General features: G+C 52.1%; 7 protein-coding genes across 8 annotated transcripts; 3 read left to right on the top strand and 4 right to left on the bottom strand.

Annotated features, from left to right (window-relative positions):
- The first annotated feature begins 41,259 nt into the window (after positions 1-41,259).
- Positions 41,260-43,127, top strand: ATP5MF (ATP synthase membrane subunit f). The gene is made up of 4 exons (XM_068146607.1): positions 41,260-41,342; positions 41,432-41,539; positions 42,530-42,646; positions 42,962-43,127. Exons 1-4 carry the CDS (start codon positions 41,327-41,329, stop codon positions 42,988-42,990), a joined length of 270 nt encoding a protein of 89 aa, XP_068002708.1. The 5' UTR covers positions 41,260-41,326; the 3' UTR covers positions 42,991-43,127.
- Positions 43,128-44,322: 1,195 nt separating this feature from the next.
- Positions 44,323-52,977, bottom strand: CPSF4 (cleavage and polyadenylation specific factor 4). The gene is made up of 8 exons (XM_068146604.1): positions 52,674-52,977; positions 51,072-51,122; positions 49,409-49,561; positions 48,498-48,593; positions 48,183-48,276; positions 47,641-47,713; positions 46,689-46,781; positions 44,323-45,628 (listed from the first exon to the last, which is right to left on the bottom strand). Exons 1-8 carry the CDS (start codon positions 52,774-52,776, stop codon positions 45,560-45,562), a joined length of 732 nt encoding a protein of 243 aa, XP_068002705.1. The 5' UTR covers positions 52,777-52,977; the 3' UTR covers positions 44,323-45,559.
- Positions 52,978-53,071: 94 nt separating this feature from the next.
- Positions 53,072-58,156, top strand: PTCD1 (pentatricopeptide repeat domain 1). The gene is made up of 8 exons (XM_068146602.1): positions 53,072-53,591; positions 53,963-54,103; positions 54,311-54,529; positions 55,130-55,231; positions 55,589-56,347; positions 56,471-56,587; positions 57,437-57,619; positions 57,837-58,156. The coding sequence occupies exons 1-8, from the start codon at positions 53,160-53,162 to the stop codon at positions 57,999-58,001; spliced, it is 2,118 nt and encodes a 705-aa protein (XP_068002703.1). The 5' UTR covers positions 53,072-53,159; the 3' UTR covers positions 58,002-58,156.
- Positions 58,157-58,621: 465 nt separating this feature from the next.
- BUD31 (BUD31 homolog) lies at positions 58,622-61,064 on the bottom strand. The gene is made up of 5 exons (XM_068146606.1): positions 60,883-61,064; positions 60,234-60,420; positions 59,549-59,671; positions 59,194-59,360; positions 58,622-58,889 (listed from the first exon to the last, which is right to left on the bottom strand). Exons 2-5 carry the CDS (start codon positions 60,325-60,327, stop codon positions 58,839-58,841), a joined length of 435 nt encoding a protein of 144 aa, XP_068002707.1. The 5' UTR covers positions 60,328-60,420; positions 60,883-61,064; the 3' UTR covers positions 58,622-58,838.
- A 94-nt stretch (positions 61,065-61,158) lies between these two features.
- On the top strand, positions 61,159-75,202 carry PDAP1 (PDGFA associated protein 1). Its single transcript, XM_068146605.1, has 6 exons — positions 61,159-61,266; positions 66,524-66,615; positions 69,544-69,651; positions 71,019-71,140; positions 73,834-73,985; positions 74,804-75,202. Exons 1-6 carry the CDS (start codon positions 61,254-61,256, stop codon positions 74,860-74,862), a joined length of 546 nt encoding a protein of 181 aa, XP_068002706.1. The 5' UTR covers positions 61,159-61,253; the 3' UTR covers positions 74,863-75,202.
- A 2,000-nt stretch (positions 75,203-77,202) lies between these two features.
- ARPC1B (actin related protein 2/3 complex subunit 1B) lies at positions 77,203-85,209 on the bottom strand. The gene is made up of 10 exons (XM_068146603.1): positions 85,080-85,209; positions 82,473-82,546; positions 81,637-81,741; positions 80,432-80,654; positions 79,662-79,769; positions 79,367-79,573; positions 79,042-79,117; positions 78,762-78,958; positions 78,158-78,248; positions 77,203-77,506 (listed from the first exon to the last, which is right to left on the bottom strand). The coding sequence occupies exons 2-10, from the start codon at positions 82,534-82,536 to the stop codon at positions 77,468-77,470; spliced, it is 1,110 nt and encodes a 369-aa protein (XP_068002704.1). The 5' UTR covers positions 82,537-82,546; positions 85,080-85,209; the 3' UTR covers positions 77,203-77,467.
- A 4,851-nt stretch (positions 85,210-90,060) lies between these two features.
- ARPC1A (actin related protein 2/3 complex subunit 1A) lies at positions 90,061-115,257 on the bottom strand. 2 transcript variants are annotated; one of them, XM_068146609.1, is made up of 10 exons: positions 115,165-115,257; positions 110,725-110,806; positions 109,577-109,681; positions 106,092-106,314; positions 102,097-102,204; positions 97,029-97,241; positions 95,866-95,941; positions 94,038-94,231; positions 92,416-92,506; positions 90,061-90,434 (listed from the first exon to the last, which is right to left on the bottom strand). In XM_068146609.1, the coding sequence occupies exons 2-10, from the start codon at positions 110,786-110,788 to the stop codon at positions 90,396-90,398; spliced, it is 1,113 nt and encodes a 370-aa protein (XP_068002710.1). In that variant the 5' UTR covers positions 110,789-110,806; positions 115,165-115,257; the 3' UTR covers positions 90,061-90,395. The 2 variants fall into 2 exon arrangements, with proteins under 2 accessions (XP_068002710.1, XP_068002709.1); XM_068146608.1 differs by having other exon boundaries at positions 110,725-110,829.
- Between the last annotated feature and the right edge of the window lie 22,328 nt (positions 115,258-137,585).

The raw sequence follows: 137,585 nt of genomic DNA on the forward strand, positions 1-137,585 counted from the left end.
GGGTTGGAAGGGATCTCCAAAGACCATCGAGTCCAACCCCTCCTGCCGGAGCTCCCTGCAGCCAGCCTGAAACCGTAGCCTCCGGTGGCTCACAGCCTCCTGCCTGCATCCCCAGCAACTCCCATTTTAAACCCAGTCAGCACTGGGATTTCTTTGCAACCACAGGAGTTGCAAATAGGTTGCCAGGAGAAACAGATGCCAAGGGAGAAAGGTTAAGCAGATATTGCATTCTGGGGGGGTGGGGGGGGAGCAGGATCCAATTCAGCTTTGCAGTTTCTAAATCAGTCTCATTAGATCCCCGAGAGAAGTGTGCGCAAGCAGCTTTGGCAAGGAGAGACAAAAGACCTGAGAGGAGGGAGGGGAGGAAGGATGAATGAACAAAAGGCAGGAAGAGCTGCACCTGCTTCCAGTCCCTGAAGTTCTCTTGTAATGCCCCAGCACTTTGCTCCAGCAGGCACCCTCGGGGAGGGCAGGGGAAACGGGAGGGCTGGGAGAGGTGCTGCTGCCGGGTGTCTCCCCAGGTCCTGCTCGACAAAGAGAAAGGGAGCGAGGAGGAATTCCCGAGGCGAGAAAATCTCCATCATTAATTGTCAGGCCCCTGGAGGGGGGGCCTGAAGCAGAGATGTTGAGCCAGATTCAATTACAGAGCTGGTCAGGATCAGGCAGGAAGATGTGGCTTCTTTCACTGTGTCAATTAGAGAAGGGACTGGGAACGAGAGACTTCTCTGCACAGCCTCTGACCCACGAGGCAGAAAACCACGCTGCCATCCGGCACTGCCTGATGGCCCTGGGGCTCCCACTGGGAACAGATGGGCTCGTGGACAGCACAGGGACACCAGAAGGCATCTTTACAGGCTGGGCACTCGACAAACCCCAGCCTTGTGCCCTCTGCAGAAACGGCTGTGCTCTGCAGGGAGGCAGCATTGTTAGCAGTAATTAATTTGCAGCCACTGCCCCTTTGCTTTGTGTCACCTGCACATGTGACCCCATGTGCACTGCCTAAGCTGCCTCGCTGGCCTCAGTGCAGCACCTGCAACTTACTCACGGGATCTGGCTGGGTAGTTTCTGGGCTCCCTGGTTTGGCATTTCCCTTAGGAAACCAGGAACTAGCTGGCCACAGTCCCTGGTGGCTCTGTGAAAGCAAAGTGGAGGAGCTTTCAAAAGGCAGCTGGGCACTAGAAGTGTAGCACCAAACCCCCCACAAGCCTTTGTGGCTGATGGAAGCAGGCTATATAACTTCATCTGTGCCAGCTAGGTGCTGCCCTGCTTGTACTGGGAACTGAAAGCTGGAGGGTGCAGAGCAAAAAGCAGGTGCCAGGAAATATCACATCCTTCCCTCTTCACCTCAGGCTAGGTTGAGGTACCTCTGATTTTCAGTCTTCCTTTGCAAGGCCATCACACAGACATGCAGAGCTGCCCTGGCTATCCACTGACCTCTCTTCCTCCTGTGCCTTCTTCATCTTGTCCCTGTGGCTCACCCTTGGCATTAGAATGGGCATTGAGAGAGGGCAACAAACCCTCACCTCAAACCATGCAAAAGCAAAGGGCATGGATGCACCAAAGTATAGCTGGGAGGAGGATTTAAGGTGATGCCTTAAATGCAGAGTGGTGGGAACTAAACAGGAGAAACCAGGGAGAAAAAGAGAAAAGCAACAAAGGAATGGCAGGCTCAGCCAGGCCAGGCTATGAGAGCGTGGCCCAAAGAAGACAGAGGGTCAGAGACATCTGTGCTGAGTGCTGACAAAGCAGGGCAGAGCTGTGAGCATGGCCATGGCCCCTGGTTTTGATTCCTGCTGGGTACATGCAAGCAGGAGTGTGTCCTCTCTTTGCACAACCAGAGGAAACTCCACTCCATTGTCACTTCCCCTCCTACCTGGGATAAACCTCCAGGTCCTCCCATTTTCTGCTAGCTGCTGTCATCAAAGGAGTGACAGCACTGTTCCTACTGACACCATTTCACACTTTGAAAAGGATCTCTCCTTCCCCAGATTCCCCTTCAAGGGCTGAAAACATCCTCTCTTCTGCTAGCTCCTGCTGCTTTCCTTCTCCTTTGAGCTGAGTTCTTCTGTTGAACGCTCTCCAATCCCACCCTCCTGGACCCATCACACCTGATCAGGTCACAGGATACCATGGGCTGTTTTGAAGCCTTTCTGCCACCCTTACACAATGCCTCCAATGAAAAGCAGGAAGATGATGCCAGAAAGGTCTGATTGCCCACTGCCAGCAGAGCCCAGGAGGCAGGACTCCTAGGAGTAAGATGGATATGAGCTGATCCTGAGCTCTCTGTGGACTAGCCTGAAATCAGGAGCACCAGAAGTTGGGAAGAATAAAGAGGTCCTATAAAAGCACACACACACAGAGATATCCCCCAAATTTCTGAGTGCTCCTTTCTTGCTGGTTCTGAAGTGGCATTGCTAGCACCTGGGAAAGGAGAGCCTCAAGAGATGAACTGATGGGCTGCCCAGGGAGGTGGTGGAGTCACCATCCCTGGAGGTGTTTAGGAGGAGACTGGATGGGTGCTTGGTGCCATGGGTTAGTTGATTAGATAGTGTTGGGTGATAGGTTGGACTTGATGAGCTCAAAGGTCTTTTCCAACCTGGTCTATTCTATTCTATTCTATTCTATTCTATTCTATTCTATTCTATTCTATTCTATTCTATTCTATTCTATTCTATTCTATTCTATTCTATTCTATTCTATTCTATTCCACTCTATTCTATTCTATTCTATTCTATTCTATTCTATTCTATTCTATTCTATTCTATTCTATTCCACTCTATTCTATTCTATTCTATTCTATTCCATTCCATTCCATTCCATTCTCTTGCAGTGATTGATGGAATTACTCATGGCCAGTTAATGGCTAACTGCTAATTGGTGGGAGAGGCTGGGCAGGGTGGTGTGTTGTCGGAAGAACTTCTCTGAGGCCTTGGCAAGGAGAAAGAAGCCAAGAACAAAGGCTCTGTGCAGTGTCAGGCAGGGCCTGGAACAGGAGGAATTTCTCTTTCTCATGTTCTTGGCTTCTTTACAAGGATTCCCAAAACCTCGGCGACGAGCGGAGGAGCAGGAGGAGCGATGCTTCATTCCCAGCCCCAGAGCACAGCCCCAGCAGCCAAAGGAGAGGGTTGTTACAGCCAACAAAACCAGCAGTGGGGAGCAAAAGGAGCTTTGCTGCTGCAGCTCCAAACGTTGCCTCCAGCTCTACCTTTGCAGGGACCCAAGCTGGACCCTCAGCCTGGGGAGGCGAGGGGTGAGGAGGCCACAACTTAAGGTCTGCGAATTCCTCTGCCCCCCAACCATGGTGAAGTGGAAAGGACAGGCTGTGGCTGTAAGACAGGGCTCTGGAAAGGAGCAGGGAAGGAAAATGCCATTCTCCTTCTACCTGGAAGCTTTTGAGCTAATGCCTGAATCACTTCCCAGAGGGTTGGGATAAGTGTGGCAGTGTGGGCCATCACCTCCTGCTTCTCTCTTCTTGAGAGGCCAAGGGAGTCATTGCAGGTCCTTTGGTCTGACAGGAATACCTTGATCTGGAGGTTTTTTTTCTCCTCCAAGTTTCTCCTTCTAGGAGCAATTCAATAAGGCCTTTAAAAAGGTGGCCAAAACCTCTCTGTGCCAAGAGGCTGTGGAGAGTGCTGAACCTTTGAAGGACTCAGCTCAGTGCTGAGCAGGGACTGAGGACCAACAGAGAGAGAAAGGCAGGCTGATTCCTTCGTCTCTCCCTTCCCTCCCCACTGAGGACCAAAGAGCTGCCCAAGACAAGGAACACTTTGGAGTGTCAAGGCAGGGAGAACAAACACTCCCAAACCCATTCCCCCAGCCTGGGAACTACCACAGAGCAGCTGAGGCAGCAATTTACCCTGTCAGGAGGAAGCCAAGGAGCGAGGAGCACTTAGGAGGGAGGTGTAAAGGGAAATCCTATTCCACAAGGGCTCAGTCAGTCCTCCTTGTACCAAGTGACAGACCTGACAGCAGCATTTAGTGGCAAACACAAACAGTGTCTGGTGGGTACAAAACAACAGTGGGGACTGGGAGCTCTCTGCCCCAGCAGGTATTGGGATGCTGAGAGACAGTTCCCAGGTAACACGTGGGGCTGCTTATTTGGAAACTGCTCCTTTCCTTATTATCTTTCCTCCCACTGCAAGAGGCAAAGAGAAAAGAAACAGGCAAGAAGGAGAGTGGTTTGACAAGCTGAAAACTTTCCTGGGAGAGGAGGGGGGAAAAAAAAATGAATAAGTGAGGGGGAAAAAAATATGAGGGGAAAAAAATGAGGGGAAAAAATGAGGGGGGAGAAAACAAGGGGGGAAAAATGAGGGGGAAAAAATGAGGGGGGAAAAAATGAGGGGGAAAAAATGAGGGGGGAAAACGAGGGAGAGAAAAATGAGGGGGAAAAAATGAGGGGGGAGAAAACAAGGGGGAAAAATGAGGGAAAAAATGAGGGGGGAAAAATGAGGGAGAAAAAATGAGGGGAAAAATGAGGGGGGAAAATGAGGGAGAAAAAAATGAGGGGAAAAATGAGGGGGGAAAATGAGGGAGAAAAAAATGAGGGGGAAAAAATGAGGGGAAAAAATGAGGGGGAAAAATGAGGGAGAAAAAAATGAGGGGGAAAAAATGAGGGGGAAAAATGAGGGGGGAAAAATGAGGGGAAAAAAATAAGGGGGAAAAAATGAGGGGGGAAAAATGAGGGAGAAAAAATGAGGGGGAAAATGAGGGAGAAAAAATGAGGGGAAAAAAATGAATAAGGCTGGGGTGGGGGGGAAAAGAATTAAAAATCACATTGTGAAGAAGGGAAAACAAAGCCAAGAGGCTCAGGGCTGAGTCAGTGTGTTGCAGGGATCGTGAGGGAGACTGTCTTTGGGATATCAGCAATCCAAAGGGCACTGCATGTGTGCCTGAAGTTACTGACTGACTGCATTACATCCACTTAGCCCCCATTAAGCAGCAGGCTTCAGCCCGACCCCAAACAGCAAGGAATTAAAGTAACTCTACCCTGCGTTGCTAGAAAGGTTTCCATCTCTAAGGAATCTAAAGTGCTCCAGCAGCCCTCCAGGGAATGCAGGACTGACATCCAGACTCTTCTGGGGTGGAGGCTGGCAGTGGGACAGGAGGCTGTGAGGGGAGGGAAGCCCTGGTGCTTCTGTGCACCGCTATAGGAGCTCGATTATGCAAGCAGAGTAGAAAAGGGTTGGCTTCCAAGGACACAGAATATAATTAGCCTATCTCAGAGCAAGTAGCAATTCCTCCCCTGCTTAAGCTCCTCTCAGTTCAGCTTCACACAAATCATGTCTCCTCCCTGCTCTGCTGGCTGTGTCTCCTCGCACAAGAAGCAGACAGCTTTCAAAGTCTGAAGGGGCCAAGTGGCTCCAGGTCTCCATATAGTCACAGAAAATGTTCAGTGCTGGAGCTGACTTACAAAGTTTTTTTGTTCATTTCTGCCCCCACTTCAGTTTCCCACCCCCTCAGCTGCACTGATGCAACTGCCTGTGGATCTGTGGGGAAATCAGACCACAGAAATGATCTATTGCTCAGAAAAAAAAGAGGGAAAAAAGCCTTCTTTGTTTGTGGGTTTTTTTTAAGCCACATTCACTTGCATCACTTGAGCAGAATGGGTTCCTTGCAGCCCCCAGTCTCAGAGCATCACAAAGTTTGATGAAGAGGTGGGAAGAAGCTCCCAGGAGTCAGGAGGAAAGAGAAGGGGGCCTGAGGATCCCTCCAGCAGGTCCTGCCATCCCCAGGTGCTGTGCTGTGAAGTCACCCTGCTGCACCACCCTGGTGACCCCTGCAGCTCTGCCAAGCCAGCCACAGCCAGATGTCCCTGCAGCTGGCATGGGGAGACACTGAGGCTTTCTTGTCCCAAAGATGCTTTGCTTTGTGTCTCTGCCTTCCCTGTCATGCCCCAGCTGACTTCCAGCATGGCAAAGCTGCTTTGTAATAGATGCTGCTGGAACTGCTGCCTCCCGTGGAGCTAAGGAACTGGGCAGCTCTGAAGGAAGAGGAAACTGCAGCTCCCTCCAGGGGAAACTGAGTCAACTGGAAGTGCAGGGATCCAGGAGTGCCACAGACCTCTAGGGCAGAACTGGGGAAAGGTCTTGAAGGAACAGATGAAATCAGAAGTGTTTAACCCCTGCTGTGATGGCAGTCATGGAAGTCCCAGGACCTGCACACTTACGTTGGGCTTGTTGATCTCAACGGTCCTCTCCACCCTAGATGACTCTGTGGGTCTAAGCCTTGGCTGTCTCCTCTCACAATACTGCTGGGAGGCTGCACTTCTGCTACAACATACAGCAGTGGTCCTCAGCTACATGGCTTCTGTCTTGCACCACTCCCCAGACCCTCCAGATGGGAGCTGGGGATGATGATGTTTGTTGTCTTGAGCACAGCTCTGGCGTCCCAGTGCCAAGCAGTCAAAGAGGGAGCTGCCAAACTTCCCTGCACCCTCCAGACAGTGCATCTGAGAGGCACCTTGTTTATGGGCTTGACACTGGCTATGACTTAACCAGCTTTGACAGGGGTGATCCTATTTATAGGAGGCACTCCTGATGCCTCTCATTCAATGTCATGTTTGGGGGAAAAAAAAGTGAAAAACGAACCAAAGATGACCCCTGGAAGTCTACCTCCAGTAATGGAAATTTCAGCTGCTGACCTGGCCAAGATGGGCAGCACTGAGCCAAGTTTCCTCAAGGTCACCCAGAAGTTCACACCACACAGTCCAACTTCCCCTCTCTGGGTGTCCTTCCTATCCTGGCTTGGCACTCCTGATGCATTTTGGAGCCTTCCATAAATTCAGCCTTGGCTCAGCTCATTCCATGAGGATGGGCATGTGAGGAGCTGAAGGAGAGATGGTGCTGTCATAGGCTATCACTCAGGAGCTGCACAAATGCTTTGCTAAACACCTCTGAACACGGGTCAAGCAGAGGAACAGCCAACCAGCCACCTTTAGTCACTCCAACACAGCAGGGAGTGCAGCAGAGATCTGCATTGAGTCTTTTTGTGCTTTTTATTTTTCCCCTGTGTGTATTTCCAGCATCTCAGAGGATGGTTGGCCACCAGTGCCAGCCTATGGCCAACTCCTGAACATGGGTCAAGCAGAGGAACATCCAGCCAGCTGCCTTCCTCCCTTCCTACACACCAGGGACTTCAGCAGAGATCTGCAAATGAGTCTTTTTAACTCTTTTGCCCTCCTGTGGGTATTTCCAGCATCTCAGAGGATGGTTGGCCACCAGTGCCAGCCTATGGCCAACTCCTGCCTCACAGGGCAGTACCCAGAAGCCACTGAAGGTTGCTGTGTGATGAGCTGTGCCAGGAGACAGCACGTGTGCAAGGTATCTTGAGCTCCAGGCGGCTAGGATGAGTCAGAGCCGGTCGCCTTTTTCCCTGCGGTGCAATTGTACCAGGCCCTGACAGCATCAGCTGGCTGTTATCACTGCTCCACATCAGAGCTGTCAGTCCTGAAGACAATGGAAGGTGTGTGTGGGGAGGGGGAGGAATTGAGCATCTCTGTGCTCAGTTGGCTTCCCAGAATGATGCCAAAGTGGCGAGCAAGGAGTTTTTGATTAGCAGCCTGCTGCCGCAAGAGGATTAGCGAGGACGTCAGCGACTGTGGCAGTGCTGGAATTAAAAAGCAATACTTCTGGAGCTTCCTCCACTGCTGCTTTTATGGGGGAAAGCTTGGCTGCCAGTGAGGAGAGCTCTGGAGGGTGTGTAGCCACTGGGAGGTTCATCCAAGCATGTGGCCCCATGGATGGAGAGCACCGGTCCTCAGATCTGCAGCAGCCCTTAGATCCACAGCAGCCTTCAGATCCACAGCAGCCTTTAGATCCACAGCAGCCTTTAGATCCACAGCAGCCTTCAGATCCACAGCAGCCTTTAGATCCACAGCAGCCTTCAGATCCACAGCAGCCTTCAGATCCACAGCAGCCTTCAGATCCGCAGCAGCCTTCAGATCTATGGGCTCCAGTGGGGTCTACAAAGGATTCAAATCACCTTCTCAGTGCAAAAATCACCTTCCCCTGCACACAAATCCTCCAGCTCAGGTGGTGCTGTGTCAGTGACAACAAAAGAGAAGGGAAAGAGCCTTGAAGAGGAAGGGCTGGGGGCACTTAGTGAACAAGCTGAAAACCTCCGGCGAACGAAAAGACCGAATCTTGCCAGCTGGGTTCTCTGCCAAGGAGGGGAAAGGGGGTGGGGTGGGTGTGGGGTGTTCTTGTGCCTCCCCCAGGCATATCACGGAGTCTCCTGTCCCCCAGGCTCGCTAGGGAGAGCACCCACGTGGATTCTCAGCCCGCCTCTCGTGTGCGCTGTCCCGTGCCTCTCCCTCGCGCTCGGGGGTAGCTTCCTGTGAGCGCCCACGGACTGATTCGTTCTCTCCCTGCACATCCCTGGCAAGATGCCCACGGAGAGGCTGGCAGCAGCTGGTGGGCAGTGCCCGAGGCCTATCTGCCTGGCAGCTCTGCCTTGTTTCGTTGCTTCTCAGCACGCTCGCAGCTGCTGCTCGTCCCTGTCTTGCGCTTCCTCGCTGAAGTTTCTCTGGCGCAAAAAGTCTGCTTCTGATTCTGTTTGTAGAGCACAGAGCGTGAGGACCTCGGGTCCAGAGGGTCTCAAGGAGGGCTGGAGCACCTCTCCTACGAGGGCAGGCTGAGGGAGTTGGACCTGTTCAGCCTGGAGAAGAGAAGGCTCTGGGAAGACCTTTTAGCAGCCTTGAAATACCTTAGGGGGCTACAGGAATGCTGGAGAGGGGCTTTTAACAAGGGCCTGTGGTGGTAGGATGAAGGGCAATGGTTTGAAACTAGAGCAGGGTAGATTTAGACTGGACATCAAGAAGTTCTTCACTATGAGGGTGGTGAGACACTGGAACAGGTTGCCCAGGGAAGCTGTGGACATCTCATCCTTGGAAGTGTTTAAGGCCAGGCTGGATGAGGCTTTCAGCAGGCTGGTCTAGTGGGAGGTGTCCCTGCCCAGGGCAAGGGGTTTGGAGCTAGGCGGTCTTTAAAGTCCCTTCCAAGTCAAGGCATTCCCTGATTCTGATTTGATGCCATCTATATCCCATGCTTACCCTCCTAAAACCAGAGAAGGGGCAAAGTGTTGTCACATTGAGTATTTTCCAGACACAGGAGTTATGTCTGAGTCAGGACAAGGCAGAAGATCTGTGAATGCTGTGAGAACAGGCTCTGTTTCCCCTGGATCTCCAACCAATCCCTGCAGCAGGGAGTCCATCCTTCTTCCCTCCAGAAAGGACTTGGAACAATTCTGTTTCCCCTAAAGTGCTGAGGCATTATGTAAAATAAATTGGCTTGGTCTGAGCAGGGCCAGGTACAATGGGTTTCTAAATTAAACCTGTCTAAATGGAAATGGTAAGACAGGTGTGAGAGAAGATATCTACAGGCTGGAAAGCTGAATCAGAAATGAAAAGGTACAGAATGGGCCAGAAGCAGTGGGTTTAGCAAGACTGGTGTGGGCTTTGTTGCTGCAGGGCTTGTTGTTCAGACAGCCCCCTGCGCCCTGCTCTGCTCGTGCTACAGATGTACTTGAGTGAGGTGTCACTAGGAGCTGCTGCAGTGACACGAGTGGACAGCTGTCCTGAGGCCCTCTGTGGTCCCAGCCTAGGACTTTCCATCCAGTCTCCACAGCTAAAATGCCTTGTCATGACATTTCATCTCCTCTGGAAGTGACACATGGGGGGGGAAGGACACACTCAGCGTCAGGACAAAAGCTACAGAACCAGCAGAAAAGGGAGGAAGCTGAAAAATTAATCAGAGCTCAAAGTGCTGTCAGGTTTCTCCTCCTCCTTCCCTAGGTGGACACTCAGCCATCACCAAAGATTAGAACTGACTGACTGACCAAGGGCAGGGCAGAGAAGTTGAGAGAGAAGTGCAGTTTCCCAGTGATTTGCACAGAGTAAGATCATAGAATTGCCAGGGTTGGAAGGGACCTCAAGGCTCAGCCAGTTCCAACCCCCCTGCCATGGGCAGGGACACCTCACACTACAGCAGGTTGCTCACAGCCACATCCAGCCTGGCTGCAAACACCTCCATGGATGAGGCTTCCACCCTGGGCAGCCTGTGCCAGTGTCTCACCACCCTCATGGGGAACAACTTCTTCTTAATCTCCAATCTGTATCTACCCATTTCTAGTTTTGCTCCATCCCCCCCAGTCCTGTCCCTCCCTGACACCCTCAAAAGTCCCTTCCCAGCTTTCCTGTAGCCCTCTTCAGATCCTGGAAGGCCACAATGAGGTCTCCTCAGAGCCTTCTCTTCTCCAGGCTGAACAGCCCCAACTCCCTCAGTCTGTCCTCACAGCAGAGCAGCTCCAGCCCTCTGCTCATCCTTGTGGCCCTTCTCTGGACACCTTCCAGCACCTCCAGATCCTTCCTGTCCTAGGGGCTCCAGAACTGGATGCAGTACTCCAGGTTCAGTCTCAGCAGAGGGGGAGAATCACCTTCCTTGCCCTGCTGGCTCTGCTTGCCTTGTTGCAGCGCAGGATGTGGTTGGCTTTCTGGGCTGCAAGTGCTCACTGCTGGCTCATGTTGAGCTTCTCATCCATCAGCAACCCCCAGGTCCTTTTCTTCAGGGCTGCTCTCAAGCCAGTCACTGTCCAGCCTATATTGGTGCCTGGGATTGCCCTGACCCAGATGCAGGACCTTGCACTTGGTCTTGCTGTCCAGCACCTTGCACAATGGGATGTATGGGCCCCACACCAGCATGTACTGTGCTAGCTGCAGGTAATCACAGCACAGTTAGAGCACAGGTTTGACTTCCTTTGACAGGACCATGCAAAGCCAAAGCTGACCCTGGGGTCAGAGTCTCCTAGAAGACAACTTGCAGATTTCTGCTCCACTCCTCCTCCTCTGTAGCTCATTCTTGTTCCCTTGCTATGGAAAGTTTGGTTGTCTTCTCCTTTTTCTGGCTGAATCTTTCCACAGCAGTTAGCTGCCATGGTGATGGAAGTTACAGGAATTAGTAAGAAGAAGAGTCATAATTAACAATTGACTGACAGTCCCATCTGACCTGAGACAGTAGCTGAAAGCTGCCTCCCACTTCAATCTGCTTGCCACAAACAGCCAGGAACATGCAGATTTGCTAGCCAGGGTGGTTTGGCTATTTGGCTACATTCCTACAGTGGCTGTCCTCAGCTGATTTGGTGCTTAGAACATCAGTGAGGATGTGTCACCATTGCCCTCTTCTGGATCAGCAACCAAGTCTGCTCCAAAGCTTGGGAGGTGTCACTGCCTAGTGATGGCAACATGTGGTGACTCCAAGGGGACTGTTTCAGAGTTGATCACTGGTGCCTCATGCAGGTGCTTGGAGCTATTTCATTCAAAGAGCTTCAGGTTCTTCTGCATTTCTCCTTCCAGCATGGTGCCTACTGCAGTGCAGATTTAGAGCAGAGAGTGGATTCAAATGGATGGAGAGAGCAGACAAACTTTACTGCTAAACACATGCCTGATGCAAGACCTTTATGGATGTATACCACTGTTGGTGGCTCAAAATCTCTTACGAGCAGGGGGATTTCAGGTTCAGATGAAAGGAGATGTGTAGTTGAGCTGATGACCTCCTTGACCTGTGATACTGAAGCAGATGAAAATGGCTGAGAACTTCAGGGGAGTCTGGAGAAATATGTGGAAGAGAAATCCACTCCAAAAATGGCTATGAACTTAAGGGGAGTCTGGAAAACTTTGTGGAAGAGAAATCCAGGGAGGGTTACTAATTGCACAGCACTCCTGTAAGTTATATTTCCAAATGAAATACATATTTATAGCAGAAAAGTCTTCCTGGTCCTTCCCAGGCACCCTCTTTGGGGCTATATATAAGGCAGGATACTGAATCAGGCCTCTGCTGACCCAGTATAAGCACACCTCTGCTGTTATGAATATGGAAAAGCACGCAGAGCTAGTCAGGGGTCAGCTTCTCCCTCAAGGTTTTGTTCAGCTTGAGGCAGGCAGGGACTTGGTAATTGCTTAGTGACACACTTGGGGCCTGGCCCACCATCAGGCTCTGGAGATCTGGTGGTTTTGTAAGGCACAGAATTATGCAGGAGCTGCACAGGGAAGCAAATGAGCTGGGCTCGACACAGCACATTACTTATGGGCTGAGCAAGGCCATTTTTCACCCTCAGCTGGAGAGAATCTCTCCACTTGTCTGTCTGCTGGAGTACAGGCAATATGGTAACATGGAGCACCCAACCTGACACTGCAAATGACGGGGCTGTTGTCAGCATCCAAGGACTGAAAATAGGCAGCAAATAGGAAAGTGATGTGGAGTCTCAGCAGCCTGACCCAGCTCCATAATGGACTTCAGGGTCAAGAGCAAGTTGATGACAGCTGTTAATCCCTTCCAGAACAGCCCAGCCTTCCTCTCAGATCTGCCTGCATTCCCTGCTGCTTGAATAATGTATCACCCAAACAGGGGAAATATGGGAGTGGGCATCTCCCCTTTCACCCAGCGTTAGAGGAAGGTGGGGGGAAAGATGGGCCCTTGACAGCAGGGGAGAAGTAGGGAGAAGGATGGAGGAGAGAGGGAGGAGAGGCATGGAGTGTCTGGCACATGGAAGGAGAATGGTAGATCCTGGGTGAATGATGGTTAATGGGGACACAAAGATATACAGGAAAGGATGGCAAACAGACCTCATGATTCAAGGGCTGGGTCAGAGGGATGTAGGGTGTCTGATATCGATCTGGCAGGCTGAGGCTATCCACAGCAGTTAGAATGGAAAGAAAAAGCATCCCTAGTCCAATGCAGTCAGTCCCACCATGAAGTCCTAAGTCTGAGCAGTGGGACAGGAGGGATAAAACCACAGCTGAGGGTAGCTCAACATGATCTCCCGTGGGTCGTTGTCAAAGACCCAGACACTGTACTGCAGAGGTTTAGAGAAGAGCCTGCGAGGCTGAGCTCTCTCTGTCATTTGACAGGGGTGATAAATGGGCTACAGTACAAGTAGCACATAACACACATCAAAGCTCCTCTTCAGGGTCTGGATGATAGAGTGCCTGGCAGATAGATCAGGGACTAAAAGTCAGGGTTCCTGACCCCTGCTCAATCTTTGGCACAGGCACATTTACCCTGGTACTAAAAACACACTGCTCCAGTTCCCTGCTTTGCAGCGAGCAGAAGAATCGGCAGCTGCCCTGGCAGAGCAGCGCTCTCCATTCATGTTCGGGGAGCTGCTGGAGAGCAGAAACCACGCGAGTGCAGAGCGTTCTCTTTTCAGCACCCTGCGAGAGCGCAGCAGCAACATTTAACTTCCCCTCAAATCCGGTGGCAGGTCGCAGGGACCGGCGGGGCTGGCGTGTGTGTGTGACTGTGAGTCACCCAGCATTACTGATCTTCAGATTAATCTATTGTTGTAAGTGACTTGGAGCTGCCTACAGACGATCCTTCAGAATACAGAACAATGGAGAACCTGCACATCTGAAGAAAGCCTCCTCTGCGTGGCAGCTTATTGCCATCGTAACCAGCATAAACAAGAGCAATTAAGACAATTGCAGAGCATCACCTCCTCCCTGTGGGGTCTTAATGAGAGCACGCTCAGAAGGAGGCTGGGGCAGAAGCATGCAAGGGCTGGGAGTTAACTTGTGTGGGAAAAGAAGGGTAGGAGAGTTCGGGATCCAGAGGATTGCGTCCTCACCGCCCCATAGAGTAACGCAAAAGGCAAACAGGGGGAGAGAGATGCAATCAGCTCTGTGGTAGATAGAAAAGGCTCAGAGAAGCAGAGCTTTTCTGCTGCCTAACCCTCACATCAAATGTCAGCACCCTGCAGAAGTATTTTGCTGACATATCCAGGTAACTAGAAAGAGCTAGAGTGGGCGAGTGCCACCGGCATCATTCAGACCTCTAACAGGGCTCAGAGCCTAGCTCTTGGTAGAGAACAGGATGTGATTGGGCTAATGGCCTTCTGGAAGCAAAGAGTTGAGGAAAAAGCTCTAAAGATGATGGTTGTCCATCCTAGAAAATAAAGACAAGCCCCAGCACCGTGTGGCTGGGTGAGGGCACAGGCTGTTTGCTCCCCGAAGGGGTAGGGTTAGGGTACAGGTTGTTTGCGCACGCTCCCCGAAGCTTTGCTATATGCCAGTGATCTATCAGCATTCAGATGACTGAAAGGCTGTTTGTGGGTGGCTAAGCAGTGAGAAGAGAAGGAAAATTCGGAAGCTTTCCTATGAGGCAACTGCCAGGAGATGAGAGCTTACATATTAGAAGGGCTGACCTGTATAAACACTGCAGGGAAGGAAGGGAGACAGCTCCTATCAGCTTGGCGATGACACCTCTTCTTTTGGCACTCCCTGCAAGGGAGATGAAATGGATGAGGCTATAGAAGAGAGCTTTTGTTAAGGTCTTTCACATGATCTGATTCTGCAGGAGCTATATCATTTCCCATTGACTCTTCTCAGATTTAAGGCACAAGTCAGAAACTAGGTTCCTGCATTATCGTGGTGTATAAATAGCTCTGGTGGAAGAATAACAGCAGCTTAGTTAGGCCTTACCCAGCACAGCAAATCATACAGCATGAACTCAGATAGATGTATGATGATATGTATGGCCCACAGGAAAGCTGGAGAGGGACTTTTTAGAGGGGCATGTGGTGACAGGACAAGGGGCAGTGCTTTGAAACTAGAGCAGGGTAGATTTAGATTGGACATTAGGAAGAAGCTCTTTACTATGAGGGTGGTGAGACACTGGAATGAGCTGCCCAGGGAAGTTGTGGACATCCCATCCCTGGAAGTGTTTAAGAGCAGGCTGGATGAGGCTTTCAGCAGGCTGGTCTAGTGGGAGGTGTCCCTGCCCATGGAATGGGGGCTGGAACGAGATGATCTTTAAGGTCCCTTCCAACTTAAGCTGTTCTACAGTTCCATGATATGTGGTACCATCAACTCAAACCAGACCACCCAGCTGCTCTGATACCCTGTGTGGAAGAAGCCATAGGAATTTATCCAGCTACTCTTGCAACAAGCTCACCAGCTTCTATGTAATGTGGGGAATGACAGGTCCCCGTGCCTCAGGTGGCTCACAAAACTCACTCTAGAGCCAAAATGGTTCTTTCCATTCTCTGCAGGGACAATCATTTCCTTTTAACTTGAAATTTGCTATCACAGATTTGATTGTCTGCTTTAAAAAGAAGATGAAAAGTGGCACATTAACTTGCAGAGAGAAGAGAGGAGCTAAATCTGAGACCTCTTATCTGAATCTTCTCGATGCCTAAGTGCTGGATAATTAGAACTGCTGTCTGAGCCAAGAACACTGTTTTGCTCAGATGCTGCTAACCTTTCTGCTCAAATGTCTTCTCCTTTCTGCTTTTCTAGCACAGCAGAAGCCTGGTTCTAGGATCTCACATGAAACCTGGCCCTCAGTGAGAGAGATCCTGCAGAAGCTTCCTATCAACCAGCAGGAGATGAGGGCTCTGCAAGCTGAGAAACTGACTGTGTGAAGTCAAGAGCTGTTCAGAATCAAAGTGTCACTCAGCCAAGCCATGTGGACCAACTGTGCCTTAGCTAAGACTTCTGACAGCCATAGAACCACAGAGTGCTTTGGATTGGAAAGGACCTTTAAAGGGCATCTAGTCCAGTCCAGTCCCCCTGCAGTCAGCAGGGACATCTTCAACTAGAGCAGGTTGCTCAGTCCCACCCAACCTGATCTGGAATGGTTCCAAGGATGGGCATCTATCACCTCTCTGGCCACCCTGGGCCAGAGTTTCACTGCCCTCATAGTTAAAAACTTCCCAGCCAAAGGACTTCCTACAATCAGCTGGATCTTTAGGGAGGGCTGTGTGAAATAGTCATGGTGTTGGTAATGGAATCATGGAACTATTAACAGCAGCTCAGGAAACCTGGGCTGCCTGCTGTGGTCCTCCTTGTCTGATAGAATCACAGAATCAATGAGGTTGGAAAAGACCTCAAAGATCATCAAGTCCTTGTGCTGCTTCTGCATGGATCAGATGGGGAGAGGTGGGCAGAGCTGGGAGCCACCTGCAGAAACAGGGATGAGTGTATAAAGAAGACTACCCATTAGTGGTTGCTGAGATACAAGGCAAGGTATCCCCATGGACCCCTTGTTTAGGTACTGCCTGGAGGGGAGCTAGTGACAGCTCAGCAATTCTGAGCAGCAGCTCACAAATTTAGGAACTTTCTGTCAAATACCTTTAAAAAAAATAGCCCAAAAGGCCATTTGACAGGGGGGGAAAGGTGGGGATGTGAGCAGCTGAATCTGCTCTCTGCCACTGTCTCACCAAGGGAGATGGAGCAAGTCAATTTATTTCTCCACAACTCAAAACCTCCCTTGTAAATTGAGGGCAGGAGAAAAGCAGTTGCAGCATTTTGTGTGGCTGCCTGGTTTGCAGCTGCTGATGCCTCTGAGCGAGCTGGGCTGGACAGGAGAGGTCAGTGCAGAAGAAAGGCCTGCAGCGAGCCACCAGTGTTGGTTAAGCCACCCTTTATGGTGCTCTGACATCTGGAAGGACAGAGCAGAACCATTATTGTGAGGCTGATGACCACTGCTTCCCTTATTGAGAGGGAATCAAAAATAGGAAGTGGTTATAAATATCATTGTGGACACCACTCCAGTGGCGTTGCTCTCAATGACGGGAGGTATAATGGAGCAGCCAAGGGAATGTCATCCTGCAATTCCCTTTCTTTACTGCAGCACAAGTAAGAGGAAGCCAGTAAGATCCCTGCTATCTCCTTCCCTGACATCCAGCTGTGCTTCAGTCCTGTGTCCAGTTCTGGGCCCCTCAGTTTGGGAAAGATGTTGAGTTGCTGGAACGTGCCCAAGAAGGGCAACTAAGCTGGGGAGAGGTTTGGAGCACAGCCCTGTGAGGAGAGGCTGAGGGAGCTGGGGTTGCTTAGCCTGCAGAAGAGGAGGCTCAGAGGAGACCTTCTTGCTCTCTACAACTCCCTGAAGGGAGGTTGTAGCCAGGTGGGGGTTGGTCTCTTCTCCCAGGCAACCAGATGGGGTGCTTGGTGCCATGGTTTAGTTGATGAGATGGTGTTGGATGACAGGTTGGACTCAACGATCTCCTGGTCTATTCTATTCTATTCTATTCTATTCTATTCTATTCTATTCTATTCTATTCTATTCTATTCTATTCTATTCTATTCTTTCTATTCCCAATGTGGCTGGCTCCCCCTTCCCAAGGTCCATTGTAATGTTGACAAAGGCAGCCAAGTGGGATCGTTAACACCCAAATAATGGAAGGGGAGGTGGAAATTGTCCCCAGAGCCCCACCCCAGCATCTCCAACAATGAAAACAGAGGATCACTACCTCTGGAGATCATCCAGTCCAACCCTCCTGCCAGAGCAGGACCATAGAATCCAGTACAGGTCACACAGGAACACATCCAGATGGGTCTGGAAAGTCTCTAGAGCAGGAGACTCCACAACCCTTTGGGCAGCCTGCTCCAGTGCTCTGTGAGCCTCACAGTGAAAAAGTTCCTCCTCATGTTGAGGTGGAACCTCCTGTGCTGGGGTTTATATCCATTGGCCCTTGTCCTACCCCAGGGTGCAGATGAGCAGAGCCTGTCCCTTCCGTCTTGACCCCCAGCCCTCAGATATTTATAACCATTTACTTAATCCCCTCTCAGTCTTCTCTTCTCCAGACTGAACAGCCCCAGGGCTCTGAGCCTCTCCTCACAGGGCAGTCCCTTGATCATCCTCATAGCCCTCTGTTGGACTCTCTCATAGATCCCTGTCCTTCTTGAGCTTGCACCATTCCAGAGGGGAAGAGAAGAATTTCCCAGCTCAAGATTTATCACCATCCCCAGCTCCTGCTCCACAGTGCAGTGCTGTTGCCTGGTTCAAGCTGACTGGTTTTGCTCACTGCTCCGCACAAGGAAGAGAGAATCCACCTTTGGAAGCTGCTAACCTCCTCCTGCAGGGAAAAGCAAAGGAATGCACTTTGGGAAAGGCCTGTGCTGGGATCTGTAACAAGGCACCACCAACGTGACAGACCTCGTTACTGACTCGGAGCCAAATCTTGAGGCCCTTGCCTGAAGGATCGGAAGGATTTGACCCCCCAGGACTGTTATTAGCCTTGACATCAGCAGCTCCTGACATGGGATATTTTTCCAATGAACTTGCTTGAGAATGTTTGGAAATGTCAAGTGGCTGAGCCACCAGGGCAGGAGGCCGAGAAGGTGTCGGATTCGCCCAATTGCACAGCAGGGTTTGGGTCCTCCCCCTCGCTCCCGCTGGCCATGACAGCGCTGCTGACAACCTGCCTCAGGGTTATCAGACCCCCTCTCAGCCCAGGCATCCTTTGTCAGCACAGCCCACGTGAGAACCCTGCTAAGCAAGGGCAGTGAGATCCCTACCCAGGCTCAGAGAGCCGCAGCAGCACTGTTTCGGTGCCGATTTGGAGCTCGCACCAAAGCCGGTCGAACAGAGGATGGAGGTTGTGTAAGCTGGGCAGGAGCCTACAAGCTCTTCGTGGTGGACACAAGATAGCTGGTGTCACGTCCCACTAACAGACAGCTTTGAGGAGGGGGAAGGAGAAGGGCAGAGGAGAACAAAAAAAGCTAGAGAGCTGTAGGCACCAATCTACCACTCTTGAGGGACAGTGATCCCCATGCACCTACTCTTACTTCACAGAGGCAAGACTTCTGTGTTGGAACTCTAGCAGAGGAAAGGCTGTGGGTCAGTTAAAACCTTCAGCCAAACTCTTTCTCCATGCTGGGAGCAGCTACTGCACTCTCTCTAATACTTGCAGAACAACCCAGCTCACCACATTTGAAACCACACTTCTCAATCACCTTCTCCATTCTCCATTGCCTTCACCATATTCAGTGCTGCCAGCTCTCCTTGGGCACACCCCCAGGCTGTAAATCTCCTCTGCTCACAGACTCCAGGCACCACTCTGCTTGCTGACACTCAGCAAAGTCTGACAGGATCTCCCATTCATGTCTCCAAGAGACTTATCTCATCAAGACGCCGTTATTGAGCGATGCTCATCTTTCATGCAGCTAAAACAGTTCCACTTAACCAAAAAGATAAGGGCTCAGGATCCATATCAGTCATATATCCAGCTCAGGATCCATATCAGTCATATATCCAGCTCAGGATCCATATCAGTCATATATCCAGCTCAGGGCCCATATCAGTCATCCATCCAGCCAGCTCAGGATCCATATCAGTCATCCATCCATCCATCTCTTCTTGCCACCCCTCCCCAATTTCCATAATCCTTGAGAGCACCACTCGTCAGTGTGCTGCAGGAACTCATCCAAAATGCTTTAAGATCCCTAAATTCATCATGAAGGATTCACTTTCCCTTCCATCAGGGCAAACAAAAGCTTGAAATTCAAGGGGAGGGCTGCAGGCTCCTGGGCTGATTGGCTGGAGGAGACCTTCTCGCCCACATGTCCTGCTCAGCAACATTCCCAAATGTTTTTGAGCGAGCTGAGAACAATTGTGTTGGAGGGGCAGAGAGGGTCTGCTAATACCCTATCAATTTCACATTCTTAGGAGAGTTCCCAGCCCACCAAACTGCTGTCCTATATCAGGCAATGAGCCTTCAGCTGGAAACTTTACCCTGGCTCTACCTATTGTCCAATGTTTTCCTTCCTGCCAGATGATTGGAATCACACCAGTTGTTAATTTTACACCTGCTGTTTGTGACTATCCCTGGGTGACCTTTCCACCAGCAGCCAGCCCGGGGGGATCTCTTGGTGGAGAGATGCACATGCATGCATGTGGGAGCAGATAGAGAGGGAACAGGAAGGGGCCTCCCGTTGAATGATGAGGGATTAAAATAGCTCTCCCTGGGGCCGGAGTGGGAGACTGGGCAGCAGGAATGATGAAGCGGATGTTTAAAGCAGGGTGAAGCACAGGAGGCAAAATAGTGTTAGCAGATCCCTTCCTCTTTCCAGCTCTCTCCTTCTGCCCAGCTGGCCGAGCAAGCAAGGGCAGCCCCGGAGCTTCCTGCGCACCAAGAACGTCTCCCTGAGGTGCTGAAGCCAAGGTCTGGGCAGGCTGCAAACGTTTTCACCTGGGAATCTGAAAGGCATATCTGTGATACAGCCCCACTCATCTCTTCCTTACCTTGGTGGGACTGACCTTAATGCCATCTCTGGAGGGCATCAATCACCCCAGGAGGGATGTGTCAGCGCAGCATGGACAGGAAAAACCATTGGCTTCACAGTCCTGAATTCTAGCTGGTCTGAGGAAGTCACAGGTGCTCAGATATCACTGTGACCAGCTTTAATACTCAGCTTAGGTTAAACAGGTCTGGCCCACGTCAGAACTGCTGCATTAAGACCACTCTGGTTATTGAAAATGATTTATGGGCCCGGAGATGGAGCAGGGGAGAGAGTGGCCAAGGGCTGTAGCCAGATCACCTCGACATTTCCCACAGCAAAGCTGATACTTGGCTGTAGGAAGTGGAGCTGGTGTAGATGTAGGAGTAGGAGATGGCAGATTTCCCCTATATTGGATAAACATCTCAACACAGTGGTGGATGTCTGCTGAGTGGTAGCAGATGTTCAGGGACAGGCAAGCCTGACCCTTGTGGAGGAGAAACCACTAATGTGTGTATCAACATGATTCTGTGTGTACAGTGCTCAATCAAAGGCCTCCACCCTTCCTGGTACAGCAGTGATCAGTGTGCCAAGCAATCTCTCTTCCAGCAATCTCAACCCACTGGAGAATGGCTCTGGCTCAAGCACTGATTCTCTGCAGGAACAGTGGGGCAAATCCTACTGTTTGCACAACTCCTCTGTCCTTAAGCTGGCCAAGCACAACCCACAGAGAAAGAGAAAAAATGAAAGCTTTCTCAGATCTGAAGCTCAGCTCCAAAACAAGCTGGAAGAGCCTGGGACAGTCATCCCCACCTCCTGCAACTTGTCACGTCAAGGTGAGGGCCCCCCTGTGCTATTCCAGATGGCAGCTTGCAGGTGAGGCTCTCACCACGTCTAAGCTAATGATCAGCTCCACTCTGCCTGGTGTTAACTTTGAGAGCTGGCCACTTCACAAACCAAAGAGCAGCATCCCAACGATCTAAACTCTGGCTGTGGTTTGAAACCCAGAAGGCACTGCTCACATTTTCTGCTGCTCAAGTGTGGAAGGCAGGAGGAGCTGTGCAGAAAGCCTGCCCACAAGTGCCAGGTGAATAATCTCCACGGGCAAGCAACATGCCTCTCAGAAGCAAGGATGCCCCTGACTAATTGTTTTGCTATGGTCTTCTTGTAATTCCTTCTTCTGAGGCTTCCAGGCCAGCAAGCCACCATTCTCTGAATACTTTTGGCCAGCAACTCACTCCAAAGCCCAGACAGCTGCACACCGTGGGTAGCACTGGAAGGGGTCTCTGTGTCACATCCTTCCAACCCCCCCTGGAAGCCAGGGGAATAGTAGTTGTTATCCCCCTCCCCCCCAAGAAAACCCCACCCCAATCCCCCAGCAAAGTGAGGCTCATCTTTGAAGATCAAGGATGGCAGATGAACTTCTCTGTGCAGCCTCATCAACATGCTAACAGCCATCTGTATCTCTGGATTCAGTTCTGTCCTTGGCCAACTCAGTCTCGAGAAGGTTTTGTTTTTCTTGGGCTGGTTTTGTTTGCAGCAGCTTGACCGAGGCAGAGAGTTCAGCAGCAGCTGAGTGCAACCCAGGCTCTCCCAAGTGTAAGCTCTCCAGTGAAACATCTGGCTACAAGGCAAGGTCAAACTGGCCTGAAATGGGAGAGGGCCACAGACTCTCTCCACAGAGAGGCAGCCAGCTGGGAAAAGATCAGGCTTTGAACAGGGTATGTTTGAACATTTGGCTGGGAAAAGGAGGGGGGGAAAAAAAGAGAGGAAAAAAAGGGGAAAGAAACAGATACTGCAGAAAAACACCAGGGATCAGGAGGCTGGTCCTTTGAGTGGTTAAAAGTCAAGACCACCCCAGTTGCCACATGAATTGCTGAGTCTTATTCAGGAATTCTAGTTGTTCCCAAACAGACAGAAGGTCTCTTCAGGTCCCTCATTTATCCACACTTCCCAGTGCATGTAGAGGAATTTCTCCATTCCCCACTATCCTCCAGGCAGAAAACCTTCTTCTTACTCTGTTCTTTCTCTTACCTGTCACAACTGCACTACAGCTGGAAGGATAAAGACAGACCTGACCTGCAGCACTCTGGGAAGTTTGATCTTCCCAGTTCCTTATGACAAGGACCACCCAGTGTCTCTGTGTCTGTGCGGCACCCAGCACCACCGGTGCCCAAGTCAAAGCCTGGTTGCAATAACAATGCAAACAACAACATTGTTCATGTGGCTTGAGGGCAGCTGAGAGCCAAACAATCCATTCAGGCAGCCTAAAGAGTGAACCCTTCCCTGCAGCCCCAGGGAATGTTAGCAGCAAAGTAACACTTAGGATTTCCTTGTTTAAAAACAAGAAGAAGGGAAAGTCCCACATGATTCCATTGAGCAACCAAGAAAGAAAGCTTACCATGGAGATGCAGGAGGAACTGCTTGGTGAACTGGGACTGATTCATGGACAACTAAACAACAAAAACATTAGTGGAAAAGGCTAAATTCACATTGTGGTGTTTCTATGGCATAAGCTGACCAGCTGTAATAACACTAATCCTTAGTACCTGATTTTCAGAGAGCAACAAGTGCCTGAGCATGGGACCAAGCACTGTTTCTGGGCTCTGATGTTTCCTCCTCTAGGGACACTCCCTAAATCTCTCAATCTTTTTGTGCTTGAGCATCCTTCTCTAAAAGGCTAAGCACAATGGCAGTCACTCATCTACCTCCCCGGGTAATGAATGATTCAGATAGCTCTCATCGACCTCTTCGAGTCCTATACACAATATCCGATGTGTCATGCAGCAGTCTGCATCAGCCAGAAGGCTGTTGTCTCTTAATGGCACTCAGCTTCGAGGATGATAGACAGGGCAAAGCCTGTGGAAGGGCCTGGCTTCTGAAACTTTTCCCCCTGGCACCCATGCCCAAGCTGGGATTGGCTTGCAGGAGGATCTGCTTTCCTGTGGAGAGAAGCAGGGGCAGGGGAGAGCTCGCACTGACGGCCCCACAGCTGTCATTGCACCAGGTCATGCTGCAAGCTGGATGTCAGGGGCAGAAGCATCTTTTGAGGCACAGCACATCAGCTGCTGCCTTCATGCACCAGAAATAAAGGACTCCAAATCCCAAGCTGGATGCCAACCAAAATACCAGAGGACCATCACGGTTCGCATGTGCTTCAGCTGATGCCTAATTTGCATCCACCGCTTGTCTATCTTAATCCCAGCTTTCCAGAGGATGCTCTCCCATCCCTGATCCCATCAACAGATGGACCACATCTGCCCAAATGAAAGCCACAGTTTCACCCTTACTCAGTTCTTACCCACTAAACCACTGGATGCAGCTGTTGCCCAGCCCCTGCCTTATGCAGCCTTTGCTCTGAAGGCAGAGACTTTCCTTCACCAGCTCGTTAGAATTTCAGTCACCCTTCAGGCTGCCTGGACACGAGCAAGCCCTGATCAGGAGTCACTGTGCTGCAATGAACACAATCAGCACTTTGAGCACATAGCACTGGCTAATGTTTGCCTGCCTTGGAGCTCAGATCCTGTGCAAACCCCACACAGACTGGCCAGTTATTCCTAACAGTCTATTAGGGGCATATCTGGAGTGGGAATTTACTCTGATGTGTTTGAGAGTGCAAATGCAGGCCACTGCTCACTTGATCACAGCCCTCACCTTCAAAACCTTCTTTGCAGTACTATTTAAAGCCAAGCATGTGAATTTTGCAACTCTCTGCACCCCTCATCCTATGGGTAGGATCCAAGGAAAACAGATGTTTCCACTGACCCTCTGCAAATAGTGTTGGAGGGGTAGAATGGAACCTGGTCCCATGCTCTCCCCAGAAGGTCTGAGGGACATCCCAAGACATATTCTATCCCCTAATCAACAAACACAACCACAGAGAATCATATCCTTATTCCTGAATCAGTGTCTGCCCAAACTGAGCCAGTGTATTTGCAAGCCCCCAGACTCAGATTTCCTAGGAGAAACTGAATAGGTTAAGGAGAGGTAAACCCAGTTTAGAGCACTAAGTATGCTCATGTTGGAACCCACTGTAGAAACTGGGCTCAAGAAGCAACATAGGAGATTGTTGCTCCATCCTCATCTCTTTCTCTTTGGTCTTTCCTTTCACAGTGGGGAGAGTCCTAGAAAATCCTGTCTTGTGCCTTTCAGTTGTGACAAAACCCAGCTGCCCACCCCAAACCGGCCTGTGAGTGCACCAAGAGCAGGGGTTTATCATAACCCAAAGGCTCCAAGAGTTTCCCTCTATTTATTTACCTCCTTCAGCTGTATTCAGGTCATTCCCATTATCTTCTGGGCTTCTTTTCTTGTTGAAGTTACACCAAAGCAGACAGCAAAGTTTGGCAAGGTGTCCTCTCTCAGCTGCCAGGAGAGGGTGAACCATGCTGACAGAATGCGTCTGGGATTTGGGCATTTTTCTTCCTCTTCCTTTAAGCAGAAGTGTTTTGATTAAATTAGTAAACCTGTTCATTTTCTCTGGCACACCTTAGCTTTGTTTTTGTTACTCCTAGACTGTTTGAAACACCCTTTCCTTGGTTACATTCATGGTGCCTTTCTTAGAAGCCAAACATGCTGCTTCCCTGCACCCAAGCATTAGAGATGCTCCTGTACAGTCAGGTCTGGCATGGCTTGGGACCATCATTGAACTCATTCCTCCTCACTTCTCTGCAAGGGGAGCATCACTGAACCCATCCCTCCTCACTTCTCTGCAAGGGGAGCATCACTGAACCCATCCCTCCTCACTTCTCTGCAAGGGGACCATCACTGAACCCATCCCTCCTCACTTCTCTGCAAGAGAAGCATCACTGAACCCATCCCTCCTCACTTCTCTGCAAGAGAAGCATCACTGAACCCATCCCTCCTCACTTCTCTGCAAGGGGAGCACCACTGAACCCATCCCTCCTCACCTCTCTGCAAGGAGCTGCCCTCTGCTCCTGGGAGCTGATGTCACAGGATCACACAGGATCACACAGGCTCACAGGATGTTAGGGGTTGGAAGGGGTCTCTGGAGATCATCGAGTCCAACCCCCCTGCCAGAGCAGGACCACAGAATCCAGCACAGGTCACACAGGAACACACCCAGATGGGTCTGGAAAGTCTCCAGAGAAGGAGACTCTACAGCCTCTCTAGGCAGCCTGCTCCAGGGCTCTGTGACCCTCACAGTGAAGAAATTCCTGCTCATGTTGAGGTGGAACCTCCTGTGCTGGAGTTTATATCCACTGCCCCTTGTCCTCCTGGGTTTGCATCCCATCTGGGAAAGGTCCCTGCCCCACTCTCATTTAGGAAGCACCATCCCTGAGCTGAGAACGAGGAGTCCTGTGAGTACCCCTCCATCCCCTCCCCATCCCACCAGTTTAAAGGTGCTGACTGAAAGCCTCAGCCCTGGCTGGGCAGCTGGCCAAGCACGCCGAATGTCCAAGCTCAGCTGCATTTCCAGAGGCCGGGATCACACTCCTGGATCGTCAGCCCTTAGGTTGCACCGAGCAACAATCCTGAACTGGGGAAAACACTCCTTAAAGCTTGTTCCTTCTCTAGTTATTCACAGCAGGGATAAGTGAGGCCTCATCTATAATCACCTAAACCCATCACATGATTTCATGCTCTCGCAGTACAACAGCTGAGCACGCTGCAGGATACGCAGCAACCTCCATTGGTGATGCACCATTACACACTTCCCCATTGCAAGCCCTGCTGAAATGCTGCCATCAAATTATTTCAACTGATCAAAGCAGGAGGGGAAAGAGAGGGGGGAGGGGAGGGGGGAAAGAGAGACAGAGAATATTAAAGCCCCAGATAACAAATTAATAAGAATAAAAGCATGTAGGTGAGAATTAAGAAGGCATTAACATTCTGATGGCATCTGCTGCCTAAATTAAACTACAGGGAGAGGGGAGGGGAGGGGAGGGAGGGGGGAAAGAGAGGGGGGGGAAAAAAAGAGTTCAGCTGATGCTCAGGATCAGGACAAATAGTTCTCAAATGGAAATTACAGTTTTGAAAATTATGCACCAAAAAAGGCTTCAATTTAGGACATTTCTGCTGTATGAAATTCTTTCTCCAGGTGGGGATCTCAGGCTTGGCTGGAGGGCTTGCAACATCCTGGAGCTGCTCGGTTCCCACGTGCCAGGGCAGCACCAAACTGGCCCACAGGGCAGCTGGGCCAGTGTCTTGTCACCTCTCCAGTCCCTCTGATGCCCTGTTCCATTCTGGAAGTGGACCAGATGGCTCTGGTGTACCACAGTATCACAGTACATTAGAGGTTGGAAGGGACCTCCAGCGATCATCCAGTCCAACCCCCCTGCCAGAGCAGGATCACCTCGGGTAGCCTGCACAGAAATGCATCCAGGAGGGTTTTGCAAGTCTCCAGAGAAGGAGACTCCACAACCTCTCTGGACAGCCTGCTCCAGTGCTCCATCAGCCTGACTGTAAAGAAGTTTCTTCTCACGTGGAGGTGAAATCTTCCATGTTCAAGCTCGTACCTGCTGCTCCTTGTCTGATTACTGTGCACCACCCAAAAGAGCTGGGCCCCCTCCACCTGACACCCACCCCTCAGGTGTGTACATGTGTGTAAAAGTGTGGTTCATTCATGCTGCCATCAACAGGGGAAAGGGGGGGAAATTAGGCCTGGATGTTGAAAGGAGCTCAGTGTTAAATGGGGTGGATAACTGCAGCTGTAATTTCCATGGGCAGTTACTGTGACAACTACTAGTGAACGTTGGAAGTAGCCGGTTGAGCATGTAATGACCAGAGCTATATGCACCATCATGTCTCTTTGGCACACCAAATTAGGTGTGCACACACATTTTGCATACCCCAAAGGGCTCCTACCTCAGCAGAGAGGCTCAGTTTCACCACTCTAAGCCCTGATCTCAGCAGCTTTGCCGAGCGCAGGCAGTTTATGCAAGGCAAAGAGCTGGCACAAACTCCACGGCCCAGGTCGGGATGGATCCTCAGACAGCTAATTAATTTTTACTGCTCCTTTGTGAACTGTAAATTACCCTTCATTTCCTAGATTTCTGTCCCATTTCTTGCTCTTCTTTATTTTTCTTGCCTGCCTTTCTCTAGTGAGGCAGTAAAAGAGGGAAAAGTGCCAGTAATGGGCTCTCGTGGTGATAAGAGCAGCAAAGGCTCCCTCGCACTTTGAACAATGCTCTGCTTATGACCAGAATATAAAGGCAATTGGGTGTCAAGAAAGTGTCCAGAGATAATGACTTTTTCTGGAGGTGGGAGGATACAAAGGATATTCTTGAAAAAGCAAGGGGGGAGCAGGGGGGGACTGTCAGGTTTTGCAGGATAAACACAAGCGAGGCTCTCTCGCGCCGAGGGTTACAAACAAGATAAATAATCTCCCCTTAAAGACCAAGTTCATCAGTATTGCCTGCACCAGGCCAGGGGGAAACTGCTTACGATGCTGAACTGCTAACAGCCTCCTCTCCTTGCTCAGGCAGGAAAGAAGAGCCTCTCTTACAGAAAGAGTGACCTTCAGACCACACACACACACACCCCCTCGAGTCTTCGGAGAGCAGCCCCTGAGCAAATGGTGCTGGAGGAAGGAGGGGTGATGGGTGGCTTTTTTCCAGTCCTGCCCTGACCCTCTACAAACACCAAAGCTGCTGATGCTGCTGAATGCAGGCAGCACCACTGTGCCAAGGAGAGACCTCCTGCTGTATACAGACCTGCCAAGACATGGTTCCTGTGGGTGTTCTTTGCTAATGCCACTGTTAGTGGAGTCACTGTCCCTGGAGGTGCTCAAAAAGGGATTGGATGTGGCACTTGGAGCCATGGTTTAGTTAGTCATGAAGTGTTGGGTGACAGGTTGGACTTGATGATCTTTGAGGTCTTTTCCAACCTTATTGAGTCTATGACTCTATGATTCTATCCAAACCTGTTACCTTGAGCCACGTGTGGACCAGAGGCAGAAGCAGCTGTAAGGAAGAGATCATGACACACCTGAGATGAACTTTGCACAGGCTCTGCTGGAATTCAGGACAGCTTCAGCATGGTGAGAATCACTTCACCCTTGTGCCAGGACCCCAAGGGTTGCATTAAATCTGTGAATCACTACAAGGTTGCATCTAACCAAATGCTCTCTTAATTGTGACTTTCCGGTATCTGAAGGGGGCTCCAAGAAAGCTGGGGAGGGACTTTTGAGGGTGTCAGGGAGTGACAGGACTGGAGGAGAATGGAAAAAAACTAGGAATGGGTAGCTTCAAATTGGATGTTAGGAAGAAGTTCTTCCCCCTGAGGGTGGTGAGAGCCTGGCACAGGTTGCCCAGGGAGGTGGTGGAAGCCTCACTCACCCCTGGAGGTTTTTGCAGCCAGGCTGGATGTGGCTCTGAGCAACCTGCTGTAGTGTGTGAGGTGTCCCTGCCCATGGCAGGGGGTTGGAACTGGATGATCCTTGAGGTCCCTTCCAACTCTAAGAGTTCTATGATTCTCTAGCCACAAGAACACACAGAAGATGTCCAGGTCCACGCTGTTGGGATGCTGCAGGCATGAGAACACCGCGCTGCTGGGCTGCGCTGCTGGGGCCTTCGGCGTGTTAGGGACTTCCATTGCAAAACTCCACATTCCTCAGCTCTGACAGAGCCTCTTTTATCTCAGCTGCAGATTCCTGAGTCAAAACCCACTGCCAGATGACTGTGCACAGCAGAGTTAATGGCCACACAACCTGAGCTTCTCTCGCCTCAAGTCATTTACCCTGGGTATCAATGACGTTATCGCGTTCAGCCCGTATTTACTACAGCGACGAACTGATTCAGAGCAAGCTGGAGCGCAGGATTAATCATTACTCCTGGGAATGTTGGAAATGGAGAGCAGAACGGACTTCCAAATTAGGTATCTGAAAGTCCTGCATCTCCCAGGAGAGCCTCATTACATCTCCCTACTCCTTCTAATGGAATCTATAGTATGTGAGCACGGCTTTGCCTCCCACAAAGCCCTCCCTGCATAATTAGCCCCAGCTCAGATTGCTGCTCTCTGGAATGGCTGGAGAACCACTCTTCTTCAGGCTACTGAGATGTAAAGAGGAAATGCTCGTTGCAAAGTGCAAGTCAACCACAGCCAGTAGGTCTGGGCCATGGTGGAGGGATACAGAAATGGCTTCTTCTTCTTCTTTCTTTTTTTTTTCTCCTCTGGCCTCAGAAATAGAACTCACTAAAAATAGCAGTTCCTCAGGAACAAGACTGCCTGAAAATAGCTGTTTCTCAGGAGCAGGGCTGGCTGCTTCTGAAAGAAGTAGCTATTAATGTATAATTGTCCCTGAGGCTGGTTTCTGAGAAAATGCTGTACATACAGAGGGCTGTAAAGAGATTTGCTCACAGGCAGCAGACTCAGGCAGCCCTCTCCTCTCGAGGTCCTGTCAACTCCCAGCAGCTCACACAAGTGCATGTGGTTCGCTCAGCTGAGGCACAGCCAGATCCAGCTCCTCTCCACTGGTTGAAGCAGTGCTCTGGGATGCTCTTATGGTCATAGAATCATAGAATGGTCCAGGCCAGAAGGGACCTCCAAAGCTCGTCCAGTCTGACCTCCCCGCAGTCAGCAGGGACATCCCCAACTAGATCACTGAGTCTTACCTGGAATATCTGCAGGGATGGATCCTCAACCACCTCCCTGGGCAACCTGTTCCAGTGTTCCACCACCCTCATAGAGAAGAACCTCTTCCTGATGTCCAGTGTAAATCTGCCCTTCTCTAGTTTGAAGCCATTGCCCCTGGTTCTGTCACTGCAGGCTTTTGCAAACAGTCTCTCTCCATCCTTCCTTCAGCTACTGGCAGACTGCTATCAGCTCCTCCCAAAGCCTCCTCTCCTCCAGGCTGAACGCCCCCAGCATCCCTAGCCCGTCCTTGTAGCAGAGGTGCTCCAACCCCCTGATCATTTTTGTGGCCCTCCTCTGGACACCCCCCTGATCATTTTCATGGCCCTCCTCTAGACCACTAAATGACAAAGCCTACACTGGTTCTTCTCCTAGGACTGGGGCAATCTTAAAAGCTAGAGCCAGCTTGGGAGCTCCAGTGGCTCCCTTTCCACAGAAGGCCCAAGAACTCTGTTGAATTGCAGGTTGTTCAATCTACTTCCAATTTCCTGCTCTACTCAGCACTTGAGAGTTTTCTCACACAGATGCTGCAGGGCAATAAATCTTCTGAAGAATGGCCCTACATTTCTCCCACTATGGTGTTGTCTTATAATGAGGAGAGACAAATTGCTTGTGAGACTGCTTGATTGGTTCGTTATTCCCTAAAATGTCTCACTCATCCCTCTCTTATCACCATGGGTTCAACAGCTCATTTCTTGTGGCTTCTTTCTCTTTCCTGGCACAGCCAGCTGATATCTGCACAGAGCCATTCTCCTCCTCTTCTTCTCCCCTTAAGGAAAACTCCAGCTGGGCAAAAGAAGCAGAGATTATGAAAGGCCCAGAAAAGGCAAATCTTGCAAAGCAGCAGCTTTAAGGATATGTTGGTGCAGATGAAGTACAGGGGATGCTGACTAATTGTTGCCACCACTTTCAGTCCCCCCAACACCAGCGCCAGAAGCCACAGCACCCTCTGCTGAGAGCATCCTTGGATCCCAAAGGCTGGGTAAGACCAGGCTGTGTCATCACTGGGTGGAAATCTATAGCCTGCTGCTTCCAGGCTCTGCTTTTTAAGTGCTGCTTCAAGTTTTATCTCTCCTCTGTTCACTGGTGATCTGATGCTTCAGTGGTCTGATAACAGGAGGAGCAGCTCACTGAAGGAAGTGCAAAGCTGAGGTCCCAGCCACTGAGTAGCCCAAGGCAGATGTTTTAGCTCAGGAAATAATCTTTTCCCTCTCTCTCTCTCCCTCTCTTTCTTTTTTTTTTCCCCTGATTGAATTCCAGCAAAATAAAAGGGTTGTCTGCTTGCCATGACAGCAGGCTGCAGTTTTCATTACAGAAGCTACCTTTAGATCCATGGGGAGGCCTCCACCGTGGCGTGCAACACAGACAGGCATTTCCCAGACTTCGATTTAACCTCATTTGCTGAGGAGAGAGCATCCAGAGGAAGTGCAGCCAGGCTGCTTCCACATCCCCACAGCTGTGGGAAACTTGTTAAGCATGAAATAGATGGTGCCAGAAAACTAGTGCCTGACTTGGTGTCCATCCCCCTGCCACAGAGCCCTGCCAGTTAGCCATGCTGTTAACTCAGCTTTCCCTTCCCTATTGCCAAGTGGTGTTGTTATATAATCTAAACTGCAGACACAAAGATCTATAAAACACAGAGGAAAGATCTATAAAATACAGATAGAAGGCCTCTACTCCTTGCCTTGTTATTGTGCTAAGGTTTCCAAAAATGCCTTGGGACTCCCAGATCAAATAGCCCATGAAAGACAAAGTGCTTGGCAAAATTGCTGCTGGATGGTGCTGGTGGATGAGAAGCTCAACCTGAGCCAGCAGTGAGCACTTGCAGCCCAGAAAGCCAACCACATCCTGGGCTGCATCGAGCAGAGCCAGCAGGGCAAGGGAGGTGATTCTCCCCCTCTGCTCCACTCTGCTGAGACCCCACCTGGAGCACTGCATCTAGTTCTGGAGCCCCTAGGACAGGAGGGATCTAGAAGTGCTGGAAGGTGTCCAGAGAAGAGCCACGAGGATGAGCAGAGGGCTGGAGCTGCTCTGCTGTGAGGACAGACTGAGGGAGTTGGGGCTGTGCAGTCTGGAGAAGAGAAGGCTCCAAGGAGACCTAATTGTGGCCTTCCTGAATCTGAAGGGGGCTACATGAAAGCTGGGGAGGGACTTTTGAGGGTGTCAGGGAGTGATAGGACTGGGGGGAATGGAACAAAACTAGAAATGAGTAGCTTCAGATTGGATGTTAGGAAGAAGTTGTTCCCCATGAGGGTGGTGAGACACTGGCACAGGTTGCCCAGGGAGGTGGTGGAAGCCTCATCCTTGGAGGTTTTTAAGACCAGGCTGGATGTGGCTCTGGGCAACCTGCTGTAGTGTGAGGTGTCCCTGCCCATGGCAGGGGGGCTGGAACTGGCTGATCCTTGAGGTCCCTTCCAACCCTGACAGTTCTATGATTCTATTACAGCAGCAGGGAGAGGATTTTTCCTCTCTCTTTAGCTCAGCTCAGTTTGATTAAAGCAGCAGTTTGTAGCAGCCATCATACAGTGCTCATTAAAAGAAAAAACCCAACCCCAACCCCTCCACATTTGTCTAGCATTTATTATCCAAGGATCTCCTTGTGTTTTACAAAATGTAATTAATTAAACTTTACAGCTCCCCCCGGAGAAGGATGAGGAAAATGGAGAGTTGCCTTAATCCATCAGTGAACTGCAGCAGGCTGGGTTAGAGGAAAGCAGCTGTTCAGCAGCACACAGCAGCAGCAGCAGCACCAGGACTAGAGGAGAAGGTCTCCAGGCAAAGTCACCCAGGGAATGTGCCATGCACCTCGTGCTTGCCCCAACTGTGCACTTCCACATGCCAGCTCTTGCAGATTAGAGGGCGATTTTTTCACCCCCACCTATCAGCCACAGGCTTATAGCTGAGATACCTGGCGGTGCAACGTGCCACCTCCTTAATCCCCAGCACTGCTAGGGACCAGGGGCAGTCACAGCCCTGCCCAGAGCGGAGGGAAGCAGAAGATAGCAAGCCCGACAGCTACAAACTGCATCTCCCAGCGCTGGAATGCTGTGCAAGCTGGTGCTTAAAGTGCAGGGAGGGTAAAGTCCTCTTAATCCCCTCGCTCACTTCCCTCTCCCCTCCCCATCAGTAAATCCACACCTGTTAAAGGTCACCCTGAAATGAAATACACTTGAATACATCCTGCTACAGCTTGGCTCCCCCCAGCCCAGCCCACAGCAGTCCCTCCCAGTCCAGGCTGCAGAGCAGGAGCGCGCCAGGGGCTGCCCATGTGCCCTGCACGGCTGAAACCCCACCCCACTCTTAGCTGATCTTTAGAGAGGAATCTCTTCCTCACCCTGGCAGTGAGCTCCTTTCTTGCCAAGTGTATAGGATAACATGGCCTCTGGGCAAGCCTGGTCAGACAGGTCTGTTCTGGCGCTTGCAAACAGCTGGAATTTGATCTGGTGCAAGCTGGGAAGGAGGGGTGCCAAGCAATGCTATTCCTGAGTGAAGTATGACAACAAAAACACAGAGGTATGTGGCAGGGGAGAGTGATGCTAAGGAACACGTTTGCATCCCCACTACACCAGAGAGGAGCACTGGGGGAAAGGAGAGCAGATGGAGGAGGAGCAGGGACCTCACCAGCTCACACACCAACTAACCAAGCACAGCCATGAACCCTGCCACGGTGACTGCAGCTGCTGACTGAAGAGAGGCAGGGGCTGGCTCTCTGGGTGTGAGGCTGCCCAGCTGGAGGGCCTGGACTCTGTATGTAGTGAGAGACAATTTGCTGGTGAGGGCTGAGCTGTGGCTCTGCCATCACAGCCCTACAAACCTCCTGGTTCCTTTGTGTCTTCCAAGAAGACCAAGCTCAGCCCCTGGGAAAAACCAAAACAGAAGAACAAGGTATAAATGAAAATGTTGTGCTTCCTGGCTCCTAAGCACTTAGTTCCCTCTGATGTCTTTTCACTATCACCTGCTATCAGGAAGAAAGAGACATCCATGGAGATGAGCCCCTGCAGAAGCACACAGTGGGGAGTTGCAGTGGGTTGTACTGGTGACTGGCTGTGAGCTGAGATCTGCAGGAAGAAACATCAGTGGCCATCTCCACTGGGCAGTGGAAGTGACAATGTGTGTTCACAGCCCAGAGAGCCAACTGACTGCTGGGCTGAGTGACAAAAAGCATGGCCATGGTCGAGGGAGGGGATTCTGCCCCTCTACTCCACTGTAGTGACACCCTACCTGGAGTAAGTACTGTGTCCAGCTCTGGGGCTAAAAGCCTAAGGACACAGATCTGCTCAAGCAGGTCCAGAGCAAGACTCAAAGATGCCTGAGGCTGGAGCACCTCCCCTGTGAGGACAGGCTGAGAGAGCTGAGGTTGCCTGGAGTGGAGAAGGCTCCAGGGAAACTTTATTGTGGCCTTTAAGTGCTTAAAGGGGCTATAAGAAAGATGAAGAGGGACTGTTTATCAGTAGTGATAGGGAGAGGGATAAAGGTTTCAGACTGAAAGAAGGTAGATTTAGACTAGGTATTAGGAAGAAATTCTTTACTATGAGAGTGGTGAGGCACTGGAGCTGGTTGCCCAGAGAGGCTGTGGATGCCCCATCCCTGGATATGTTCAAGGTCAGGTTGTGTGGGGCTTTCAGCAACCTGGTCTCTTGGAAGATGTTCCTGCCTATGGCTGAGGGATGGATCTTTAAGGTCCTTTCCAATCCAAACCATTCTATGGTTCTATGATAACATCCCAAACCCAAGAGTGGTTTTGGTCTGCATCAGACCCATGTCAGCAACTGAGCTTGTTCCAAGACAGGAGGATAGCAGAGGGAGAATAGCCATGGCCTGCTTCAGCTGGGAAGGTCAGATGGACAATTTCCACACCAGGCTGTGAAAGTGATGAACGCTTCCATCCGATGTAAATGTGGGAAGGGAGGAACTGTACCAGGACTGTGCTGGAGGAGCTGGCAGTGGCTTCAAAGATGGTTACAAGGTGATTTTTTTTTAAAGCCTCTGTCACACTATTTAATTAGTCTCCAAATCCTCCCCCTGATAATCTGAGGCCCGTTTGTACAGCCCTCCTGCTGGGCCACTCACACTTCCCCAGGCAGACACTCTGGTGGGATGGCATTCATCACACCAACCTTCCCCACGCTCACGAAGGCAGATCTGCTGGCACAGATGGCAGATGTGCTCAGCCCTGCCCTCCTGGACTGACACCACTGTGTCTTTCCCAGTGGGTGCATTTTAGCATAAAGAAGCTGGGTGGTTTTTTTTGCTGGTCTCTGGGTTGGTTTTCATGGCTGTCTGTGGCAGGCAGGCAGCCTCAGATCCAGCTGTCACTGTAGCACATTTACCTCGCTGAAAATCCCTGCCTTGGTTTTGCAAGTGTTTTAATTAACCTGCATTATTTTTTCCCCAACACTTTACTACTGATAGCATGTAATTATCTCCCCACTGGTGTATATTTAGCTAACCAGCAGGCTGATCAAAGACCTCCAAAAGGAGGTACTTTTGCAACTAACGTTGGAGACAAGCAAAGGCCAAGATAGGACCAGAGGAGGAGGAGGAGGAAGGAATTCCCCCTCCCCAGTTCTAAGCACACAGCTCAAATTTCTCCACTTGAAGAGATAATCATAACATTAACTTACACATTTCACCAGAGGAGCACAAAGATGCAGCAATCCTCAAGTGCTGTGAAGGAGAAAAGAGCTACGTGGATGCTAAACCATTAATCACTGGTAAGCGATCTCCCCTGGGAAGTGTTTTTGAGGTTGACTAAGGAAAATGGCTCTGCAACAACACAGAGCAAGCAGCCCTGCTTGCAGCCATAGGTTAGCTCTCTCCACTGCTTTTTTTCTGGCTCAGTCCCTACATATTAGACCCAGCAGCCTGATCTGGTTGAGGATGTCCCTGCTTGCTGCAGTGGCGCTGAACTAGGTGACCTCAAGAGGTCCCTTCCAACCCGGAGCATTCTCTGCGTGTCTGTGATTATTATCTCTGCAAGGCAACTCACCATTTTCCTGAGGAAGTCTGGCCATGGAAGAGCTTCCAAACTCCACACCCCTTTCTCATCCTCTTCAGCTGGAGAGTCTGGTTTCCACCGCAGACACAATTTTGGACAACCTACGCTGAGCAGCTGCCCTGCTCTGCCCTGCCCTGCCCTGCCCTGCTCTCACCACACCAAACTGTTCACACAATTTAAAGAGACTGGAAGAAGCTCCATGGGGCAATAACTTCTCTCCAAATTACTGGCTGATAAAACATGCAGCTCACTCCATGCACTTCTCTCTGGAAGGGCTGGTAGCCCACAGTTTTTCTTTCTCCTTGTTGGCTGCAGCTGCTTTACTTGTGATCACAGCATCACAGGATGTCAGGGGTTGGAAAGGAGCTCTGGAGATCATTGAGTCCAATCCCCCTGCGAGAGCAGGACCATAGCATCCAGCACAGCTCACACAGGAATGCATCCAGATAGGTCTGGAAAGTCTCCAGAGAAGGAGACTCCACAACCCCTTTGGGCAGCCTGCTTCAGTGCTCTGTGACCTTCACAGTGAAGAAGTTCCTCCTCACGTTGAGGTGGAACCTCCTGTGCTGGAGTTTATATCCACTGCCCCTTGTCCTATCCCAGGGTGCAGCTGACCAGAGCCTGTCCCCTCCCTCTTGACCCTCAGATATTTATAAACATTGATTAAATCCCCTCTCAGTCTTCCCTTCTCCAGACTAACCACCCCCAGGGCTCTCAGCCTCTCCACACAGGGCAGTGCTCCACTCCCTTCATCATCCTCATAGCCCTCTGTTGGACTCTCTCTCGTAGATCCCTGTCCCTCATGAACTGGGGAGCCCAAAACTGGATGCAGTACTCCAGGTTGATGAGGAGACATCTGTCTGAAGATGTAGTTGAGGAGCCATGAAGCATCCTATGCCAAACCGTTTCTGCCACTCATGTAGGTTTGATGCTTTATTAAAAGCACTGAGAGCTTTGTCATCACTTTCAGGGGGTGCAGGACCAGTTAGGTAAATCCTCAGCTCTCTTGAAGGCCACTCTGTGCTCCTTCACACATCTATGGACAACGTGTCTGCCTGTGCCTGTAGTGTCATTGGCCACCAGGCCCTCCGTTTTCAAAGGGCAGCACACAGAACAGAAAACCTGATCCCAGCTTCTAAGATCTTAATAGTCTGAGGGAGGTCATGTTCTGCTTTTGCCTTCTTTCCAGCAACTTCTGATCCCAACTTCTAGGATCTTAATAGTCTGAGGGGGGTCATGCTCTGCTTTTTCCTTCCTTACAGCAACTTCTGATCCCAACTTCTAGGATCTTAATAGTCTGAGGGGGGTCATGCTCTGCTTTTTCCTTCCTTACAGCAACTTCTGATCCCAACTTCTAGGATCTTAATAGTCTGAGGGAGTTCATGTTCTGCTTTTTCCTTCTTTCCAGCAACTTCTGATCCCAGATTCTAAGATCTTAATAGTCTGAGGGGGGTCATGCTCTGCTTTTTCCTTCTTTCCAGCAACTTCTGATCCCAGATTCTAAGATCTTAATAGTCTGAGGGGGGCTGTGTTCTGCTTTTTCCTTCTTTTCAGCAACTTCAGTGAAGAGTGCTGCTTAACTTTCCAGGCCACAAATGCTTCTTTGGATTGAAATCTGCAGTATTTTGTGTTACAGTTGAAACCCCCTCCCCCCAAAAAAAGAAAGAGGAAACCTCCTTGGTACCTGCAGATGTTGTCTGCAAAATACTCTGGGTTTCTGAATTATGTACTGCCTGTTATTTCCATGCCATTACTGATGAGCTTCATTTTCTAGAGGAGTCTTTAGCTGGATGAAAACCTCAGGGCAGTGTTCCATTAGGCTTTTTCTTTTTGTAGGTTGGGTTAAACCTTCTTCAAACTGGCAGGTTTGACTGTGTCCCTTTAGGGTAGCTGAAGGAGACATTAAGTCTCTTTCCACCCACAAAGCAAGATTGCTCAAGTACCTGAAGGCTCTGAGAGGACAGTTTTTGGCTACAGTATTAAAAGGGAAGGTTATGTGTGGCTGGACAGTTCAGCTCAGGTAGAGGAGGAGGAGGCAAAGAAACAGCATGTTGAAACAGGCAGGGAACGGAAACTTCAAAGAGCCTGAACAATCACTGATAGAAAAACCTGGCCAGAATACAAGGAACAGAGGGATTTGGGGTCACTTTGCTGCCTGGAGCAGGTCTGGAGCTATAGGCATGGGAACTGACTCTCAGCTGTGTGATTTCTCCTGCGTGCAGGAAAGAAGGGCGGTGAGCATTCCTGGGAGCAAACAGAAATACCTTTCTTCATCACTCCTCCTCCCAACTGGACCCAACAACAAGACCCTGAGTTTTGGCCAGCACTGCAGGTCAAAAGGAGGAAATGTGTGCTGCAAAACCTCCTGCACATCTGCACCAGAGAACAGTTCCTGCTTGGTTCAGGATTAAGATGACACAAAGTAGATTCCTCTTACTCTACCAGGGCAGGCAGTCCGGGCAGAGGTTTGAGTCACTGTTGTCCTGAATCACATTGGAGATGTCTCTGTCTTATGGATTTCCATTCCTACACAAACCACCCAAATTCCCCCAGACCTTCTTCTGTGCAGTTTGAGCAACTCTCTTGTGCTCTTCTGCTCTTCAGGGAACTCCTTAAAACGAGGCACCCACCACTGTTGTTGTTGTGGGGCTTTTTTTTCCCCTGTAGGTGAATTAATCTGCCTTGCATGACTAATTCTGTTTAAAACAATAGGGCTGCCTTGCAGGAATGAGAGAAATAATTTTGAAGCATGCTTTTATGCAAGAACTGTACCAAAAACAAGGGCCCCATTGCAGTTCATCAGGGGACACTTCAGCAGTAAAATGACAGTTACCGGCAGAGGCCCATAATAAAATGAAGGATAATTTAATAAGGGGGTTTTTAACCCATTTAATGGGGCCTAAATTTGGAACCCTTTCTCCAAGTGATCAGGCACACTAGACCTTCCTAAGCCTACCTTCTGTTAAGAAGTAAAACAGGCAGTAATCTGTTCCTTCTGCTCTGATTGTTAAGTTCTGGCAAGGGAGAGGCTATTCAATGTAAATGGAATCATAGAATTGTCAGGGTTGGAAAGGGGCCTCAAGGATCAGCCAGTTCCAACCCCCTGCCATGGGCAGGGACACCTCACACTATAGCAGGTTGCCCAGAGCCACATCCAGCCTGGCTGCAAAAACCTCCAGGGATGAGGCTTCCACCACCTCCCTGGGCAACCTGTGCCAGGCTCTCACCACCCTCATGGGGAACAACTTCTTCCTCACATCCAATCTGAAGCTACCCATTTCTAGTTTTGCTCCATCCCCTCCAGTTCTGTCACTTCCTGACACCATCAGAAGTCCCTCCCCAGCTTTCTTGTAGCCCTTTTCAGATACTGGAAGGCCACAATTAGGTCTCCTTGGAGCCTTCTCTTGTCCAGACTGAACAGGCACAACTCCCTCAGTCTGTCCTCACAGCAGAGCAGCTCCAGCCCTCTGCTCATCCTCGTGGCCCTTCTCTGGAGATGTTCCAGCACCTCCAGATCTTTCCTGTACTAGGGGCTCCAGAACTGGACACAGTACTCCAGGTGGGGTCTCAGCAGGGTGGAGTAGAGGGGGAGGATCACCTCCTTCGACCTGCTGGCTGCAGGATGTGCACCCAGGATGTGGTTGGCTTTCTGGGCTGCAGGTGCACACTGCTGGCTCATGTTGAGCTTCTCATCCACCAGCACCCTCAGGTCCCTTTCCTCAGCACTGCCTAATTAAATGGTGAAGCTGGACATGTAGACCATGACTAAGACTCATTACAGGCTACCACATCTTTTGAGAGGAGAGGTCCCATGCCTCAACTCAGTACCAGCTAGCACAAACCCTACAGGTTACAAGGCAAGGATTCTGCAGCAGCAGGAGGAAGGCATGTGCAATAAGACTCTGTGAATTAAGAGAAATAAAAGGTGTGGAGATTTTATGCAGGAGCTCCGTGGGGCCCCTTCAGCATCCCCTTAATTTTGTCGTCATCATCATCTCCGATCCATTCTGACAGTCCTCCGCGGGACGGAGATTTAATAGCCGGGAAAGCTGAGGTCGTGGCTGAAGAGCAGCGGTGGCGGACGGCGGCTCCCTGTTTACTGCTGTATCACTTTGCTTTTCAGCTTCAGCACAACAAACAACAAAACCTGACACCGCTCTCCGGAGCCGAGCGATACGAGCGGAGCCTCTAGAGGTCGGGCTCACGGAGCGCAGCGCCGCAGCAGCGTTCCGCTGAGCGCTGCTGACACCTGCTGGAGTCCTCTCCTGGAAGCCATCCTCCTCCCAGCGCCCCCGAGCTCTGCAGGTGTCTCATCTGCCCAGGATGGGCCTTCTGGGGGCCTCTGTATGTGTGCTAAATCCTCCGACAAAATACACTTGGGAACGTGGCATAAAGCAGGGAGGAGAGGCTGAGGGAGCTGGGGTTGTGTAGCCTGGAGAAGAGGAGGCTCAGGAAGACCTTACTGCTGTCTACAACTACCTGAAGGGAAGTTGTAGCCAGGTGGGGGTTGGTCTCTTCTCACAGGCACCCAGCAGCAGAACAAGAGGACACAGTCTCAAGCTGCTCAGGGGGAATTTAGGCTTGATCTTAGAAAGAAGTTCTTCCCAGAAAGACAGATTGGCCATTGGGATGTGCTGCCCAGGGAGGTGGTGGAGTCACCATCCCTGGAGGTGTTTAAGAAGAGACTGCACAAGGCACTTGGTGCCATGGTCTAGCTGATTAGATAGGGTTGGACTTGATGATCTTGGAGGTCTCTGCCATCCTGGCTGATTCTCTGATTCTGTGACTTTCTTACTGCACAAAAGCAAAAGTTCATGGACTCATAGAACTGAACCATGAAGGTTGTAAAAGACCTCTAAGATCATCAAGCCCAATTGTCAGCCCAGTACCACCATGGCCAAACACGTTGTCCTTATCTGCATGTTACCTCTCCCACCACTCTTGTTATGCAGGTTTGCTTCCACCATGTCTGGCCTCTCCTTTTTGCCTATGACATCCTTCCAGAGCAGCTGTAGTGAAACACATCATATTCCCACAGGGAAAGAGTCCTGAGTGGGAACTGAAATGGGACCCCACACTACATTACACAATACACCTGGAGTTGTTAAGAAAACAACCCTGAATGTGTAGATATGGCACTTTGGGACATGGTTTGGTGGGCATGGTGGTGGTGTTGGGTCGGCTGTTGGACTTGATGTTTGTAGAGGTCTTTTCCAACCTTAATGACTCTGTGACTATTCATCTGATAGCTAACCCCTGAGAGAAAGAGTCTAACATTTCTTCCCTCATCTCAAAGCCACCTAAGAGGACTGCAGGAGAGGGCAGATGACCCCTGGAAGAGGTTTGAGAAGCTCTCCCTTCTCACATGACAAGGAAGGAGGACCATGTCAGTTCAGTATCTACTGTGTATGAATGCACATCTACAGCGCTGAAGAGTCGCAACTTCGGAGCACACCAGAGAAGGTTGATTTGTAGGGCAGCAGCAGCCCCTAAAAGACTCCTGATGAAGTCCTGTGACGATGCTGATGAGATTTTTCTCTGCCGCTTGCACAGCTGCAGCTGTTTTGACCTCCTCGTCCCTGGCATCCTACACCCAGCGATGTACGGTGGGGACCGGTGCGTGACCCGCCCAAGATGGCGGCAGCCCCGCGCCACATCCAGGGCCCGGCCTGACCTTCCTCCCATGAGCCTCTTCGGCCCGCTCCTTCCCGCCTTCCCCCGCGGCGGCGCAGAGCAGCAGCGGCAAGATGGCGCAGACGCCCGGTGAGTGCTGCGGGCTCCCAAGGTGACCGCGGCTCCCCCTCTCCCTTATCCTCCCCTCTAACCTGGCTGTGCCTCTCTCCGCGCCGCAGTTCTCCTCAAGGACACCAAGCTGCTGGACGTGAAGCTGGGCCAGCTGCCCACATGGCTGGCCATGAGGGACTTCACACCCGGCGGCATCGTCGGGGCCCTGCGAAGAGGTGAGGGGGGCCGAGGGGAGCCCGCGGCCGCGCTGCCTGCCCCGCGGGAAGAGCCCTGCGACCGCCGCCTGGGCCGGCGGAGGCCCGGAGGGTGTCAATTCCTGCTCCTCACGGAGTCTGGCAGAGCGGTGCTCACGCACTTGGCTGCCGGAGGGGGTGTGGGCTGTGGCCGGGGGGGGGATTCACTTCTACAGGCGCTACTTCAAGGCGATTTTTGCTTTCCCAGGGCCCTGTCTCCTGTAGCGTTCTGTTCTCCCTTCTCTACATCTGTTTCTCACACGGGTTTTATTCGCCAGCAGTTCGTTTTCAGTCTCCATGTATACAGAGGACAAACCTGACCCCTGTATAAAGAGGACAAACCTGACCCCTGGACCTAGTTGCTGAGAATCTTGAGGCTTCCCAACATGACAAATCACTGAACGTGGCAGTTGCTATCTAAAGATGGTAGGAAAGGACACCAGGGCTTTTATGGATCACTGCTGGAAGTTTTGACTCATGTCCTTACTATCAAATGCAAGTGGCTACAGAATGTATATACACTAGCATGAAACCATTTGATCATTCCAGAGCAGCTTGAGCTCAGTGAAAGGCAGAGGTTGCCCAGGGAGGTGGGGGAAGCCTCATCCCTGGAGGTTAAGGCCAGGCTGGATGTGGCTGTGGGCAGTCTGATTTAGTGTGAGGGGTCCCTGCCCATGGCAGGGGGGTTGGAGCTGGGTGATCCCTGAGGTGCCTTCCAGCCCTAACAATCTATGAGTCTATAAAGCCACATTGTTGAGTGAACAATAAATGGCTTCCCCCTCCCTCTTTTTTTCTTTTAAGGTTTAGTAGAACTAACTTGAGTTCATCCTGCTTAAAACACACAGGCTGCCCTCTCTCAGGCTTGCTTGAGACCCTCATTAGAAACAATTCTGTGGAAGCAGGCTGCTGCTTTTAGACACAGAAAAGCACAGCAACTCACCTGGCTGCTCTGCCAACTTTCCCCCTGCCCAGGCTATGACAGGTACTACAACAAATACATCAACGTCAAGAAGGGAGGGCTCGCTGGCGTCTCCATGGTGCTTGCTGGTTATGTGGTGATCAGCTATATCTGGAGCTACAGTCACATCAGTGAGTAAAAGCAGTGTGGCTGAGTGGGGATAGTGCAGCTTGGAAGGTGCCTGGGGCAAAACCAATCTGCTGCTGGTTTCAGAAGCAACATTAAAGACTCTGCTTGGATCCCAGACTGTGGGCAAGCAGATTGCTGTTGGCCCTAAAAACTTCAGTGCTTCCACTGAGTTACTAGCTGGCTACCAGTATTTTCCTGGTGATAAAGAAAGGTTAGATGCATTCTCATCTGACCAAAGTTTTGAGTGGGGGGTTGTTTTTCCCTGGGATTTGTTGTGACTTCAGTAAAATGAACTTGCTTTTCTTGAAATGCCACAGAGCACGACCGCCACAGGAAGTACCACTGAGGCAGGAGTTTGGCAGAGTGAAGCTACAGCTCCTGAATGCTCAGCTACTGGAAACAGCTGTCCTGACAGAAGAGCTAATTCAGACTAAGAATCTGTACTGTTAAGACCAATAATAAAGTTGACACAATGTGCATTTACTGGGCCTGACAGTCTCATAACTGACTCAAGTCGTCCTGTGCAAGGGAGTTTGTCTTCTCAACCCCACCTAGGGCAAGCTCAGAGGTGGCTGGGAAAGCATCTGCTGCTTGGGTTGCTTCTTCATGGTCATTATGTACAGGTTGGGCAACCTGCTGAAGAGATACATTTGGATTTAAAAGGAAAATGCAACCAGATTGCCCAGAGAGGTGGTAGAAGCCCCATCCCAGGAAACATTCCAGGTCTAGTTGGATGGGGCTCTGAGCAACCTGCTCTCCTGGAAGACGTGCTTGCTTACATGACCCTTTCCAACCCAAACCAGTTTGTGACTCTATAAAATACCTGAGCTTTAGGTGGCATGTTTGTGGGACCACCTGTTTGTGATTCTTCCTCAGGGACTGGGGGTATTTGGGCAGTTTTCCACCTGAGATGAGACCAGTTTAGCTTTAAGAAGATCCACAACTCCCATTCTGTCATTCAGGAAGCTAATGCTTCCTACCTGACAGCCCAAGATGTCTATCAGAACTCCACCTGCTTCCATTGCTAGAAGAAGCTGAAAGGTTGTTCTGAAGGGGTATAAAAATTACAAGGCCTTTAATGTAACAAAGCTTCATGAAATCAAACTGAAGGAAAACTTAGCTCCTGAACTCGAAGCGGAGGTTTAACAGGAGATGCTGTGAGAGGTTTAACAGGAGACACTATGAGAGGTTTAACAGGAGACAGTATGGAGAACAGCAGCTAAAAGGCCCTCCTTTGGCACCAGCTGATGCTGGACACCTCACACAGCCCATAGTGCCTGCTGACTCTAACCACAGCCGGGTATTGCAGATACAACCTACAGTGTTTTCTGAGAGTGAAAACTTGTTAAGGGATAAAAAGAATCGCTCAGGAGCTTCAGTGGTAAGGGGAAGGCTTTCAGCTTTAGAACAGCTGCTCAGGCAGCAAAGACCATGACATCCTGAAGGAGACAGGGAAGGCAGCCAGGCTCTGGAGTGGCTTAGCTCCCTTTCCAGGTGTCTAGCTGCACACAGAGAACACACCTCATGGTTTGTGGTGTCTCTGGAGGCACAGCACGTTGCGAGTCTCAGTCTGACGGTCTACCACACCGCACTCGCTTAAGACTTTCAAACCTCTATTTCCAACTGACTCCCAACTCTCCATAGGTGAAATAACCACACCATTCAGACCAACACAGGCTCTGGTCACTGCTCTTAATCCACTCATATTACCTTGTTTAAAAAAAAAAGAAGAAGAAGAAAAAAAAACCAAACCCAAAACAACTTCACAGCCAGCTTTTTCCATGGGTACATTTCAATAAAAACAAAGTCTAAAGGCAGTCAGCAAAGGAGTGATGGGTTAGAATCAGTAAGGCTCATGTTGTAGGTGCCTCTTTTTTTTTTTTCCCCCCCTCTTTTTTTCCCCTTTTAATTCAAATTTTACCATTGGGCCTTTTGAAAGAGTCTCACCAAAAAAAAATTGGCTGGGGTTTGGCTTGCCCAAACTGCTCTCGGTAGAGGGCTCTACCACTTTTAAAAGCAGTGCTCCATAAGAATGCACCTCTCCACTTCTTGGCCTCCTCTAGGCTATGGGAATGCCTGCTCAGTGTGAGCTGGATGACAAGGGGGCCGAGACAAAGCTCTCCTGTTCCTGCTCTTCCAGCCACGTTCCTTTTCCTCTCTGCTCCTTGCAAATGGCAGGAGAGCACAGAGGCAGCTTTCCCACAGCCAGCGCTCCGCAGCGCTTGGCCAACCACAGCAACGCCAAATTGCTCTCCCTTTGATCAGCTCTCACCCAGGTTTGGTTTCTCACCTCCAGTACAGCAAGAAGCACAGAAAACAAAGCAAGTGGGCACGAGCTGTTTTGCAGCCTCACACAGAGGATGCACCAAGTCACCCACCAGCTCCCCAGCTGCAGCAGGCTGGAGCTGGGAACACGACTTTTAAAGAGCTAGAGGAGAGCAGGATCTCTGCTTCCTCACTGAAGGGAAGGCAATTTGAGCATTAGTTTTCCCAGTCAGTCTTCCTGCTTCCACAGGGAGGGGCTGGAACATTGCAGGTTCTCCAAAGAGAAGTGGCAGAAGGGAAACACTTTAAAGAGACACTGGAGTTAAGATGTGTTGCACCGGCAGGGGGGCTGAGTACCTACTGCCCTTTGGCTCTGCCTTTCAGCAGGGCTCCATGAGAACAGGCAGAGGCCAAAATCGACTTTTAAAAGGTTAAAACATAAAAAAAGAAAACCAAACCAAACCAAACAAACAAACCAACAACCCAGTTGTGGACAGTTACAAAAATGTTGCTCAGCAGCAGCCAGCCTCAGAACAGTTCTTTCAGTAATGGCATTAAAAAACAACCTGATTAATAGTTCAAGACATAGTGCTAGGCAGAAACCTTTTCTCAGTGCTAACAGCTCCCCTGCACTCTTCTTCCTGCTCTTTTCACTGTCCACTGAGAAAGGCCAGATGTCCTTTGGTGCATCTGTTGGCATAATGACCTTTTTCACCACACTGAAAGAGAAAGAGAGAGGGGAATTATTACACAGTTGTGGCTTTACCTCTAGCTGCCTTAAAGGCAGACAGAAACCTTTCCAAGTTTAGAAGCTTCTCTGCCTGGGGAAGATGCAGCATTGAGCAGGTGAAATGAAACAGTGAAAAGCTGCTTCTCTGCTGAGAGCAACCTGATGCCACATTACTGCTAACACCACAAAGGAGAAAGCATCCAGCACATCACTGTGAGCCACAAAGGGCTCTAACACCCAAGGAGAACTTCAGCATGTGAGGCTTCCAAGACTGCTCCATCTGGTGTCTCCATCAGAGCCCCCTGGGGACCCTACTGATTGACTGAATTAGGGAAATGGGCATCTGGACAAAAGGTTTGTGACTTTGCACTTTGAGGCTATTCAATCCCAGACAGAAATGACAGGATCTGGTGCAAGAGGATCCTCCAGACACACAACTAACTTACAGGTAAACCAAAAGGCAGCTATTAAAGCTTTTCAGTGCAACGGATCCAGCTACTCCAGACCCCTGCCCAAGCACAGTCATTTTTACCCAGAGAAGCGCCCCAGGCACAGGTGTTGGCATGAGCAACAACGCAGCTGTGAAAGCTGAGTGGAGAGGATGATCCTTTGCCTTTTCCTAGTGGTTGGGGCTTTTGAAGAAAAATAAACAGAGGTGGAAGTCAATTGTGTTCAAAGTTCCTCCATGAGCAACCAAGGGGAAGAGCTCACTCCTGGGTCTGACAGCAACGGGGTGCACTGGCAGCTGAAATACTAACCAGCCTTTGCCTATCTGATTTCTGTCATTCACAAGGACCTCCCAGCTAACAGGGGAGAAGAAAAATCTTTCTTCAGGCAGCAAGTGTAAGCAAATTGACTCCTGAGACAACACTGATGTCAACCCTTCTTTTGACACCTCCAGCTTGGCAGTCTCCTTTAACTGCCACGGCAGGAGGGCTTCCTGTTCATTAGCAGACAACGTGTCCTGGAGTGTCAGAGCCATTCCAAGAGTGGGCAAAGCAATCACCCAGAGCTTTCCTTTGCCTCCTCATCCCTCCCCTCCAAGTTACCTTGTAGCAGGTGACCTGCTCCAACGGCCGGGGTCCTCTGTTCCCAGTGTTGTTATTCTGAGACTGCATGACTCCGATGACTTGGGGTGTCCTCTGGGGGGGAAGAGAAGAGTTCTGACTCAGTTGAGTGCATCAAGGATAAAGACCTTTGTGGTTGTTATTGTGTAAAGGAGGGAAAAGGACCCCATACAGCAAATGATCCATTTTTTCCCTCCAGATCTGTGTGTGGGTGCCCTGCCAGCTGGAGCATCAGAGAGAACTCAAGCACTGAGGCTTGCAAAGCCCAGCAATTCTGCTCTTCTCTGGAAAGCAGATTTAGAGAGTAGGTTTAGGCCACTAAAATATCACTGAGAGGTGTCACATACATTACAAAACCTGGCAGATTGCTGTACAACCACATATGATGTGCTTCTGTATAATGTGGGAGTGTTCTGTGACTAGATGCCCATGTAAAGTTGAAGCAATTGTAAGGTTTTCATTGCTGTAATGGCTCTGGGTTGCTCACTGCTTAATTCTTGCACAGCACCCTCCCTTCCAGGCAGTGACCCCGAGCAGCAGAGCAACCACTGCTGGCCTCTGGGCTGGAGGACTGATGAGATGAACCAAAGAGAGAGGACAAACAGATCAAAGCACACCACCAGAGTCCCAGGAGGGAGGCAGCAGCAGTTTGTTGTGATCAGATGGCAGATGTTAGAGGGCTGGGATGAGAAACGGGAAGGGACAGTTTGTGGTTTACTTGGATTCATCTCCAAGCTCTTAATTACAAGACTATCACAGCCCCTTGTAAAAGCAGAAAGGTTTTTCCTCTATCAGGGTTTCTCCAAGGCTTCCCAGCAAGCCAGATGCAAGAGGCCAGGTCTCCAGCTCTGACCACCAGGCAAGCCCCTGTTTTAAAGGGCTGTGGGAAATGCTCTGAGGGCAGGCGTGCAGGGGAGGCGGGGGCGCGGTGTACCTTTTGCTGTGTTTGTGTCGGTTGAGGCAGTGGTGGTTGCTCTGTGGTTCCCATTGGCAGTTCAAACCGAGGGCTGGTTTGGATGGAAACAAGAAAATTGATTCTCAAATGATATGCCAACCTTTCACCATCAGCTCAGTCAAGTAATTCCAAGCAACACAACAAACACTCAGCCAATTAAATTTGGCTCACGGGAGATAAATCACTGCCTTCTCCTCTCCTCCTCCTCCTCCCTTCTCTTTGCATTCTGACCTCAGCAATTATGTATAGGAACATGCCAGTCCAGTATATACCAGTATGTAGTACAGCCCTCTAGCTGGGAGGTCTTCTGGAGTACAAACCCATGTGATCCCACTGCACTGATGACACCTGATGACCACTTAGGAGCCTCACTGCTGACTCCCGAGGAGGCTCTGCCCCATATCCTAAACTCAGTGCAACAAACTAAACCTTGGCCAAACCCCCCAAAGCCATTGGGAAGCACTGGAGCAGCCCTGTTTATATGGCAAGGGAAAGAGGAGAAGCCTGGAAGCAATACTCACTGCATGAATTTACAGGTGGGCCCCTCTGGACAGAATCCAACCAGGTAATTCACACAAATGACTCTTCGAGTGTGCCGGTGTCTGCAGAGGGGACCTGCAACACAGAGCTCAGCAGTTCACCTTCCAGCACTTTGGTACAGCCTGAATTCTGCTAAGTAAGCTTCTGCTGAACAATATTGAGAGTTCTCTTTGAGGGTGTGGACAATTTAATGCCCCTTCAACAGCACCACACTCAAGCAGAGCAGGCAGAAAGGAACACCACCACCCTGCCCTCGCCTCAGAGGCAGAGAAGCAGCAGCTGTGTGCCATACATACCGTGTTTGCAGAAGCCTCTGTCGTACCAGGGACAGTCTTTGATCTTAGACTCCGGGTCAATGTGCAAGAATGGACATTCTTTGTTACTGCATTCCCCTGTACCAAAGGCAAACACACTGCTTAGTCCATGGTGCAGGCTCCAGATCCAGTGGCCCTCCAAAGCCATTACCTGGGTGATGCAGCTCCCACAAAACTGCTAACCAACGTTTGTAAGCTCAGGCACAACAGTCTTGCTGCCTGCCTTAACCTAGATGAAGAACTGAGGGCTCACCACAGCAAGTAAAGCTCTACCAGACTGGATACTTTTATGGGTGCTTTTTAAAAACAATGAGGAAACCAAATTTGATAGAGCAGTCATGATAACAAAAAACCAAACATTTAGTGCACCACAAGTGTGGAGAAACTACAAATCGCGCACTAACCTCCATCCAAGGAAACCTACAAGACTGTAAGTTTCTGACAGCAAGTTGCCTCATTATGTCCAGATCTCCAGAGCTGGAAAGCAAGTGCATAAAAGTTTTGCACTCCCATGCCCTCTGCTGCTCATCAACTCCCCAAAAAGATAAGAGTCATGCAAAGGCCAAGCTGCTCAGCCTGCTCGCCTCATACCCGAAACGGAACACAAGGCATAAAACCCAGGCAAAAACTTGAACTTCCCCCCTCTGGCCCCAAGGGATGAGCTCCTGAGAGAGGAGGTATCTACAGTAAATCACAAATTTGGTGGTTGGGGGGGGAAGGGAATAATAAGGCAAAGGATTAAGCAGATCTGAAAAACCTACAACCTATATCATCATCATCAGACAGAGAGGAACTGTAAAGCTCTGAAGACAAGACGAGAGGGAGGCACCACGATCCTCTTCAGGCTCTCACACCAGCACGGAATGCCAAGTAGGAGCTACAATGCCCCTTACCAAATTTAGAGTAGAAGTAACACTCAGGCATCTTGGTCATGTCATACTCATGCAGAAACTCGCACTGGTCACCCTTTTTGCACAGTCCTCGTAGCCAATGTTTGCACACAACTGTCTTCTCCCCGCTGATGTGTCGGAACGGGCACATGCCCCCTGGGGAAAGGATGCAGCAAGGAGAAGGGAAAGAAAAGAACAGTCAAAATCAGCCTGGCACAGGCTAATATAGCTGCACTTCATTCCCCTCTGCAAGAGGGGTTTTAGAAGTCAGCATTTTTTGAAGTTAAAACAGGGAGTTCCACACAAGCCTTGTGCTGGCCTCTCCTGAGCTAAGCAAGATGGTCTCCAGCTCTTAGCTGTGGCAACCACCCACCAAGCACAGCAAATAGCACAGGTACAACCACAGCATGCTGTCTGTGGTTGAGTCCAAGCCTTTCTTTACCATCTCCTAACTTCTCCCAGGCAACCAGCACCAGGGGACACAGCCTCACGCTGTGCCAGGGGAGGTTTAGGCTTAAGGTGAGGAGAAAGCTCTTCCCAGCAAGAGTAATTTGCCATTGGAATGTGCTGCCCAGGGAGGTGGTGGAGTCACTGTCCCTGGAGGTGCTCAATAAAGGATTGGACATGGCATTTGAAGCCATGGTTTAGGTGTCAGGAGGTGTTAGGTACTAGGTAATAGGTTGGACTTGATGGTCTCTGAGGTCTTTTCCAACCTGCTTGATTCTGTGATTCTAACTTGTTAAAAACCCTACCACTACTCCACAGCTGCTGCAGGTATTCCAACAGAGTATCACAGTATCAGTCAGGGTTGGAAGGGACCACAAGGATCATCTAGTTCCAACCCCCCTGCCATGGGCAGGGACACCTCACACTAGATCAGCCTGGCCAGAGCCTCAGCCAGCCTGGGCTTAAACACCTCCAGGGATGGGACCTCAACCACCTCCTTGGACAACCCATTCCAGGGCTTCACCACTCTCATGGGGAAGAACTTCCTCCTCACATCCACCCTGAATCTCCCCACCTCCAGCTTTATTCCATTCCCCCTAGCCCTATCACCACCTGAGATCCTGAGCAGTCCCTCCCCTTCAGATACTGGAAGGCCACAATGAGGTCACCTTGGAGCCTTCTCTTCTCCAGACTGAACAGCCCCAACTCCTTCAGTCTGTCCTCATAGGAGAGGTGCTCTAGCCCTCTGCTCATCCTCCTGACTCTTCTCTGGACACCTTCCAGCACCTCCAGATCCCTCTTGCAATAGGGGCTCCAAAACTGGAGGCAGTACTGAGCTGAGCAGAGCGGGAGAATCACCTCCCTTGCCCTGCTGGCCACACTTCTCCTGATGCAGCCCAGGAGCTGATTGGCTTTGCGGGCTGCAGTTGCACACTGAGAGCACCTGGTGAGCTTCTCCTCCCCCAGCACCCCCAAGTCCCTCTCCTCAGGGCTGCTTTCCAGCCAGTCCCTGCCCAGCCTGGATTTGTGCCTGGGATCCAACACCTAGGTGAACCTGCTCTGGCAGGGGAGTCGGACTAGATGATCTCCAGAGGTCCCCATCATTCTGTGCTCCTTCTCTATGTAGGTTATTCCCCTCCACTTCACAAAACCTGCAGAAGGGACTGGAAAGCCTCCTTTGCCCCCTGCACCCCATAGCTGTAGTGGGATCATCACTTGCCTTTACCACAGGCCGCCTTTAAAAAGAATTCACAAACAGCTGCACCCGATTCTGTGGAGAGAACAGAGACACACAACTCAGCTCAACAAAGCTTCATGGCAACTTTAAAAGCATTCCCTTCCCCAGAAAGACAACCTGGCCCTCAGCATCATAAGGAAAGGAGTTTCCTCTCCCTGCAAAACTGCTTGCTCCAGCCTGGCCCTCACAACTATGCTTCTTGAGGAGCACCGCAGGGAACCTGCAGAGCTTTAGAATCATAAAGCACCACATTGGACCTTTAGGATCATCTGGTCCAACCTTTCAAGACAAAAAGCACAGTCTAGACAAGTTGGCTCAGTTAACTGTCCAGCTGAATCTTAACAGTGGTTTGGTGGGGCTTGTTTTGATTTTCAGGTGTTCAGGTTTTGCTGACTGAGTTTTCCTTTGCTGTTAAGTCAGTCGTGTCAGGGAGCCCTTCATTCACAGCCCTGGCAACAACAGACTGACATTTTGTGACCAGAAGAGACTGCAACAACCATTAGGATGCTCTCCCCTTGCTGATCCTTGACCAACAGGAACCACAATATTGGAGGAGTTAAGACAAAAGTTCAGTAGGCCAGAAAATGTCAGCAGGTTGTGAGTCTCCTAAGACTACCTGTGTCAGAGTATTAGGCTGGGGGGAAAAGGTTTAGACACCAGGGCATGGATAAATCTGAAGCCTCCCCATGATCAAAATGATTCATCTATCAAAAGGGAATGAAAACAAATCAGAATGTTTTATGTTGTAAAGAAACTTTAAAGGTCAGCTAGTCCAACCTCCTTGCAGTGAGATCTTCAACCAGAGCAGGTTGCTCAGCATCCATCCATCCTGACCTGGAGTGTTTTCAGGGACAGGGCATCTAACACCTTTCTGGGCATCCCAGGCCAGTGTTTCACTGCTCTCAAGGTAAAAATGTCTTCCTTCCCTCTACTCTGAATCTCCTTCTTTCAGTCTGAAACAATCACCATTGTCCTGTCACAAGGGACCTCACTAAAAAATCTGTCCCCAGCTTTCCTACCTGCTCCTGTAAGGGCTGAAAGGCCACTGATAGGTCTCCCTGGAACCTTCTCCAGGCTGAACAACCCCAACTCCCTCAGCCTGTGCTCACAGCAGAGGGGTACCAGCCCTCAGACCACTCTTGTGGCCTCCTCTGGACCTGCTCCAACCAATCCATGTCTTTCCTGTGCTGAGGAGCTCAGGGCTGGACACAGCAGTGCAGGAGGGGTCTCACCACAGCAGAGCACAACGTCGTAAAGTGATGCTTATGCACGACAGTGTCTCAGCTTTCTCTTCCCACCTGGCTGGATACTAACTACAACTTTTACTAAGTAGGAAAGAAAAACATTCGGATTCAGAGGGAAACCTCACAAGGAAAGCAGAAGCTAGGTGGATCTAAGGCTTAGACCTGAGCAAAGCACTCAGGTGGCCGCAATCCTCCCTCCATCCCAGCCACCCTCCCGCCCCAGCCACTTCAGTCAAGCCCGGGAGGGAGGTCAGGGGTGGCCCCTAGGCCAAAGGCCAAGGGCCGGCCCCGAACACCCCGGGGAGAAGGGGGTCGCGCCGCGCTCGCTGCCTGCACGCACTGTCCATGCCAGGGAAGGGCAAGGGCTGCGCCCCCAGCTGCTGCTCCACAGCTTGTTCCAGGTCGAACTTGATGTGGTCCACGCTGGCGATGAGCTCCTGCATGGTGGCGGCTGGGGGGCGGCGAAGGCGGGACGGAAGGGGGGGAATGGTGGAGGGAGGGGGGGGGGGCAGCGGGCGGCCGGGCCCGGGCTGGCCCGGCCCGGCCCGCTCCGCTCCGTGCCGGCAGTGCCTGAGGTGAGGGGAGGCGGCGGCGGCAGCTCCTCGCCGCCCCGCGCCGCCCGCCCGCGGAATGCCGGGAGTCACCCCTCACCCCGACGCCCAGCGGGCCGCGCGCGCAGCCCCACCAATCAGAGCAGGCGGCACCGCGCTGGTTCCGCCCCTTCCGCCCGCGCCTGCGCCGCGCCTGAGGTGAAGGGAGCGGGGCCGGTGCAGGCCTGGGGGTGGTTTCCTCTCCGCAGCCGTCTCCCGGTGGCCAAGAGCAGGTCATGAGATCCATGCGAGTCCTCGGGCCGATCGCTCTGCGGTGCCGCTGGGCGTGTCTTGAGCGGCCCAGGAAGGCCCCGAGCCTGCTCCGGGCCTCGGGTCAGGGGCCGCTGCCGGGCTGGAGGCCGTTCCGATCCTCGCAGGTGTCCTGCAAGCTGCCTGGTGGAGACCCGAGAGAGAGCGATGCTGGCAGCTGCGCTGGAGCTGTTGGGGCGGAGGAGGAGGAGGAGGATGATGACGAAGGCGTGGAGTTCGGGACGCTGTCTAATAAATTTTCCTCAAGAAAATATTATCGCAAAACCACTTCAAGCTTCCATAACTTAAAGCTTCATGAAGATGGAGAGGAAGAACCGGAAAGAAAACCACGGCGCGGACCGAAGAACACACCATACTGGTACTTCTTAAGATGCAAGGCTCTCATCAAAGAGGATAAGGTTTGCTCCCAGCTCTTCTCTTACTTGATTTTTTAATGCAGCTCTGCGTGGTTCAGAGAGGTTGTGGACACCCCAACCCTAGAAGTGTTCTAAACCAAACTGAACGGGGTTTGAGCAACTTGGTCTAGTTAAAGGTGTCCCTGCCCATGGCAGGAGGGTGGAACTGGATGATCTTTAAGGTCCCTCCCAGTGCGATTCCCAGTGAGCTCTGCAATCTGCTCCTTCTGTATCATCATTCAGTATCTTTACAGAAAGAAGTAAAATAAGCTGTGAGGAATCCTGTGCTCTGCAGGACTTCTACCACAGCTCTGTGTTCGTGTGCACTGCAATCGATTCTCTTCCTGCCTCACGGATTTTCCTCTCCCCCGTAGCTGGCAGAGGCTCTGGAGCTGTTTGAGGTGCAGATGCTGAAGGAGGAGCGTGTGCAGCCAGAAGAAAGCAATTACACCGTTCTGATTGGTGGCTGTGGCAGAGTTGGCTACGTGAAAAAGGCTTTCAGGCTCTACAATGACGTAGGTTTATGTTCATTCCTCTCTCAAACCTTTGTGACGTTTCCTGAGCTCAGACTGTTCCAAGCGCTTGGTCACAGCGATTTGTCCCTGCCCTGCCTTTGAGTTCGTGTTTGTACCTCCTTAGCCTGAAACTCTTCAAACCCAGTTAAGAAATTCTAACAATCCTTCCCTGAAACCTTGGTTGAGATTCTTCTTCTCTTCCCTTAGATGAAGAAACGAGGCTTGGCTCCCACTGAGGCCACGTACACAGCCCTGTTCAACGCCTGCGCCGAGTCCCCGTGGAAGGACTCCGGGCTGCAGAGTGCCCTCAAACTGCGCCAGCAGCTGAAGAGCAGGAATGAGGAGCTGAACCTCATCACCTACCACGCACTGCTGAAGGTCTGCGCCCTCTGCTCGGATCTCAGGATGTGCTTTGATGTGCTGAAGGTAATCACACAGGTTTTTTCCCCTCAAATTAAGTGCCATCTGCTCAGGTTCAAGCTCCTGCAAGTTGCCATATTTCAGAGACTTTGTTTCTTTTCCAGCATCTGATCGTATTTCATTGATCCCTGGTCACACAACCACTGGCTTAGCAGACACCAGATGTTAAACAGAAGGAGGCAGCTGCAGAGGCTGGCTTTAAACTTCTGGCCAGATGTGTTAAAGGCTCCTTGAACATAACTTTTGTGGGGCTCACAGGTGCTGTATCTATCTCGGTTCACTTTGAAGACACGTTAATAGTCCACTCCTTCTGGAGCTCTTCGAGCAGCTCCTTCCTGAAGAATGGGAATGGCTCTCTGGGAATGGCTCAAAGGCTTGCTGTTCCTCCAGCCAAGGCCATTCCAGTTCCCATGAGGGACAAGCTGGGGTCTGTGCAGGCCTTTCAGGCCTCCCCTTCTGGAGTGATTATTCTGCTTACAGCCATGGGAGCTGATTTTGTGCTTTGCTGTTGTATTCCCAGAAACAACAGTAGTGTATGAGGTTCACAGCCAGCTAGGATGGATGTGTGGGTGACTGGGATGTTCCCTGCCCTCTCTGCTCTTTCAGGAGATCGTGCAGAAGGGCCATGTTCTTACAGCTGAGACCTTCAGCTTCCTCCTCATGGCCTGCATCAAGGACAGCGAAAACGGCTTCCGGTACGCCCTGCAGGTTGGTCCTCATGCTCTAAGTGGGGAAGGGAAAAGCACTTCTGTGTGGAAATGTGTCACTTGAACACAAAGGAAGCAGCAGGTTGCTGAGAGGTGGTGAAACAAAGAGTTCAGCTCCTCCTAGGAGTGATTCTGCAGTTAGACTGCCATTAGGATGTCTCATACCTTGGTGGACCACCCTGGATGATCTCACAAAGCTGCACTAGCTCCAGGTGTTCACTGTCCAGAGGCATCTCACCTCACCATGCTGTGAACTCATTCCTCTGCAAGCAGATACTCTTAACAGATACAAGCTGCTAGGGATCTTCCTGTTCCTTAATTATCACTCACATTTGGTGTTCATCTTCCCCCTCCTCAGGTCTGGAAACAAATGACTGCCCTTGGAATAAAGGCCAACAGCCACAGTTACAATCTGCTGCTGCGTGCTGCCAGAGACTGTGGGATAGGGGATCCCATGGTGGCATCCAGGCTCCTGCTCAGCCCCAGCACTGAGAACTCAGCTCAGCTAAGGCTTGCACCCGTGAGGCAGAGGGAAAAGGGGAAAAGTCAGAGGAGGAAAGGAGCAGAGCAGGCAGCTGCTGTCCAGCTGGATGTGGAAGCCATGGAAAACCAACTATTTCAGGAGAGGCTGGTGCAGCCTGAAGAACTGATCTGCCCACAAACCAAAGATGTGACTCAGGCTGAAGCAGAGCCAGCTGCCCTGGACTGCCCCAGCACAGCTGACAGCAGGACAGAAGTGCTGGTGACAAAAGGCCAGAACGAGGTGGAGCAGGCACAGGCAGACCTAAGCCAGAAGCTGTCCTTCTGCAAGCTGCCCAACTTGCTGGATTCCAGGGGACCCAGTGCAGAGGTGGTGTCCCTGGGGACAGTGGCCACCCCAGCCCATCGACTGGCTGTGATGGGGGATGTGGAAGGCTTCTTGAATAAAATGAAAGAGGACAACGCAGAACCCAACATTAAAACATTTACATTACTGGCTGAACTGGTGGAACCCCAAAGCCCTTCAGAGTCCTATTTGCTGGCAAGCTTAGATAAGCATAAAGTGAAAGTAGATATTACCTTCTATAATACTTTAATCAGGAAGAAAAGTAAACAGGGAGACCTGGAAGGAGCAAAGGTGAGGAAAAACTCAGTCCCAGCCCTCTCACCACAGCTCCTTGTCTCAGGAGGCCTTCTGAGTTAGCTGTGTTTCATTGTGAGACCTGCTTCTGTACCCACAGTAGGAACTTGTGTCTTGCAGAGCATGTTACCAGCTTTGGTGAAGAAGGGACTCTCTCCCAACCTCCACACCTTCTGCAACTTGGCCATTGCCTGCCACCAAGAGAAGGATGGGCTGCAATTACTCTCAGATCTGAAGGTAATAAAAAAAAAAACAACCTCTGCTGTGTGGGGTTTGAGCTGCAAGAAGAGGCAAAGTATTAATGCTTCTAAAAAGACCTGCTGAGCAGTTGGGTTCTCACTCCCAAAATAGGCAACTCTAGAGTAGCAGCTGTGATCTGTCTTACACCTGTGATGGGACAGCAAGCTGCTACCCAAGTTTGGGAGTGAGAACTTGATCCTTATCACAGAATCATGGATGGGTTTGGAAGGATCCTTAAAGATCATCTAGTTCTGGCCACCATGCCATGAGCAGGGACACTTTCCACTGGACCAGCTTGCTCAAAGCCCCACCCAGCCTGATCTTGAATATTTTCAGGGATGGGACATCCACAACATCTCTGAGCAACCTGCTCCAGTGCCTCAGCATCTGCACAGTGAAGAACTTCTTCCTTCTATCTAATCTAAATCTATGCCCTGGTAATTTGATACTGTTACCCCCTGTCCTGTTACTGCACTCCCTGATAGAGTACTGCCTCCTTCAAGTACCAGAAGGCCACAAGAAGGTCTCCCTGGAGCCTTCTTTTGTCCTGGCTGAACAACCCCAACTCTCAAGACTGTCCTCACAAGCAGAGGTGCTTCAGCCCTGTGTTTTTTCAGCCCTCTGTTTTGACAGCCTCCTCTGGATCTGCTCCAACAGATCCATGTCTGTCTAACATTGGAGACCCCACTGCAGGTGGGGTCTTACTAGGGCAGAACCCCCCTCCTGTGATGCAGCCCAGGATGCACTGGGCTTTCTTGGGGGAGAAATGCCCGTGTGTCTTTTCCTGTAGGGGTCCTGAGCTAGTTGGCAGACAAACATTTAACTCAAAGCCTCTGTTGTTTCCAGAGATCTGGTGTGACTCCCAACAAACACATCTACAGCACCCTCATTGCTGCTGCCGTGAAGCAGCTGAACTACACTTACCTCACAGAGATCCTGCGAGACATGAGCAGAAACCAAGTGCCTCCCAACGAGGTCATCATACGCCAGCTGGAGTTTGCAGCACAGTACCCTCCCAAGTTTGACAGGGTAAGCAACCCCAACTGGTCAGAGCATGAAGGCAGCACGAAGCACACCAGCAAGAGAGGGGAAACGTAGCTCTCTGCCCAAGGCTTTGTCCTCTGGGCTTGCCCAAGGTGGCTGACGGTCACTGATGGCTGCTTGTGTAGCAGAAGCTTCTAGCTCTGGCATGCTGGTCCTCAAAGCAAGCTCTCTTCTAATAGAAACTTGTTGGGTTTGTTTGCAGTACAAGTCAAAGAACCCCTACCTGGAGAGGATCGATGGCTTCCGGGGCTACTACTATCGGTGGCTGAAATTCATGGCAGGAGAGGAGACCCCACACCCCTGGGCAAAATACAGGACAGCCACCTGGGAGGCAAAGGAGGGGAAGGAAGAGGCTGGCCAGAAGTAGCAGCAAGCAGCACACACAGTCCTGCATCCTCCTTGTGCTGGAAGAACTTGGAACTTACTCCCTTAAACTGTGGTATAGTAAAGCTGCTTGGTATTGCTGTGAAGCCAGGCTCTTGTGCTACCTAATAAAACAATTGTCCTTTAAGCAGCAGCAAATACATCTCCAGGGAAGTTCCTTAAGCTGCAGAAGAGGGGATGAGCTGTAGCTTAACAAACCCCTGTGCTGTAGGAGGAAGAAGCAGCAAAACCAGATATACTGGTGGTTTAGCTCAGTGCTAATGTGTCAGTTTCCTGGGTTGTGTGTGTGTCTGGGCACTCCAGGTGTGACCACTCAGTCTCTCCAGACTGCTGGCATTCCTGAATGGATCTACACCTTAATTCCAGGTTACCTGCAGTGACATTCAGCTTACTCCTGTACAAGGGCAGAGGAAGAGTGTGACTCAGGCTGGACGCCTGAGAACCATGTTATTGCCTTTCCATGCAGCCTTAAGAGCTGGTTAAAAACCAGCCCAGGTTTAGAACACCTCACAGGAGAAAAAGCAAACAACAAACCACCACCCAAGCCACATCAAACAGGAGGAGGGGGGCAGGGGAATGCTTTGCCAGAAGTCCACAGCACTCTCTCAGAAGGGTAGTCTTTATTTTAAAACAAATGGCTGCACAAGAACCTGCTCCAAAACAACCACCATTATATACATGACCCAGAGGAGGACCTTGCTGTTCTAATTGCTGTTAAGAAATGCCTAATCAGACAGAAGGTGGCTGTACCTGCACTAATAGTCCATCAGCTAGGATGAGATCCCTCAGCCTTCAAAAAGTAGTCTGATGGCTAAAGGCTTCAGCCAGAGCAGCCTCTGCATCCACAGTGAGTGCACTCAATGATTCTCCCCTGGAAAAGAAATGAGGAGAGTATTTCAGCAGGAGCAGCAAGCTCAGGCCTTGAGGCAGAGTGGCTCTGTGGGAAGGGTCTCTACCCTCTGGTGGCTGTTTCCCATTTTTCAAATGACTGCAGGCCAAAGCTGACAGCAACTTTGCCACCAAGGGGGTACCACCTCCACCAGTTGGGATGGAAAAGGTTAGAACTAGAGGAAATGGCCCTGAAGAACAGCACCACTGCTGTCTCTGACCTGGAAGGAGTCAGACCATGTACTCCAGGGGTCCAGATGAGTTGGAGGAGCACACTGCAAACTTACCACTTCCAGCTTGCTTTTGGGGACCCTGCAGATGCAGTTGGTTCCGAAGTTGGTGTCCCGGGTCTGGATGCAGCGCAGGCAGCAGAGGTTCTCATAACCCTGTTTCTTCCACTTTGCAATCAGGTTTTTGTCAGCATACCCTTCCTTGATGCAGTACTCATAGAGCTCTGCAGAGCAGCAGACACCATCTCAGCAAGTGTTAGAAGACTCACTATCAGGAATTACTAGCTGTGACAATCAGCAGTTAAAGGCAGGCATCTGCCAGCCTTCCCTCCCCACCAACCACCTAGCCCAGGCACACATCTTACTCCATTCTGCCTTCCCCTGCCCAGGGTAAAGCCTTTGTGCCCCTCACCTCTGCTGATGGCCTTTCTTTTATAGAAGAGATCAAAGATGTAACGTGTTTTCTGGTGATGGATTCGGAAGATAGGCCACAGGGATTCCACTTTCCTCTTCCCTTCGTGAGGCTCGGTCTCCGCTGGGAGAGATCACAGACACCAGGCTGCAGGTGAACATCTCAGGCTGCCAGCCCTGTTTCTTTTGTCAACTGGCAATAAACCATTCCCAGCACGTTCACAACTTTCATACACTACAGACACAAGCCTGAGCTTAATGGGAGAAGATTCAACCTAAAGGGTCCTGACCTGGAACAGGTCCCTTAGGAAATAAAACCAGAATGACAGCAGGGATGGTGTGACCCATACTGGAGGGCAGGTGACTTGATGGCTGCTCTGGCTTGTCAGGCCAGAGTAACAGCATGACCAGCCCCTCCACACACACCAGCAAGCTTCAGCCAGGGCTCAGCCATGGTGTTCCCTGCCCTAAACCAACTTTACATCAAATCTCTGTGCTCTGTAACCAGTATGCACCCAGAAAAATGCAACCAGTGCTGGCCCAATCTCAGTCTGCAGCATCACTGCAAGGCAGAGATGTAACAAAGGTCAGTCTGTACTGGCAGGGGAAGCCAGGCCTCCTAGAGAAGTTAAGGAATAACTTGTTTCAGGGTCACAGCCTTGAGCACATCCAGCTCAGCCCTTTACCTTCTCTCATCTTCTGATCCAGCTCATCCAGTGTTGGCTCAATCAGCTCCCAGCCGTCCGGGGGAGGCTTCCTGCTCCTCTTCACTTTGGGCATTGCCTCAGAAACGAGGAAGGCAAAGGCAAGGAAACAAGGGATAGGATTTGTCAGCACACAAACCCTGCCGGTGCTTCAAAGTCCTGAGAGCCGCTGGAAGGAAAATAAAGCAAACCAGCTGCTCGAGATATGCCTTCCGAAGTGTCTGTGCTGCTTTGCCGCCTTGCGCTTCGACTGTAAGAGTAAGCTTTATGGAGCCCGTGAAAGAGGTGAAACCTCGCCCAGGGGGGCCCTGGGCATACCAGCCGGCCCTGGGATGGGCGCACCAGCCGGCCCTGGGATGGGCGCACCAGCAGGCCCTGGGATGGGCGCTGTGCTCACAGCACCCCAATAAACTATTTCTTTCCCCTAGCAAAGTGCGGCGAGCAGCGGCCCGCAGCCCTCACCCCCTCCGCGCCACCCGAACAACACCACCCGGCGGCTCTGACCGAGGCCCGAGAGCTAGGCCGCCGAGCGCGCTCCCGGCCCTGCCAGCCCCGGTGCAGCCCCCGGGGCTCGGGCCGCGCTGTCTGCGAAGGAAGGAACCCCCGGCCCGCGACCCGCGACCCCGCTTACCTGCCGAGGGCCGCGGCCGCCGCTTCCGCCCCGCCGTCGCGCTGCAGCCGACGTCACCCGCGGGGCCTCTCGCCCCCGGTCCGCCCCGTGGCCGCCGCGGTGCCTGAGGGAAAACTCCTCCCCGTCCTGCGCGCCCCCTCCTTGGCCAGGGCAGAGCGGGGCGCGCGGCCGGCGCGGGGCGGGGCGTTCCCGCCGTGCGGGGTGGGGGGAGCGGCGGCGCTGCGGACAGCCTCGCGGCGGGAGCCTCGCGGGCGCTGGGCGGGCGCCGGGGGCCGCGCGCGGGGGCGGGGCGGTTTCCGCTTCCGGGTCGCCACTCGGGGCCGGCTGGGGGGGGCCTCGCCGCAGCTGCCGCAGCCGCCATCGCCGCCGCGATGCCGAAAGGAGGTGGGGGCCGGGCCGGGAATCGCCCCTGCGGGAAGCGACGGGAAGGGGTGGGAGGGAACCGAGCGGGCGGAGAGGCCCCTCAGGCCCCGGGAGCGGAGGAGGGGCGTGGGGGGAGGCAACGGCCGGGGAGGCTCGAGGCGGGGGAGGCAGGACTCGGCCTCCCTCCCCCCCCACACCTCGGCTGCGGAGGCTCCTGGAAGGAAGCAGGACTCGTTCCCTGCCCTTGGGTCTGCAGGGAGGTTTCTTTCCCCTCTGCCCAGCCTTGAGGAGCTTGGTGAGGGGGATCTCGGTTTCCCCTCTTCGTCTGCGGAGATTCCTGGGGGGGAGGTCCGCTGGCCGCACCCCGCCTCCCAGCTCGGAATGGCCTCTGTGGGGCTCTCGGTTTCCTTCCTCAGCCGCGGGCTGGGACCTCCCCTTGCCGCCGCCACGCGGGGAAATCGCAGCTTCTCCACGATCCTTACAGAGCTGGGGCCCCCATTCCGTACCCCCAGCAAGAGCAATGGGACGGCGGCAGCGCCGGGGGGGAGCTGCGCCGTGGGATGCCAGGTCCCTCCCGTGGGATCGGCAGCGGGCCGGGCCCTATGTGCTCCTCGCTGGGCTGGAGGCTGCAGCCGCTTTCCCCGGGGCAGGATTGGGGTACGGCAGCGCCCAGGGAGGGGAGCTTAACAGCCACACCGGGGATCCCGGCAGGCATCCGGGGGGGCCCAGGCCGTGTGTGGCGGCTGACATCTTTCCCATCTCGGTGGATCGACGTTGGAGGCCTTTGGGGCTGGGTAGAGGGAATCCCAGTGACCAGACGAAGGGTCTGGGCCGGGGGGGCAGCAGAGCTGGGGGGGATGCAGAAGCGGTTCGGGAGCTTCAGACGTGCCTCCTTTCACGTGGCTCCCTCGGCTCCGCTCCCGGGTACGGCCCAGCGGGTACTGACTTGCTTGTGTGATTAAGGAGAAGTCATGGAGCACTGACAGGCTGTCAGGGCTGAGCTGGATCCACCCAGAACCTTCTCCAGATGCAGCATCTGCATAATTGGCTCTTGGGTGAGCCTCGGTGGAGCCCCAGTCTCACACACGGATGTAAGCCAGCCCGTGGCTCCCAGCCTCGCTGTGCTTGCTTTCATCAGCACTTCCCAAGCTTTGCTCCCAGACCTGCTTCCCTGCCTGGCTTTTCTTTCAGCACTTGGGTGTCCACCTGCACCACCTTCACAGACAGGGCTGGAGCTTCCAGTTGTCTCTGATGAAGGCAAAGAGCTGCCCCACAGCTCAGCCTTTCCTGCTCTGCAGTGCATTGCACAGCTTGAAATGCTTGCTTCCAAACCTCTGGCTTCTTGGCAGAAGAGGGATCCTTGCTCACTTCCTCCCCTGAGTCAGTAGGAATTCATGTTTTGCTGTGGATCTTTGCACTCACTGTTCAATACCAGCTGGGGGGAGGCTGGGGGTGTGTGGGGGGTGTGTTCACCAGCCAAGAACACATTTGGTTACAGGATCCTTTCTTTCAATCTCTTGATTCTATTGGATCTGTTGGGATTTGGTTTGGGGTTTTTAAGTGATTCCTCTTCCATTCTCTTTGGTTTAAACTCCTCCACTGTGCTGTTTAAGGCCAGAGACAGATGTGTTTGAACATGTGCCTGCCTGAGGCACCCCTGGGCTTTCACCCTGGGTGAAACCTGCAGGTGGTGATCCTCTGCAAGTGGTTCCACAGGGGAGGAGAAGAATAATTATCCCTCTTCTGTGGGCAGGGAAACTGAGGCACAGAGTTGGTGAGTTGCTCAGCATGGTGCTGCAGGCCAGTGGCAGCTGCAGGGCTGGCATTTCACTTACCCAGCCCATGGGTTGAGCTCCCTGTGGAGAGCAGAGCCCTGTCCCCTGCCTGCCCCTCCAGCTGCTGCTGTTCCTGCTCAGAGGGGAGGCTTGGATGTCAGTGAGATTCATTCACTCTTCCATTTACCTTTTCTTTAGCCCTTCAATGTAAGATAACTTCTTTTGAGTTCCCTTCTCCTCCTTGTTGCTGCTGTTGGTTTGAGTGCACCCTCAGCATTGAGTGTACCCTCAGCAGGGTTGCTGATGACACCAAGCTGTGTGGGGCAGCAGACAGCTGGAGGGAAGGGATCCATCCAGAGGGAGCTGGACAGGCTGGAGCCAACCTCAGGAGGTGCAACAAGACCAAGGGCAGGGTCCTGCAGCTGGGTCGAGGCAATCCCAGACACAAATCCAGGCTGGGCAGGGACTGGCTGGAAAGCAGCCCTGAGGAGAGAGCCTTGGGGGTGCTGGTGGAGGAGAAGCTCACCAGGAGCTCTCAGTGTGCACTTGCAGCCCAGAAAGCCAATCAGATCCTGGGCTGCAGCAGGAGAAGTGTGGCCAGCAGGGCAAGGGAGGTGATTCTCTCCCTCTGCTCAGCTCTGCTGAGACCCCACCTGGAGTCCTGCCTCCAGTTCTGGAGCCCCTATTGCAAGAGGGATCTGGAGGTGCTGGAAGGTGTCCAGAGCAGGGCCATAAGGATGAGCAGAGGGCTGGAGCTGCTCTGCTGTGAGGACAGACTGAGGGAGTTGGGGCTGTGCAGTCTGGAGAAGAGAAGGCTCTGAGGTGACCTCATTGTGGCCTTCCAGGATCTGAAGGGGAGGGACTGCTCAGGATCTCAGGGAGTGATAGGGAATGGAATGAAGCTGGAGGTGGGGAGATCCAGGCTGGATGTGAGGAGGAAGTTCTTCCCCATGAGAGTGGTGAAGCCCTGGAATGGGTTGTCCAGGGAGGTGGTCGAGGCCCCAGCCCTGGAGGTGTTTAAGCCCAGGCTGGCTGAGGCTCTGGCCAGCCTGATCTAGTGTGGGGTGTCCCTGCCCATGGCAGGGGGGTTGGAGCTGGCTGATCCTTGTGGTCCCTTCCAGCCCTGACTGATACTATGGCACTGTGATAATAAAGCTGCTGTGTGCTTCAGTTCTGAGCCTAGTGTGGAGCTGGGAGCCCTGCTGGCCAGGGCTGCCTGGTGGTGGCTGAGCTTGCAGCATGGCCTTGGTTTGGTTTGTTTAGGTTTTCTTGGTGTTCTGTAGTGTGTCAGGGAGGTTCCTGTTCTGTTTGGAGTGATCTCATCTGCTGGGCAGTGAGGTAATGTCTCCTGGGTCAGAGCACTCCAGTGGCAGAGCTGGCTCCCAGAGGGGGTCAGGGCTGCTGCCTGGGATGCTCAGGAGCAAACAGCAAACAGCTCTGGGTTGTGCTTGTGGCTTGTGTACCCACAAGCTTCCCCAGCTGAGTTCAGAGGGGAGAATCTGGGCCCTGTTCACCTCAGGAGTCTCTGCAAGAGGAGGCTCTGAGATAATTTATTCCACAGCTCAGATGTCTGAGGAGCCAGGAGGGCTGGGCTGCAAACGGTGGCTCTCTGAAGCCTGCAGCCTCCTGAGGCTGCCAGCCCTGGGCCCTCCTCTCCCTCTGAGTCCCATGCTGCAGCCAGACCTGCCTGTGGCACAGCAGGGCAGTGCTGACAGATCTGTCCTGCCTGTCCTGTGCAGTCCCAGTGAAGAAGGGGTGATCCCCTCAGCCTCTCCCCACCACCATGAGGTTTCTGCTCTCCCCAGCAGGTGAAGGGGGGAGGGTGAGAGAGAGTTTGAGGATTTCCTGCACCTTCTGCTGGACATCCAAGACTCCAGTGGTGGCAGAGAGCTCCCCAGCCTGAGCTGTTTGCTTGTTGCCAGTCTCATGTACTGCTTGTACCTGGAGCTCCAGGCTGGAGGCTGACTCCACTCAGCGTCCAGCTTGCCAGCAGTCCTTGGAGCTGTGGGAGCACAAACAGAGCAGGCACTTGCAGGAAGCATTAATGGCTTCAGCAGCTCATTAATCATCAGAACTCTGAAGTGGAGAGCAGACCTTAGGCAGGCAGGGCAGCCTGGTTTCTAGAGCTTGGTTTGGTTCCCCTCTCCTGCAGCAGTAAAAGATGGAGGCTCCCTTGAGTAGTTCTTCAGCTCTCCTTATGATTCCCAAAGCTTTGTCCAATTAGCTTCCTCTTTTCTCTTGGCACAGGCACAGTGCAGGGGAGGGGCTGAGGAGGAGAGCATGTGGGAGAGCTGGCTGGAGCCCTGGCTGCTGCAGGAGCAGGCTGGGAGCCCTGAGCCCTGCCTGCACAGGAAGCAGAGGGAGAGCTGCAGGCCTCGGCAGCCCCTGCCAGGCCGGGAAGTGAATCAGAGGGGCCACAGAGCCCAGTGTGGGTGGGCAGGGAAGGGTGGTGTCACCACCACTGAGGGGGCACTTGGGAGCTTGTTGCCTGGTAACTGCTGCCAGGGCTCTGCAATGGCTGAGGAGCAGTGGTACCCCCCTTGGGGAGGACCTTTCCTGGCTCCTCTCTGTGCTTCAGTCGGGAAACACTGTACAGCTGGTGGGCTGTGCTCTGCTCTGGTGTCTCCAAAGCCACTCCAAGGGGAAGGAAAGAGCTGGACAGGAGCAGGCAGTGTGAGCTTGCAGCACAGCATCACAGCCTGGGCTGCATCAAATGATGTGTTGCCAGCAGATCCAGAGAGGTGATTCTGCTACTTTGCTCTGCTCTGGTGAGACCTCACCTGGAGTGCTGGGTGCAGGTCTGGAGCCCTCAATATAGGACCTGATGGAGAAGGTCCAGAGGAGGCCATGAAAATGCTCAGGGGGTTGGAGCAGCTCTGCTCCAAGGACAGGCTGAGGGAGCTGGGGGTGTTCAGCTTGGAGAAGAAAAGGCTCCAGGGAGACCTAACAGCAGCCTGCCAGTACCTGAAGGGGGCTACAGGAAGGAGAGAGACTGCTTGCAGGTGCCTGTGGTGACAGGAACAGGGGCAATGGCTTCAAACTAGAGAAGGGCAGATTTACACTGGACATAAGGAAGTTGTTCTTCACTATGAGGGTGGTGGAACACTGGAACAGGTTGCCCAGGGAGGTGGTTCAGGCTCCATCCCTGCAGATATTCCAGGTAAGGCTCAGTGAGGCCCTGGGCAGCCTGCTCTAGTTGGGGATGTCCCTGCTGGCTGTGGGGAGGTTGGACTGGATGAGCTTTGAGGTCCCCTCTGGCCTGGACCATTCTGTGATGATCCTTCCTCTGGGTCCTGCTTCTCTGTGCAACTTGCCCCAAATCCTTGGAGTGTTTCACAGGGACTGGCAGGGTCAGTGTGCCCTCTCTTCATTAGATCCTACCAGAGGAGCTATTTTGGTGTGTCCTGTCTGCACCTAGAACCCAGAGGGAGTGCTGCAGGAGGAGCAGAGCTTTCTGCAGACTGATCACTGAAGCATTGACCACTGTTGGTTTTTTTGTACAGGTAGAAAAGGAGGCCACAAAGGCCGAGCCAGGCAGTACACAAGTCCTGAGGAGATTGATGCCCAGCTCCAAGCAGAGAAGCAGAAGGCCAGGGTATGTGTTTGCCTACCTGCTGTGCTTGCTGTCATACCCCCTGCCTTGTGCTCAGCCTGCAGTTCAGGAGAGGTGCAGCTTAGTCAAGTGTTGCAGCTCATTCTGCAGGGATCCTGAGTTTCTCTGCCTGGGGAGGCTGCAAGGTGGGATCCCCTCTGGTTCCTTGCAGAAGTGAGGCCACACAGACCACCCAGGTCACAAGTGGAGGGTTGAAGGCTAGGGAAGATGATTGCACAGCAGCTGTAGGCATCACTGCCCCTGTACATCACCATTCTAGTCTCCAGTGCCAGGTAACTGTGTGCCTCCATGCTCTGCAGCCTGGCTGTGCAGAGCAGGGGCTCCCATCTCCATGCTGCAGTGACTGGCTTTCTCCTTTGACTTCTCCCTTCACAGATGATTTCCTGGTTTGCCTCTGACTTGCAGAGGCAGCTAACACTGCCCGGGCCTCAGTCCTTTTTTGGGCATGATTCTGTGCCCCAGCATCAGATGGTAACAGCTCCCCAAGCTCCCACAGCTCCCTCACTGGCATTACAGGAGGCATGGCTGCTCTCTGTGGCACTTGCTCTCTTGTAGCCCCAAACTGTCACTCTCACTGCCTTTGCCCTTTGACTTTCTGCCCAGAGACTCAGTTGCAGCTGAAGCCTCACAGCACTGACTGCAGCAGGAGCCACCATCACTGGGGGGGTCTGAAAGGAGCCTGGCTGAGGCACTTGGTGCCATGGTTGAGTTGATCAGATGGTGCTGGGTGAGAGGTTGGACTGGATGAGCTCAAAGGTCTTTTCCAACCTGGTTAATTCTATTCTGTATAGCACTGCCCCATGTAGGAAATACTGAGGAATACCTCCAGAGCAGGGAGGTCATTCTGCCCCTGGACTCAGCACTGGTTAGGCCACACCTTGAGTCCTGTGTCCACTTCTGGGCTCCTCAATTTAAGAAGGACATTGAGACACTTGAATGTCTCCAGAGAAGGGCAACAAGGCTGAAGGGAGGCTGTAGCCAGGGGGGGGTTGGTCTCTTCTCCCAGGCAGCCAGCACCAGAACAAGAGGACACAGTCTCAAGCTGTGCCAGAGGAGGTTTAGGCTGGATGTTAGGTAGAAGTTCTTCCCAGAGAGAGAGATTGGCCATTGGAATGTGCTGCCCAGGGAGGTGGTGGAGTCACCATCCCTGGGAGGTGTTTAAGAGACTGGATGAGGCCCTTAGTGCCATGGCTTAGCTGATTAGATGGTGTCAGCTGATAGGTTAGACTCAGTGATCTCAAAGGTCTTTCCAACCTGGTTAATCCTATTCCTGTTCCTGTTCCTATTCCTTTCCTATCCTATCCTATCCCTATTCTGCCCTCCCCTCTCCTCCCCTCCCCTCCTGGGGCTGATCCTGGTTGCCCAAAGGATCCCAGCTCCTCCCAGTGCAGTGTCACAAACTCTGGGACTGTTCTCTGCTGCTGAGGTGTTAATAAAAGCAAAATAACCCCCAGCCCCACACCCCCCAACACCTGGAAGTGGAACAGAGCAAGCAGGACCCCACTTGAGAGGTTTGTCCTGTTTGCAAACAAACCAGCAGCTGTCCTTGGAGGAGGCTTGCTTTGGTTTGCTGCTGATCCATACCCCCCAGTGATGCTTACATCTAAGGCTACTTTGTTAGGGCAAGCTTAAAGAAACTTCCTCTCCTCACTGCCCAGAGCTCCTCCACTTTGCCAGCAGCTGCAGCAAGGGGTGTTTGCCAGGGGGAAAGCAAACCACTCACACCCATGTTGGTTCCTCTAATCTGATCTTGTACTTCCTAGACCTCTGGCTGCTAACACTTGAGCTAAAGGGGCTGTAACTGCTTGGATGATAATGTTCTGGTTGTTGCCTGTCAGATGGCTTCTTTGTTTTCATCTAGATCCAGGATGGGATACAGCCCTGCACTACATCCATGTAGCTTCCAGTCCCTGAGGATCCAGGGGTACAGCCCTGCACTACATCCATGTAGCTTCCAGTCCCTGAGCATCCAGGGGTACAGCCCTGCACTACATCCATGTAGCTTCCAGTCCCTGAGGATCCAGGGATACAGCCCTGCACTACATCCATGTAGCTTCCAGTCCCTGAGGATCCAGGGATACAGCCCTGCACTACATCCATGTAGCTTCCAGTCCCTGAGCATCCAGGGGTACAGCCCTGCACTACATCCATGTAGCTTCCAGTCCCTGAGGATCCAGGGATACAGCCCTGCACTACATCCATGTAGCTTCCAGTCCCTGAGGGTCCAGGATGGGATACAGCCCTGCACTACATCCATGTAGCTTCCAGTCCCTGAGGGTCCAGGGGTACAGCCCTGCACTACATCCATGTAGCTTCCAGTCCCTGAGCATCCAGGGATACAGCCCTGCACTACATCCATGTAGCTTCCAGTCCCTGAGGATCCAGGGATACAGCCCTGCACTACATCCATGTAGCTTCCAGTCCCTGAGGATCCAGGGGTACAGCCCTGCACTACATCCATGTAGCTTCCAGTCCCTGAGGGTCCAGGGGTACAGCCCTGCACTACATCCATGTAGCTTCCAGTCCCTGAGGGTCCAGGGGTACAGCCCTGCACTACATCCATGTAGCTTCCAGTCCCTGAGGACCCAGGGCCAAAAGAATTCCTGGAGGCCTTTCATTTGGGCACAGTCAAGTGCCAGCTCTGCCTTTCCCAATCCCTTTCCCTGGCCTGTTAGACAGAACAGCAGGGTTGGTTTGAGGTGACCTCCTGGGGCAGGTGATCCACACCTGGGTGCTGGTCAGGGGGTTCTTGGTGTCCAACAGCCAGGCACCCCTGGTGTCAGCAGGGCCCCATCAGGAGCACCACTGCCCTCAGAGCTGCCTCTGGGCACTTCAGAATGACCTCATTTCACTGCTGGATTTGGGGCTTTCATTGGCAGAGCTTGGCTCTAACTGCCTGTGGTTTTGTAGGAAGAGGAGGAGCAAGAAGAAGGAGGTGAAGGATCAACAGGGGACCCCAAAAAGGAGAAGAAGTCTTTAGATTCAGATGAGAGTGATGAAGATGACGAGGACTACCAGGTACTGGCATGCTCAGGGCACTGAAGGCTTTGGCACCACCCAGCTTCTTGGGCAGCATGTTCCTGACTCTCAGTTGTCTTTCAGAGCTAGCCCAGAGTACATTGTGCATGGAAGAACTATTTTAGACCCCCCCAAAGCCCTTCCTGGAGAGCATTTTGTCCTCCCAGTGAAAGCTGGGGTCTTCTGTAGGTGCAAAATGCCAAGGCAAGAAGCTTGCAGATGCCTCCTGGTACAAATCTTGGTTCCTGAAGGGCTTTGCTGTCCTGTAGTGAAAACATCTTGAGTTCTGCTTCCTGGGGCTTGTTGCAGGGTGTTTGCTGAGCTCTGATACAACACAGTGTGGGGGATGAGAGAGCTGCTTGATCCCTGATCCCCCAGGGAGCAGTATGGGCCCCATCCTGTTCAGTGTCTTCACTGATGATCTGGGTGAGGGGATTGAGTCCATCAGCAGTACCTTTGCAGATGACACCAAGCTGGGGGCAGGAGTTGATCTGTTAGAAGGTAGGAGAGCTCTGCAGAGGGACCTTGCCAGGCTGCACAGATGGACAGAGTCCAAGGGCAGGAGATTGAACACATCCAAGTGCCAGGGGCTGCACATTGGCCACAGCAACCCCAGGCAGTGCTGCAGGCTGGGGTCAGAGTGGCTGAGAGCAGCCAGGCAGAAAGGGACCTGGGGGTACAGGTTGACAGCAGCTGAACAGGAGCCTGCAGTGTGCCCAGGGGGCCAAGAAGGCCAAGGGCATCCTGGCCTGCATCAGGAACAGTGTGGCCAGAAGGAGCAGAGAGGTCATTGTGCCCTGTGCTCAGAACTGCTCAGGCCACACCTTGAGTCCTGTGTCCACTTCTGGGCTACTCAGGTTAGGGAAGATGTTGAGCTGCTGGAAGGTGTCCAGAGAAGGGCAACAAAGCTGGGGAGGGGTCTGGAGCACAGCCCTGGGAGGAGAGGCTGAGGGAGCTGGGGTTGCTTAGCCTGCAGAAGAGGAGGCTCAGGGGAGACCTTCTTGCTGTCTACAACTCCCTGAAGGGAGGTTGCAGCCAGGTGGGGGTTGGTCTCTTCTCCCAGGCAGCCAGCAGCAGAACAAGAGGACACAGTCTCAAGCTGTGCCAGGGGAGGTTTAGGCTTGAGGTGAGGAGGAAGTTCTACACAGAGAGAGTTGTTAGCCATTGGAATGTGCTGCCCAGGGAGGTGGTGGAGTCCCCATCCTGGGAGGTGTTGAGGAAGAGCCTGGCTGAGGCCCTTGGTGCCATGGCTGAGTTGCTCAGGTGGTGCTGGGGGATAGCTTGGCCTCGATGATCTCTGAGGCCTTTTCCAGCCTGGCTGATTCTGCACTCTGCTTTCTCAACCTTCCTCTCGTGCCTGCCCCCAGCAAAAGCGCAAGGGCGTGGAGGGCTTGATAGACATCGAGAACCCCAACCGCGTCATCCAGACCACCAAGAAGGTCACTCAGCTGGACCTGGACGGGCCCAAGGAGCTCTCGCGGCGGGAGCGGTGAGTCTGCCCCCGGCTCTGCCCCCCGGCTCTGCCCCCCGGCTCTGCCCCCAGCCCAAGGAGCTCTCGCGGCGGGAGCGGTGAGTCTGCCCCCGGCTCTGCCCCCCGGCTCTGCCCCCCGGCTCTGCCCCCAGGCTCTGCACCCCCAGCCCAAGGAGCTCTCGCGGCGGGAGCGGTGAGTCTGCCCCCGGCTCTGCCCCCCGGCTCTGCCCCCAGCCTCTGCCCTCAGCCCAAGGAGCTCTCGCGGCGGGAGCGGTGAGTCTGGCCCCGGCTCTGCCCCCCGGCTCTGCCCCAGGGCTCTGCCCCCCGGCTCTGCCCCCAGGCTCTGCCCCCCCAGCCCAAGGAGCTCTCGCGGCGGGAGCGGTGAGTCTGGCCCCGGCTCTGCCCCAGGGCTCTGCCCCCCAGCCTCTGCCCCCAGGCTCTGCCCCCCGGGCTCTGCCCTCAGCCTCTGCCCCCAGCCCAAGGAGCTCTCGCGGCGGGAGCGGTGAGTCTGCCCCCGGCTCTGCCCCCCGGCTCTGCCCCCCGGCTCTGCCCCCAGCCTCTGCCCCCCCAGCCTCTGCCCTCAGCCTCTGCCCCCAGCCCAAGGAGCTCTCGCGGCGGGAGCGGTGAGTCTGCCCCGGCTCTGCCCCCCGGCTCTGCCCCCAGCCTCTGCCCCCAGGCTCTGCCCCCAGCCCAAGGAGCTCTCGCGGCAGGAGCGGTGAGTCTGGCCCCGGCTCTGCCCCCCAGGCTCTGCCCCCCGGGCTCTGCCCCCCAGCTCTGCCCCCAGCCTCTGCCCCCCAGCCCAAGGAGCTCTCGCGGCTGGAGCGGTGAGTCTGCCCCCGGCTCTGCCCCCCGGCTCTGCCCCCAGCCTCTGCCCCCAGCCTCTGCCCCCAGGGCTCTGCCCCCAGCCTCTGCCCCCAGCCTCTGCCCCCCGGGCTCTGCCCCCAGCCCAAGGAGCTCTCGCGGCGGGAGCGGTGAGTCTGCCCCCGGCTCTGCCCCCAGCCTCTGCCCCCCCCAGCCTCTGCACCCCCAGCCTCTGCCCCCGCAGCCTCTGCTGCTTCAGCCCCTCTGGGGGCAGGGGCTTGGAACAGAGAGGGCTTCCCTGTGGCCAGTTCTGGGCCCCTCAGCTCAAGAAGGACCTCAGGGAACTGCTTGAGAGAGCCCAGCACAGAGCCATGAAAATGCTGAAGGGAGCAGAACATCTTCCTCATGAGGAGAGGCTGAGGGAGCTGAGGGCTCTTTAGCTTGGGGAGGAGGAGCCTGAGGGTGACCTCCTTCAGGTTTATCAAGATACAAAGGATGAGTCCTGAGAGGCTGGAGCCAGGCTCTGCTGGGGGCTGCCCAATGCCAGCCCAAGGGGCAGTGGTGGAAGCTGAGGCAGAGGAAGTGCCATGGAAACAAGAGGGTGACAGAGGCCTGGAACAGGCTGCCCAGGGGGGTGTGGAGTCTCCCTCTGTGGAGATATTCAGGACCTGCCTGGATGAGTTCCTGTGTGATCTGCTCGAGGTGACCCTGCTCTGGCAGGGGCTGGACTGGATGAGCTCTCGAGGTCCCTTCCAGCCCCCAACACTCTGGGATTCCCTGCTGTGTATGTGTTGGTGTTTCAGGGAAGCCCTTTAAAGGTGTTGATGTGTAAAGCAGACCCTGAACAGCAGCAAACTGTAGAGCAGGGCTTGCTGTGCTTCAGAATGTCCTTCCTTACCAAGTGCACAGGAGCTGCCTGCCCCCTGGGAGGAGCTGTGGCCATCCTGGAGCCAGGCAGCTCGGCCAGGTGCACTAAGAGTGCAGCTTGCTGCTGTGCAGCAGGTGTAGGCCATTCCTTTCCTGCAGTTTCATGCCAAAAATCAGCTGTAACTGAAAGCCATTAACCTGAGGTCACCTTGGGCTCTGCTTTCATCTGGTGCCAAAGGTGCCCTGGTGACAGGTGGCCATTTCCCAGCTCCTGGGGGTCATGGTGGAACTTTTCTCAGGGCAGATGACTTAAATGAAAAACCAAAGCTGAATCTCCTAGTTCCATTTAGCAGTGGAGAGTTTCAGAGGGGAGGGTTTAAGCTTGGGCTAGATTGGTTCAGCAGAGGTAGCCCTTTGAGGGTAGGGCTAGGCAAAGCATGTCCTGGTGCTCTGGGGCTGATTCCTCTGGCCTCACTGGGTGCCAGTGTCCTTGGTTAGCTGAATGAGGGCAGAAATAGTCTCTGCAGTAGGTATTACCTGTGCTTGAAAACTGGTGCCAGGGCCTCTCAGTTCCTGTGGGCACATCTCAGCTCTGTCCTCCCAGTCAGCAAGCCTCCCCCTCTCTGCCCATACCTGGAGAAGACTGAGAGGGGATTGAATCAGTGTTCAGAACTATCTGAGGGCTGGGGGCAGGAGGCAGGGGACAGGCTCTGCTCAGCTGCACCCTGGGACAGGCCAAGGGGCAGTGGATATAAACTCCAGCACAGGAGGTTCCACCTCCAACATGAGGAGGAACTTCTTGACTGTGAGGGTCCCAGAGCCCTGGAGCAGGCTGCCCAGAGAGGTTGTGGAGTCTCCTTCTCTGGAGACTTCCCAGCCCCACCTGGATGTGTTCTGTGTGAGCTGTGCTGGGTGCTATGGCCCTGCTCTGGCAGGGGGCTTGGACTCGATGATCTCCAGAGCTGCCTTCCAACCCCTGACATCCTGTGATGCTGTGCTGCTGTGTCTGGCTGCTCTGGTGACTGTGTGTTTCCCTCAAACAGGGAGGAAATAGAGAAGCAGAAGGCAAAGGAGAGGTACATGAAGATGCACCTAGCTGGCAAGACAGACCAGGCGAAGGCAGACCTCGCCCGGCTAGCCATCATTCGGAAGCAAAGGGAAGAAGCTGCCAGAAAGAAAGAAGAAGAAAGAAAAGGTCAGAGAGCAGCTCCTCCTCCTCCTCCTCCCTCCCTTCTCTTCATGGTGGCTGTGCTGCCATGGGTGTGATTTGTGCTGCCATGGGTGTGATTTGTGCTGTCACACTCTCTAATCCCTCCTGTCTCACTGCCTGGTGTTGCTGAGTGTCAGCACAACTCCCCTCACCAGAGCCAGGTTCAGCTGTTCCCTTCTCACAAAGCTTTGTCAAGCTCTGGGCCATCTGAACAGGGAGCAGGGCCAGAGGGAAGGGACTTGCCCTCCATAACCCTCTTGTCCTCAGCTTGCTCTGGCTTGGGGCTTGAGCAGGCTCCATGTGCTGGCTGGGATTTGTCTGCCTCGCACGCTGGGGATCCAGGCTGCTCAGGGAGGGGGCAGCACTCCTCCCCTGCCTGAGCTTTCCTTTCAGCTCTATGTGAAACAGAGGCCTGAGGTGGATCACCTTGGTCAAGTGTTGCAGCTCATTTTGGACATGGGAAAGGGTTGGATGTGGCACCTGAAGCCATGGTTGAGTTAGTCATGAGGTGTTAGGTTGGACTTGATGACCTCTGAGGTCTTTTCCAACCTTATTGATTCTATGAGTCTGTCTCAGACAGACATTTGTGCATCAGGGTAAGCCTGTGGGTGCCTGAAGAGAGGGCAAGGCCAGGAGGGAATGTGCAAGGGAGGGGCTGCTCCTCCTGACTCTGGAGGGCATCCAGCAGGGCTTGGCAGGGTGGATGTTCCCCCTGTTCCCTCGCTGGCCGTGGCTGGCAGGATTTCAGTCTGGGGCCTCTCAAGCTGTGAAATGACCAAACCTCTGCTCTCTTCCTCCTGCAGCAAAAATCGAAGCAGCCATGGCAGGTAAAAGACTGCAGTCACTATCCCTTAAAAAGTAAGCACAGGACATGCAAGAGGAGGAACCGCCAGGGAGCTGTGCCTGGTGCCCGCCAGGAGCTCTGCCGTGTTGCATCCCACAGCTGCCACCTAGGGGCTACTGCGGCATCGACCTCACCTTCACCTCCAAGAGACACTGACGACGTGTTTGTCCTCATCCTGGCACAGAGTTCCATTTGGGGTTAGGGGCAGCTGCTCTCTTGGGTGCAGAACTGTGCTGAACAGCAATTCTCTGTAACAGTTTGGAAAGCTGAATGTCTGGGGGGGGCTTTTATTCTTGGGTTGGGCTTTTTTTTTTTGCTGGTTTTAGGGTTAAAAAGAAACTCCTAGAGAAAGGGGGCAGGGAGGGAGGGAGCTGGGAGGGAGCTGGGAGGGAGGGGAGGTGCTTCAAACGTTAGATTGCAAGACTATAGACTGGGGGGGGGGGGGCATTGTGGGGTGTGGGGCATGGGGTGGGGGACTTGCAAGTGAAAGCCCAGTGGGGTAATGCATCTGAGGAATCCTTTGGGGCAAACAGCCCAACAGATTGTGCTGCAGGGTGCTGCAGTATCAGCTGGGAGCCTGACTTCATGGCCATCTGGAGTGCCCTTCCTTCCCTCTCTCATCCCTCCTTCCTTGCAGCCACTCTCCCCTTTGCCCTCCTCTTCATTTTAAGTTCTCCTTTCTTTGTTTTCCTTCTCCTTAGCAGGGCTAGTGCCAGGTTTTTAACCACACCATCCTTTGTTTAAAGGCAACAGAACCAAACCCAAAAGCAAAACCCCACCACCAACCCACAACCTGAATTGTATCAGACCCCAAGGGAAGACAAAACAAACCCCAAAGCCCAAACCTAAACTCGATGAAGTTTCAAACCCACCACCACCAGAACTTGTATATTTGGCTGATTAAAGTGTAAGTTATCAAAACTCTGCCTTCCTCTTGTGTGTGTGTGTGTGTGAGCAGCCTGCTGCTGGTGTAGTGACCTCTCTGTCCCCTGCTTTGCTGCTTCTGCTGTTGTTGTGTTGTTTGTGCTGAGGAATTTGGCTCCAGGCTGGGAAGCTCCAGCAGCAGATGCAGCCTGAAGGCAGAAGGCTTCTCCCTGCTGCCTCTGATGGAAGTCTTGCACAATCTGGTTGCCACAAAACAATTCCCCTCAGGCTGCTGTCTAACCCAGGCACTGTGTCAGAAGGGCAGGCCCTGGGCTGTCACCCTCAGCAGATGTCCTGATTCACAGAGCAGGGAACAGGAGATGCTCTAAGCCACGGCACCCCAGCCTGTGCCAGGGTCCCCAGCGTTGCTGGAGGAGCTTCTGCCCCAGGGCTGAGAGCACTTGGAGTCACCAGCAGGGAGTTTGTAGTTGGAGAGATGTACAGTGACAAATGGGGGTGGCTCTGCCCACGCCTGGCTGCAGGGGCTCGGGCAGCAGGCCGTGACAAAGGGACTGACACTGTGAGCTGCCCACGGGTGAGGAACTTGCTAGCCTGGGTGTTCTGCAGATGAAGAAGCTCTGGAGCTGTTCCCCCAGCTCCAAGGTGTGCTTTGAGACAGGAAGTACCTTCAGACAGCTACAAAGGGTGAGTGGCACCAGGAGAGGCGTCCTCGCTGGCAGCTCAAGAAGGAATCTGGCAGTGCCAGGAGCAAGGTGGGAAACCTGCAATGCCTGCCCTCCTCCACCCTCACCTCCACCCTTTCTCCACCACCACTCACAGAATTGTCAGGGTTGGAAGGGACCCCAAGGCTCAGCCAGTTCCAACCCCCCTGCCATGGGCAGGGACACCTCACACTGCAGCAGGTTGCTCACAGCCACATCCAGCCTGGCTGCAAACACCTCCAGGGATGAGGCTTCCACCACCTCCCTGGGCAACCTGTGCCAGGCTCTCACCACCCTCCTGGGGAACAACTTCCTAACATCCAATCTGAATCTCCCCATTTCTAGTTTTGCTCCATCCCCCCCAGTCCTATCACTCCCTGACACCCTCAAAATTCCCTCCCCAGCTTTCTTGTGGCCCCCTTCAGATACTGGAAGGCCACAATAAGGTCTCCTCAGAGCTTCCTCTTCTCCAGCCCCAACTCCCTCAGTCTGTCCTCACAGCAGAGCAGCTCCAGCCCTCTGCTCACCCTCGTGGCCCTTCTCTGGACACCTTCCAGCACCTCCAGATCCTTCCTGTCCTAGGGGCTCCAGAAGTGGAGCCCAATCCTCTTTAGCAATGGTGCTGCAGCCAGGAAGTGCAGTTCCCCCTCATCCCCACGGTCCCAGCTCAGCCCTAGGGCTGGCAGCAGGATGGATGTGGGGAGATGCAGCCCAGCAGCCTGTGTGCTCTGCTGCCCGAGGGGCTCCCGAAGCCCCCAGCCCCACCACTGCCTTTCGCCAGCAAGATCCTTCCTTTATTGTGCCTCCTCGAAGCGGTGCCTGCCCAGCAGCGGGCAGGATGGGAACAAGAGTGCTAAGACCCAACTCCTTGTTTTCTTTGCCTGAGGGCAGCTGCCAGGGCTGGCTGGCAGCCGGGGAAGCGAGCTGGGGGCATCACAGCCGGCTGGCCCGGCACGGGGGCGGGCAGGGAGAGCGGGCAGGCGCTGCAGAGCGGGGGCAGGCCGGCAGCAGGGATGCCCTTCCTGGGCCCTTCTCCTTCATTTGATCTTGAGATCTTTCAGTGCTGACTCCAGGCTCTAAAATGAAAGGGGAGGGGAGGTGTCATCAGCTTTTTGCTTCTGAAGACAACGGGAGGTGCTTGAGGAGGTGAAGAGGGAGGGGGGAAGCTGCCCCTGGGCTGCCGACTTGTCCCCGTGGAGTTTTTCCTTTAAGCATAAGGCAGAACTTTGCTGTGAGGGTGGCAGAGCCCTGGGGCAGGCTGCCCAGAGAAGCTGTGGGGAGTCCTTCTCTGGAGAGATTCCAAACCTGCCTGGGCACTTTCCTGTGCCAGCCAACCCAAGTGACCCTGCTTTAACAGGGGTAGGACTGGATGATCTCCCTTCCAACCCCCCATCACTGTGGCACTCTGTGAGATCCTAACTTCCTCTGGTTTGGGCTCACTTTTCAAGCCATGTGTGCAAAGCTTAAGCCAGGAGAGGGTGCTGGATCCCTGCACAAGGCTGCCTCAACCCCTCCTCAGATGGTGAGCAGTGAATGCACCACCCCAGGGGGGTCTTCCTATCTCTAGGCTAAAGGAGATCTCACCCACAGCTGCAGAACCCCTGTGGGCCCCCCCAGCACAGCAAAGATCTTCATGTCAGTGGGGAAAGAGACTGCAGCCAGGGTCGTGGCTGCCAAGGGTATGATGCTGGGTGCTCCAGCCCTGGGGGACCACAGGGACAGCTCACCTTGACGTCCCAGATGCTCATGCCACCATCCATGCCCGTGGTGCAGAACTGGGTGCAGTTGGCCTTCCCACCTGCCAGCACTGAGATCTGGCTGCAGGATGCAAACAGATAGAGAGGAGTCAGCCCCAAGTGCCTGCTGAGCCCTCAGGGCTGCCCAGTAGTTGGTGTGAGGCTGGACCCCTTCATCTCCCCCACCCATACGCAGGAATGCCCAGGGATGCTCCTGGATTGCCCAGGGAATACCCAGGAATGCTCTGGAGTTGTTTGGGTTCCTGGGGCTGGACCCTTCCATCTCTCCTACCCATGTGGAGGGATGCTCAGAGATGCTCCAAGGGTGCCCAGGGCTGTCCCAGTTGCTTCTCCCTCCATTTCCCTCACCCACGTGCAGAGATGCTCAGGGATGCTCCTGGGAGGCTCCAGGGTTGTCCCAGGGCTTGGGGCTGGACTCCTCCATCTCCCTCAACCCACATGCAGGGATGCTCCAGGAATTGTCCAGGGCTGTCCCAGCCCCCAAGACAGACAGCAACAGCCAGGGGATGCTCAGGGGCCAGCACCCTGGAGTGACCCAGCTGAGCCTTCCCCCCACCCAGCCCCCAGTGCCCACCTGATGCTGTTCTTGTGCAGGGTGTCCAGCGTGGCGTTGGCCGTGTCCGAGCTGGCTTTCTTGTCCAGGTTCTGGAAGCGCTCCCGGGCGGTGAGGCCACGCTGGGAGCTCTGCTTGGGCACATCCAGCTTGCCCCCAAAGGTCAGCCTGCCCTGGCTCTCCTCGTAGGTGAACAGCATTGGGTAGCAGTCGTGGCCCTGGGGAACCAGGATGTCCTGCTCAGCATCCTCCTGGCAGCGCCCAGCACAGCACCCACCCCACGGCCCCAGCCTGGACTCACCGCAGCCACCAAGCTGTTCTCAGTGATGAAGGTGACAGCCAGGAGGGGCAAGGTCTCGGTGCACAGGGAGGCCACGCTAGGAGGGAGGGCAGAGTGCTGGCAGTGAGCTGAGCTTCAGCCTCTCTGCGCTGAGGCTGGCACAGCTTGCAGTGCACACCACCAGCAGAGGACCTGCCCCCACCTCCCCCAGCCACGTCTGCTTGGTCCAACTCAACCCAGACGCCTCCATCCCTGGGGCAGTTTTGGGGTGGATCCTCCTGCCACCCCCAGCAGAGTCATCCCCAGCCCTCCTGAGCCCCCTCCTCCTCTCCCCAGCCCTGCTTACGCCATCTTCCTGTTGGCATCGGCGAGGCAGAGGGTGCTGTCGTGGCTCACCCAGGCCACCCGGGCGCCGCTGGCCGAGAAGCAGATGCTGTGCACCCACCCACAGCTGCTGCTCGACTCGAACATCAGCTCCCCAAAAGGCATCTTGGAGCCCCATGGGGTGGGGCTGGGTCGCTCCTCCACCTCCTTGATGTAGGCTGAGAAGATCCTGGGCGGGGGGGGGGGAAAGATTCATCATGTGCCCCTGGCCCCAGCACCAGAGCTGCCCCCAGGATCCAACCCAGCCTGCCCCTCACCGGCACTTGAAGTCGCAGGAGCCGGCAGCCAGGAGGACGTTGTTGGGGTGCCAGTCCAGGCTCAGCACCGTGGAGCGGATGGGCTTCTTGATGTGCTTGCAAACCCACCTGTGTGGAGAGCAGGAGCCATCAGGGAGGGAGAATCACCACCCCCAGGAACCCCTCTGGGCTTTCAGCAGGGGCGTTGGCTGAGGGTGGTCAGGGCTCCAAGCACCCCCCGGAGCTGCCTGGGCCACAACCCTTTCAATCTCCTCATCCACCCCATCCATTCCATCTGCATCATGGCTGCTCTCTGTGGCACTTGCTCTCTTGTAGCCCCAAACTGTCACTCTCACTGCCTTTCTCCTGTGACTTTCTGCCCAGAGACACAGCTGCAGCTGAAGCCTCACAGCACTGACTACAGCAGAAGCCATTATCACTGGAGATGTTTAAGAAGAGCCTGGATGAGGCACTTGGTGCCATGGTTTAGTTGATTAGGTGGTGCTGGGTGATAGGTTAGACTCAGTGATCTCAAAGGTCTTTCCCAACCTGGTTCATTCTGTATTCTGTATAATTCTGTAGTCTGTATCCATCCATCTACCCCTCCATCCATCTACCTACCCACCCCTCCATCCACCCATCCACCCCTCCAACCACCCATCCATCCACCCCTCCATGCACCCCTCCACCCACCCACCCACCCACCCATCCATCCATCCACCCACCCCTCCATCCACCCACCCCTCCATCCACCCCAGGGCAGCCCCAGCGGGGCCAGGGCAGGCTCTCACCAGTCATTCTCCTGCTCGAAGTAGCAGATGGAGATGAGCCTGGAGCCGCTGCCCACGGCGAACTTGTTCTCCCTGGGGGACCACTTGACGCAGCGCGCGGCGCGGTTGATGCGCAGGATCACCAGGGTGGGCTTCCAGACGTTGCCCTTCAGGGTCCAGACGTAGGCGTTGCGGTCGGTGCCACACGTCACCAGCCGGTTGCTCTCGGGCGCCCAGTCGATGCCTGGGAAGCAGAGAGGAGAGATGGTGGCCCAGGAAGCCGTGGGGAGCATAGAATCAGAATCAGTAAGGTTGGAAAAGACCTCAGAGATCATCAAGTCCAAGCTGTCCCCCAGCACCTCCTGACTAAACCATGGCACCGAGTGCCACATCCAATCCCTTTCTGAACACCTCCAGGGACGGTGACTCCACCACCTCCCTGGGCAGCACATTCCAATGGCTAACAACTCTCTCTGTGAAGAACTTCCTCCTCACCTCTAGCCTAAACCTCCCCTGGCACAGCTTGAGACTGTGTCCTCTTGTTCTGCTGCTGGGTGCCTGGGAGAAGAGACCAACCCCCACCTGGCTACAACCTCCCTTCAGGTAGTTGTAGAGAGTGAGAAGGTCTCCCCTGAGCCTCCTCTTCTCCAGGCTAAGCAACCCCAGCTCCCTCAGCCTCTCCTCCCAGAGCTGTGCTCCAGACCCCTCCCCAGCCTCCTTGCCCTTCTCTGGCCACGTTCAAGAGTCTCCTTCTAAAATTGAGGAGCCCAGAAGTGGACACAGGACTCAAGGTGTGGCCTAACCAGTGCTGAGCACAGGGCACAATGACCTCCCTGCTCCTGCTGGCCACACTGTTCCTGATGCAGGCCAGGATGCCATTGGCCTTCTTGGGGATGGGGCTCTCAGGGCTGGAAGTGATTTGAAGGCACAGCTGTGGTCTTTGCTCCAGAGTTCCTCTTTGCATCCACCTCGCATCATCTGACCCCATTTCTCCCACCCCAAAGCATTCCACATCATCCCATCTCTCCCATCCATCCATCTCATCCCCCCTCATCCCTCCCCAGATGCCTTCTGGCATGCTAGATCAAGGCCAGAAGAGTCAGACACAACCTGCTCCCTCTCCTCTACCCACTGCACAACCCCCATCCAGAGGCTGCCAGTGTCACCCAGTGGGGCAGGGCCACCCCCTACCCGCGTCCCTGTCCCCTCCATGCGCCAGGACTCACCTGTCACCTGCCCGTTGTGCTCCTTCAGCTCATGCACTTTGCTCCACTTGGCCCCATCCCTGCGGTAGATGTGGACCTCGTGGTTGTTGGGGCAGAGGGCAATCTCTGTGGGGAGAGAACAGCCAGGGCAAAGTCCTCCCCTGGGTCATGGACTCTGCCGGGGCAGGGAGCAGGACCAGCCAGCACCGACCTGCCCCTTCCTGTGCTTCAGGCTAGGCAGGGCAGGGTGGGACCCTAGCGAGCCCCATCTGCATGGTGGGGTCCCACCAAGCCCCCAAGTCCTGAAGCTGGTCCTGCTCCTGCAAAGTGTCCCCATGGGGAAGGGAGAACTTCCCCTAGACCTGACAGCCTAAGGGCTGTCCCTTCCCCAGCCTGTGGTCCCTCGGGGCTGGTGGGATGGGACAGGAGAGGCTGGGACGGGTCGGGGCGGCTGGGAGTGCTCAGCTCCCATCCAGCCCCGTCCTGTCCCGCCTGCCTGGCACCACGGCCAGAGCACAGAAAGGCCTTTTTGTTCTCTCCCACGTAGGGAAATGCCATCAGCCATGAATCACTCAGCTCTGCTCTGCTCAGCTCCCGGTGCTTGCTCCGTCCCTCCCCACGCCAGCTGCCGCAGGGGCAGATGCTGTGCTGGCAGTCCCTGTATCAACCTCTGCCCCGGCAGGGGGCTGCAGGGGGACAGCTGCTATCCCAGCCCCAAAATCTGTCTGTGGCAGGACCAGCTTCCCCCAAACCCAGCCCTGCCCAGCCTGGGACACACTGTGGGGTGTGCAGCTGGGGACTCACTGCCCAGAGCTGGCCTTGGGGATCTGGGGACAGGGTGTCCTGGCCATACTTACGGCTCCGGTCCTTGTTCCAGGCGTGGCAGCTGATGGGCTCCAGCAGGAAGCTGTGGTAGGCCATGGCTTGCAAGCTGGGGACAGGGCACAACCCCCATGGCTGTCAGGAGATGCTGCTCCAGCCATGGGGGCAAATCCCCAGCTCCCAGCCCCACCAAACTTTCCCTTCCACCGGGATCAGCAGCACAGTGTCACGTCTCTACCAGGGAAGAAGTTTCCCTGAGGATTTCCAAGCCCAGAGACTGCCCAAACTTGGGAAGGGGGTGAGCAAGGGGCTGAGTGGAGCTGGGGGAGATGTTCCCCCATGGTGCTGCCCTGTGGCTGGGCACCCCATGCTGAGTGTCCCATGGGGACCAGATGGGTGCCTATGGCCAGATGCTCGCTGCTGGGTACCCCACGACCATGCACCCCTTAGTCAGGCACCCCACGGGCAGATGAAAAGCAGAGACTGCTTCCAGGGACCTCCAAACTGCTGTCATCCTGCCCCAGCTTCCCACAGGCCCTCTCTGGGTGCCAGGGAAGGAGGAAGGGCTCAAGGCAGCCCCTTGGCCATCTGGCTGAGGTGAGGCATGGATGCAGGGGAACACCTCGGCAGGGTGTGACAGGCGGATGAGGATTACTCACAGTTTGCTCTCAGCTATTTTGGGATCTCCCTGAACGCTGCCCGTTTTCTTTGGCAGCTAAAAACAGTACAGGGGGAAGGAACAAAGCCTCTCCCAGCCAACCTCTGTCCCCATGCTGGTGAAAAGAAAAATCCATGGCACTCCAGCATCTGCCTTGTGCACGTGGAGGCATCCCAGCATCCATGCACGGCCCAAGTTCTGCTGTCACACAGCCCAGAGCCAAGCCCCAGCTGGGACATCCATCCCTGAGGATGTGGACGTTCCCGGAGCTGCCCAACCCCCAGCCCCACCAATCCTGCTGGGGTTCAGCACAGGGTGACCCACAGAAGGGTACAAAAACTTCTGGCACCACGGGCCCCTGCCCTGAGCCCTGCAGCTGGAGCTGCACCAGGAGCGGCAAACAGAATCCTCAGCAAGGGGGGCTGCTGCTGCTGGAGCTGTGAGAGATTAGGAGCAGGGGAAGTGTGTGAAATGGCTCCTGGGGAGGAGGGATGGGAGGCAGGGTAGCTGCAGCCCTCTCCAGCTCTGTGTTTGCTGACAAGAAGGTGATGCTTGTTTGGATTTTGTTTGTTTGGGTTTGCTTGTTTGTTTTGAGGGCTTGGCTTGGGTTTGTTTGGTTTGGGGTTTTATTTGGGTTGGTTGGTTGTTTTTTTTCCCCAGGTGGTTTAGATGCACAGAGGCCTGGAGCCTCCTGCCCAGGGCACCTTGCTCTTTACCCAGTCAATACCAGCCCTGCAGGGATGGGCTCAAAGTGGCAGAAGCAGAAGCAACCCCCCATGCACCGTGGTGAGAAGCAAGGGCTGCTCGGCCACTACAGCTCCGATCACCCCCCGCAGCCCTTTAGGTTTCATTTCCCCAGCAGCCAGCTCCCTTCTGACACCCCACGGGCCGAGCCATGCTCCCACTCGGGGTGGGGAGCCGCGGGGTGACCCCCAGGGAGCTCAGCAGCGCCTTCCCCAGCAGGAAGGAGCATTGGAGGGGCTGCGGCTCTGCCTGCTTGACACGAAGGCTCTGGAGGCGGGGGGGAAATGGGCACTTGGGGGTGGCCAGACAGGGCGGGATCGGGATCGGGATCGGGATCGGGGCAGCTCCGTTATCTGCCTGGCCAGCCTCGAGGCGCCGAGCAGTTCGGAAACATCCTTGGAGGAGATAACCAAAGCTTGGCAGGAGCCGAGCACTGGGGGCTCCTCCCGGTCCGGGGAGGAAGCTGCGCTGCCGGAGCTGTGTTTTCAGTTTTGCTGAGCCTGGCAGGGTGGCAGGAGGTGGCTTTGCACCCAGGGGTGCAGGGACGTGGCTACAGTCCCACCAGCAGCTGTGGGACCCTAGGAAGCTGTCCCCAGCCACCATGGTGGCCTGGTCCTCCTGCACTGCTGAGCCCCCAGCACTGTCCCCCGGGAGCCCCTCTGCTCCCCGTGGCAGCTGCTGGGGGTCACCCCCTCGCTCCTGCCAGTCAGGATAGGGACACCCATCCCTGGTTCCCAACATTGGTGTGGGGTACCCCGGGAGCCAGCTTGGCCCTCGGGGGGACACAGCTGTCCCAGAGCAGATGGCAGGCTAGTCACACCCTCCTCTTCCTCGCACTGGGCTAAGCCCGAGGCAGTTAATACCCAAGGAGGAGAGCAGGCAGCCTGCAGGCTCCTCTGGCTCTGCCAACACCAACCCCTGGGGGACCCCTGCCAGGGGACCCTCTCCAGCCCCCTGCAGCTGCCGGGCCTCGGGCAGTGATAAAACTCCAACTTGCTGCCAAAGCTGGCAAGAAAAAAGCAAAAAAGAAAGAAAGGGGGGAAAAAGAAGCAGCTCCAAACAGAGCAACACCAAACCCCAGGAGCTGCCTGCACGCCCCCAGACCCCACAACAGCCCTGGCTGGGAGATCCCCACCTCCCCTCAAGCGGGGTGTGAGCATCGGGAGAGGTGATGGCCACAGCCCCCGTGGGACAGCCCCAACTCCCCGCTGGGGCGGCAGAGCTGCCTCCTCGTCCTTACCTTGCTGGGCAGGGCGGGCAGGGCTAGTTCATGGACTCTGGGCAGTCGACACGAACGGCAGCCCGGAGCGAGCGGCGGGAGCTGCTGGCTGCCCCGCCGAGGCAGCCCTGACTTCCCTTTTCCTCTCCGAGAAATGCAACCACTTCCTTACGTGGGCGTTGGGGGAGTGCAGAGCAGCTCAGCAGCCGCCCTGCCCCTGCCTGCGAGCCAAGGCCTCTCCGCCATCGCCGCACGTGGAGGGGCCACCGGCCCGGGATGCTCCCGGCGGCGCCCGGTGGGATGCGGGCAACTCTCCCACCGGGGAAGCAAGCGGCTGGGAAAGTGGAGGGAGGGATCCCCATCCTCGAGCAGCAGGAGCGTTGCTCACCCCTAGTCCTCAAAGCACTTTCGGGTGGGGGGGTGGTGGTGGTGTGTGAATACGGCAGGGAGGCTCAGTCTGCCGGTGCTGGCCCACGGCAGGTGGCAGCCATGGTTGGAGCCCCCCCCGGGGCAGGATGTGCGCCGGCATCACCTCCCACAGCCGGGGGCGATGGCAGCCTGGCAGGACCCTGCGGTGCCTGGATCAGGTCACCCTGAGCAGCAGCTGCTCCTGGTTCCTGCAGCCCACCGAGCACAGTGGGACCCCAGCTCAGGCTGGCTGCTGTCACAGCTCTGCTTGTGCCAGCACCCCACGTGTGTACCCCCACCTCCCAGACATGCAGCCCTCGAGTTTTTCCCTTCCTTCTTCAGAGCAACTCATTTTTATCCCATTCCCAGCCAGCCAGGGTAACTCCAAGGCGCTCAGCTCCTGCTGGGAGTGCTGGGAAGGAGAGATGGGCTGCAGAGTCACTCCTGGAGGGATGCACTCACCCTTTTCCTCCCCAGGTTACTCACAGAAGCAGGACAGCAGCACTTCAGGTGCTTGCACAGGGAGGGCAGGACCCTGATGAGGTTTCTCAGCTGCAGGACATGGACACAATGACCTCCTGTCTGTTGAGCTGCACATTATAGCCCCGTGAGAGGGGGTCAGCCGCAGATAAAGGCTCTGCAGGAGGGCACTGAGCAGCCAGCTCAACACTCCCTTGGTTCTCAGGTCTGTTAGCCACTCTTCCCTTCATGCCTGTTGCCATAAGCCCAGCAGACACACGTGGGGATCCTGAGATGTCCTCAGAGAGTGGGCTCTGCAGCTCTGGCTTGCAGCAAGTCTCTGTAGTGGTTTAAATCCCTCATGGAAGCAGTGAGCTGCCTCATCCTCCAGCAGCACTTTGCCCATTGCAGGGTCCAACCTCACCCCAAGGCTCGCAGCAAGAGGGACACAGCTCCCACACGAGTACAGGCTGTGGCTTTCCTGCTGCCTGCACGTTTGCTCTAGTCCTCATTTGGCTGCAAGCTGCTCTGCCTCTTCTCCTCACCAGGTTCAGGCTTTCTAGGTACCTGACCACTGCCTCCTGCACCAGGGCCAGCAGCTCTCACCTGCCTGGATCAAAGACCCAGGACAGGAGACCAGCGCCCTGCACATCAGGTCCCTTCAGGTGGAGATGTGCTGAAGGACAGAGCAGCTTCACTTCTGCAGCAGGAGCTGGGATGAGCTCTTGAGAGAAGGGAGGGGAAAGCATCAGCCCAGCGCTGCCTGCAGAGCAGTTTCTTCTCTGCCATCACATCCTCCTCCCCTCCGGTCCCGCGGCTGCTCCTGCTGGGGCTCCTCTCGGAGCCTGTGCTGACGCTCGCAGCGAGCTGCCCCTGCTGGGGACGTGCTGCTTTGGAACACGGCTTTGGTTTCCCCCAGGGGACTGAGCCAGCGCTGTGGGGTCAGGGATGAAGCCTCAGCCCTCCTGGTCTCTTTCCAGATCAGACCCAAGGTTTGGCTACATCCTTTGCCTGCTTTTGCCTCCATTTTCCCAGCATCCCAGCATGGTGGGGGGCAGAAGGGACCTCTGGAGATGATCTCATCTAGCATCCCTGCCAAAGCAGGGCACCCACAGCAGGGTGCCCAGGATCACAACGTTCAGGCAGGGTTGGAACCTCTCTGAGCAGCCTGATCCAGGGCTCTGTCACCTCTTCAGGAGGAGCCTCCTGCACCCAGTGCAGGTTGTCTTCTGATGCTTGAAAGGCTGCAGAGGAACAACCTCAGTGCACAGATGTTGAGGAGACACAACAGGGTGGGTTTTACCTTGGAGGTGGAGCAGAGGGCATGAAAAGCAGCAGCAACCCATTTAGAAGCTGGGGAGGCTTTGGGGCAGGCTCTGGTGCACAGCCCTTGGCATCCCTGCTTGTGCAGAGCCACATCTCCTGCCCCCAACAGACTGCAGGGCTGAGCACACGCAGGAAGCAGCTACCCTGTAATTTAGGCTGCAAGGAGCTTGCCTGTGAACAGCTCTTTTCAAAGGCACCCTGAGCCCAGCACACAGAAGCTGTGGCTGTGGTTAGCTAAACACAGCCCTGAATCCTCACCCACAGGGGACACAAAGGACAGCCCCGGAGGCGGGGGAGGCCACCAAGGAAACGGTGAGAGGCAAAGCAACCACCCACCCTCCCCCTGGCTGACAGGCACTGCAGGAGGGCTGGTAGCAGAGTGTCCTCCCAGAGCAGAGCCTGGGAACCCAGGGAGCCACCATCCCCACCCTCACATGTGCATGAGCCTGAAGTATGCCTTGAATGATGGTTGGTTGTATTCCCCTTGCTCGCTCCTCCTCCTCCCATCTGTCCTCCTGGGTGCTGGGTTGGACTCGATGATCTCAAAGGTCTTTTCCAACCTGGTTCATTCTACTCTATCCTGTTCTCAGACTTCCACCCTGCACACTTCTCTCAGGTGGTAACCACAAGCAGCTCCAGCAGACCTCAGCTTGCTGGGTTTGCAGAGCCAGGGGGCTCATTTCACCTTCCCCAGCTCTTTCACACAGAAAAAAGCACAAGGCATAAACATTCAGGGATCCATTCCCTCCACTCTATTTCCCCCCCCACCACTTTACTTTCCCCCAGCCCCTTTTCCTTTTTAAAAAGCCTTTGGAAATAAACCACCACACTTTCAAAAGGGACTTCAGAAACCAAACCATTACTGGCTGTGAGCTATAAGCATCTAACAGGACGTATGGAGATGGGTAAAGCCAAACCCCCTTCTCCCCTCTTCATCTGCCAAGGCAATTCAGAAGACACTCAGCTCCTTTAGCATCATACTGCAGCTCATAGACCCACCCCCACCACAACCATGGTACTCATCAGGTCACTGTGCTGCAAGAGTAGAGGTTAAATGTTCATTGCTTTATGTTTAGAAGGGAGAGGAAATTGCAAACTGCCAGAGGAGGAAGGTGGGAGACAGAAGAAAGCCTGAAGGAACTGTCACAACAGTTCATGCTCTGCAGGCAACCAGTGCTGCACCTGAAAATGATCCAGCACCATGGTGACCATGAGAAGGCTCTGAGGAGACCTAATTGTGGCCTTCCAGTATCTGAAGGGGGCTACAAGAAAGCTGGGGAGGGACTTTTGAGGGTGTCAGGGAGGGATAGGACTGGGGGGAATGGAGCAGAACTAGAAATGGGGAGATTCAGATTGGCTGTGAGGAAGAAGTTCTTCCCCATGAGGGTGGTGAGAGCCTGGCACAGGTTGCCCAGGGAGGTGGTGGAAGCCTCATCCCTGGAGGTGTTTGCAGCCAGGCTGGAGGTGGCTGTGAGCAACCTGCTGTAGTGTGAGGTGTCCCTGGCCATGGCAGGGGGGTTGGAACTGGCTGAGCCTTGAGGTCCCTTCCAGCCCTAACAATTCTCTGATTCTATGACCATGGCTCACTTGGAGCAGGACAAGAGGTCATCTCTGAGAGCTCACCTTCCACCCTCCCTTTCCAGCTGCTCAGAGCTGAGAAGCAGGCAGTGTATGAAGCCACTCTGGTTCCAGAGGAAGTGGTAAATTTAGTCATTGGGTTGGGTTGGGGCTTTTTTGTTTTGACACTTCTGCATTTTCAACAGAAATGAAGAAGTCTTAAACCTTGTAAAGCAAAGCTGTGAGCCAGACAATCCCTCCAGAGCACAGCCTCAAGGCAGCCACACACCTAAGAGTAACTAGACCCTGTGAGTAAAGTAAGTTATGTCAATTGCCTCTGTGAGGTACCAAGGCTCAGAACTGACCTGGAGGTAGAGTCACCTAGAGACAAAGGATCTGTGCAGAAGCCAGACCACGCTGGCACCCCTAAATGGGCTTCATTTCTCCACCACTCATTAAAACACAGATTCTTATGGGCTGAGCACTCAGCTCCTACACACCCTGGGGGCCTGTGTGGCTTCAAGGACTTCACAAAGGGATTGGCTTGTCATTTGTCCTGCTAAGAAGTGGCTCAAGCAGATTCCTGCCTCGCTTTCCACACGCAGCTTCCACCCTCTGTCCTGGGCACTGCACTGTGAGAGGCCTTTGTGCAAAGCCTAAAAAGGAACTCCAAACAATCCTGGGCATTCACTTGCAGGAAGCTGTGCCCCACTAAATGGACAATAGAAGAGCCACTGGGGTTAATCTGCTAATTTTAGTGGCTTGAAACCCCAGGCAGAGAGAACTGAAGAGCAGCAGGGACAAAACTCTCCATCCTCCAGAACTCTTCATCCTCCAGAACTCTTCACCCTCCAGAATCATCACCTGGAGGGGACAAGTGCCCTGAAAGAAGCCCAGCTGGAGCTTCACAGCCAGAGCATCACAACTCCAGGTCTTCACCTGCCAGCTTCATTAAGAAACCCCCTCAGTTAAAACAGAACTTTCCCATATTTGTGGCCTTAAACCACTTTGCCTGGTTTAAGGCCACCAGTGCAGGGTTTTTTCCCCATCCCCCCCCAACCCTCTCAGAGTTCCTTCCCTTACCAGCCCATTTTTAACCACTGCTAATGAGCACCAAATAATCAAACCAAACCAAACCTCCCCCCCCCAAAAAAAATCAGTTTTTCTCTTTTTAATCATCATTATTATTATTTCTAGCAGACAATTTACATAAAATTCCCCTTTTAAGTTAGTGATTCAGAACTTCCTGCAATAAACTACTTAAGGAGCAGCTTTGGTAAAGAATGGAATGAAAACAACCAACCAACCAAACCAAACCCAAAACAACCAAACCAAAAAAAAAACCAAACCAGAATGAGAAAGGAACAATCACAGCTGATTTGAAACCAACACATGGCACCAAAGTGAGACTCCAAAGAAACTCTGCCAAGTTTTGTTTTGTTTTGTTTTCTTCTTGTTTTTTTTTTCCCCCTCCCTCTCAGTGTTTCCAAACATTCCACCTCTTCCTCCTCCCTCCTTAGAGGGGGGGTCTGTGCAGATGTGGGAGCTGGCAAGCAGTCTGTCCTGCTAGGTGGTGGGAATCCATCCTCACATGATTCGTAGACCTTGAATGGAGGACTCTAAGGTCTTGAGAGAGAGGGAGAGAATGAGAGAGAATCTTAATCCCAACCTGCTGTAGCATCCACTGGCCCAGTGTAAATGCTGATGATAAGGTAAAAAGAGGCAGATCCCTGAAAACCCAAGAGCAGACTCATGCTGGAAAGCCAGACACCACTCTAGTGGTCCCATTTAAACTCATGCAATGAGTTTAATTGCTAATGATTCCCTTCCCATAAGATTGGTGCAACCAGTCCCACTGGAGAGATACCTACCACAGGACTGGTACAACCAGTCCCACTGGAGAGATCTCTACCATAAGATTGGTACAACCAATCCCACTGGAGAGAGATCTCTACCACAGGATTGGTACAACCAGTCCCACTGGAGAGATCTCTACTACAGGATTGGTACAACCAATCCCACTGGAGAGATACCTACCACAGGATTGGTACAACCAGTCCCACTGGAGAGATCTCTACCACAGGATTGGTACAACCAATCCCACTGGAGAGATACCTACCACAGGACTGGTACAACCAGTCCCACTGGAGAGATCTCTACCACAGGATTGGTACAACCAATCCCACTGGAGAGATACCTACCACAGGATTGGTACAACCAATCCCACTGGAGAGATCTCTACCACAAGATTGGTACAACCAGTCCCACTGGAGAGATCTCTACCACAAGATTGGTACAACCAGTCCCACTGGAGAGATACCTACCACAGGACTGGTACAACCAATCCCACTGCAGAGATCTCTATCAGAAGATTGGTACAACCAGTCCCACTGGAGAGAGATATCTACCACAGGATTGGTACAACCAATCCCACTGGAGAGATCTCTACCACAAGGCTGATACAACCAATCCCACTGGAGAGATCTCTACCACAGGATTGGTACAACCAATCCCACTGGAGAGATCTCTACCACAGGACTGGTACAACCACTCTTAGGGTAGGTATCTCTCCAAAGGGACTGTTTAGGATTATCTTTATGTTCCTTTTTTCCACCCCCAATGGTGATTTCTTTCCATTTTGCTACTTTTCTGCTCAAGATCTGGGGAAAAATTTTAAAGGCATAGCCTAAAACTACCCCACCCTGAAAGTGCAGTAAAGCAGTTTGCAAAGGCCTGCAGGGACAGAATGGGGGGCAATGGCTTTAAGCTGGAGAAGAGCAGATTCAGATTGGATGTCAGGAACAAGTTCTTCACTATGAAGGCAGTGAGACACTGGAACAGGTTGCCCAGGGAGGTGGTTGAGGCCTCTTCCCTGGAGATATTCAAGGTGAGGCTCCATGAGCAGCCTGGTCTAGTTGGGGATATCCCTGCTGACTATGGGGAGGTTGGACTGGATGACCCTGGGAGGCCCCTTCCAGCCTGGACCGTTCTATGCATCACCTTGGTTCCTTGTCTGGCTCCTGCTCCCTCAGAGCTTTGTGGCATTACAGAGCATCTACTCTTTTCCCACAGGCAGTGGCCAGCTTTCAGCAGCTTGGGGTGGCCAGCAGAGACCTCTGTTGGCCAGTCCTCCACAAAGCAAGCCCTGCCATTCATTATCAAATCCTTTCAGGGTTTCCAGCACTGCATTTTCTGATTGAGGTCATTTCTTATTACTTTGCTGAGTTAATTATGAGAGGGCAGGACCACGACCTGCAGTAAACAGAATCCAAAGGGATGGATGCCAGAAGGGGCAGCAGGTCTTGTCCTACTGATTATTTCAGCCTGATTGTGGCTGAGGTAGAGGGCTGGAGAAGGAAAGAATGAATGTGACTCCCTCCTACAGGGACATGAAGTGATTCTCTTACAAATTAAGTCTGGATTAGCACCATCTGCTGAACAAAGTGTATCTGCCTTCCTGCTGGATCCTGCATCCCTCTTCCTTATGGAGTTCCTGAGCCTTCCAGTCTGGATCTCCTACAGCTAGCAAAACCTGCTGAGCCCAAGGTCCCAAACCCCAGCCCCACCCCCAGGTGGGCATCAGGAGGGCAGGAGAGGAAAGGTGTACCTTGAAGTCCCAGATGGTCATGGCTCCGTCGATGCCGGTGGTGCAGAACTTGCGACAGTCTCGTTTGTCTATCTCATAAATAGACACTTGGCTGAAAGCAGAGAGGGAGAGCTGTGACACAGACACCCAGCCCAGAGAGCCAGACAGCTGCCAAATCTGGGGTGAATTCAACTCCTACTCTCTCAAAAGGGAGCCATGAGCCTAGCAGAGCTTGTGCTAGGTTGCTGGTACAACGCTTCAGAGCCATAAGCCAGGAATGAAGGACGGTGAAAGCTTTTATCACTTGGAGGCCAAGGCCTAGACATTTCCCTTCAGGAGAGACAAACTGCTTCAGCACTGACAGCATCCTCTGGGCTCAGGCACTCTTTTAAATGCAGGGATACTTTACTTGATTAGTCTGAATCAATCCTTTTGATGAATAAATACAACAGGAAACAACAGGCTGGGGCCAGACTGCTCTCAGTCAGTCTGGAGCACCTCTTCACAGGGACTGGAGCATCTCTGTGATGAGGAGAGGCTCAGACCTGGGGCTGTTTAACCTGGAGAAGATTGAGAGAGGGGATCTTCTCAATGCTTAGCAGTAGCTAAGGGGTAGGGAGCAAAAGGATGGGGCCAGACTCTTCAGTGGTGCCCAGCAAAAGGACAAGGGGCAACACAGGCACAAACTAGAATATGGGAGGTTCCAACTGAACAGGAGAGAAAACCTCCTTGCTGTGAGGGTGCTGGAGCCCTGAAGCAGGCTGCCCAGAGATGTTGTGGAGTCTCCTTCTCTGGAGAGACTCCAAAGCTGCCTGGATGTTGTGATCCTGGGCAACCTGAGTTAGCCTGGAGAAGAGGAGGCTCAGAGGAGACCTCATTGCTGTCTACAACTCCCTGAAGGGAGGTTGTATCCAGCTGGGGGTTGGTCTCTTCTCCCAGGCACCCAGCACCAGAACAAGAGGACACAGCCTCAAGCTGCACCAGGGGAGGTTTAGGGTGGATGTTAGGAAGAGATTCTTCTCAGAAGGAGTAATTTGCCATTGGAATGTGCTGCCCAGGGAGGTGGTGGAGTCACCATCCCTGGAGGTGTTCACAAAAGGATCGGATGTGGCGCTTGAATCCATAGTTTAGTTGTCATGAGGTGTTAGGTAATAGGCTGGACTTGATGATCTCTGAGGTCTTTTTCAACCTTATTGATTCTATTATTGATTCTATGATTCCAACCTGCTCTGGTTGACCCTGTTTCAGCAGGGGGGTTGGGCTGGATGATCTCCAGAGGGCCCTTCTGACCTCCCCCCACCACGCTGCGGTTCTGTGACAGCGGTGAATTTTGCCTACCAGATTCTGCACAGTGCTAGCTGGCTCTTGAGAAGTGTCTGCACATTTGATAAAGTAACCTGTGCTCAAGCCACAGAACACACCAGACACAAGCAAGCAGCAGCAGCATGCCTGCCACGTTAATGATTGGCTTCACCAGCTTCCACACACGGCCTAGGAACAGACGGCTCTCAGTGACAGACTGAAGTGAAGCGGGATGCCAGGAACCAACCCCATCTGATCTGGCCCAGAGGGGTGTGCAGCACATCCTGGGACCCCAAAAGGCAGCGTTGCCTCCTCCTGCAGCAGGGGCCTGGGCCACTCACGTTATACTGTTCTGGTGCAGCGTCTCCAGGGTGGTGTTGCGGTCTTCGGTGGTGGCTCTCTTGTCCATGTTGCGGAAGCGCTCCATGGCGGAGATGTTGCGCTGGATGCTCTGCTTGGGGATGTCCAGCTTGGAGACGAAGCTCAGCAGGCCACGCTCATCACAGTTGAAGAGCATAGGGCAGCAGTCATGGCCCTGCAGGCAAACCCCATGAAAGCATGTCAGGGAAATGCCATTCAACAAGTCCAAGTGCCGAGTGCTGCACTTTGGCTACGGCAATCCCATGCAGAGCTACAGGCTGGGGTCAGAGTGGCTGAGAGCTGCCAAACAGAGAGGGACCTGGGGGTGCTGATTGACAGCCGCCTGAATATGAGCCAGCAGTGTGCCCAGGTGGCCACGAAAGCCAATGGCATCCTGGCCTGCATTAGGAATAGTGTGGCCAGCAGGAGCAGGGAAGTCATTGTGCCCCTGGACTCTGCTTTGGTTAGGCCACACCTTGAGTCCTGTGTCCAGTTCTGGGCCCCTCAGTTTAAGAAGGACATTAAGACACTTGAAGGTGTCCAGAGAAGGGCAACAAGGCTGGGGAGAGGCCTTGAACACAAGCCCTATGAGGAGAGGCTGAGGGAGCTGGGATTGTTTAGCCTGGAGAAGAGGAGGCTCAGGGGTGACCTCATTGCCCTCTACAACTACCTGAAAGGTGGTTGTAGGTGGGAAGGGGTTGGTCTCTTCTCCCAGGCAACCAGCACCAGAACAAGAGGACACAGTCTCAAGCTGTGCCAGGGGAGGTTTAGACTTGAGGTGAGGAGGAAGTTCTTCACCGAGTGAGTCATTCGGCATTGGAACCGGTTGCCCAGGGGGTGGTGGAGTCACCGTCCCTGGAGGTGTTCAAGAGGGGATTGGACGTGGCACTTGGTGCCATGGTCTAGTCATGGGGTCTGTGTTGATAGGTTGGACTCGGTGATCCTTGAGGTCATTTCCAACCTCAGTCATACTGTGAGACTGTGAAAGAAGCTCTTCTCCCACGAGGGCGGTGAGAGGCTAGGACGGGTTGCCCAGAGATGTTGCGGGGGTTCCAGCTGTGGAAGCGTTTAAAATCAGACTGGAGGGGGCCCTGAGCAGCCTGGACTAGTGGAAGGGGTCCCTGCCCATGGCAGGGGGGTTGGAACTAGATGATCTTTAAGGTCCCTTCCAGTTCAAATCATTCTACAATTCTAGGAAACACAAGCAGGGACCTGACGGAGAGGGTCCAGAGGAGGGCCATGAAAATGCTCAGGGGGTTGGAGCACCTCTGCTACAAGGACAGGCTGAAGGAGCTGGGAGTATTCAGCCTGGAGAAGGGGAGGCTCAGGGGAGACCTAACAGCAGCCTGCCAGTATCAGAAGGGGGCTACAGGAAGGATGGAGCGAGACTGTTTACAACAGCCTGGGGCACTGGCTTCAAACTAGAGAAGGGCAGATTTAAACTGGACATCAGGAAGAGGTTCTTCACTATGAGGGTGGTGGAACACTGGAGCAGGTTGCCCAGGGAGGTGGTGGAGGCCTCCTCCCTGGAGATATTCAAGGTAAGGCTTGACAAGGCCCTGGGCAACCTGCTCTAGTTGGGGATGTCCCTGCTGGCTGTGGGGAGGTTGGACTGGATGAGCTTTGGAGGTCCCTTCTGGCCTGGACCCTTCTATGAAGCAACAATCACCAGTTCATTCTTCTGCTGCTGTTAACTGCAGAAATACAATGACTGATGCTCTGGGGAAGTTTGCATACTACCAACTGTAACTAATGGTGTTTCTCCCTCTCCAAACCACAACTCTACCAAGAGAAACAACAGAGACTTACAGCTGCCACCACACTGTTCTCAGAGACAAAGGACACGCTCAGCAGTGGGAGGAACTCTGTTTTCAGCTGTGAAACCCTGAACACAAGAACATTTGTTAGAGGACTTAATGGAAACCTCTCATCTTTGGCTCACAACCCCCAAAACTTGAAGACCATTCCCACACATGGATCACTGGAAGAGAAGTCAGTGTAGCTCAGCAGTACTGAGGTGACACCAGAAGGCTGTAACTTGTAACAGAAAGCTTTAAGGCAGTGGAAGTGTCCTGGAAGATCTGTACCAAACCTGAAATACTCCAGATGAAAGGCTGTGTGGAAAGAGTGGCAAGAGCTTATACAGAATGCTCCCCAGAAAGGTTCAAATTGCTGAAGCCATGCACTTCATTGCCATATTAAGAAACCACTTGATGCTGTAGTGCTTGACATCATCTTTGCAGGAGGAAAAAAGCCTACATGTTATATTAAGTCAACTTTTGTGATTTTATAACAAGTAAGAGAGGAATTGTAGAACATCTGATACTTCATGATGCTTCCAGCCAAGCACCAATGCTTCTGCAACCACCAGAAGCAGAATTCAAAAGGAAGCCTGGGTGATCCACCAGAGATCTCTGCTCCCAGCACACAGTTCAAAAGCCACAAACACTAAGATGTTCTTCAGCTCCAGATGAGGAGCAGAAGGAGAAACTCTTAATAAAAATATCTTCTTGGACTGGAGGGTGGAACTTGAAGCCTTGCAGCAGCAGGGTCTGAAGGGCAGCAGTGGAAATGAACATCTCATGAAGCTGACAACTTGTTTTCCAAATCCTAGTTGGGGATTTGGGCTTAGTTATGGCCTGAGCAGGCTTCTGGAGCCTCTTCAATCCATTTACAAGGAAATATTGTCCCCCCCAACCACTAGAGTGGAATGTTTGGGGGTTTTTGGATCAAATGCCCTTTCTTCCCCCCCTCCAAAATCAGTTGACTATGACCTCCCTGAAGAACTGTGATAAAAAACTTAATTGATTATCATCTCCAATTCCAGAATCCACCTTATCCATGCAGGCCTTCAGGAGCCTCCTGCAATCTACGGGGAGGAAACAGCAGCCACAGGTCTCCCTGCTGCAAGCCCAACCTTCCACGTGCTGCTCCCTCCTCTGGCACACAGCTAAGAGCCAGGAGATACTCACATCATGTTTTTGGAGGCATCAGCAACCGAGACAGTGCTGTCGTGACTGACCCAGGCCAGGCGGTTCCCGCTGGCCGAGAAGCTGACGCTGTGCACCCAGCCGCCGCTCCCGGCGCCCCCAAACTCCGACATCAGCTGCCCAAAAGGCATTTTGGAGCCCCAGGGGGTACTGGCTGGCTTTTCATCCACTTCCTTAATGTAAGCAGAAAACACCCTGCAAATAAAAACAAAAAAAATGAAAAGATTTCAGCATGGGTATCAGAGAATTGGCAGGGCTGGAAGGGACCCCAAGGCTCAGCCAGTTCCAGCTCCCCTGCCATGGGCAGGGACACCTCACACTACAGCAGGTTGCTCACAGCCACGTCCAGCCTAGCATTAAAAACCTCCAGGGCTGAGGCTTCCACCACCTCCCTGGGCAACCTGCGCCAGTCTCTCACCAGCCTCATGGGGAAGAACTTCTTCCTAACCTCCAGTCAGAATCTCCCCACTTCTAGTTTTGCTCCATTCCCTCTAGTCCCTTGCTGGGGTCGGAGTGGCTGAGAGCTGCCAAACAGAAAGGGACCTGGGGGTGCTGATTGACAGCTGCCTACACATGAGCCAGCAGTGTGCCCAGGTGGCCAAGAAGGCCAATGGCATCCTGGCCTGCATTAGGAATAGTGTGGTCAGCAGGAGCAGGGAGGTCATTGTGCTCCTGGACTCTGCATTGGTTAGGCTGCACCTTGAGTCCTGTGTCCAGTTCTGGGCCCCTCAGTTTAAGAAGAACATTTATTAAATCCCCTCTGAGTCTTCTCTTTTCCAGACTAAAAAGCCCCAGGGCCCTCAGCCTCTCCTCATAAGGCATGTGCTGCAGACACATCCTCTCTTCCAAACCTTCTGAGCTAGGCTGGTCATTTATTTTGGGGGTCATTCTCCATATTTATGCTGTGTGGGTAATTCCTAAACCCACCACAAGCATGCCCAAAGACAGGAGAAAAAAACACCTCTTGGGAGCTGCAGATAGAGCAGCATTCTCATTCTACCCAAATCAAGCACCACAGTGTCTTTCAACATCAAAGCACTGCTGTGGGAAGCTTCAGTGCACAGAGAGAAAGCACAAGTACAAAAGGTGCTACAGGTACAGGTTTCTCCTAAATGCTTTTCTTGTATCTCTCTCCTTCCTTCTTTTTTTTTCCAGAAGGTGGCACAAAACATCCATTGTCACTGCCTTTTCCCCTCTGCTAACGTTTCCCTTTCATCCTTTCTCGGGTGCTGATAACTCTTTGAGAGTCAATCCCCCAGTCAGGGAAAAGCCAGGGCCACACTGTGCAATTAGAAGCTAATACAAACACCTCCAAAATTACCCACTCTCCAAGAGCTTTCACTTTCCAGCAGGATTTCAAAGGCAGAAAACTGATGTTCAAATGCCAGCAAAAGAACCCTGAGCCACTTTTGTTCTCAGCACTGGAAGGATGCCTTGAAAACCTGAGAGCCCCACAATATTTTTGTAGGTTGGGTTTGTTGCTTTCTGGTGGTTGGGTTGTGTTGGTTTGTTTTTTTTTTCTCCCCAGCACTCTAATTTTCAAGATATGTTTAAATAGAAAGCCTCCCCCTTTCATCAGATTCCTCTGGCATGATTCAGACATGCCACAGTATGGTGTTCTTGCCTGTTGCCATGGAAGTTAGGGGGACGTCACCACCATAGGATTAGAGTCCATTGAGCAGGAGGAGGCAGCGAGCTAGCTACACCACTTCTACTACCAGAGAAGCATTCCAGTGTAACCCAAAAACTCCTGATGAAATATTCATGGTTACAGTCAAAGCCAAAAAGGAATTCTTTTGGAGATCTGAAGGAAATGCTGCTCCCCCTCCTCCCTGTTTGTCAAATCCTTTCCACATGTAGGGTATGCACTTGAAAAAAATACCTACATTCAGCTTACTCCACCAAAGCTGCTCACTTGGAAGGAGAAGGGCTTGAGCTGCAGCTAGAGCAGGGACAGATTTGTGGAGAATTAAGCATGAATTTATATTTGGCTCTCTCTCAGTTTAAATATAAGCTAATGATAATCCTTCAACAAACTTCATTTCACAGAGCCAGTTCTCTTAATGTATGGAAACGGGGCAAGCTGGTTAAAGCAACAGCCTTTGACACAGGGCAGAAAAGCCAGTTCTGAGCAGTGAAGACCCTGTAGATAGCTGCTAGTTAAAAAGAAGGTTTTTTCCTTTGTTAAAGCCTCTCTTCTAAAACCAAAAATCACCCCAGCTTGAGGGCCCCAGTCCTGAAAGAACACAGGGAAATGACTTTCATTCCCACAGCAACGCTGTTCCAGCAAGAACATAAAACCTCACACCTGTGTGGGGCTGTTGGATTTGCAGACACATATTTCTAAAGACAAAGTTAAGAGCAGCTCATCCAGGCCAGCCACCACAAAACCTCCCCTGAACACCCATCAGCTTGGAGCCTCTTCTGCCCTCCAACCTTTTCCACAACGTCTCCCGCTTGCTGTTCATCAGCTGCCAGCGGTTCTGGCAGACCCACTCCTAATTTTCTTCAGAACCAGCTATCAGAACAGATCCATCATTCAGGTCCAGATCTCTCTGTCTGTAACAGGCAACTGAACACTCCCTGGAACTGGAATTCCAGAGCTCTGTCTTCAATGTTTAGCAAAGAGAATATTCTTTCATGATTTGCTTTCTCTTTATTTAGAATAAACCAAACCAGGCTGGAAGAGACCTTCAAGATCATCGTGTCCAACCCATCAACCAATCCAAACCACCCAAACAGCTAACCCATGGCACCAAGCACCCCAGCAAGTCTCCTCCTGAACACTCCAGTGATGGTGACTCCACCACCTCCCTGGGCAGCCCATTCCAATGGGCAATCACTCTTTCTGTATAGAACTTCTTCCTAATATCCAACCTGAACTTCCCCTGGCGCAGCCTGAGACTGTGTCCTCTTGTTCTGGTACTGGCTGCCTGGGAGAAGAGACCAACCCCCACCTGGCTACAACCTCCCTTCAGGTAGTTGTAGAGAGTGATAAGGTCACCCCTGAGTCTCCTCTTCTCCAGGCTAAGCAATCCCAGCTCCCTCAGTCTCTCCTCATAGGGCTTGTGTTCCAAACCCCTCACCAACTTTGTTGCCCTTCTCTGGACTCATTCCAGCAAGTCAACCTCCTTCCTAAACTGAGGGGCCCAGAACTGGACACAGCACTCGAGGTGTGGCCTAACCAGTGCAGTGTACAGGGGCAGAATGACCTCCCTGCTCCTGCTGGCCACACTGTTCCTGATGCAGGCCAGGATGCCATTGGCCCTCTTGGCTGCCTGGGCACACTGCAGGCTCATGTTCAGCCTACCATCGACCAGTACCCCCAGGTCCCTCTCTGCCTGGTTGCTCTCCAGCCACTCTGACCCCAGCCTGTAGCTCTGCATGGGGCTTTCTTCCCCAAACCAAGTGTGTGTGGGGGTTGAAGTTTTCCCCCAGCATTAACTTCAGCCAATCCCCACTACTTTTCCTTTCTTTAATGTTTTCCTATGGAGATTCCTAGGATAAAAGCAGCAAAATTATTAAGTAACTCATCCTAAAAAACAATGTTAAGGAAGAGCAGAACATCTCCCCAAATGTTTAAAACTAAGAGCCAGGATTTTTTTGCCTCCAAAGAATTCCCCCATTTCCAGAGAAGTAAGAGTCAGGACAGAATGACTTTTTCTGATAGGAAACAAGAGATTAAACAAGTCTTCCAGAGGATGCTCCTGGGACATGATTGCATCACACCTTGACTTCCTGCCAACAAAGGGGAAAATAACCTAATCAAATTACACTGAGCAGCAAACGCTGTGAATCTATCTTCTAAATCAAAACAGGAAAGAGGAGGTCATTGGGGATGCAGTGTGCATTAACAAGCCTGGGAGACAAAGGAACTAAGTCTAAAGTAACAGATCCATCCAGCCACCCACCCACCCCTCTCTCTCTCTCTCTCAGCTGACCTGAGATGCTTTATGAACACACATGAAAAGATTTCCATGTGAGGATGTTTTACATCACAGCTTTTGTGAAAGGCAGTGAACAAACAGTTCATCTAAAGAAAGCCAGAGCTCAGGCAGGAAAGGGAGACTCTCCTCTTCTTCCCAGCTTCCATCTGATGCCTGTCCTTACACAAAAAAAGCTATCAAAGGAGAGGATTCAGATGCACGGGCTTCATTCTGAAATAAGGAATGGAACGGTTAGTCCCACCTCCCCTTCCCACTCCTTTCTTAGTCATTCTTAGTACACACTTAGGAGCTTAAAAATTGCCCTATTACATAAAGAATGTAAGAAAAGGAGCTTTCATCAGCCTGCAAGGTACAAGTGATTAAGTAAAATGTGAACTCAAGTCAGCCACTCTGCAGGCAGCTTCCCAAGCAGACTTCACTGCCGCGACTCCATCACCCAGCACACAGCAACTTGCAGGACTTCAGGTGTAATTTCACAAGCAGTTTGGAAGTTTACTCCATCCACATCACATGGACAGCTGCTTTTACCAGCAATTCTTTTCTAATGCCCCTCAAACCCATGCTTTGTTGCATTGAGTTTTGGGTGGATCAATGCCTTAACCCTGCTCACCACGGGCCCGCAAGGACATTAAGGCTGGCTTGGGCAAGGGGGAGAAAAGAAGTGACTCAGGGAAGGAAGAGGTGAGACAGCACCTTTGGAAGTGCCAAGTTAGTCTGAATTTTGGAACTGCACCATTAGGATACTGCTTTTTAGTGTTGGTGTTCTACAAGACAGCACCCACTAGTCTAATTTCAGCCTGACAACGAGATCTCAGCACTCAGTGTGTGCATAGTAACACTACTTCTGTGTACTGCTAGTAAAGAAACCACCAGTCCATCACACTGAGGCTTGCCCCTCAGCAGATACATGCTGGCAGCCCAAAGTCTTCCTGCAGGGGCACCAAAGCCAAAGTTTCTCAGGCTGGGTATTTTATTTTGGTAACAACAACAGTGTGCAATGAGCCAGCCTCTACTTTGATAGCAAATCCATGCTCAGCGTGCTCATGCTACTACCCTGAACCACTAATCCAAGCTGATTTACAGCTGCTTTATTTTTCTCTCACCTGCATTTGAAGTCACAGGATCCTGCAGCCAGCAGAACGTTGTTGGGGTGCCAATCCAGGCTAAGGACAGTGGAGCGGATGGGCTTTTTGATGTGCTTGCTCACCCACCTAAATTAAAAGAGATCAAGTTGAAGGTATTCCACCAGACTCCCCCAAATCCATGGAGTACTCCTCAAAAAGATCAGCCCTTGCCAATGAGTGAACACAGCACTTCATAAAACACACACTGCCACAGAATGTCCTATGAGGACAGACTGAAGGAGTTGGGGCTGTTCAGTCTGCAGAAGAGAAAGCTCCCAGGTGACCTCATTGTGGCCTTCCAGTATCTGAAGGGGGCTACAAGAAGGCTGGGGAGGGACTGCTCAGGATATCAGGGAGTGACAGGACTAGGGGGAATGGAATGAAGCTGGAGGTGGGGAGATTCAGGGTGGAGGTGAAGAGGAAGTTCTTCCCCATGAGAGTGGTGAAGCCCTGGAATGGGTTGTCCAGGGAGGTGGTTGGGGCACCGTCCCTGGAGGTGTTTAAGGCCAGGCTGGATGAGGCTCTGGCCTGATCTAGTGTGAGGTGTCCCTGCCCATGGCAGGGGGGTTGGAACTAGCTGATCCTTGTGGTCTCTTCCAATCCTGACTGATACTATGATACTATGAATGGTTAGGGTTGGAAGGGACCTTTCAAGGTCATCTAGCCCAAGCCCCCTCCAGTCAGCAGGGACATCTTCAGCTGGAGCAGGTTGCTCAGAGCCCCAGCCTTTCACCCTGTGGAGTCTGTGAACTTTATTAGTTAAATTAATCTTTTAAACACTATAAACAAACTCCTGTTAAATATCCCTTCACCTCAGCCCTGTTCCTCTTCCAGCTCATTTTCATAAGGCATCAGACAGAACTCCTTCATGTGCATTTTGCTCACTAATTGCCTGGTCCCTCACACCCTACAAGACACGACCAGCAAGATTAGAGAAGTGATTGTTCCCCTCTACTGGGCACTAGTGAGGCCATACCCCAAACACTGGGTTCAGTTTTGGGTCCCTCACTCCAAGAAGGACATTGAGTTGCTGGACCTTGTCCAAAGAAGTGCAACAAACCTAGTAAAGGGTGTAGGACACAAGTCTTCTGAGGAGCAGTGGAAGGAACTGGGGTTGTTCAGTGTAGAGAAAAGGAAGCTGAGGAGAGGCCTTCTTATTCCCTATAACTCCCTGAAAAGAGACTGGAACCAGGTAGGGGTTGGTCTCTTCTCTCAAGGAACAAGGGATGGGACAAGAAGAAATGGCCTCAAGTTGTGCCAGGGGAGGTTTAGGCTGGACATGAGGAACCATTTCTTCCCTGAAAGGGCTGTAAAGCCCTGGAATAGGCTGTCTAGAAAGGTGTTTGAGTCATCATCCCTGGAGGTATTTAACAGACAGGTACATGAGGTGCTGAGGGGCATGGTTTAGCACCAGACTTGGTAATGCTAAGGCAATGGTTGGACTCAATGATCTTCAAGGTCCATTTGGAGCCTAAATGATTCTCTGATCTGCAAGAGCTCTCAGCTTTGTGAAACAGAGCTAAGCACCATGATTTTCTTAGATCACTAAGCACAAGCCCTCTCTACCTCCTTGCAAAGAGTTTTAAAGTCATCTTTCTTGCCTATCAACTTTTCTACTACTTAACAATACAATAACTATAAAGCACAAGTAAATGTCAACGATCTGACCAGGGTATACTCCTCACTTGTCCTCAAGCACACTGAAAAGTGCTCCTGATGTTGAATGCATCACTATTAGCCTGTCTCAGCAGGCTTAGTTTGCTTGAACTGTTTACACAACAGTAATGAAATCTGCTCTTCACTTGATGGCCTCTGGGATGATGAAGGTGGGTTTTCTCTGAATTTACTTCCATCAGGCACAAGCAGTTCTAAGGATCATGTTCAATTATTTGTCTTCAACACATCAGAGTTTCTTTCTTTCTGCAGACAAGTGAGGCAGAGGAAAAGTTAATGACTGAGTGTGTTGGAAAGCATAAAAGTCCAAAGCAATCTTTGAAATGTACTTTCCAGATGGTCTCATTGTCTACCAGCTCCATGTGGAAGACTGCACACAGAAGGGTGGGCACAGACACCTGTGAGTTTGTATCTTTATGCAACCCAAAGTACTAGATCCTCAAATTACTGATGTCACCTACAGATCATAGAATGGTCTGGGTTGCAAAGGACCTTAAAGATCATCTAGTTCCAACCCCTCTGCCATGGGCAGGGGCACCTCCTCCATGTGGCTCATGGCCACATCCAGCCTGGCTTTGAATGCTTCCAGGCTTGGAACCTCCACAGCTTCTCTAGGCAACCTGTTCCACTGCCTCTCCACCTCTGGCAAATGTAGCTCCAGCACAAACAGCTGCTAATGCAGATCTGTTAAAGATCAGAAGCACTGAATTTGGATACCAAAGAAGAAAAAACAATTAATGGTGGAAGCATCTGTGACAGTCCTGACTGCAATCTAGAACTGTGACAAGATACATCACTGAACACAGAACAGGAAAGGATGAGCTCTAACATTGTCTAACAGACCACTCTGGAGGTAAGTGACAGATTTGAGCTCTCTAAGGACAAGAAGGGGCCCAAAATAATCAAGTCAAGGCTTCTTCATTCATTCTGGAAGGAGGTGGAGAAGGAAGCATTCTTTTTTTTTTTCCAAGCATACAGTTGTGGTAAAAGAATGTTTGACTCTGCAGAAATGCTGGCACTGTTCGAAAGGCAGCATATGCTTACAGCAGCCAGCCAGAACACAGCCACGCCAACACATCCAGCCTGGAAACAGGCTAAGCCCAAGGCTTTCAGGTGCTGCACCAAAGCCAAGCAGGGAACCCTCTTGTGACAGTTTGAAGGGGAAACTTTAGCTAGGCCCTGACTGCAAAGGCTGAAAGTGAAACAAATGACCATTGGATACGAAAGAAAAACAATGATAAGGTCTGTGCAATTCATTGGCTTGCTAATGGGGACAGAGCAGTGCCAGGAACAGCTCCTCCTCTCTCTTCCCTTTCTGCTTGCAACTTCTCCCTCTCTTCCATGGCCTTGCCAGGCTAGCTCTGTTTTGACTACTGTGTGAAGTAATAGGAAGGAGGGAAGGGAATAGAATAGAATGGAATAGACTGCAATAGAATTAACCAGGTTGGAAGAGACCTTTGAGATCATCAAGCCCAACCTATCACCCAACACCATCTAACCAACTAAACCATGGCACCAAGCACCCCATCCAGTCTCTTCCTAAACACCTCCAGGGATGGTGACTCCACCACCTCCCTGGGCAGCACTTTCCCATGGCAAATCTCTCTTTCTATGAAGAACTTCTTCCTCACCTCCAGCCTGAACCTCCCCTGGCACAACTTGAGACTGTGTCCTCTCGTTCTGGTGCTGCTTGCCTGGGAGAAGAGACCAACCCCCACCTGGCTACAACATCCCTTCAGGTAGTTGTAGAGAGCAAGAAGGTCTCCCCTGAGCCTCCTCTTCTCCAGGCTAAGCAACCCCAGCTCCTTCAGCCTCTCCTCATAGGTTTTATGCTCCAAACCCCTCACAAGCTTTGTTGCCCTTCTCTGGACATGTTCCAGGGAGTAGGGGAGGAGGTGAATGGCTTCCCTGGTTCCATCCAGGGGGGGCTGAGGAGTTTCTGTGTTGTTTATAAATGGTAAATATCTACAGTACATATATTGTGTGTTTTATACAGATTCATTGCATTTCACATTTCTAGACTGTAGTTTGCTTGTAAATAGAGCTTCATCTGCTTCCATCCCAAGCCCAGCTAGTCTGGTGATTTTATTTTGGGGGTAGTTTCCCCAAATCAGCAATTTCAGTAGTTTCAACCCACCCCACCTCTCCTCGAATCCATGAAGGAATTCCTGAGGCCAATCTTGCTGTTTCCTGCAGGCTTCAGGAAGTAGGAAAACAGTAACCTAATCGCTGCCTTTCAGCCCAGCCTTTAGCTTTCCCATGCAGACACTCAAGGTACAAAGGCAGACTAAACGACTCACCAGTCGTTTTCGGATTCAAAGTAGCAGACAGATATGAGTCGAGCTCCGCTTCCCACCGCAAATTTGTTCTCCAAGGGAGACCACTTCACGAAGGTGGCCGCACGATTGATCCTCAGGATCACGAGGGTCGGCTTCCAGACGCCGTCCTTCTGACTCCAGACGTAGGCGTTGCGGTCTGCACCGCAGGTGACGATGCGATCGCTTTTGGGAGCCCAGTCGATACCTGCAGCGCAGGGCTGGCGTCAGTGCCTTTTCCCCTTCAGCCACTCCTTGCTTTACAGCCAAAGCAGAGGCACCCCCATTCCCCTTCCTCCCCTACCCTCCAGGCACCCTTTTGAACTGTTCAGGGATACCGGGCTGTCCCTCTAGCTTTCATCAGACTTGCAGATCCCCAGTTTCCCGATTCCCCAGAGGGTGTGCCCGCTCTGGAAGCCTGCTCCGATGGTGGCCAACAGGTGGAGCTCTGCAGACGGGCCGAGGCCGGTCCCCTGCACACACCAAACCACCGACTTGGGCTGCACGTCCGATTCAGCAGCTGAAACCCAGCAGTCCTCAGACTGTGAGGGCCCAAAGAAGGCCACCACAGCGATGTGAGAACTGGAATCCCCCTGCTGTGAGGACAGTCTGAGAGAGCGGGGGTTGTTTGGCTCCAGGGAAACCATCCTGTGGCCTTTAAAGGGGCTGATAAGAAAGATGGGGACAGAGTTTTTAGCAGGGCCTGTTGTGACAGGACAAGGGGTGATGGCTTTAAGCTAAAAAGAGATTTAGACTAGAGAGAAGGAAGAATGTTTATACGTTGGGGATGGTGCAACACTGGCCCAGGTTGCCCAGGGAGATGCCCTATCACTAGAACTATGCCAGATGAGGTTGGTTGGGGCTCTAAGCAACCTGCTCTAGTTGCAGATGTCCCTGCAGGCTGCAAGGGGGGTGGATTGGATGACCTTTAAAGGTCCTTTCCAACACAAACCAGTCTGTGATTCTATGCACAACCCTCTACCAACAGCTGACTGCTTGCTACCAGAACAGAGTCAGGATTTGGAAGTTTAAACAGCAGGAGGTTTTTTTTGTTAGAAGTTATCAACCTTTCTGAGCTGTTACAACCTTCATGGACTGTTATAACCTTTACATTCTTTCTTCACACCTATTTAAGCTGTGCCACGAGAAAACAAACCAGCCAACCCACCCTCACCAAACACTCACAAAGCAAAAATAATAAATGCAAAGGAGCAAATGAAGCCTTTGACAAGCCTGCCATTGCTTCCCTCCCCTCCTGTGCAATGAAGGATGCTCTCAACTGGAAAGCCTTCAGAGCCACGTTATTCCTCATCTTTCCTTTAGCATCCTTCTTTGAGATGCAGAATGCAATCCTGAGCTCTCCTGACACAAAATGACATTTCAGTGATTTTCCAGAGCTGTGCTCAGTGTTCAGAACACTCCTTCAACAAACCAGCTGAAGCTATGGCAAGAATTTGTACTAATTTCAACCATATTATTCATTTATGCTCTGCTGCAAAATAGGCTTAGGCTTAGAATTTTGAAGGGGCTGGTAGTCTGAAATCATAGTTACACAAGCCAATCCAGCACTGCTTTTGAAAGGGGCACCACCATCCTGCCTCTCTCTACTTCTTTTGCCCACCACTCCTGATTCATGGCAAGTTCAGCTTGCTAGCTTAGCAGAACACTAAGCCAGCAAAGAATGAGTAATGCTCTTCCTGTGAGTGAACGGAAGCAGCTCCCCACAAATCTCTGAAGCAAGGCACAAAAGACAAGATATGGGACTGGGCTCCTTGCAATCAGAGTGGCAGCAGTTGAGTCATCCCTGTCAGGCAACAAGCTGTTTGATGAGTCCATCTCCTCTGTTTAACCACAGCTTCAGTCTACTCTGCGCAGCCACCGCAGCACTTAGTATTCCAAAGGTATCTTCTCACAGGTAATTAGTGATAGAACAGGAAGGAATGGCCTCAAGCTGCCACTGGGGAGGTTTAGACTGGACAGTAGGAACAATTTTTTTTCACTGAAAGAGTGGTCAGGCATTGGAATGTGCTGCCCAGGGAGGTGGTTTGAGTCATCAGCCCTGGATGTGTTTAAGGCTCATTCAGATGTGGTGCTTGGGGATATGGTTTAGGGGTGAGCCTTGTAGAGTAGGGTTGGACTTGGTGATCCTGAGGGGCTTTTCCAACCCAAATATTTCTGTGTGGTATACACTGTGCAGGAAAGCAGGAACACCTCCTTTCCCAAGTCATGAATATTTGGCTTTAACACTAAGAGGTGCAAGGAAAATGCAGAGAAATGTCTTTGGGGAACAGGATGTCATTTGTAAGTGCAGCCCAAGTGACTCTTCACCAAAGAGCACGTAGAGTTGTGTCCTCTGACAGCAGCAATCAGATAAACCCATTGGAAATCCTGCAAAATGCTGTTGGGCAGATACTTCTCTACAACTACTTGAAAGGAAGTAGGAGCAAGGTGAGTGTTGGTCTCTTCTCTGATGACAAGTGGTAGGACAAGAGGAAATGGCCTTCAATTGCACCCAGGGAGGTTTAGATTGGGTATTAGATGAAACTTCTTCACTGAAAGGGTTCTCAAACACTGGAACAAGTTGCCCAGGGAGGTGGCTGAATCACTACCACCAAAAGATGCAGAGATGTGGTGCTGAGGGACATGGTTTAGCACCAGAGTAGATAATGGTTGGACTTGATAATCTTAAAGGACTTTTCCAACCAAAACAATTCTCTGATTCTGCCCATTGGTGAGCTGGGAACAGAACAAAGGACAGTGCTGGTTTGGGCAAGTGCTTGTATTAACCACTTTCATTTCCTCCTTAGAACCCTTATGAAAATATCACCACTAAAAAACAAACAACCAACCCAAAGTAATAGAAAAGAGTACCAGAGGGCAATTACCTTGGAAAAAACAACACCTTGTGACTCATTGTGGCAGCTCTTTGCACACTGTCACTGCAGATCTACAGGCACTCTGGGCCTGCAGTAGAATGTGGTCACTGATGGTGTGTCTTAAATCCAGGACTGACCCCTTCCAAGTGATTCTATAGTCCCCAAGAAAGGATATTTATTGCTGTCAGAAACCAGGAGCCAACACAACAGTTGTGCACTTGATGAAGTTCTCCTGCTAGCTGTTGAGAGGGAGCAGCAGGTATCACCAGGAGAGCTGGTGACACAACCAAATGACTTCAGCAGCTTGAACATTTATTCTCATTATGGCATTACAGATGAAAAATCAGCAACAGGTAAGAGAGAAAGGCTCACTTACCCTACTGAAATGTCTGGAAATGAAATGGGGCTTTTCTTCCCAACACTCATTGCATGCAGTGCAGAAGAATGCTGCAAAGCTCTCCCCCTAAAGTGGGAATGCCAGCCTATAAAAAGATCTATTTACTCAACACTTGCAGATTTCCTGTTCAGATTCTCAGCTGAGGAAAACAGAGGGTAGACAAACTCCAGGTCTGGCAGAGCACAGCCTCCTCTTACCTGTGATGTGTCCATTGTGCTCCTTTAGCTCGTGAGCCTTTACCCACTGGCTCCCACTCTTCTTGTAGATGTGGACTTCATGATTATTAGGGCTAATGGCAATCTCTGGAGGAAGAAATGAAGACAATCCAATAGTACAGCAGGCTTTTGAATAGTATCATAGTATCATATTATCAGTCAGGGTTGGAAGGGACCACAAGGATCAGCTAGTTCCAACCCCCCTGCCATGGGCAGGGACACCCCACACTAGATCAGCCTGGCCAGAGCCTCATCCAGCCTGGGCTTAAACACCTTCAGGGACAGCGCCTCAACCACCTCCCTGGACAACCCATTCCAAGGCTTCACCACTCTCATGGGGAGGAACTTCCTCCTCACCTCCACCCTGAATCTCCCCACCTCCAGCTTCATTCCATTCCCCCTAGTCCTATCACTCCCTGAGATCCTGAGAAGTCCCTCCCCAGCTCTACTTGGAAGGACTGTCCAGTCTAAAACATTTACTCTCAGAGCATTACATGGGTTTTGTAAACCAAGGGCCAACACCCCTGGAAGTGTTCGAGGCCAGGTTGGGCAGGGCCTCAAGCAACCTGGTGTAGTGGAAGGCGTTTCTGCCCATGGTGGTGGTGGTTGCAACTAAATGATCTTGAGGTCCCTTCCAGCCCAAACCATTCTATGAATCTATGGTGCCTGGATAATCTCAAATAACTGTGGTCATAATGTGGGCACAGTGTCATGCACAAAAGACAACACATTTGGAGCAGAACAGCTCACACTGTGGTAGAAAACTAGACTGCTAAAAGAAAGGGATTGCTTAGGGTATGGAAATAGAGAGTCAAAGAGGGGAAGGGCCAGGTCAGTCCCATGAGGTGCAGACCAAGAGGCAATGCTTTCTGTAACACCAGCAAGACTAGATCTACTTATGTGCCAGAGTTCCAGTAATGGGTTTAGAAAAGCTCAGATTTAGAAGACGTGCTTTAGGGATCCTGAGGGGAACACCTGACATGCAGCACTATGCATTCGACTACACACTGCCTCAACGTGATCCAGGAGGCTACAAGATGACAAACAAACATCAGAGAGAGAAAACATCAACTGAGAAAAAAACAAACCCAAAACACATGCAAATGAACTCCAAGCTGTGTGTGACTTACGGGTGCGGTCTCTGTTCCACGCATGGCAGGTGATTGGCTCTAGTAAAAACTGATGCAGAGACATGCCGAGTTGGAGAGGTTCCTATGTTGTAAAAATGGAAAAAGCTGAAAGGAGTAAAAAGAAAAATGGCAAACAAAACACTTCAAAGTGAGGTCATTATTAAACCAAAGAAAAATCAGCCTTGTTTCGGGCCAGTATTAGTTTACTCACAGAAGATCACAACTTGCTCACTAAGCTGAGGCCATTATAGAGCTGTCTTAGCCATACCTCCTGATATCATAGTATAGTATCATAGGATCAGTCAGGGTTAGAAAGGACCACAAGGATCAGCTAGTTCCAACCCCGCTGCCATGGGCAGGGACACCCCACACTAGAGGCCAGAGCCTCATCCAGCCTGGTCTGAAACACCTCCAGGGACGGTGCCCCAACCACCTCCCTGGACAACCCATTCCAGGGCTTCACCACTCTCATGGGGAAGAACTTCCTCCTCACATCCAGTCTGAATCTCCCCACCTCCAGCTTCATTCCATTCCTCCTACTCCTATCACTACCTGATATCCTGAGAAGTCCCTCCCCAGCCTTCCTGTAGCCCCCTTCAGATACTGGAAGGCCACAATTAGGTCACCTCAGAGCCTTCTCTTCTCCAGACTGAACAGCCCCAACTCCCTCAGTCTGTCCTCATAGGAGAGCAGCTCCAGCCCTCTGCTCATCCTCCTGGCCCTTCTCTGGACACCTTCCAGCACATCCATATCCCTCTTGCAATAGTGGCTCCAGACCTGGAGGCAGTACTCCAGGTGGGGTCTCACCAGAGCTGAGTAGAGGGGGAGAATCATCTCCCTTGCCCTGCTGGCCACACTTCTCTTGCTGCAGCCCAGGATCTGGTTGGCTTTCTGGGCTGCAAGTGCACACTGAGAGCTCCTGGTGAGCTTCTCCTCCCCCAGCACCCCCAAGTCCCTCTCTTCAGGGCTGCTTTCCAGCCAGTCCCTGCCCAGCCTGGATTTGTGTCTGGGATTGCCTCGACCCAGCTGCAGGACCCTGCCCTTGGTCTTGTTGAAGCTCATGAGGTTGACTTGTGCCCACCTCTCCAGCCTGTCCCTCTGGATGGCCTCCCTTCCCTCCAGCTGTCTGCTGCACCACACAGCTTGGTGTCATCAGCAAACTTGCTGAGGGTGCACTCAATGCCACTGTCCATGTCATCCACAAAGATGTTGAACAAGCCTGGTCCCAGGACTGATCCCTGTCAGACTGATATCTTTAGCAGGAGAGTGAATTTTGGGTGTCCTGCTGACCACAGCTTGTTGCAGCTGCTCTAATGTGCCTGTACACATTGGCTTCTTCACGTGTCCTCACGGGTGAGAGAGAAGGTTCTCAGGAAACCTAATAAACCTCATTGTTTTACTATGGAAATAGAATACCTGAAACAAAATAATCTTGGGGGAGAGCTCAGAGGATTGGCTCCTGACAGGTATCAAGGCTCAGAGGTAGCACTACAATAAAAACCTTTTCCTCCTTCTCTCTCAGGTTGGTGTGTCCAGAACATTGACATGCAACAGGGAGCATTTGATAAAGACATTTACATGGATCCAAGGGGAAGAAAAATATGTAGATTAATAGTTAATTACTGATTTATTCCAAATTAATTCTAGCACTAAGCTGTTTTCCACTTAGGCTTCTGTCCCTGTGAGATGCAAACACCAAAAGAAGGAGCTGAATCATTCTAGTTTACAGGTGTTTTGTTGAAAATACAGCCAGCCACTCAGTTTTGTCTTTAGCTGATGTCTGCTACAAGAGACAGCGCTCCACCTGCAGCTGGAGGTACACTGACCTCCACACACAGAGCTGTTTAAAATACTGTCTCATGTTTTATGTCAAGTGCAGCATAAATGGATGGAGGGTAACATCATAAAATCCTCAAGGTCACCTGCAGCAATTAAAATGCACCTCACTCAATCCACACAACTCGAATCTGTCAATCCCTTCTGTGTACTCCGCTCATTTTCCTAACAGTTTATCCTCGGCTGATAGGACAAAGTCTTTTTACCCCTACAGATACACCTTAAAAAGCAAGCTCTCTGTGATGTCATTCCAAGACATCCACACCCATTGTAGCCTGAAATTACAACATAGCCAAGTATGGCCATGTTAGCGGAGGGTGGAGGCTTCGGGACAAGGTAGGAATTTGGAAGCAAACAGGAAATGAGTATCAGCCCAACAGAAACTCAGGGGTGAAATGAGAGAGGAGCACGTTCTGAGGGAGCTGAGCAATTAATGTCATGCCATGAGTTTAACAAAGACACTGCAAGGGCTGAGGCATGGAGCAGAGATGATGTGCAGGACTTGGCCAGTGGAATAACTGGGGATATTTTTCTTCCTTTCTCCTTTTATCTCTATTTTGCCTTTAAGAAATCAAGCCCTGCCACTCTACAGAAATACCACTTAAGATCATAGTATCATAGTAGCATTCAGGGTTGGAAGGGACCACAAGGATCAGCTAGTTCCAACCCCCCTGCCATGGGCAGGGACACCCCACACTAGATCAGCCTGGCCAGAGCCTCATCCAGCCTGGGCTTAAACACCCCCAGGGACGGGGCCCCAACCACCTCCCTGGACAACCCATTCCAGTGTTTCACCACAAGTCCTTCCACTAGAACTTTTAACTGCACCAGCTGCAAGTTCAGTCCATAATGTCAGCCAGCAAGATTATTATGGTTCTTCTAATAATCACATTCCACCACACAGAGCCAGGAACTCTATGCAACCCTAAGAAAAAAAAATGATGAATTGGTTTTTATTCATTGGCACACACAGAGTTACCTTTGACCCAGGACAGCCATGATTTGAGATTCCATGTGTTAATACAAGCAAAACAGGACTGCAAATTGCCTTTTCTCCACGACCTGGCTTTAGTACATGCCAACACTCAGTAGCAGTACATTTCCATATACAGGAAAAGTTGGAGGAGCTGCTCTGCCAACCAGAAATGCTCAGCCTTTTCTGCTCCTTCTGAAAGAAAATGTAAAAATACCCCATCTTCCCCTCCCCAGGGAATGCAGCTATTTCAAAGCACTCTCTGATACAATCCTGGTGTTCTCTCCAGAGCCTGGGCCTACACTTGAGCGTCACGGTCCCATCCGAACTTCTGGTCCTTACTAAGCCACACATGCTCCCAAAGACAGCCTCCACAAGCACTATGGTCCATTCCTTCCCACTGATTTTCTTGTGGGCACCCCAACTTGCAGCAAGGGACTGTTTTCCACTTCAGTTTGGCAGCAAGCTTATAAAACCCAGCAGTGATGACAACCTCACAAAGCACTGCTCTGTTACCTGATAGCTGCAGAGCTATTTTCTGCAGGAAGAAGTCTTCCAGTTACATTTATCCCTTACCAATACAAAGGCAAAAGCAAATTCACAGTTCTCTAGAGAAGATGCAACTGGCTCTATGATTCTTGACACAGTTCATACGTAGCAAAGCCCTCATTGCCCTCCTGTAAGCCAACCTCTGAGTCTCACAGGGAAGGTACCCTGATAGCTTTGTTAGCCAAGCACTTAACCTTCTCTGATCTTCTTTTCAAATGCAAAGTAGCTGGGTTTGAGTTTCAATATGATATTTTTAAAAGGGGGATGGGGGGAAAGAAGGAAATCTTGCATCTTCTTTCTCTATGCAAAGTAAAAATACTGAGGCTGGGAAGTGCAGGACTCAGGTGCTGTCATCTCTGACTAGGGTGACAAACATGTGGCGTGAAGGCCATCCCTGGACAAGCAAGTAGCAAGGATGCAGAGTGAGAAGAGGAGACAGCATGTGTGTGTGCATGAGAGATGAGAAAGAGAGAGGGAACTTTTTAATCTTTGCCTATTTTCAGAGCACCTACTCTACTTTCAAACATCTGGAAGCAAAGTGCCTATAATTAAGGGCTGCCTCCTACTCCTGTCATTGCCTTTCAAGTCGCTCAGCGCAGCTCTCCCGAGAGGGTGACTCCTCGCTGGCAAGCCTACAGGACACTATTAGCATGATAAAGCCGATCGGTTTGGGATAGACGGCAGGCTGCGGCCCTGCCCCGCGATGGTAGCACAGGTGCAGGGCTCTGCTGCGGAGGCCGCGGCGCAGGGGGCAAGGTGGTGGCTGCCCCGCCGAGGCCCGCCCGGCACTGCCCTGCCCGGCACTGCCCTGCCCGGCCCCGGCCATCGCCCCGCGCGGCCCCGGCCCTTCCCGGCCAAGGCTCCCTCAGAAGGGTGCCCCGAGGCCCCCCGCATAGCCAAAGGGCTGCCCACAGCTATCCCCGCTCGGGGCTGAGGTGACTGCCTGCCGCCATCCCCTCAACGCCGGCGGGCCTGCAGGCTGCCTCCGCCCCCCCGCCCCCGAACCCCCCATCCCTTCTTGGGGCGGGGGCAGGCCGGCCGAGCGGCGCGGCGGACACGCGGGCCCCGGTACAGGGACTTACCTGAGGCGGCGGGAGCGGAGCGGGACTCGCGGACTCTGGGCAGTCAACGCGACTCCGCTCCGGGCGGCGGGAGAGGGAGCGGCCGGCAGCGGAGGCCGAGCGCGGGGGGGGGGGAGGGGGGGGACCGGCACTGACAAGGGAGCCAGGAAACTCGCTCCGCGCCTGCGCGCCGCCCGCCGGCCGCCCCAGCCACCGCGCATGCGCCGGAGCAGCGGCCGCGCTACAGGGGCGGGGGCGCGCCGGGAGCTGAGCCCAGCCGCGCCGCGCCGCGCCGCGCCTGCACGGAGGGAGGGCGGGGCCCAGCGCCGTGGCCGCGCCTCACACAAAGGCGGCGGGAGCGCGCGTGGTGTGCGGTTGCGCATGTGCAGCGTGGAGGATGTGTCCTTAGGGGTGTGGGGGGGAGGTGCTGGGTTCTGTCCAGGGCCGTGGGGACCTTAAGAGGTCACCCCCGCTGCAGGCAGCAGGGACCTCTACAACGAGAGCAGGCTCCACTAATCCTCTTCTGACTCATTCATTTGCTGTAGGACCTTCTCTCCTACCTGTGTGGAATACAGAAAGAAGGGCATTTGCAATACTTTGCCCTCATAATCACCTCAAGGAGTTGCTTGATGTTTGGGGACTTACAGCTTACCTCCTGTAACACTTCAGACTCCCTTGGTCAGGTTTTGTGAGCCCAAGTACAACAACCCAAAACCAACCACCAACCAAGTGGCAGGTCTAGGGGAATGAAGAGAGATTAGTGACTCCCAGATACACTGAGGAACAATAGAGCAGTGAGTTTAATTTTGAGCCCAAGAGAAAACAAACGATTTATAAGCATCTAGAAGGAAACAAAGAGGTGAATGCTAGCCAGTGTGGGTTTGTCCTGAATGAATTGAGCCAATCTAATTTCCTTTCCTGGCTGCACAAGAAGACTTGCAGATAAGGGAGAAGCAATATGTGTCATGTATCTTGATTTTTTAGTAGAGCTTCTGACACTGGCTTGCAAGATGTTCTAGGAACAAACTGGGGAACCAGTCTAGATGACAGCACTCTGAGGGAGCTGGTGGAGGAGAAATGCACTCTGTATCAATGCTTGTACAGGGAATTACCCTGGGTCCATTACTCATCCATGATGAAACAAAGAATGTAATTGCTGCATTTGAAGGTGAAATTGAGTTTGAAGGCAGAATAAACACAATCATGGAACTAGGATTTTAAATGGCAACTCTGTGGGGAAAAAGTAGGATGTGGTTCAGTAGCAGGTGCACTGCTTTATGCTTCAGTGTGACCCACTTCAGGATTGCAAGGATGGATAGAATTGGATGGTTGGCTGTGCTGCAGGGAAGGATGGAGAGGTTGCCATGAGCTGTAAGCTGAGTGGATGTCCATAATATCTTGCTGTGTCAGAAGAAGCAAACATCATTGCAGGTCCATATAGCTAAGAAAACCTCAGTAATGCATAGACAGGAATCATAGAATCAATAAGGTTGGAAAAGGCCTCAGATCAAGTTCAACATATCACCCAACAGCTCATGACTAACTAAACCATGGCTTCAAGTGCCATGTCCAGTCCCCTCTTAAACACCTCCAGGGAAGGTGACTCCACCATCTCTCTGGGCAGGACATTTCAATGGCCAGTTGCTCTTTCTGTGAATAACTTCCTCCTCACCTCCAGCCTAAACCTCCCCTGGCACAGCTTGAGACTGTGTCCTCTTGTTCTAGTGCTGGTTGCCTGAGAGAAGAGACCAATCCCCACCTAGCTGCAACCTCCCTTCAGTTAGTTGTAGAGAGCAGTAAGGTCTCCCTGTGAGCCTCCTCTTCTCCAGGCTAAACAACCCCAGCTCACAGGGCTGTGCTCCAAACCCCTCCCCAGCCTATCTTGCTCTGCTGAGCTGTTCTAGCGGAGTGTGTCCAGCCCTGGGCTCCACACAAGAGAAACATGGAAGATTTGGAGAAAACAGGCAGCAATAATGATCAGAGTCTTTGAAGACATGCCTTTTGCTGAGCCTGTTTGAGAGGACAGAAAACTGAGGGGAAATGTGGTAAGCCTTCAAATAGATGAAAGGCTGCAGCTCTGAGGAAAGGAACAATTTGTTCTCTTGTGGCCACTGGGGGTAGGGCCAGGAGTCGTAAGCGAAGATAACAGCAAGGCAGATCTGGGTTAGAGTGAAAAATATCCTCAGTGATTCCTTTGAAGTAGTCAAGCCCTGTGTTGGGGCTGACTTGACAGGATGTCAGGCTCCTCTCAGCCATTTTTAAGAATGGATCAGAAACATCTTTGTCAGAGTGGCAGAAGCGCAGTGGAGGATCTCGTGGCTGAGCAGGCGGACGAGTCAAGGGCCTCCAAAAGCAGCGCTCCTGGGGGGCTCTGTAGCAGTGAGACATGTCATCATGGCAGCCCTCATTGGCTTCGTGATAAAACTAGATCAGCTGCACAGATTAAAGCCACGCAACTAGGCCAAGTGAAATTACGTAAGAGGAATGAAATTCCCTTTTAAGCATGGCTTTATGTTTACCAAGTGATTTTCACCAGATGGGGCGAAAGCATCTAAATGAGGAACTCTGCAGAGCTTTTCAGCATTAAAAGCTAAAGGCCCTGTCCCCAGTGAAGCTTTGCAGGGAATTTCCCCACCGCTATTCCTGCTGTAGCGCAGACACAATTTCGTTGTGCTAATCCAGAAGGGATGCCAACGCCTCTGGGATTAGGGCCTCAGAAGCAAGGCTGAACTGCCCTCAGTGAAAGGAGTTTAGATGCAGCTTGAGCCTTAAGAGCATAGAATTGGTTCAGTTGGAAAAGACCTCTAAGGTTAGCAAGCCCAACTGTCACAGGCACGCATGAAATAAAACTGAGCTGGGACACACTTGTGCAGTGAACCTGTGCAGGTGGGGAGCAGCTAGTCAAAAATGGCTCTTTTGGGGAAAAGAATGTACAAATGGGATGAAAATACCTGCCCTGAGAGGCATTAGGTGTGCATTGTGCACCCCAGTGTTTGAGAACAGAGCAGGTCCCAGCACAGTGTCCTGTTGGGCCTGATGTTGTCTCTAGGAAGACCTTATCTCCTTTCTATACAAGAAAAATGGAGACAATCTCCTTAGCAGGGCCTCTTGTGACAGGACAAGGGGTGATGGTTTTAAACTGAGAGAGAGATTTAGACTAGAGAGAAGGAAGAACATTTTTATACTGAGGGTGGTGAAACCTGTGACAGAATGAGAGGACACAGTCTCAAACTGCACCAGGGGAGGTTTAAGCTGGATGTTAGGAAGAAGTCCTTCACAGAAAGAGAGATTGGCCATTGGAATGTGCTGCCCAGGGAGGTGGGGGAGTCACCATCACTGGAAGTGTTTAAAAAGAGACTGGCTGAGGCACTTGGTGCCATGGTTTAGTTGATTAGATGGTGTTGGGTGATAGGTTGAACTCAATGATCTCACAGGTCTTTTCCAACCTGGTTAATTCTGTAGGAAATACAGGCCCAGGTTGCCTAGAGAGGTGGTAGATGCCCCTTCCCTGCAATCATTCCAGTTCAGGCTGAATGGGGCTCTGAGCAACCCTCTCTAGCTGGAGAAGTCCCTGCTGACTGCAGTGAGATTGGACTAGGTGACCTTTAAAGGTCCCTTCCAATCCAAAGCACACTATGATTCTGTGTTTGAAAGGAAGATGCAGCAAATGTCTTCTTTTTTCCCCCCTCCCACAGTTGTGCTCCCTGCTTCTCCTGAACTGCCATTGAGCTGATGGTAATCTGCCAAACTCAGTTTTCATCAGTAGTATTTTTGAATCACCAAGAGTATTGCTTTAAGATCACATGAAGCCACAGGTGAGCCAAACAACTGCAAACTGAGGGTTTGTAAGCAAAGAAAGGAAATGTATCACAATGCCCTGGTTTGGGTTTGGGGTTTTTTGTGTTTGTTTTTACAACTTAATACTGTGCCTCCCTTGCCAACCTGTTTTAACTTGGTGGGGAATGCATGCAGTGGTCACAATGTGAGGGGGAAAAAAACCCTGCTCCCACTGCCTGCAGCTCAGCCAGACTTGGACTGCACAGCATTTTTACACCTCAGTGTTGACTGCTTTCCTCTGCTGCCAGAGATCTGTGGTGAAGCAAGTAGGATCCTGCATGCTTTAAGCCAGCAGCCCCCCAGGCTCAGGCTCTGAATGACCACCTTCAGCTTTAGCCTGTGACATCTGGCAGCATCTGCACCTTTTATTAGCCTGCTTTGGAGAGGCTGTGTGTCTAAATGTGTTTGTTCCAGCTGTCTGAGCAGGGCTTGCTGAACAGCAGCAGGATGTTTGGATGACAGAAGTGTTTTACTCTAGCTCCCAGAAAAATGATCACTGGAAAAGAAACAGCAGCAGTGTTTGTCACCTTTTTTTCTGGTTTTAGATGATGGTAGCAAAATTGCACATCTGGCATTGCTAACGGTGCCTGGTTCAAGACTGATTCATGAGGAGCAGCTGAGGGAACTCAGACTCTGGGAGAACCTGCAGAAAAGGAGTCAGAGGGGAGACTTTCTTGCTCTCTGAACACCCTGAAAGGAGGTTGGAGCCAAGTGAGGAGTGGTCTGGTCTCCAAAATAACAAGTAACAGGACAAGAGGAAGCAGCCTCAAGTTGTGCTAGGGTTGGACACAAGGATCAGTTTCTTCCCCAGCAGCGTTGTCAAGTCCTGGAGCAGGCTGCCCAGGAAAATGGAGGAGCTCCCTCCCTGGAGGGATTCAAAAAGGTGTGATGCTGAGGGACAGGGTTCAGTGGAGCCCTGGCAGTGCTGTGTTAATGGTTGCACTTGGCTGCACCAGGGGAGGTTTAGTCTGCAGGTGAGGAGAAAGTTCTTCACAGAAAGAGTTATTGGCCATTGGCATGTGCTGCCCAGGGAGGTGGTGGAGTCACCATCCCTGGAGGAGTTCAAAGAGGGATTGGATGCAGCACTTGAAGCCATGGTTTAGATAGTCATGAGGTAGTGGGTGCTAGGTTGGACTTGATGATCTCTGAGGTCTTTTCCAACCTTATTGATTTTGTGATTGAAAGCTCTCTTCCAACCTACACAACTCTACAATTCCCTAAGGATCAACCCTCCTAGTTCTGGAGTAATTCCCTCACAGCCAACAGTCTCATGTCCTGCAGGCTGTACCCCACAGTCCTGCCACAGGAGCTGTTTCTGATACTCATCTTGTTTGAATTTGCTCTTTCTGTGCAACTCCAGCCTGCTGTCACAGCACCTTACTGCATCTGGCATCTTGTGTTTGAGCAGCAGCCCTGAAGACTACACTCTGCTGCCTCTCTGCAAACAAATTCATTTTCCCCCCTATACAATGAGCTTTATTAAGTCTATGAATAAAGCTGTTGATAAGAGTAATTACTTGCAAGAGGTGGCCCATATCCCACCTTCTACCCTTGACTTGAAAAATCCCCCATCTGTGTTATCACAGATCCTTTTCAGGCAGTGTTGGCTATCTGTTGTCAATCCAGGGAAGCTTGAGAAGTACATTTGCAACGTTTTGGGTCTGACACAGAGATAATTCTTCTCTCTGCAGATCACTGCACACATTTCACTCTCTTCCAGTCTTTTCCCCAGGTGGGCCACTCCTTGGTATCTCAGACCTGTTGTTTTAATCAGCACTACAGCAGCGTTTCCGTGGGCAGCTCTTGATGCAGTATGTAGTTCTCTGGAGGAGAAGAGGATGTTGAAGTTGTGTGGCAGAAGAGCATCTTATTCACCTTTCAAAGCCTTGCCAAGAAAGAAGGTAGAAATGCTGTAACATCTAGGCACATTTGCTAGAAGATGATGTGCAAGTCCTTGTCTTCACCTCAGGGGAAGGAATAAAAATTGGGTGCTACACACTTTGTATTCTTCTGGTCCTTGTCTTCCCTGCTAGACTGGGGAGTGTACAGGAGGGTCCTGGAACACCATGCCAGGATGAGCTGGGCTTTTTCCTGAGAGAGGTCCTGTTCCCAAAGTAGCTCCTGCTCCCTCTACACCATCTTCCACCCTGCCTAAACAGCTCCTGCTCCCCACCCCCCCCTATTTTTGCACCCATTCCAGAGCCAGGGGCAAAACCCTCAACCAGCCAAGATACCACACAGAGGAGCTCAGCCCCAGGAAGGAAGCCCAGCCAGCACCCGTGGTTGGTATTGGAGTAGTCATCAATCATAGCCCTAACAACCGGGGGGCCACCAGGCCCCCCGGCCTTTGTAGTCACCACCACCATCACCCAGTGTGCACCAGGGGCACTCACCAGTGATGAGAGGAGGATCCTCCAGCCCAGATGGGCTCAGCTTGGGGCTCCTGCCTTTCCTGGTGGGGATTAAATAGGGGAGTGGGTGGGGAGGGCCAAGTGGCCACACCTGGGGTGGGAGGAGACTCCAACAGAGCCCAGGTGCTCTGGGTTTGAGGGGAAGCAGGGGGAAAATGGGGTGGGTAGGGTGGAAAGGAGGCAGATCTGGTGGGAAAGGAGGGGATTTAACAATAACTTTCTTTTCCATAGATCTCTCATAATGCACAACTGCAGGTCATGGTTTGCTTTGCCTCCATGCAAAAAAGAGCCAACCCACCAATGTTTCATAGAACAAAGCACAATGGTGGCTATCAGAATGAAGCCTTTCCATCAGTATCACTTTGCTTGGTGGGAAGATCTGTGCTTTGCAGATCAAGATAACAAGCTTTAACAGCAGCAACAAAAAGTTCTGCAAGAGTGAATTTTTTCCCTGGATGCCAACAGACACCACCAGGATGAAGCACTGCCCTGTGAGGAAGGGCTGAGAGCCCTGGGGGTGGTTAGTCTGCAGAAGAGAAGGCTGATTGGGGATTTAAGAAGTGTTTATAATTACCTGAGGGCTGGGAGTCAAGAGGGAGGGAACAGACTGTGCTCAGCTGCACCCTGGCATAGGACAAGGGACTATGAATGTAAACTCCAGCACAGGAGGTTCCACCTCAACATGAGGAGGAACTTCTTCACTGTGAGGGTCACAGAGCACTGGAACAGGCTGCCTAGAGAGGTTGTGGAGTCTTCCTCTCTGGAGACTTTCCAGATCCATCTGGATGTGTTCTGTGTGACCTGTGCTGGATTCTATGGTCCTGTTCTCGCAGGGGGGTTGGATTTGATGATCTTCGAAGGTCCTTTCCAAGCCCTGGCATCCTATGATTCATTAGAACATGTCTGCACTAACCATGAGCCGCCTCAGAACTCATCTGTGTGCATAGAGCCTTGTGGAATATCTCTGTTCCCTTTTGTAGGGAACTGCATGAGTCAGCTGCTGATGAAAACACACCTATGTTTTCCTCACCTCCATCCCACACCCTTTTCTGCTCCAATAAATTCATGGCAGGTGGGTTCAAAAGTGAACTCCAGCTTCAGTGTCTGTTCCAGAGCCACTGACACAGAGGAAGAGGATTGAATAACCTCCTCAGAGCGTGAGCCCTCTGCTTGCTGAGGCATAGTGCCTGCCTCTCCTGAAGTTACAGTTTCTCCTGCATATTTTCCAGCTGCTCCTGCATGTGCTCGTTGGTTTTGTAGCCACCTTTAGTGTAAGACTGACTCCTCTGGAGGCTTTGTGGTGAGTTGAAATCACCCCCCCCCCCAACTAATCTGGGAGAATTACCACCCCACCCCCAAAATAAAATTGCCAGGCTAGCTCAGAAGGGTTTGGAAGCAAATGAAGCTCTGTTTACAAGCCAACTAAAATCTGGAGCTATGGAATGCAATGAGTGTGTACAACATGCATAGTATATGTGCTGTATAGACATTTACAGTGTACAAATGACACAGAAACTCCTCAGACCCCCCTGGAGGGATGCAGGGGGGCAGTTCACCTTGTCCCCCACTCCCTCCTTCGTGTTACCTCACCCACTAGTCAAAACAGAGATACCCCTGGCAAGGCCATGGGAGAGAGAGAGGAAAGTTGCAAGCAGAAGTGACAGAAGAAGGAACTGTCTGTGCCTCTTCTCTGTATTCCCATTAGCAACCCAATGAATTGTACAGACCTTGTCATTATTTTTCCTTCACATCCAATGGTCATTTATTTTGCTTCCAGCCTTTGCAGGCAGGATCTAGGCTGAAGTTCCCCCTTCCAACTGTAAGAGGCTTCTTGTTCTTGTGCAGCATTTTCAGCCTCCACACAGTGTCTCTGCTTGGAGTCAATCTCTGCTGAGTTCCTTCAGAGCAGAGGAAGAAGAAGGAGGATTGGTGTGTGTGGTGGTTTTAGGCTATGCCTTTAGAAGGATTGGTGTGTGTGGTGGTTTTAGGCTATGCCTTTAGAAGGATTGGTGTGTGTGGTAGTTTTAGGCTATGCCTTTAGAAGGATTGGTGTGTGTGGTGGTTTTAGGCTATGCCTTTAGAAGGATTGGTGTGTGTGGTGGTTTTAGGCTATGCCTTTAGAAGGATTGGTGTGTGTGGTGGTTTTAGGCTATGCCCTTAGAAGGATTGGTGTGTGTGGTGGTTTTAGGCTATGCCTTTAGAAGGATTGGTGTGTGTGGTGGTTTTAGGCTATGCCTTTAGAAGGATTGGTGTGTGTGGTGGTTTTAGGCTATGCCTTTAGAAGAGTTGGTGTGTGTGGTGGTTTTAGGCTATGCCTTTACAATTTAGTTACAGACTTTGAGCAGAAGAGTGGAAAAACAGAAATAAATCACTACTGGGTGTAAAAAGGTAAACTAAAGATTGTTCCAAATAAATTCATTGGAGGAATATCAGCTGTAAGACTGGCTGTATCAAAACAATTCTCTCTCTTTTCTGACCTCTCCTCTGCTTGCTTTGCTCAGGAGACATTAATCTGCTTCTGGCTGACCTTGGCTGAATTATTTTGGTTAAATCTAACTCCTGCTTTCTCTCTGCTCCTTTCTCTCATGAGACATGGGGGTAGGGGGGCAGTGGAACAGCTCCCCTGGCCTTTTTGACCAGGGAGGGTTTAGTGTTGTCTGCTAACTGTGAATATCTGTATGTTATTGTACCTCCTGTGTATTTTCATACAGTCATAGAATCAATAAGGTTGGAAAAGACCTCAAAGATCATCAAGTCCAACCTGTCACCCAAGACCTCATGACTACTAAAGCATGGCACCAAGTGCCACATCCAATCCCCTCTTGAACACCTCCAGTGATGGTGACTCCACCACCTCCCTGGGCAGCACATTCCAATGGCTAACAACTCTCTCTGGGAAGAACTTTTTCCCCACCTCCAGCCTGAGCTTCCCTGGTGCAGCCTGAGACATAAGTACACACTCATTGCATTCCATTGTAGAGTGTATTTTTGCCTGTAAATACAGCTTCCCTTTGCTTCCACCTCAGCTGGGCTGGCAAAGTTAATGCTGGGGGAGGGGGGAAACTTCAACCCACCACAGTGTGCGATCATGAGGATCAGACCAAGAGCCAGGAAGATGGGGATCTGCCCCAGGAATTTGAGGCTATTTGTGCTCCAGATTTTGGTTGCAGCTGCACATAAACCAACAAGTAACACCTTACAGATTCTCCTTCGTGGGTGCAGATCAGCTGCTGACCCCAGTGCCTTGTTACCACTGCACTCAAGCACCATAAAGATTCTGATCGATGCTTTCTCCACGGGGTGCAAAGTGCTGAAGCTCTCTCGCGCTCCAGTGGGCTGAGAGTGTCCTGCATGCATCTTTTCTGCCTTGTCTGGACTTCCTTAGATTAGCACATTCCCTTTGGGACATGCTGGTTGTTAAGTGAAAATGTTCCTTTTCAGGTATTTGTGCTGAATGTGGAAGCTCAGGTGCAGCAGAGTTCCAGAGCTGCTGGCTTGGAATGATCTTCCTAATGGATTTGTGCAGGATTTTCTTACCCTGGAGTTGCAGGATGGTGAAAGAATGGAATGGAATGGAATAGAATGGAATGGAATAGAATAGAATAGAATAGAATAGAATAGAATAGAATAGAATAGAATAGAATAGAATAGAATAGAATAGAATAGAATAGACCAGGTTGGAAAATACCTTTGAGATCATCAAGTCCAACCTATCACCCAACACCAACTAATCAACTAAACCATGGCACCAAGTGTCTCATCCAGGCTTTTCCTAAACACCTCCAGTGATGGTGACTCCACTCCCTCCCTGGGCAGCCCACCCCAATGGCCAATCTCTCTTTCTGTGAAGAACTTCTTTCTAAGATCAAGCCTAAACTCCCCCCTGAGCAGCTTGAGATTCTATCCTCTTATTCTGTTGCTGGTTGCCTGGGAGAAGAGACCAACCCCCACCTGGCTACAACCTCCCTTCAGGGAGTTGTAGAGAGCAAGAAGGTCTCCCCTGAGCCTCCTCTTCTCCAGGCTAAGCAACCCCAGCTCCCTCAGCCTCTCCTCACAGGGCTGTGCTCCAGACCCCTCCTCAGCTTTGTTGCCCTTCTCTGGACACCTTCCAGCAACTCAACATCTTTCTTGAATTGAGGAGCTCAGAACTGGACACAGGACCCACGTGGCCTAACCAGTGATGAGTATAGGGGCAGAATGACCTCCCTGCTCCTACTGGCCACACTCTTCCTGATGCAGGCCAGGATGCCATTGACCTTCTTGGCCACCTAGGCACAACAGTGTATGGCAGGCTGCCTTTCCAAAGCCTGCATCTACACTTCACTGGAATCCATGGAAGTAACTCCAGCAAATCCACATCTGTCACCCTGACCATGAACCGGGCAGTGGAGTGCTCGCTTGGTACCCCTGGGCTAGTCAAATGCATTATCCCCACCCCTCATTAAGCCAGTAGCTTTGGTTCTAATGATGCTTCAGGCTTTCCTTTCTCCACTTCAGTGGAAAGAAGGTGGCTGAGAGCCTGCTGTGGATGGAAGGAAGGTGAAGATACGCTGGGCACATGCAGTCTCTGAAGGCAGCGCGGTGGCAGAAGGCTCAGCCTCGCGCAGGGAGGAAATGCTGTGCACGAAACCCACAGCTAGAGATGATATTTCTGAAGTGCCAGTTGGCAGCAGAGTGCCAAAGGAGCAATCTGCTCGGGGCTGGCAACTCTTCTCCCCTCTCTGCCAATTATGAATGCCATTGACTAGCTGGAGAGGGAAGCCAGCCTACTCTTTGCTGGAGGCCCGATAGGTGTGATGAGTGGAGTTGTGTAATAAGTGAAAGAAAGGACAAATTGGGAGGAAATGGAGGAATTCCTCAGGGTGCCATCTGTGGTGGAGATTACCCAGGAGGCAGGGAGGAAGTGGGTTTCTTCTTTGGTGGATTAGTTTTGCCAGGCTGCAGTCAGTGAGCTGAGGTGCATTCTGCTTTTCAGGATGACAAAGAGCAATGCAGTGTGTTAGCAACACTGTGCTTTCGAATCAGCACTGGAGAGAAGGGATGGAATACATACCCTAAGGTTTCCAGCTGCCAGCATTAAAGGGCAGAAAGGTGAGGAAGTGACTCACATCAGCCACAGCTCTCTTTGCTCCCTCATCAGCTGCTCAGGACTTGCTGATTATTTCCTCCTGCTCATTAACAGTGTGTTGAAGGTCAGGCTCCAGCTCTCATTTCATGGTAAGCAGAGTGATTCTACAGGGCAGAAAGAAGTCTTAGAGACTCAGAATGTCTTAATCTGCTCAGCTCTTCCATTTGGCTCTCAGAGAGCTGATCAGGGTTTTCTGCAGGGTTTGAGGCTTATCCATAGAATTGGGTACTGTTGAGTCGAGCTGGATTCATCCCCCCCTGGATCTGCATTCTGGACCATTTTGACCTGTGTCATAATAGCTTGCAGGCTAAATGAGAGCTAAAACGATGGCGCAGCTCTGGGGCAGAAACAGACCCTGTTCTTTATGAAGGTCTTGAGTCCAAGTCTGCTTCCCTGAATTTCTGTATGCATTGGAGTGTATATCCCAAGATTATTTATTGCCAAGTTGCTCTGCAACAGCAGCAGCTGGCTTTAGACCCAACTGAAACTCTGTTTGATTGCCTCTCAACAAATACAGTTCTCTCTGCTCCACAGTTTGCAATATGTATGTGTCTTTTTATCTCCTGGAAAAAAAAAACCCAGGAGCCCCCACAGCTCATTTAGTGCTTACTCTTTGCTGGTATGAATCATTGGAGGACTGTTGTTGTTGCTGCTATATAAAAAGAATGATAAATAAATAAATAAGCAAACAAAAACCACTCTAAGGAAGGAGAACTACCAGGGCTTTAACAGGGAACCAAAACCCCAGCCCTGCATTCTAGCTGCACAAGCAGCTCTTCAGCAAAACAGCAGCATCTTCTCTTCTTTGGGCTGTTCAGTCTAGGGAAGGCTCCAAGGAGACCCAATTGTGGCCTTCCAGTATCTGAAGGGGGCTACAGAAAAGCTGGGGAGGGATTTGTTAGGGTGTCAGGGAGTGACAGGACTGGGGGGAATGGGGAGAAAAATAGAGAAGGGGAGATTCAGGTTGGATGTGAGGAAGAAGTTCTTCCCCATGAGGGTGGTGAGAGACTGGCACAGGTTGCCCAGGGAGGTGGTAGAAGACTCGTGCCTGGAGGTCTTTAAAGCCAGGCTGGATGTGGCTCTGGGCAATCTGATGTAGTGTGAGGTGTCCCTGCCCATGGCAGGGGATTGGAACTGGCTGATCCTTGAGGTCCCTTCCAACCCTGACAATTCTATGACTCTATGTAAGTGTGCCACTGTGTTCCACAATTGGACCGGGCTGCCCAGGGAGTTATCATAGTATCAGTCAGGGTTGGAAGGGACCACAAGGATCATCTAGTTCCAACCCTCCTGCCATGGGCAGGGACACCCCACACTAGATCAGCCTGGCCAGAGCCTCATCCAGCCTGGGCTTAAACACCTCCAGGGACGGCAGCCCAACCACCTCCCTGGACAACCCATCCCAGGGCTTCACCACTCTCACGGTGAAGAACTTCCTCCTCATGTCCAGCCTGAATCTCCCCACCTCCAGCTTCATTCCAGGTGGTGGAGTCCCCATCCCTGGAGGTGTTCAAGAGGGGATTGGACGTGGCACTTAGTGCCATGCTTTAGTAGTCATGAGGTCTTGGGTGACAGGTTGGACTTGATGATCTTTGAGGTCTCTTCCCACCTTATTGATTGATTCTATGATTCTGTGATTCTATGAGTTCTGTGCTAGGCAGGTTTTGTGTGACAACTAAGTTTAAACCACCAGATGAGCAGTTTGTCTGCCACAAAAGACAAAGAAAATCAAATAGACTGTACCCTTTTATTGTCAGCCAGCTGGAAGTGAGTGTATTGGTTGCATTCTTTAACCTACTTGAATAACAGCTACATTCACAGCTTGGGGTTTGTATCTTTTGTATAACTGATGCCCCATAATTGGAGCTGAGAAATGCTGTTTGTATTATCAGCCCTGTCCAGAAGTGAGGCTCTTCTTGGAAATGTTTGTGTGTGTGTAGTCTCTATGGGAAAGAGCTGCAGGCCACAGTGGTGAATGTTTGAGCAGCTTCCTGAAGTCTCTGCCCCAAGTGAAAGGGCAGCCGTGGTATTTCATGCTGCAGTCTGCAATGCCAGGATGCTTCAGGTTTCACTCCAATCAATCTCACCGTGGGCTCCAGGCTGTGGCAGGAATCTGAGCACCATGGAAACAGCTGGTAACACTCTCACTGTGATGGAGGCAGGCTTTCACACCGGCCTCCTCAAGGTGGGCTTTGCAGAAGGGCTCTCAGCACTGCCTTAGTTCATCCACCCAGTTTGCTGAAAGTCTTCTCATGGGCTTTGCTGGGAGCAAAGCTGGGCCAAGATGGATGGAGAGCAGTCCTGAGGAGAAGAACTTGGGGGGACTGGTGGATGAGAAGCTCAATATGAGCTGGTTGTGTGCTAAGAGCTCAGAAGCCAACCACGTCCTGGGCTGCATCCCCAGCAGTATGGCCAGCAAGCTGAGGGAGGAGATTCTGCCCCTCTGCTCTGGTGACATGCCACCTGGAGTAGTGTGTTCAGTTCTGGAGCCCTCAACATAAGGACATGGAACTATTAGAGTGGATCCAGAGGAGACCACGAAGATGGTCAGAGGGCTAGAGAGCCTCTCCTACGAAGACAGGCTGAGAGAGTTGGGGTTGTTCAGTCTGGAAAAGAGAAGGCTCCAGGGAGAGTTTAGAGCAGCTTTCCAGTATTTGAGGGGGCCTCCAGGAGAGCTGGAGAGGGACTTCTCACAAGGACATGGAGTGATGGGACAAGGGGTAATGACTTCAAACTGGAAGAAGCTTGATTTAGATTAGACATTAGGAAGAAATTCATCCCCATCAGGGTGGTGGGACACTGGAACAGGTTGCCCAGAGAAGCTGTGGAAGCTCCAACCCTGGAAATGTTCCAAGCCAGGTTGGATGGGGCCTTGAGCAAGGTGGGCTAGTGGAAGGTGTCCCTGCCCATAGCAGGGGCTGGAACAAGATGATCTTCAAGGACCCTTCCAATGCAAACCATTTTGTGATCCTATGCTCCTGTGAGGATGATGCTTCTCCCAAAGTCCTGCTCTCAGTGGAATCTCCCTACAGACAGAGCTGTTCCTGTTCCCTAGAGCTTTCTGAGCTGTCTTACAGACCACTGTTTATCCATCACTCCAGCATTTCTTACCCACAGTGGAGATTTCACGTTAAACCACTTGCACATGAACTCTCTGACAAGACAGCTGTCACATAAATAGTTCTGCTTGCTCTGAACATGGACACTGGCTTCATTATGCCTTCTCTATGACCTCTGCCTGCTCCTGGAGTTTGTGAGAGCGCTTGCTGCCCTCCAGGCCAGTCTGCTCTGCTTCCAGCTCTGCCTGCAGTGGGCAGAGGTGGCACAAACCGCTCCTGCAGCTCCTCATCGTGCTGGGGAGCATCCTCATCCCTTTAGATCTGCAGATGAAAGATTAATGTTAGTAATGAAGGGAGAGGAAGCTGAAAGCTGTAGGAGGTCTCTCTGCAAAGCTGTTCTTTGGGGTGCTGCCAGGTTTTAAAATAGTTCTAAAAAACCCACCACCAGCACCACCAAAAATCCTCACTGCTGGATCCCAGTGTTGTGGAGGTCTGCCTTACCTCACTGTAGCCACACTGACTGCAAAAGACTTACTTCTGACTGAGACTGATATAGCTGAGGAGATGTTAGGCTTGAGCATGTGTGTGCATAGAGAGAAAGACTCTCTGCTGTTACTCTTGATGTTACTGAAATGGGGGTTTTGGCAGCAGCTGCATCACTTAATCCCCACAAAGAGGACTGGCCTCTCACTGATTTACTTCCTTTCGTTTCAGGAAGGAAGAACCAAAGGAAGCTCCTTAGTTTCACATCTCTGTCAGTGTCTAGCCCATTTCTTGAGTGCCCAGTTCAAGCAGCAGCTGCAGCCTCTCTCAAAAGCTGACCTCTTTTGGTTTAATTGCATTTGAATAGCTCTTTGGGTTTCTGGTGGGACAAAAGCTGATAGCAGTGCTGGTCTTGTGTCAGGGTTGTTGGAACTACTGCAGATTGACACTGGGGTGAGTGGGAGAAGCAGGGCTTCTGAATCGAACTCCTCCCTTTGTTCAAGAGATCTCTCTGAGCAGGAGTCCACAACCTGCTGCTCTGCTGCTTAAGTTAAGCTGTAACCCAAAACTTGGATGCTTCTCCATCCAGGGGCCTGCTCCCACCCTCTCCACTTTACCTTGACACGCTGTTGCAGTTTATTCAGTGTCCTGCCAAGCTCACTGCTTTCCTGTTGGCATGATCCAGTTGCATCTCCACCCTGCTCAGGTCAGCATCCTTCTTCTTGAGCCTGAGAGCTTCGGCACTCCTCTTTGCTTCAGCGTCCAGACTCGCCTGCAGAGACTCAGTTGCATGCTGGTGATTGTTTCTGTGGAGTCCAGCACAGCATATGGTGCAGCATTCTGCCACACTGAGTCTGATCCAGCTTTTGTACCCAACCTTGGCCCACCAGGTAACAAAACTGCACTCACTTTTCACACCTCTTGAAACTGGAGACCCCAGGGTTTTACACCAAACCCTTCCAGGATCCTTCCTTTCAAAACAGAGGACCAGGAAAGCTTTCAGGAAGTTTAGTTCTAGCTAAAATTTGGATCACCTCCTCCTAAACCAGTCCCACCAGGCCAGGTGAAACCAGACTGCACTCAGCTTTCAGATATGGAGGCTCTCCAGCCTGCAGACAACCTGGTTGAAGGACTAATTCCCCTTAATGATTGTAAAACTTCCCTAGTGTCTAACTTAAACCCTCCATGCTGCAGCCTGTGCCTGTGGCTTAATGTCCTGTCATCTCTACCTGGGTGTTTCAAATTCTTCCTTCTCCTGTTCTCATCTTACAGAATTAACCAGGTTAATTGAGTGCAACCTCTCACCCAGCACCATCTGATCAGCTAAACCATGGCACCAAGTGCCTCATCCAGGCTCTTCCTAAACACCTCCAGTGATGGTCACTCCACCACCCAGGCTAAACAACCCCAGCTCTCTCAGCCTCTCCTCACAGGGCTGTGCTCCAGACCCCTCCCCAGCTTTGTTGCCCTTCTCTGGACACCTTCCAGCAGCTCAACATCTTTCTTAAACTGAGGAGCCCAGAACTGGACACAGGACTCAAGGTGTTACCTACCCAGTGCTGAGTACAGGGGCACAATGACTTCCCTGCTCCTGCTGGCCACACTCTTCCTGATGCAGGCCAGGATGCCCTTGGCCTTCTTGGCCACCTGGGCACACTGCTGGCTCATGTTCAGCCTGTTATCAACCAGTACCCCCAGGTCCCTTTCTGCCTGGCTGCTCTCCAGCCATTCTGACCTCAGCCTGTAGCACTGCCTGGGGTTGTTGTGGCCAATGTGCAGAACCTGGCACTTAGATGTGTTCAATCTCCTGCCCTTGGACTCTGCCCATCTGTCCAGCCTGGCAAGGTCCCTCTGCAGAGCTCTCCTACCCTCTCATAGATCCACAACTACTCCCAACTCGGTGTCATCTGCAAAGGTACTGCTGATGGACTGAATGCCATCAACATCAGCTTTAACCTGAGCCACTTTCCTCATCCAGCAAAGAAGGGTGCAGCAGGTGGGTGAAGGAATGCCCTTTGTGAGGTTATACAAATGAATCCATCTGAAGGAGTGTGGGCAGCAGGCATTAGGCTGGCAAGCAGCTCTCACATCTGTAGCAGTGGTACCTCCAGGGAAGGCTGCTTCCTCCAGTGCCACCTGCAGTTCATCCTCCTCAATCTCCAGTCTCTGTCTTTTGCAGCTCATGAACGCTCTTCCCTCCCTCCCTCCCTCCCCCAGCTGATTGATTAGATCCTTAATTTCCTCTAGGGGAGAAAATGGATATTGCTTGTGATAGGTTTATTTCAGGGCTATGAACTTCACCAAGTGCACCAAGGCAGACTCTGTGAATGGAAATGGCATGAAAGGATTCCAGTCACTTTAGATCAGCTGCCCTTTTCTTTCCTTGCTAAATGTGATCCTGGATTTCTGAATGAGCCCTGCTCACTGCCTGTGTTCGTGGAGGTGGAACAATGAAGCCCTATTAAATCAAGAGCAGGGGTTTCCAGTTTTTATCCAGCCTTCTCCTCTCCCCTTTTCAGATGGTGGCTCTCCAAAAGTGAGAGGAGGACACCACATCATCCCCCTACAGCAGAGTGGGGCTCTCTGCCAGAGCACAGGCGTGGGGGAGATAGCCCAGAAACCACTGGGGCTGTGCCAGCGAGTCCATCACTGTTTTCTGTTGGCTGCAGGGGCAGCAGATTGTAGCATCTTCTAAATATTTACAGCATCATCTTCCAGCCTCCTGCAAGGGATCGATTTTTGCAATTTACAGAAGTGCCTTTGGTTTGGTTTGGTTTTGTTCACCAAAGAGAGAAAATAAAAGGAGCCAAGGCAGCTGCTCTCCCTGTACAGCCAGCAAGGGGAGGGGGGGAGGGATGCCAAGAGAGAGCCTCTGAGCAGGAACTGAACTGAGTTGCTCTGAAATGATGCCTGGAGATGTCTAATCCTCCCCACTGAGGTTCAAGGGAACAGCATCTTCCCAGGGTAAAGCTGGCCATTGCCAACAGTCCCCAAAGCTCAGAACAGGCTGGCAGGCAGGGCTGAGAATACAATTAACCAGGTTGGAAAAGACCTTCGAGATCATCAAGTCCAACCTATCACCCAGCCCCATCTGATCAACCGAACCATGGCACCAAGTGCCTCATCCAGGCTCCTCTTAAAGCACCTCCAGTGATGGTGTCCAGGGCAGCACAAGCAGCACTGGCCTGGAAAGACAGAGCCAAGCATTCACCAAAGTTTGCTTTGCACTCCACTTCTGCACATGTCCTGCCAGCTAGGCACAGCTCAGTTGGCAGCCACTCTAATGGCTGGCAGAGTCTCTCCTGGTCACTCTGAATGGCTGATTAAAACGTTTAGGAGGCTTTCTCTTTGCTCACCACTAGGAATGTAACAAGATCACCCAGTTCCCATCAGTGCCATCGCCTCCCTTGCTGCCGTGGTTACGAGGACGCTGCTTCAGATGCTCCCTGTGCAGATGTGCTGCTAGCATTCACCTGGGTTGATCAGTCTGACTCTTCCTGTTTCAAAGACAAGCCAGTTCCAAACAAGATGCTGCTCAAGGCTGGTTGAGACTCTGTGTCTTAACTGCAGTTCATGAAGGGAAAGGATAAAGGTAAGGTTTTCTTCCCTAGGAGCTTTTAATCCCAAATACTCTACATGTCCTTATGATCTGAACATGTGTTCAGATACCATGGTGACAAGCACAGCACAGGAGCCATGGAATAAAGAACAGCTTCATTAAAGGAAGTGATGCTGAGGCAGATTTGATGGTGTGTGTTTTATTTAGAATTTAGAATAAACCAAGCCAGGTTGGAAGAGACCTTCAAGATCATCGTGTCCAACCCATCAACCAATCCAACCCACCCAAACAGCTAACCCATGGCACCAAGCACCCCAGCAAGTCTCCTCCTGAACACTCCAATGATGGTGACTCCACCACCTCCCTGGGCAGCCCATTCCAATGGGCAATCACTCTTTCTGTATAGAACTTCTTCCTAATATCCAACCTGAACCTCCCCTGGCACAGCCTGAGACTGTGTCCTCTTGTTCTGGTGCTGGCTGCCTGGGAGAAGAGACCATCATCCACCTGTCTACAACCTCCCTTCAGGTAGTTGTAGAGAGCAATAAGGTCACCCCTGAGTCTCCTCTTCTCCAGGCTAAGCAATCCCAGCTCCCTCAGCCTCTCCTCACAGGGCTGTGTTCCAAGCCCCTCACCAACTTTGTTGCCCTTCTCTGGACTCGTTCCAGCAAGTCAACCTCCTTCCTAAACTGAGGGGCCCAGAACTGGACACAGGACTCAAGGTGTGACCTAACCAGTGCAGTGTCCAGGGGCAGAATGACCTCCCTGCTCCTGCTGGCCACACTGTTCCTGCTGCAGGCCAGGATGCCATTGGCCCTCTTGGCTGCCTGGGCACACTGCAGGCTCATGTTCAGCCTACCACCAACCAGCACCCCCAGGTCCCTCTCCACCTGCCTGCTCTCAGCCACTCTGACCCCAGCCCAGTAATGCAGTGCTCTGTGTGGGATTTTCAGCTCCTGAGACCTGTGCTAAAGCCGACTGCAGCTGCTGGCAGATGCCCAAGGACTTCAGTGGACTTGGAGCAGCCTCTGTGCCTATTTTAAGTAACATTTTTGATTCAGATGTCCCACAGTTGCACTGCTGCTCGTGCTCTTACACCACCACTGGCAAGGGGAGCAATCCTAATGTCACGAAGGGGCACTGCTTGCCAGTGATTCAACTGCACATTGTTTGGCTCTGCTTTGAGTTAACTACCAGTGGCCAGCAGCCCACTGGTACTGCAGCTCTGGGGAGTTCAAAGCAGGATATCATTATCCTCAGAAAGAAGATGAATGCCTCTCCTTGCAGTGAAGCAGGACTTCTGCCTGAGCTGTACTCTTGGTTCTGGAAGTCAGCTAATGAGCTTAGGAGGAGCATGCTGTGTGCTCCTCGGAATTAACTGTGGCTCTCATCTGGGTTTGCTCTTGATGTGATAAACCTTAGCCTTGCTTCTCGTGGCCAGGCAGATTGCTTGGCATTTAATAGAGAGATCTTCAAATATTAAGAAGTGAGGGACCAATCCAAAGCTGGCCTGAGTTAAGAGAGAGACTTCCAGTACCAGGTCTTCTGGCTTGCTGGTCAGGCTTGTGCTGGATGCAGTCTTGGATGGATGGATGGATGGATGGATGGATTTCTTGCCTTTTCAAGGCCAACAGTGAGGTCCTCCACTGCCTTCTGTCTGCTTAGTTTTCCCCATGTTAGCAACCCAGACTTGGACTAACTCAGCTGTTTCCCATGCTTCTTGTAGCCTCACAACTATGTGCTGAGGAAAGGAAGGCAGATATGTCCTGGGGGGTGGTTCATGGAGTGAGGAATGCTAGGAGTCAGCAGCCCCTGTCTCCTAGAGCAGCATCACTGTTTTCACCAGTGAAAAGGTGAAATCTTGGCAGCAGTCTCAGAAAAGGAGCTGTAAAACCATCAGCAGGACCTGGCTGGGTCTTTCCTTCCAAGGGTAGATATGGCCTGCAGCTCAGGTCTTTACTGCTGGGTTGTTACCTAGCAGACACTTCAGCCTTCCATCTGGGGACACTTCTGAGAGCAGAGCACCCTCCCTCCCTTGTGAGAGTCCCTAGGTCTCAGTACAAAGCCATGCAGAGGTGTAGTAACTTACTCCATTTCTTTCAACTTGTTCAGGCACACAGTGAAGCCCTCCAGGTGCCTTCACTTTTGCTGCTGTTATATAATCATAGAATCATAGAATCAATAAGGTTGGAAGAGACCTCAAAGATCATCAAGTCCAAGTTATCACCCAGCACCTCATGACTGCTAAACCATGGCACCAAGTGCCACATCCAATCCCCTCTTGAACACCTCCAGGGATGGTGACTCCACCACCTCCCTGGGCAGCACATTCCAGTGGCTAACAACTCTCTCTGTGAAGAACTTTCTCCTCACCTCAAGCCTAAACTTCCCCTGGCACAGCTTGAGACTGTGTCCTCTTGTTCTGCTGCTGGGTGCCTGGGAGAAGAGACCAACCCCCTCCTGGCTACAACCTCCCTTCAGGTAGTTGTAGAGAGCAATAAGGTCTCCCCTGAGCCTCCTCTTCCCCAGGCTCTCAGCTCCCTCAGCCTCTCCTCGTAGGGCTTGTGCTCCAGGCCTCTCCCCAGCCTCATTGCCCTTCGAGGGTCTCAACGTCCTTCTTAAACTGAGGGGCCCAGAGCTGGACAAATATTATATATATTATAAGAGCACCTTGACGTTACCTCTGGTAGAGACACTACTACAGAGGCTGGCTCAGTGTCTAGCCTGTAATACCAGAGCCCAAGGACCAGATCCTGGAGGGTTTAATCTGGTTTAGAGCTTGCTTTTTTCTTAGGAAATGCTAATGGCTTTGTAGAGCTGCTGGAAGAGTGAAGCCTTTGTTGGGGTAAAGAAAGGCTACCCCAATCCAAGCCTTTATCTGAAAGGGTCAGTGTTGGTTTTCCATTGTCAGTGTACAAGTGTGAGGTCTCAGCAGTCTCTGTTTGTTATTGCAAGTATTATTTTCTTCCTCTTGGCTGGAGCCCTTTGCTTTGTCTGTGCCTTACTAAATTGAGTCCTAACAGATCACATCTATAAGCTGTGGCTCAGCAGCCAAACTAAATAATGAGACCTCCCTAAGTCCCATCCCAGACTCCCCAAAGTGCTCACTTGACTTCTACCAGCTCTGTGATTCTTGTGGGGGCACCAGTCCTGTATTTACTCCTCCAGGCTGTGAGTTCAACTACTGAATTTAGAAACCAGGCACAGCAACTGGGCTTTGCTCTCTCCTTCCTCCAACCACTCTTTCAAGTGCTGGGTTCTGCACATTGGCCACAACAACCCCATGCAGTGCTACAGGCTGGGGTCAGAGTGGCTGAGAGCAGCCAGGTAGAGAGGGACCTGGGGGTACTGGTGGACAGCAGCTGAACATGAGCCAGCAGTGTGCCCAGGTAGCGAAGAGGGCCAATGGCATCCTGGCCTGCATCAGGAACAGTGTGGCCAGCAGGAGCAGGGAGGTCATTCTAGGAGCATGGAGGTCATTCTGCCCCTGTGCTCAGCACTGGTTAGACCACACCTTGAGTCCTGTGTCCAGTTCTGGGCTCCTCAGTTTAGGAAGGATGTTGAGCTGCTGGAAGGTGTCCAGAGAGGGGCAACAAAGCTGGGTAGGGGTCTGGAGCACAGCCCTGTGAGGAGAGGCTGAGGGAGCTGGGGTTGCTTAGCCTGGAGAAGAGGAGGCTCAGGGGAGACCTTCTTGCTCTCTACAACTACCTGAAGGGAGGTTGTAGCCAGGTGGGGGTTGGTCTCTTCTCCCAGGCAAGCAGCACCAGAACAAGAGGACACAGTCTCAAGCTGTGCCGGGGGAGGTTCAGTCTGGATGTTAGGAAGAAGTTCTATACAGAGAGAGTGATTGCCCATTGGAATGTGCTGCCCAGGGAGGTGGTGGAGTCACCATCACTGGAGGTGTTTAGGAAGAGACTGGATGGGGTGCTTGGTGCCATGGTTTAGTTGATTAGATGGTGTTGGGT

The sequence above is a fragment of the Melanerpes formicivorus genome, unplaced genomic scaffold, assembly GCF_026170545.1.
Source record: "Melanerpes formicivorus ecotype bairdi unplaced genomic scaffold, bMelFor1.0.p_v2 SCAF_14, whole genome shotgun sequence".
In the NCBI taxonomy this organism is placed as follows: domain Eukaryota; kingdom Metazoa; phylum Chordata; class Aves; order Piciformes; family Picidae; genus Melanerpes; species Melanerpes formicivorus.

What these genes read in the sequence shown, in the direction of transcription:
- ATP5MF (XM_068146607.1), top strand. An exon ending in CGTCGGGGCCCTGCGAAGAG is followed by an intron (nt 41,540 to 42,529) that starts GTGAGGGGGGCC and finishes CCCCCTGCCCAG; the next exon opens with GCTATGACAGGTACTACAAC. An exon ending in CTGGAGCTACAGTCACATCA is followed by an intron (nt 42,647 to 42,961) that starts GTGAGTAAAAGC and finishes GAAATGCCACAG; the next exon opens with AGCACGACCGCCACAGGAAG.
- CPSF4 (XM_068146604.1), bottom strand. Translation starts at nt 52,776, where the DNA reads ATGCAGGAGCTCATCGCCAGCGTGGACCACATCAAGTTCGACCTGGAA. An exon ending in AAAGGCGGCCTGTGGTAAAG is followed by an intron (nt 49,562 to 51,071) that starts GCAAGTGATGAT and finishes TCCTTTCCCCAG; the next exon opens with GGGGCATGTGCCCGTTCCGA. An exon ending in CGACACAAACACAGCAAAAG is followed by an intron (nt 46,782 to 47,640) that starts GTACACCGCGCC and finishes CTTCCCCCCCAG; the next exon opens with AGGACACCCCAAGTCATCGG.
- PTCD1 (XM_068146602.1), top strand. Translation starts at nt 53,160, where the DNA reads ATGAGATCCATGCGAGTCCTCGGGCCGATCGCTCTGCGGTGCCGCTGG. An exon ending in CTTTCAGGCTCTACAATGAC is followed by an intron (nt 54,104 to 54,310) that starts GTAGGTTTATGT and finishes CTCTTCCCTTAG; the next exon opens with ATGAAGAAACGAGGCTTGGC. An exon ending in AATTACTCTCAGATCTGAAG is followed by an intron (nt 56,588 to 57,436) that starts GTAATAAAAAAA and finishes TGTTGTTTCCAG; the next exon opens with AGATCTGGTGTGACTCCCAA.
- BUD31 (XM_068146606.1), bottom strand. Translation starts at nt 60,327, where the DNA reads ATGCCCAAAGTGAAGAGGAGCAGGAAGCCTCCCCCGGACGGCTGGGAG. An exon ending in GGATCAGAAGATGAGAGAAG is followed by an intron (nt 59,672 to 60,233) that starts GTAAAGGGCTGA and finishes GATCTCTCCCAG; the next exon opens with CGGAGACCGAGCCTCACGAA. An exon ending in CCAAAAGCAAGCTGGAAGTG is followed by an intron (nt 58,890 to 59,193) that starts GTAAGTTTGCAG and finishes TTTCTTTTCCAG; the next exon opens with GGGAGAATCATTGAGTGCAC.
- PDAP1 (XM_068146605.1), top strand. An exon ending in AAGATGACGAGGACTACCAG is followed by an intron (nt 69,652 to 71,018) that starts GTACTGGCATGC and finishes GCCTGCCCCCAG; the next exon opens with CAAAAGCGCAAGGGCGTGGA. An exon ending in GAAAGAAGAAGAAAGAAAAG is followed by an intron (nt 73,986 to 74,803) that starts GTCAGAGAGCAG and finishes TTCCTCCTGCAG; the next exon opens with CAAAAATCGAAGCAGCCATG.
- ARPC1B (XM_068146603.1), bottom strand. Translation starts at nt 82,536, where the DNA reads ATGGCCTACCACAGCTTCCTGCTGGAGCCCATCAGCTGCCACGCCTGG. An exon ending in TCCTGCGACTTCAAGTGCCG is followed by an intron (nt 79,574 to 79,661) that starts GTGAGGGGCAGG and finishes CCCCCCGCCCAG; the next exon opens with GATCTTCTCAGCCTACATCA. An exon ending in GATGCCAACAGGAAGATGGC is followed by an intron (nt 79,118 to 79,366) that starts GTAAGCAGGGCT and finishes CCTCCCTCCTAG; the next exon opens with CGTGGCCTCCCTGTGCACCG.
- ARPC1A (XM_068146609.1), bottom strand. Translation starts at nt 110,788, where the DNA reads ATGTCTCTGCATCAGTTTTTACTAGAGCCAATCACCTGCCATGCGTGG. An exon ending in GCACAATGGACACATCACAG is followed by an intron (nt 106,315 to 109,576) that starts GTAAGAGGAGGC and finishes CCTGCGCTGCAG; the next exon opens with GTATCGACTGGGCTCCCAAA. An exon ending in GATGCCTCCAAAAACATGAT is followed by an intron (nt 95,942 to 97,028) that starts GTGAGTATCTCC and finishes TCTTGTGTTCAG; the next exon opens with GGTTTCACAGCTGAAAACAG.